A 117,316-nucleotide genomic window follows, 5' to 3' on the forward strand; every position below is an offset into this window, starting at 1 on the left:
CTCATATGAATCTGTCATTAACAAAGCAATTTTTATAGACTTTAACTACCTTATTTTAGTAATAGATGTTTGTGTTATGATGCGAGCTTGAATTATTGACCACTGTCCCTGTTGTTTTCTTAATTCCTTTACATCTAAGACATGTCCAGCAACAATTTTCCTTATGAAACGGTTTGTGGTTGAAATTTTATATTGAGTGATACTCACAAAACCGGTCTTCAAAATGATAAGTACTCATTTTGATCTGAAAACGATATTTTAATTTATTACAAGCGATATAAGAACAATGATATAATTTTACTTTTATTCAAAGAAACCAATAAGATAGCTTTATCTTTTCGTTTTACAGTAAAAGTACAACCATACATGAAGTAAACAAACCCTGATATAACGAAAATAAAACACACTTTTTGAATAATTTTTACTTACCTCATTTAATTTAATGACCAAAAATGTATTCACAACCTTTTGTCCACCCAAATCACGGTATCACAGTAATTTTGTATTATAAACGTTATAGGTTTGATTTTTGTCGCAACGACGCGATGAAATTTCAAAACGTCAGAGCCATAAAAGTTGCGGACGCTAGGTGGCGCTGATGTCGTGCACAGAGCCAATACCTTAACCTATCTTTTGTCGCCTCTTACGAAATGAGCGGAAGAAATGGAGAGGCCAAAACTAAAACCGAATATTCGGTCAGATACTTGGTAAACCTATTCGGTGATCGCCTTAACTAGAACAGGGTGGTTAACATTTGCAGGTGCAGCTGCGCCGGCGCCGCGGCTCCGACGACTCGGGGCGGCGCCGCGAGGAGCTCCCCGAGCTGTCGGCGTCTCGCCCCAGCAGGTATGTGTCTGGTGTCTCGTCCCTGACCCCTGTGCTGTCTGGTGGTGGGTGCAGTGGGTGGCGGCCGGCCGAGCCCTGATGTCGCTCCACTACACTCTACGCGTACACTTGCGGTGCCAAGAGGTGCGGGGGGGAGGTCTGCTGTCCCCCTAGAGAATCTAAAGAAAAAAGCCTTTATTTTTTGACAATATTGAGATTGAAGTGCCGCCATGCTGTTTATCTATACTTCTATATATATATATATATACTTATACTATTTATACTTTTATACTTATACTAATATTATAAGGAGGAAAACTTTGGATATTTGGATGTTTGTTACGAATTAACTCAAAACTGCTGGACCGATTTTAAACATTCTTTCACTATTAGAATGCTAAATTATTCCAAAGTGCCATAGGCTATTTTTTTTACTGGCTCGCGCGGTTTGCACTTCCGCCACAGATGCGTAAAGGTATTAAGGAAACAAAATCAATAGAAAATACGGGATTTTGGAATACGGAATAGGGAATTCAACAGGAGAAGATTACATGGGATTAAAGCGAAAGAAACAAAGATATTTTACATAGGTACACATGATAAATTAAATTTAGTGAGATGAGGAATACATATTTAAATTTAAATATCATTATTATTTATAAATATGTTCAATAAGTTATATACCTATATAGTTACGTCTTTGAGATGGACGTAGGTAATGGGACTTTGTAGGATATAAGCTGTTCATAAAGGAAGGAGTTGTCATAGAGAGGACATGAGAGAAATATATGATGGCCAAGCCACACTCGCAAACATCAGACTCGACCAGTTTAAATTTAGCAAGGTTGGCGGCCATAGGCTATATTTACTAACAGAAAAAATGAGGGTTCCGTACTAAAACTACAATAATGTAACTCAGTGTAAAAAAGTTGCCATAAAGCATCTTTCATGCGCTGTAGAAACTTTTGATTATAGAATAAAAAAATGTTTTACGATGTTAAAGAATACATCAAGATCTACAAAACACTTCGCGATACTCGTACCATATGTCCAACTATTGTAGTTACGTCACTATAACTACTTTTTTACATTTTAAAAGTTGACAGAAATGACGACTAAACTCAGACCATGTTATCCATACCTTTGTATTAATCCTTACCCAAATAAATAATTTAATATTCAAGACGGCTTCAATGCCTGTAGATTACTTTTTGAATTATTCAAATCGGACATTCCATTCAAAAGATATTACGAAATTAAAAATATCAATCTAACCAAAAAATGCATTTACTCTACGTTGACGCGCCCGGGCTTCGTGCGTGTCGGGTGTAGTTTTTGGGAAATTGAGCTGAAAAATGTGTGTGAAGTGCCGTTGATTAGAGACCTTTTTAGAGTTCTGTGCCCAAGGGTAATAAAAACGGGACCCTATTACTAAGACACCACTGTCCGTTTGTCACTAGGCAGTATCTCATGAATCGTGATAGCTAGACAGTTGAAACTTTCACAGATGATGTATTTCTATTGCCGTTATAACAACAAATACTAAAAACAGAACAAAATAAATGTTTAAGGGGGCTCCCATACAACAAACGTGATTTTTTTTTGCTCGATATTAATAACGGCAACAGGTACCTACTTATTTGTATGAATGTACTTTAAAAATAAATAATTAAATTGAAATAAAATAAATATTTAAGGTGGGCTCCCACACAGCAAACGTGTTTTTTTTGCCGTTTTTATGCTAATGTCTAATGTTGTATAGGTACGGAATCCTTCGTACGAGAGTCCGACTCGCACTTGGCCGTTTTTTTTTTTTACTTTGCCTGTGCGAAGCTGGGGCGGCTCGCTAGTTTTTTATATAGTGAAGAGCACGCTGAAGTTTTCACTTTTATTTTTATTCGACTGGATGGCAAACGAGCAAGTGGGTCTCCTGATGGTAAGAGACCACCACCGCCCATAAACAACTGCAACACCAGGGGTATGGCAGACGCGTTGCCAACCTAGAGGCCTAAGATGGGATACCTCACGTGCCAGCTGGAACGTGCTTCATAAGCTCTCGACTGTCCATACTTTTCATATCCTCTATACTTTTACTAGCTAGGAAATAACGAAACCCTATTTCATTTCGTTGTCCGATTGTCAAGACTATTTTAGCAGGAACGAGATATCAGATTAAGGGGCTGTTTCACCACCCATTCATTAATTTTAACTGACGGATAAATGTGGTGCCGTCTCTATTTGTTTTGTTCGAATAGAGGGAGAACGCATCACACTTATCCGTCAGTTAAAATTACTCAATGGGTGGTGAAACAGCCCCTAAAAATTTAAACATGGCTATAGTCTCCGGCAACTATTAAAAAATAAGTTATGAGTTCTATTTAATAGTTGTCATCGAATATATTAGTAAGGGGGGGGGGATAGTGGTATAGGTCAAAGCAGAATAACACTTATTGTACAGCGAAAAATATTTTTGATTAGGACCTTTATTTTAATTCCCCAAGTAAACATTTACTAACGATATATTGTATTTGGAGCGATATTTGGGCAAAATATAGTGTACGTAAAATACAGAGAAATATATGTAATGGGAACAATGGTTATGTGAATATTGTGCAGTTCGTGTTTCTCATAGTTTGTCTCGCTTTATTGTCCGAAAATTCAAGCACTTTTCCGTACGTCGCTTTTTGTTCTGTCCGTTTTTATTGTTTTTATTACTCTCAATTAGAGATTTGCGATATCATAAATCTGATTGTTTACCCCCATTTATAAAATGTTACGTGTCTGTTATACTAAACTAATTTTTTTGTTTGAGCATAGACAAAATTAAACGTCAAAGTGACAGATGAAGACAGACGAATAAATAAACAAGTTATTTATAAATAAGATCACATTTTAGTTTTAATTAAAATTATTCATTTTTGTTTCGGTCGCAACGATATATTTAAAGCAGCTTAATCCTAGTCGTTCTGATCTTTTTTTGCAGATACTTTGTTGCATTTTTAATTTCTTTCTAAGATCGGACTATTATTACTTCAAATAAATTTAACATTGACATGCAAAGTAACGCCATAACTTAACCTATGAATCAAATAAACCGAGCAAACTCTTCCCATTACGAACGTCTCTAAAGCTGCGAATAAAACGTCCTGCGCCCGCGCACAAACCTGAGGCGTCAAACCTGAGGCGTGAGTGGCTAAACATTGAACGTCTTTGTCTAGGTACAAACTTTGTGTCCGTACAGTTAGTATTAAAGGCACTTGATAAATACACATACATTTCCACGATGTGTTTTTTGGGAATTTAATAAATCGTGCAATTACAATTCAATTGATGGGTTTTAATGGTTCACAAGGGAATATTTTATTGCGGTCAAATATTCCGGTTACTCCGATCCGGCCGGAGACTCAGTCCCTTCACACAATATCTTCAACGCATCCATCTCAAATTAAATCTTACCGCGCAGTAGCCGCTCTATTGGCGCCCTGTCACTAAACCTAACCTAAAGCTCCACACTGCTGGCGAAATTGAACTAGGTTAGAAGAATACAATAGTGTGGAGAGGCACGTCGTCTTACTTCGTCCAACTCGGTTGGTACATCGATCAACTTTTCCGAATACTTCGTCGAGAACTTCGCGAGCAGTGTGAAGCAAGGGTTAACAGCGTCCTCTCGCGCATGCCTCTCGTTACCCCCTGAGCCACCAGACAGCAGCCCCCCCTTCGCCCCCCCCCCTTGCCCCGTACTTGTGAGCGCTGAGCGCTGAGGTTTGCAGCTCGTCGTCGTCGCCCAGCGCCAACATCCCGCTGATGCGCATCGTGCAGTCCGTCAAGCACGCCAAGAAGCGCACCGGGCAGGCCATCAAGGAGGGCTGGCTCGTGCACTTCACCAACAAGGACAAACAGGTCAGTGCGCAACACCACCACCTATTCAATACAGCAAATGTGTTCATGTATTACCTCCACCTCCACACTGTAAGACCACATAAATCACTCAAACTCAACCTATCACCGCCACCACACAACACTGATGAACTCAACCAGAATTCGTCGTCAAAGCAACACAACCGTTTACCATGCTACTTGTTTTATTTTTCTTTTCTTCTACATATATTATTTTTTAAAGTCTTAAGTGTACCTGTGTGACTATGCCAGCCTCATTGGAAGACTCGATGGCCACATTCATCAAACTCTTCTCCTGCGATGCCCAGATTATCTGGCTGCAAAGGAGTGCTTGATGAACCTGTAAATTCGTACTACATCTCCCGATACTTGGTTTTGGACTCACATATGTATATCAGATAGCATGGTAAACAGTGGTGTTGCGTTGCTCTGACGATGTACTCTGGTTGAGTTTGAAACGCGTCAGTGTTATGTCGTGGTGGTGACAGATGGGTTACAGTGAAATGGTGGAGGAACTGCATGTACACACATTTCTTGTAAAAACGTAGCTATCAAAGGTCGCGGTGGAGCAAAGTAATTGTTATAACATCCTCAAAATATCTCCTGATTAAATTAATTATTTCATATCGATTACACAATAAATGAGCTTTGGGTCGATGAACTGTTTCTTGTATCTCGTTGTCATGGTTACGTCCCCTGGACAACTCTTCAAAACTATAAATTTCTATACGTTTTCAATGGTTAACCTTCAGCGAGCGTATATTTTTGCCCATTATTTTATGGACCATCTCCTAAGCACATTAATTGCATTATATTCTCTCTGTAGAACACTCTGTCAACGGGACACGGGAATAAAATAATTGACCCAGAATATTTAATATCGATTAGTGTAACATAAAAAATAAAATTTTATTTAATTTTAGCAACCACCAGAAAATTGGTAATAAAAATGTAGATAATAAGTAGTAGGTATATACTTCGTTTTTTTAGCATTAGAAAAAGGGTAAACAATCTTGAGGAGTGTATTTAGTGAAAAAAGTTAAAAAAAAAAGTTACTATTACTTATGATATCAAAAGCATGTAAATGATCATATGTCCTTGCTGATTGTTACATATTTGCTGTGACTTATTTTTCACAAGTGTTTTTTATTAAAAAGATACGTCAAGATCGCTTACTTTCATTCTAATGCAAAAAAAACGAAATCTCGTAGCTATAGTTTGTAAAAATGTAGGTAATAAGATTGCAGTTATGTTATTTACTTATTAGCCACTTGACAGTCCGACGGTACCATGGTATCCAAAACCAAAATGCTTCAACCCGTCCGTATCCGTGGATACTTTAGTGTCATAAAGTTTAACCTTGATTTGGTCCCTTCGGCCGCCTACAGAACCGGAGTTGCAGAACTGATTCCATACGAGACTTTTAAATTACTTGTACGGAACTGGTTCGCACAATAACATATAATTATATAAATAGTACTTGAATGAGTTAACATTAATTTACGTCACAGTATTTTTTCTTTATTCAAAACCTTGTAGTTGGAAAATTGTGGACGCGCGGCGCGTTGCGTCCGTCGATAGAAAACCCGGACGGTTTGAGGCATATTGGTCGCGCACTCCGGACAGTCAAGTGGTTAGACGTGTGTTGCGTATGCGCAGATCAAGCGGCACTACTGGCGGCTGGACAGCAAGTCGATCACGCTGTTCCAGTCGGACCAGGGCTCCAAGTACTACAAGGAGATCCCGCTCAACGAAATACTCGCCATAGACACGGCGCGCACGCCGCACGCCGGCGCAGGTCACAACCACTACTTTATCATTTTTTTTTTTGTTTATTTACACCCTGTTTCACCATCCATTGATTAAATTTATCCGTCTCTTAAAATATTAATCAATGGGTTGTGAAACAGCCCCTTAATCTAATAATTAATACTTACAGACAAGCCACACATGCTAATTATTGAATAAGAGAAGTGAACAATAGAACATGTAAACTTAATATCTACGTTAAGCATTTATTGAGCTCGGTGTCACTATTGATTCCAAATGCCGGTTGGCCGATGCAAGAAATCTCGACTCGGAGGTAAAAAAACAAATCCAGACCATTCTGTATCATTCTATCTGTCAGTGGAGGATCCAGGCCTTAACTACGAAGTGCAAAATTTTAAATCCGCCGTCCCGCTGACGTTAATATTATTTAATACGAGAGTGAGGGGGACAACATGATACGAACTTCGATTTTCAAATTTCACAGTAGCCCAAGGGGACGTGGTTTGGGGGATAGGAAAATACCTCCCAATCTTCTCCCACTGGTGGATCTACCACTGCTATCTGACCCGGATATTTTATTCTAGTGTAGTGTGAGCTGTACCAAACGCACACTCTCCCATTATGTAACCTATATAATAAGGATTAATTTACGCTAATAGACAGTATTTACGCATCATACGTGAGGTTCACTCGTCTCCTCGATCGCCTCCTTACACTAGTAGTTATTAAAAAATAGTGTGAAAATAAATTGTTAAGATTGAGAAACCTGAAGGGGAAACTGAATGGAGTACTAGGTTGCAACTTTTTTACAAATTAAATTCAACAGGCACCAATTAGTCATGAAGTGCCAACCGGGCTTCATTGACAAATGTTTTATTGCAAGTCATATAAGTATCATAATTCATTAGTCAATGGACTCTTTACAAGAAACAAACTTACCTCCCTTTCCCTGTCAAGGGTATTTTTTGTAACACGTTTTGTACGAGCACGTTCATTATTGCTAACTCGTCAAATCGACATTGACTGCAAACATTGGTCCTTCGAACCGGTTCAAATCCGGTTCGAAGGACCAATGTTCGGAGTCGATGTCAATTGTATGGGAAATTTGATAAAAGTCACTGATAATTACAATAATGGATTTATTAATTTAAACTTGATAGAATTAAGGTAAACTGATACTGTTGGCTTGCTTCCCAAACGCGGACTGATCGCTTAGTGTAATTAATAAGCCGATGAAGTGAATTTGATGAGTTATTTATTACTATTTATTTATTAATAAAATTAACATTTACAGGCTTACAGTATGAACCAAAGCGTTAAAAAACAAACTGTTAGCTATAATGAACGTGTATAGCTCGTACACATTTTATAACGAGACTGGGTTATGCCTTGATCACACGTACCGAGCAAACGGGCGAGACAGTAAAATGTTTCTCAGTCGAGACAGTGATGTAAAAGCGAGTTTTGTTAAGCGCTCGCTCGCTCGCTATGTTTATACGCACCGAGTACTCGGCCGAGAGCACTGTCTCGCCCGTTCACTCGGTACGTGTATCAAGGCATTAGTGAGCTTGGAAGTGACGTTAGTTTATTGTGCGCAGACGTGATGCACTGCTTCGAGATCCGCACAGCGAACGTGGATTATATGGTGGGGCTGGACGGGCTGCCGGGCGCGGGCGCGGGCGCGCTGCCGCCGCCCGAGTCCGGCGTGGGCGCCTACCTCGCGCGCTCCTGGGAGACCGCCGTGCGACACGCGCTGCTGCCCGTCACCGTCGCGCACCCCGAAGGTGACACACACACACACACACACACACACACACACACACACACACACACGCAAGAACGCACCCGGGCGCGTGCATACAAACCACAGCCCACGCGGTTTCGAGACCATATTGTCCAACGCATTCGAAAACATTACAGCATTCACCATTTCTCTATATAGGCAGAGACTAAAAGTTGCGATCACAAGAGGTCGCACATTAGCAGTGACCAATTGACGAACCGTGTGCTGTGCTTCCAGCGGAGACGATGTGCGCTGAATCAGAGAGCGGCTGCCGCGGCGCGGAGATGGCGCAGGTCTACCAGATCCACCCCGACGAGGTGCTGGGCTCGGGCCAGTTCGGCATCGTGTACGGCGGCCTGCACCGCCGCACGCACCAGCCCGTCGCCATCAAGGTTACATAACAGTGACACCACTTACACCACTCACTTGGAGTCTACATTTTCGTTAGGCAACCCGGAGAGTAAGAACAATGCAGACTTAGTTGCAGGCGACAACTAGACTTTTATTACAGTGAACCTACAATTGAGATTAATTTTAGAGCACTCTTATCTAGGCCACAATAGAGCTCTCACCAGGCTCAGGTTGAGGTTAAGGTTAAACGAGGCGACGTTATTGAGACATACAATTTTACGAGCACTACAATGCTCCAAGCAATATTGAACACAAATAAAAAAACACAGGTGCAGTAATATACACGCATCAGCTCTAAGAGCTGTTGAATAATAAATAATTTGGCCGTATCTCAATTTAGGTACACCACATATCCACATAGTACCGTTAAAACGAAGACTATTTGAATAGACAGCGTCTTAATAACAATAATAAGGGCCTGTTTCACAACTTGTCGACTTACTTTAAGTGACGGATATCAGTGATGCCGTCTCTGTTTGTTTTGTCCGAATAAACAAAGACGGCATTACTTTTATCTGACACTTAAAGTTAGTCGACAAGTGGTGAAACAGGCCCTTAATATCACTACGCCACTATCCAAAGCCTCGCTACCAACAGGTGATAGACAAACTCCGCTTCCCGACGAAACAAGAAGCCCAGCTGAAGAACGAAGTGGCGATACTCCAGAACCTGTCCCACCCCGGCGTGGTCAACCTGGAGCGGATGTTCGAGACGCCCGAGCGGATATTCGTCGTCATGGAGAAGCTGCGGGGAGACATGCTCGAGATGATACTCAGCCATGAAAAGGGCCGGCTCACGGAAAGGACCACCAAGTATTTGGTTGCGCAGGTAATTATTGATTTATGTAGAAGTGGATGAGGGTGGGATGCTGCATGAAAACACTGATATGTCCTTCTAATGTTCTGCACGTGAGTAGTGCAAAGGTTGGTAGGTTGTGGTTCATTGATATTGGACGTCCGCAAAGTAGTGCTTGAATCAATCAATTAACAATACCATAACGTAAAATCTTTGTTACTTATATTTCTTTCGTTTATATTGGCAATATTTTATTTTTAATAATATTTAAACTTGAAAAACACTATAGTGCTTTACCATATACACTACGCTGAGTTTCCGCTGCATGGTGTACAGGCTTACAGTCACCTGCATAACATCTGCCGCAGCGGAGCGTGCAAAAAGATTTTTGACACGTGCTACTGGCCTTAGAAATACCAGTCGTATCAGATATTTATGCACGCTTTGTTATGTCAGATATTGGTCATGATGACTGTACATAATTTGTCGTCAGATTCTAGTGGCACTGAAGCACCTGCACGCAAAGAATATCGTGCACTGCGACCTAAAGCCAGAGAACGTTCTGCTGTCGTCGGACGGCGCGCTGCCGCAGGTCAAGCTGTGCGACTTTGGCTTCGCGCGCATCATCGGCGAGAAGTCGTTCCGTCGCTCCGTCGTCGGCACGCCCGCCTACCTCGGTCAGTACCTAGTCGACTCGAGACTCCGACAAGTGAATAATAAATCTGACTCCACTATCGGATACGACTCCACTATCGGATACGAATTCACTATCGGATACGACTCCGCTATGATCGAGTTTTCGACTCCCTTAAAAAGGTTCGATTACATTGTGTATTTTTTTTGCTAAATATGAGTAGTTCAACTGTTTTTAGGGTTCCAAAGCCAAAATGGCAAAAACGGAACCCTTATAGTTTCGCCATGTCTGTCTGTCTGTCTGTCCGTCCGCGGCTTTGCTCAGGGACTATCAATGCTAGAAAGCTGTAAATTTGCACGGATATATATATAGTAGATCGTTTTAAAAGGTATCACATTCATTTAGCCAATCATAACTTGACGCATAGATCACGTCACAACATTTATGATGCGTCATCGTATATTAAACAGTTTGGTCGATCCTTAAATTAGTGACAAACTAATTACCCGCTTAATTCTAGTCAGATTTCTCCCGATTTTAGAAAACCTTAGTATCTATAATATTAAGGTTATATTGAGGTATATTAAGGTTAATAATTATTGATCGTTTCAGCTCCGGAGGTGCTCCGTAACAAGGGTTACAACCGTTCGCTGGACATGTGGTCGGTGGGGGTGATTGTTTACGTGTCTCTTTCTGGCACGTTCCCCTTCAACGAGGACGAAGACATTGGCGAGCAGATACAGAACGCAGCGTTCATGTACCCGCCGCAACCTTGGCGGGAGATCTCTGCGGAAGGTACTCATTACCTGACTGCCTAGCCCCTCTAGGTTATGTTTTTTGAGCGTATGTACTCGTAGGTCTATTTCTTATCGTTTCGTATCTTTGGTTCACTCTGCAGGCTAAACGTCCAGACGGAATCTAACATATGAGGTAGCATTAGATTCGTCATACTCGTAACTGTCGGAATAACATAGGGTATGAACTATTTAAAAATGGCGTCCGCGAAATAAAAAATAGCGGGGGAATTAAAAAAATATGATTAAAGCAATGCATGAAAAATAAAAGGTACATAGTAATTGACCATTGTTGCTACCGTTGGTTGCCAAGTATTTAATTTCCTTGCAATCAAAGTAAAAATACTCGAGCATTGAACCCATTTTCCCCTCGACGTGTCTTATCCACCCTCGCCGTGTCGGCTAGGGTGGCTGTATGAACGTCTCGGGTAAAATGGCTCGTTTTATGCATTTGTTGTACAATGTACTATTTTTATGAAAATTTATTTGAAGTCGTTTAAATTGTAATCTTAAATGAGACGATGTTTTTTTGTGTTTAGCGATCGACCTGATCAACAACCTGCTGCAAGTTAAACAGCGCAAGCGTCTGAGCGTGGACAAGTCGCTGGCGCACGTGTGGCTGCAGACGCGGCAGGCCTGGGAGGACCTGCGCGCGCTCGAGTGCCGCGTCGGACGACGCTACCTCACGCACCCCAGCGATGACGCGCGCTGGGCCGAGCCCGAACCCGCGCCCGCCGAGCCCGCGCCAAGAGACCCGTGACCGGGGTGAGTGCCGCATGCCTCCCGCCCTCACCTCACGCACCCCAGCGACGACGCGCGCTGGGCCGAGCCCGAACCCGCGCCCGCCATGGTTATTAAATTGACACATTTTGTTCTTGTGCAGGGACTGCTCGGAGCGTGTAGGCGAAGTGCGCGCGCGCGGCTATTTCCTGCGCCTCAAGTGGAAGAAGCTGCTGGTGCGTGTGCGATGAAGCCCCCTTCCCTTGCCCCTGGGGCGACATGTCGTCCACATAGCGCACATCCAATCCTGCACTTGGACTTACGTACAATTTCTACAAGTGTTATTTATGACTAAAGGTCCCATCACAGCTCATTACAGCCACCCGGCATCCGACCAGCACCGCCTCGCCTCGAGCGGTTAGTATTCATCATATGGATTTGTATGGGCATGCGCTTACTACATCAACTCAAAGCGAAGACTCTGAAGCGTCACCGGATCACCTCACTCGCGAGGTTGCCACGCGCGGACGGCAAGTTAACCACTCGCTGCCCGCACGCTTCGACAACGAGTGGACGCCGAAAGTCGAGGCGGTGCTGGTCGGGTGCCGGGTGGTTCTAATGAGCTGTAACCTATGAGCTGGCTAAACTCACTGTTTAAAGTCAATCAGTTTCTTATTTCCCTTACTTCTCGTACGAAGTTTAAACTGATAATTCATTTCTAATCCTGCTGTCATCTAAAAACTGGATATTTCTTTACAATTATATTATACATTCGATGTTTTAAAAGTCGGTACTAACAGTTGAGGGTTCAGGGATGAAGCTCTAGATTAAAATTGACGTTCCTACTGAACCATTACTTCTGGTTTTAGTTGCTTCTTTCTGTGAAACACATTTAGCAGAGTAGAATAATTTTGACATCTGTAGCTGTAAATTTTACAGCGTAAAATATTAGTGAATTATTATTTTTCAATTTGTTCAAGAAATTAATTTATCTCTTAATGAAACTAGCAAGCTAACATTGTTATTTAAAACAAATCATTATTAATCGCAAACAGTGTAAAGCTGTAAGTGTTAAGCTTACTGAACAAGAGTATAATCGTTTTAAAATTTTGGTTGTCTTACTGCATTCCTACATGGGTAGCTGTTTTACACTAGGATTAATTGTTTCGTTTTAATTTCTAATTTATTTATATGAGAATTTTAATAATAATTATTAACTTTATGTGTAAGAATCAGTGTTGCTCGTGTGATGCGAAAGGTTAAATGTTTGTTGTGAACAAATTAGCTTAGGATGTTTACACGGGCTGTAAGATATGGTGCACTGGTTGTAACAAAGATAGCTATAACACTGACTGAACACTCTTAAGATATTAAAAGGTACCTATTTCTCTAGCCCGATTTATCACAATTTAGGGAAGCGGCGCTCGGTTGGCCTGACATTTTAGAACAAAAACCGCTCGCTGACGGCGACGTTTTCAAAGCTGGCGCACACTGTAAACATAGGGCAAGTACAGCCGAGCGCGTCGCTAACATAGCCCCCCCCAGTGCTTTAGCACTCTTCTACCAAAGGCAGGGGAGCGACGCGAGACACTGACCGGCGCAGCGTGCCGCTTTGAGTAGAGATCTCGACGACTCTCGTTCGCCCGTCTCTTCCTGGAAAAACCTTCGAAATTTTACCTCGTTGCCAGACATTGCGTGGGGAGTCGGGGTCCACGACCAGCACAAGATCACCAGGACGGAGAGACCTCTGCTCCTGCTGCCACCTCTTTCTCGGCAGCAGTTGTGGCAGAAACTCCTTCAGCCATCTCTTCCAGTACATGTCGGCTAACCTCTGGGCCGTTCTCCACCTCTTTCTCAAACTCAAATCAGAGTCGTTAAACATACCAGCTGGCGGCAAATTCGATGAGGATCCTATTAAAAAATGATTAGGCGTAAGTGCCTCAGAACTACCGGGCTCTACAGAGACGTGAGTAAGAGGTCGGCCATTAACGATACCTTCTACCTCGGTGAGCAGTGTAGCCAAGACCTCGTCTCTGGGTGCACGTTCCTTTAGTATCACGCGTAGGGCGGTCTTGACACTTCTAATAAGGCGCTCCCACGCCCCCCCCCAATGGGGGCTGCAGGGCGGGATAAAGGTCCATTGTGCGCCATTATTGACAGCTTCAGTCTTCACTGCCTCATTATCTATCTCCTCCATGGACTTTTTAAGTTCTTTGTCTGCAGCTCGCAGGTTAGTGCCGTTGTCTGAATAGACAAATCGAGGCCAGCCGCGTCTAGACGCCATTCTACGAAGAGCCATTATAAGTGCGTCTGAAGTAAGTGAGTGCACTATTTCGACGTGAATAGCGCGAACCGTAAGACAAGTGAAGAGAACTCCATACCTTTTCTCGCGACGCCTACCCACAACGACCTCCATGGGGCCGAACAGATCCACTCCGCAAAAGGTGAACGGCCTCTGGTGATGAGCCATGCGCGCTTCTGGTAAGTCACCCATTCTTGGAATCTGCGGCTTAGCCTTTCTCAATCTACAAAGCATGCAACGGGATGCAACATACTTAACAGTCGGTCTTAATCTAATTACCCAATATTTCTGTTTCAGGTCGTTGACGATGGACTCGGGCTGACCGTGCGCTGCCTTCACGTGGTAGTGCCGCACCAGCAGCCTCGTCGTCGGATGTGACCCGTCGAGAATGAACGGTCTTTTCGTTTCCAGGGCGACTTCCGGAGCAGCATCAATGCGGCCGCCGACACGCAGGAGACCATCTTGATCTAGATAGGGCGACAAGGTGAGTAGCCTACTATCCCGCGATATCATTTTATTCCTTTTTATTTCAGCGATCTCCTTACCGAAGCTCTCCGCCTGTGCGTGCCGCAGCAGTAGCCGCTCGGCGCGATCCATGCTTGCGCAGTCGTCGTCAACGCAGGTAAGTTTCCTACACTTACCTATAAATTTTAGGACAGCAGCAGTGGACCTCAGCAGCCGCAACCAGGATGAAAATCGATCAGGGTTAGGTACAGGTAATTCTGACCCCTTTAATTCGATTGTATTTACATACCCAGAAAATACCTCTTTACTTTCAGGCTCTATAAAATTTACTGGCCAATAGCGTTCATCCGAATATAAAAATTGAGGACCCTTAAACCAGTCATTTAAAAATAAATTGTAGTCAAATACCTCCCTGGTAGCTATATCGGCCACATTCAATTTAGTGGGGACATATCTCCATTCCGATACACTAGTAAGGTCATCGATCTCGCCTAGTCGATTTGCTTCGAATGCCTTGTAGTTGCGGGAGCTGTTGTTCAACCAATGCAACACGGTGGTCGAGTCGCACCAAAAGTAACGCCGCGCGACGTCCAGCTTATGTGCCTTCTGAATAGCGTCAGCCAACCGTGCCGCTAATAACGCCGCTTGCAACTCTAAGCGAGGCACTGTCAGGGACTTAACAGGCGCAACCCTACACTTACTAGCTACAAATGCTATTTTAATTTCACCTTCGTCGTACCAGCGCCAATAAGCGACCGCGCTCATTGCTTTAACTGCGGCATCACTAAACACGTGTAATTCTAAGTTCATATAACTTGCATTTTTACTTTTAGCATTCGCAGCAGGCAGCGGTGTCGGTGAGCGCGCGGCGGGCTTCGTAGCACTAGTTTCGCCGGCGGCGTAGGCGTCTACGCGCGGCTGCGTCGTAGCGCTCGTAGCAGAGGGCTGCGGGAAGGCGCTCGCGCCGTCAGCGACCAGTTTATTCTCCATCTCGCTCGCACTATAATAATACCTAGGCACACGTATTTTATTTATAATTTTAAGGAGTTCGATCCACTCACACCATTTCTTGTAAATATCATTTGGGATTTCGTTATCCCATCCGATATCTAAACGCCACGTATCCTGGAGCATAATCCGACCTTGGATTATAAAGGGCGACAAAAACCCAAAAACGTCAAATATTGACATTATAACACGAAGCATTATTCTTTTTGTCGGCCTTTGCTTGTGTTGAATTATGCAATCAGGAATACGTTTTAACGAGACATCGAACCCCAACTCGTCCGTACCTGGGTACCACAACAAACCAAGCGTGCGCTCACCTTCATACTGCTGGTCAATTTTGAATCGTACGGCTGCAGTACCTAAAGTTTCTTCCGGTATACTGTTTAGGACAGCAAGGCTGTTGCTGGTCCAGTTGCGGATCTCGAACCCGCCCTCCTTGTGTATGTTGGTGACGTCCCGTACCATCTGGACGGCCGTGGCCTCGTCGGGCAGGCTCTGGATGTAGTCATCCATGTAATGAGAATTGACTACAGCATCTACGGCGGCCGGCGACGACGACTCGTAGCGCAATGCATTTTTGTTTTTAATAAATTGCGCAACGAACGGAGAACATTTTGCGCCGAATATTAGGGATGTCATTACATAAGTTTTCACTGGGCCAGTAGGGTTGTCTCGCCACAGAAATCGAAGTGCGTTTTGGTCTTGTGGTTGGATCTTTACCCTGAGGAACATGTCTTTAATGTCTCCCGTTACAGCTACTTTATTTTCTCTAAAACGCAGCATAATTCCAAATAGCGAGCAGAGTAGATCCGGACCCTTATGCAGATAATCGTTAAGACACAAACCTTCAGTCGTATCTGCGGCGTCGAAGACCAAGCGCAGCTTTTTTTTATTGACATTATCTACGCCAAAATGTGGCAAATACCACGTCCTGTCGGTGCGTCGAGTGTCCTGTAGCTCCCTGGCAAAGGAATTTACAAATAAATGATCCACGCGTTCGGCGTACCTCTGAGCGTATCCGGTGTCCTTTTGCATTTTCCTTTCGATTCCGTTCAGCCTCTTGAGCGCGTTCGGATACGAGTCCGGCATCGAGCAATCGGGGTCCCGCCAGGGCAGGCCGACGTGCCAGCGCCCGTCAACAAGCGTCGCCGTCTGCTCGAGCTGTTCAACGGCGCTCACATCGTCCCTGTTTTGCCGCGGCTTACCTGCCACTCCGATGGAGTCCACTGCGAACGAACGGCGCACCTCGTCGTGCAGGTCGCGGAGCGCGCGCGCTTCCGCGGGCCCGGCCCCACCAGCAGCGCCGTCTGCGTGACCGCGCCCGCGCTCGCCCCCGCGCGAGGGACACTCACGTTCCCGTGAATGCACCAACCTAATGGGGTGAGAGTAGCGGACGGCTCGCCTGTACTGCCCAACACTATTTGCAATGGTAACAATAAACTATAGTTGTCTTGACCTATTAAGACTTCGGGTTTGACATCGGCGTTACACATTTGATTTTTAATGTTTCCTAAATAGGGATATTTACTACAGTCGACAATACTTAAGTTTTGAATCGGTAAAGATAGCTCGGTAACACTACGTGCTTTAATATTATAAGTCTTATTGTCCATACCCGAGAGTTCAATATTCAATACTGTACTTTCACACCGTATGGCGTTGTCGCTCCAAGGCCCGCAAACGCGCATTGTCTCTCGGTGGCCGCGTAGCCCGGCGCGCGCCGCCAAGTCGGCACTGATCATGGTCACCGTCGAGCCGTCGTCGAGTAGAGCACTAGTGTTTATTGTTTGTCCGTCAGATGTATAAATACGAATAGGAACAACTTTTAGCAACACTTTATATTCGCTCGCGTTCACATTTGCGACGACTTCCGCAGGGGCGGCGGCCGCGACGGCGCGCGGGGCCGCGGGCGGGCCGCAGGCGCGGCCAGCAGCACCGGCACGTCTCGGGGCTCGGCGCGCGGCTCGGCGCGCGGCTCGGCGCGCTGCTCGGTGGAAGGCTCGGTGTGCATATTCGCTCGGCGCACGTCGCTGCTTATGAAGTGTAGCAATTTATGATGCGCTTGGCCACAGTTATCTTTATCACATACAGGTGCAGGGCAAGTTTCTCTATTGTGCCGCGAGTCTAGGCACTTGTAGCAAATGCCATGGCGTTTGACATACTGCCATCGTGTTTTACGAAGCGCCTTTTTGAATTGCTTACACTCTGACAACTTATGTTTCGCTCCACGGCAAAACTGGCACTTCTCGTTCGGTTGATCGTGTTGTTGTAGTAGAACGGTTTGCGATCGGGTGTTGTTGTCGTGTTGTCTATATTTGTTCTGGTCGACGCGGTAGCTCATGGTATGAATATTAGCAGTAGTAGATATGCGTACAGCTTCGGTGTGTAAGAAGTCGGCTAATATCTCCAAACGTGACTTCAACCCAGCCTTTATCAAGGGGAAACTGTAATCTGACCACTTTGAAATTAAAACAGTGGAAGTTTCGACAAAATTAACGACACAACGCTCATGCCCTGTAAGTATTCGTCGCGTCCCACTGCTCTCACAGCTTCCACAAAGTTCTGCACCTTAACAGAAAATGGGACGATATCCTTCTGATATTCTAGGGACACAGGTTGCAGTTTCTTAATGTCTTGCATGAGCCTGGATATTATGCAGTCTGGATCACAAATCGTAGCTCTAATGTTTCCATCAATCGTTCAGGCGAAGTCGCGCTGATTAGCAAGCTGAGACTGCCTCTTTTGCAGGTCCACGAAGACACTTCCTTAGTCTCCAGAGGTTTTTCTTTGTGGCTAAAATGGCACACATCCGTCGATTCTTCATACGCCTTTTTAAAGGCTAGCCATTCCAGTGGGTCACCGGAGAACTCAGGTAAATCACGCGGCGTGCATATGCGGCTCAATAAATTAGAATTAGGTTTGTTCTGGACGGAGAATGCGGTCAGATTTTTCACTGACTCAGAGAGCATTCGAACTACTATGTCATAAGACGTGCCAGCGCCTGTGTCCGTGAGCGCGGGCTGAGGGCCCGGCTCGGGTCCATGATTGTTGGGCACCTGCGCCTCCAGTTCCTTTTGACTTTCGCTCGACCCATTTCTCTACGTCGCGGCGTACACTAATCTCGCTGCCGTGTGAACTGCAAGCCTCTATTTCGGCTAAGTCTGCTTCTAGCTCTTTATCTATAAGCTGCATCTGTATTTCGGCCTTTTTCTTTTCCGCTTCCAGCTGTAACCTTTTCTTGCGTGCTTCTACAGAAAAACTGAAGACCGGCGAGATTTCGCAGGTGAAAGCGTTTGCGTTCCTAAGCCTATTTTCACTTGCGGGCACACTTCAATTTGGAGGTCAACTTTCCGGCTCGTCCTCCATTGTGACCTTGTGTGTATCTGGTGGTTCCGGGGCCTTTCGCACTAGTTCCCGCTTCATTTAATTGTTCCGTACGTGAAGCTTGGCGTGTTTTTACCATCTTTGGTGTGTAAAACAAATCATTATTAATCGAAAACAGTGTAAAGCTGTAAGTGTTAAGCTTACTGAACAAAATAGTTCATTATCTTATACTCAAGAGTATAATCGTTTTAAAATTTGGTTGTCTTACTGCATTCCTACATGGGTAGCTGTTTTACACTAGGATTAATTTTCGTTTTGGCCTGAATTTTTAATAAAATTACTAATAATTATTAACTTTATGTGTAAGTGTGTGTGATGCGAATGGTTAAATGTTTGTTGTGAACAAATTAGTTTAGGATGTTTACACGGGGCGTTGTTCAATGTTAATATCAAAGCGGCCGTCGGCCTTCGCAACGCTATTGTTATAGCAGATACTACTTTACGAAGACTTTAAGTTTTTGCCAATCGCTCATATCGCAGTCAATTTGTTGGGTGAAATTGTTTATGTATGTTGTAGGTTGTTGTGCTGAGTGCTGGTACAATCGCTGCCAAACAGCCTATTGGAACCGGAACGGGTCGTTTTGTGAAGCGATTGTAACCGGTCGATAACAATATGTGTCGGTTTATAATATAATGTTTAAACTTTCGTGATTTTCACTCATAGTCAAAATACCACAAACGGGACTTATCACGCTAAAACACACGAGTAATATTTACCTCGACGTTTTAACTAGATTACAGTGGCCGTGGTCACGAGTAGATTGAAGTTTAGGGTGTCAAGTCTGCCTAGCAGCGCGAGTCCTTCGAACTACCCGCACTTGATCACAAAAAAAATATAACAATAAATTTAACCGACTACAAAAAACTATGAAAATAATTTTCTACCAGCCTGAAGTCGGTTGGTGCCTCAGCACGAGCCAGCAGGAGTGGACCTATATGGTCATCTACCTCACCTACGCACTTTATATTGAGCTTCAATCACTCCTGCTGGCTCGTGCTGAGGCACCGACCGACTTCAGACTGGTAGAAAAATATTTTCATGGTTTTTGTAGTCGGTTCAATTTTTAGTTATAATTTTTTTTCACGCTTTTTAGTGTAATCTGAGATACAATAGTTTAATATCAACTGCTCGTCACCTTTTACGAAAGATTGCTTTTTCCGATGCAGAGACGTTCATTATTGAGCAGTCCTGGTGCTTCACCACCCGTTTCACTATATGCATTACGAGGAGCATAAATTGCTTAGCAACTGTGTCAAAGTAATTAAAATTCAACCCGTGAAATACTTGTTATTGAGTAGTAACTCCGATGGTCAACTGTGGTCTTCATCATCAGTTTCACTTCACCAAATGATGATTTTCAAGAGCAAATGCACGAGTTACTACTAAATATATCCAATTTACTATCTATAGGTGTCCCTACAACATTTGAAGAGTTCCCTCGATTTCCTTAAGATCCAATCATCAGATCCTGGTTTGGTGCTTATGGGATCTAATTGAAGACATTCCTAGACGAACTAAAAAAATAATCCCAAATCATTTCATAAGTGACGGAGTTCTAAGGTAACAAACATAAAAAAATGATAACCTCGTCCTTTTTTGAAGTCGGTTAAAAATACCGGCACTCCGGTAAGTTGGAGCCGTTCTAGGCAAGTATTCCATCAAGGTGGTACACCCTTTGTCCAAATTCGCGAGTCATATTAGGACACCCAAGGATGTCGTTCCCTTCCAAACACCAGGTGTTTATAAGGTTGATTGGTTGTGGTAGTTCCTTTATCGGACAGACGAAAAGAACAATAGCTAAGAGGGTCAAGGAACATATTGCATCTGTTAAAAATCGCCAAGTGAATAAGTCAGCCATAGCCGAACATTTATTGGAGTCAGGACCAGACCACTGGATTGAGCTTCACGATCCCAAAATCTTCTCACGGAACGTCATTTCTACTCAAGAATGGTACGTGAAGCGGTTGAAAGAAAAAAGCACAAAAATTTCAACCGGGACGATGGATATAAGCTTTCGTCTTCGTGGAATCCGGTTATAAATAAGTGTCGGCGTCGGGATGAATGTTCGGAGGGACGATCGGACGTTGTTAGTGTTGTGTGTCGGTGTGACGGCGTGACAAATAAAAATGGCCAAGTGCGGGTAGTTCGAGATACGAGTGCCGGTACTTTTTGTGATCAAGAGCGGGTAGTTCGAAGGACTCGCGCTGCTAGGCAGACTTGACACCCTACACTTCAGTCTACTCGTGACCACGCCACTGTAATGTGGTTGAAACGTCGAGGTAAATATCCCGAGGTAAAGTCCCGTTTGTGGTATGTGACTATGAATATGTGTCGGTGTATGTGTGTGCTCCGGTTTCCTCTAACGTACCTTGATGTTTCTCCTCGCTCTTTTAAATAAGTCTACGCCTAGTCTTTAAGAACTATCCTATTTTCTAAGCTACACTATCAATGCGACCATGCTACTTGATGGTTTTAATAATTATTTAGAAACTGCACTTAGTCTAAATTTATATGAAACTAAAGTGTGGACCTTTGAGGGAGGTGGACCTCGTAATGTAACGGCCTAAATCGACTTAAAGTTAGGTAAGATTTAGTAAATAACGGGGCTCAGGCAGCTGCCAGCAACTGTATACACTTTGCATCGATGACTACATCCACTACGGCGAGAATGGTCGAATAGCGTAGAATAGTAGATTGTTTCACCAAGCAGAAAGTTATTTATTAACACCGAGTGCTGATTTCGAGGCCGAGCGAGGCACGAGGGCAATATAAATTACTTAATGCGAGGTGCATAATCTGCTTTTCTTTCAACTATTACAGGAATAGTAGACGAAAAAAAAACTCATGCTAAACAATGAATAGGAAAGAAATGTCATATTTTTGTAAGTTTACTTTCGCATTCTCCAAAAATGTCCAAAAAAAGTCTCAAAAATTTGCAAGGTTTCCGCCAATTTGTTTTTTTTTTAATTTACTTTTTTTGGCAGAGTTAGCATATATAGCAGATATTTTTACCCGCGATCTGTCAAATTTCGGATGGGCGCCAGGTTGGCCAACCACACACAAAGTTTTTTTTAAATATACGGCTACTTTTACTATTTTTGGTAGGATTGGTAGCAACAAGTTTTTGGACGCAATCTGACAAATTTCATAAGACCGTCAGGTTGACCAACCTAACACTAGATTTTTTTACACTATGCAGGCTAATTTTATAGCAAAACTACTTGTGTTACCTCTTTGGTCGTGCAATTTAAAAAAAAAACTAAAACAATGCAGTAATGGATTTTCATACATTTTTTCTGCCGTAGAGCAGAAAAGTCCCGCTTTGTGCTGGGTATTTAGTGCGGTTATGATGAAATTAAAGCATAGTTGGAAGAAAAATGTTATTTCATTCTCGTCGACGCGTTCGATGTCTATTCGTTAGTCAAAGTCTGCTAGCCTAATTATAAAACATCACAAGAATTCAATGAAAGACCCCAATAACACGTAGTTATAATTGATAGCATAAGGTGCATTATTCGAAAAGTTTCTTAACACAATTTCAGAACATCGTATTCTTTTCGAACATCGATTACGAACTGTGCCAACGGTTTTTGATTGTTTTATCTTGAACTTTACAAATTATGTCATCTATATATTTCAGTAAATTTACATTATATTATAAATATATTTTGGGAATATTTCCCGAGGTGAAGAGAGAATATTTAATGGGGTTTTACGGGTGTTATCGGTGCGATGGAGGGACCTTAATGTAAGAAGTATACGCGTCCGGCCTGGTGGATTGTTATATTATAGTATAGACTATAGACCATGTCTGTTATGTTGCTGCCCGCCATCGCTTTACTATGTCACAAATATATTTACTCATAATATTTCTAACTACGAGTACGTTATTACGATTTTATGCGTAGTCATTCCAATGTTTTTTTATACTGTGATTTTTTTTACATTTTTTTTACTATATCATTTATATAAACTTTGCAATGCAAGCTTCCATTTTCTGTGATCTCGTAAGAACATGTTTTGATAAAAAAATATTTATATATTTTAGCAGTTTATTATCTGTAGGAGTATTTTAAACTTGACTTTATATCTCTCTTTTTTTGTTACATACTCTACTACAATGTAAGTGTTGACATTACTATAGTGTTTACTATGTTAGCAATGATTTTATACTTGAACTATCCGATCTATTTCGCTAAGAGCTTTACACAAACCGTATTATTGTTTTAAACTTCTATTATATTGTACAATTTCAGCCGGTCTATCTTCCAGTTGTACATTTTAGTGCAAGTAAATTTGGACCAACCCTGAAGCGTAATTTAGGAGTAAATACATGTTTAATGTTGCGAATTATTTAAGTAAGTAGAGCAGTGTCAAATTGTAATAAAATATTATGATATCATTACGAAAAAACGCGGAGATTCAATGCTTTCGCGCGTATCTTACTATATTTAAGCAATTTTCAAACAGTGTCCAAAACAGGCCAAAACAAAGTGTCAATTTTGTCATTATCATTTGGGCAGCTTTAGAAACCGATAATCGACAATATACTAGATTGATACTACAATACTGGAACCATAAATGTGAAAGTAAACCTGGCGAAAACACAGTAATTAGACATTAACATAATAAACAATATGCATAATATTTGATATTTTAATAATGCATGGTAAATTATATTGCAAATTGGTGATTGTTGATATATAAAAGGAGCTCTGTGTCGCGTTGTCATATAATATGAAATAGGTATGGCAGCTCAACTCAACACTGTCACTCAATTAACTTTTACAGGTGAATCTCTGAAGCATCATTTTCCAACTTTGGCAGTTGCAGGAAAGTACAATGTTAAGTCATTTTCATGGTCTGGTTCATGAACTAATTTTTAAACAAGAGTTATCGCTTTTCTAACACCTCCTTACCTATTTCTACGTTGAAAAAGTAGCGATAGGGAAACTGTTCGGGAATAATGCTAGAGAGTATTTTGCATGGACCCAAAACTTAATATGGCAACACCAGACAGGGCGGCCTCTCGATGTTGTAGGGTAAGCGGTTATTTGTGACAAGAGCGATTTACAAATGTGTTACTATTACATATTTAAATAATAAATGCCGTTTTGGATAACCAAGTGTTTCATTCCTAGCTAACACTTCCAACAATACTGACATTACGTACATGGGAAATTGTATTCTATTGTGCATGCAATATCGCACACTGCTGTTTACTTTACATTTTACAGTTAGAAACATTTTTCACTCTGCTGGCGAGATAATTTTCAAGAGCATGGAGCAAGTAATCGCTCTGCTACATCTCAATACGACAAACCATGCCACCTCTAATAGTTGATGGGTATCAGGTAAATACTTGTTTTGACAATCGTCGTAGGGTTTTGAATTGAATACGAAGATAGTTTTCTTAATTCGTTCAATCACAGACTTAGTGCTATTATACTAAGTAATTTGCTAGAAACATAAACGTTCCCGTGTTTAACGGTTATTCAGCAACTAGCCGTGACATGTCACACGACAGTTCACATCCGAAACAAGTCGTCAGTCGTCATGCTTCTAGCGCTGGTGTTGGTCGCGCACGCGCGGGCAGAGTGGGTCGAGATCACCCAGCTACACAAACCTTCCAGAATTATCCATAAGCCGTCACTTCCCGTACCAACAACTGAACGGTACAGTGAAAAGATAACACACACGCAGTTCTGGACAGAACCGGCTGAAATTTTACATGAAAACAAAAACAGAATCTACTTTAACAACTCCTTAGAACAGCGAAAGCTTTGGAGCAAAGGTGTAGTTCACAGAGTGCCCATCCTAAAAAGAACATTCTCGACTACAGAAGAGCCTGCCAGATCGAAGTACGAAGAAACTGATCTAAGTATTGAATTTCCTAACGGGTACACCAAGAGGAATCCCTTTAAAGCGTTTACAGAACAGATACCTGAATTCGTGACCAAGGAGGAGACCTTTGAAGATGATGAAATAGAAGAACTGCACTACGTGAGAAAACCACCTGAAGAGACTTGGGCTCCGAAAAAAGAGACTCCAATTAAAAGCAGTGCAAACAAATCTGTTAAACCTGATCGAAGAGTTGACACTGAGGAGATCGAGCCTGTAGTAATTAAAAAACACGAAATCCTGAATAGTAAGGGACAACATGATAAATTACCCACCGAAAATTATGCTAAAGACAACACAATGGAGAATGTGTTGAAGTTTGTAAAAGTCGTCGCAGACACAATAACGAGGAACACGCGCAAGAGTTTCAACAGCAAACTGCGGTACTTAGAAGACCTAAAGGATACAATCATGGTGAACATAGGTGAGATGTAACGATTAATAAATAGATCATTTATGAACAAAGTACCGACCGACATATTACAAAGGTGATCAATTTAAAATAAATAAATTTGTTATTCACCATGACGGCATTAAAAAACAATTATAACTTAACAATGCAAGTACTTAGCTTTGCTTGGGCTAAAGATTGAAAACACGTGTTTTTCTAGAGATAGGTAAGACCAAAACCCACACATAGCAAAATTTTATTGAAATCGGTAGAGCCCATAGAGAATACATTATACGAGTAGAGTAGATCAGTCGTTTCTGAGATGCCCGAAAGAAATGAATATAGGTAGGTAAAAGAATTGCTCGTTATAAGATAAATGTAGACTACCTATCTGCAAAGTTGATAACTATTGCCAGCTCTTTTTAGGGTTCCGTAGCCAAAATGGCAAAAACGGAACCCTTATAGTTTCACCATGTCTGTCTGTCTGTCCGTCCGCGGCTTTGCTCAGGGACTATCAATGCCAGAAAGCTGTAATTTTGCACGAATATATAGTATATGTAAACTATGCCGATAAATTGGTACAGTAAAAAATTTGAAAAAAAAATTTTAGACTAACTACCCACCTCCCACAGACGTAAAGTGGGGGTGATTTTTTTTCTCGTTCTACCTTGTAGTGTGGGGTGGGGTATCGTTGGATAGGTCTTTTAAAACCATTAGGGGGTTGCTAAAACGATTTTTATTCAGTGATTTGTTTGCAAAATATTCAACTTTAAAGTGCAAAGCAGCGGTGCTTGCACTGTTGTGTTCCGGTGAGGAGAGTAAGACAGCCGGTGAAATTACTGGCACAAGAGGCGTTTTATCTTAGCCCTCTATAGGTTGGTAACGCACCTGCAATCCCTCTGGTGTTGCGGGTGTCCTTGGGCAGTGGTGATCACTTACGATCAGGTGAGCCATTTGCTCGTTTACCTTCCTTTGACATTAAAAAAAACATTCAAATCTAAACGGAAAACGGTGGAAACATTTGAAAAAATTCAGGATGGTAGTAAGTACTTATATCAAACTTACAAGGAAAACTATAACGGCTAAGTTTTCTTGCGAATTATTAGTAGGTTTCACCACCTGTCGACTAACTTTAAGTGTCAGATAAAAGTAATGCCGTCTTTGTTTATTCGGACAAAACAAACAGAGACGGCATCACTAATATCCGTCACTTAAAGTTAGTGAACAAGTGGTGAAACAGGCCCTAAGAGTAAATAGCAGCCTAAGGTATAAAATATACGTAAACTTGGAATATTCCGTACAAAATACGAAAACCTTAGAAAAATATAACTTATTTTTTTCGTAATGGCTTCGGAACCCTATTTCGGGCGTGTCCGCCGGTTTTTTGTGTGAAGTTTTGCAACACAGCCGCTTTAAGCAGTTCAATTTTTTACAAAGGTCATTAAGACCTTTGATTAAAATACCTTGACCTTCAGAAAAAAAATACAATAATAATAATTGAATAAAAACTTAACTTCTTACCAGAGGACCGCATAGAGTCGCTTTACCCCGACGACTCCGGCCCTGGAGGCAGCGCGGCGCGCCGACGACGCTGGGCACGGTCGGCCGAGGCACGCGGCCACGTCGAATTTCCGTCCTCCGAGAGCGCCCTCATGACGATATCCTTCCTCACTTTTGCTGTATATCTCATTAAACTGGTTTTGGTAAGACTACTTAGAATTAAATGCATGTCTAATCGAAGCAAAATCATTAACTAGGTACTTACATTTTTCAGCAAGTGATTCACACATATAAAAACAAGACGATGATGGTTGCGCCTGCAGTAGTTGCCATGGGAAGAGCTGCTAGTGGCATTCTACAAACGTCGAACGCTAAAAATAGTGTTAATTAAAACAGTTATAATTATTTTGTGTCCTTTATGTCAAATAAAAAATGTTTTATGCAATTCAAGTGTTCAAGATTTGCCGCCTTTGGCCACCATGTTTAATATTCGTTTAATTTCTTTATAATTTCACCAAGCCAATGACGTGTGCTAATATTATTTTACCGTTCATTGTGTTAAAAGTAAACAAAAAAATTTAAAAGTGTATTTTTTACTAATAACAATAAAGTATGATACCGTAGTCAATAGTATTCAATAGCATAATCAATGAATGTGTTATAAAATCTGTAACAAAACGCAAAATCTGCTGTCATTGTCATTTGTTATTGTTAAATTGAATGAAATTGATGTTGAGTTGAGTTGAGGGTTGAAGGAAGGAAGCCGAGTCGCTGTCACACGCCAAACGCCTATCGCCATTATTTACCATTTCTTCATTTTAATGTTGTGAATGGTACGCAGAAAACAAGAATCACACAGACCTTAGCTTCTATAGTAATATTTTAACAATGAATAACGCTACCGAGCAAATATTTTTACCAAGTCCCTCGGGCACCGAGGGTCAGCCCGGCTTGCCAAAACCCGGGAATGGATCACAGCCAGTTAATCTTGACAGTAAGTTCCAAAACATTCCTTTGTTTCCATTAATTCACTAGTTTTACATACACAATTAGGAGTTAACTTTGATTTTGGGAACTCAAACAAGCATTGTTTATACCTATTGATTTTTGTACCAGTATGTTTATTGTTCAGAATTTACTACTAAAAAAACTGTACTAGACAGTAGTAGGAATAAACTTGAGAGAACAAATCTTTCATCCAGGTACTCTATTTACATTTGTTTTATTGTATGCAGGCGTGGAGGAGTTCTCAAAGGTGTGCCGTGTGTGTGCAGCTATTTCTGAGCTGGTAATGCCTATCTTCAGCGGTGAGGGCTTGCAGAACAACCTTGCAGACAAGATTCACAGGCATCTTCCCATTAAGGTACTGGGAAATTGTCTCCTCTCTACCATATAGGTTTACCATACATCTAATACTTGCCCTTTCGTCTGGCTGGAGTTTGTTTAGATCCTTAACATCAGTCAAAAAAAAAAAATTTTGCTGAAATATTTTCTACGCCAGCAACATTACCTTACATTGTTGCCCATGTAATGTAAAATGTCCAAACTTTCTTGGAGTTCCTGTATGGGCCCAGTACAGGCCAGCAGGTATTAGGCACTTCACACTTCACAGGTTGTGCAGGTGTCCTCATGATTTTTTCCTTCACCATAAAGCTTGTGTTAAATTTCAAATGTAGTTCTGCACATGAACTTCAAAAACTCACGAGGTGCAAGCCGGGGTTTGAACCCACAATCCTCTGCTTTCTTCAGAGGCCATAGGCCAAACCACTCAGCCACCACGGCTTCTCTTCCTAGGAATTTTATGTTCAGGCAAATTTTGCAATGGGCACAATACATATAGCCATGCCATAATATACCAGGCTAGTACAGGCATCAGCACCAATATCTGACATAGCAAAGCACATAAATATCTGATAAAACTATTTCTATGACTAGGAGGATGTGTCCGATATTTTTGCATGCCCAACTGTGGCAAATATTAATGTAGGCGACTGTACAATCAAAATCTTAAGAAAACAAGCATTTGTTTAGAGTTCTTAACAACATTAGCTCTTAAATCAGTTTCAAGCGTACAAGGTGTTAATTAAATAATCGAAAACCTGGAAGTTGGCTCAGAATTGATTATGTACATTGTATTTGAAGCAGGTTGTGTGTGTTTTGTTAAATCCCTTTTTTACCGTGCTCAGTCTAAAAGTTACGAATGCAACACATGGCAGTTCAAGTAGATTCTCGCAAACCTATAATATTTTGAAAGATCTACCCAACGACTCTGCTAATAATTAGTACTTTATGTGTAGGGGATGATGAAACCTACTATAATTACGATTTGTAGTGATGCAACAGTGTGTGACAGGTGTCTGTGAGCGACAGCCCGGCGCTGCCGGTGGTGGTGTGCTACCAGTGCGCCGGCACGCTGCTGGCCGCGCACGAGCTGGCGCAGTGCGCCGCGCAGGCTGACGTCGCCCTGCGCACGCGCAGCGCCGCGCTCGCACGAGCCGCCGACCATACCAATGAGGTGAGTCGCCAGTGTACCACAGCGCGAGGATATCTTTTGGAGCATTGGAGCCCTTTGAGCGGGGCAGCCATATTTTGAATTAATTACAGCCTTTATCGCACTGGCGATCTGTGGGAGTTAAGGGCAACACACACAGAAAGCGTGCGCGGGTCGGGTCGTGTCCGCCGCGTGGGCTGCGCGGTTCGTTGTATTCACACAGAGAGTGGGTCGGACCCGCGACGGGCCCGCAGCGGCTATCAATGTTGCCAGTTTAGTGACTTATCATATGTTTGCCAGTGATTAAGTTGTTACTTGTCAAGTCCGCTAGAAATTGTTGACTGCTGACTTTGCTTACAAATCTTAGATGACAGCAGTGACAGTAAATTACCAGGAAAAAAAATTTTTGCCATTTCAACAAAAACGGTTGCTAATCTGGAGCCCTACATAATTACCTAAACAGCTGTTCAAACTTAGACTTAGCCTAAACTAGCATGATCGATAGCGCTAACATTTGAATCATGTCAACCTTCGACGAATTGTTAGTCCCTAGAAGTGACGACTTTTGCTTAAATCTTAGCGACGACAAAACGGTTTATCTGGAGTACAAATTAAAACAGTATTAGAACCAATAATGGATACGACATTTTTGTCAACTCGACACAGAATTTACTATACAGTGCCGCGAGATATATGTGGAAAACGACAAACGCGCTTGCACACCAAGGTCAAATTTTATATACTTACTTAATTAAATCCAATTTATGTACCTAATGATGGGCGATGGATAAAATTTTTAAGTGGCTGATATTTTTTTTATCGACAGAAATAAGCTTATTAGGTACCTACTAGTCAATGGAAAAAAATAATCTGATTTTTCTGTAGTAGGTACCAATTAATAAAAAAAATAAAATAGATTTTATTCTCGCCAAAATGAACTAGCTAGGTACTGCGCATGCATACGGTTGCTTGAGAATTATTAGTACTTAGTTTAAGAGTACATAGCAGCCTTAGGTATAAAAATACCTAAACTTGGAATATTCCGTACAAAATACGACATCCTTAGAAAAATTATACTTAATTTTTTCCATACGGCCACGGAACCCTATTTCGGGCGTGTCCGACACGCTCTTGGCCGGTTTTTTAATATCGGTAGTGCCACGAGAGTTGAAGTGAATGATTACATACACAGCTACAAAAATAAATAACGATTGCACAAAAGAAGACTAAATTAAATGAATAAGTACCTAAATGTCAAAATCCTGATGTCATTACACGACATGTAGCTGTGTGTGTCATCATCATCCCAGCCTATATACGTCCCACTGCTGGGCACAGGCCTCCTCTCAGACCAAGAGGGCATGGGCCATAGTTCCCACGCGGGCCCAGTGCGGATTGGGAACTTCGCACGCACCATTGAATCGCTTCGCAGGTTTGTGCAGGTTTCCTCACGATGTATTCCTTCACCGCAAAGCTCGTGGTAAACTTCAAATGTAATTCCGCACATGAATTTCGAAAAACTTAGAGGTGCGAGCCGGGGTTCTAACCCACGACCCTCTGCTTGAGAGGCGATAGGTCAAACCACTAGGGCACCACGGCTGTGTGTGTAATTCACTTCAACTCTCGTAACAACCTAACTAACATGTTTTAGGGGGATTTCCAATTATAGCAATTTTTGGGGTTTTCAACTGAAGCTTTGCAAATACGCCCGTCGCGGACCCGCGCACGACCCGCGCCCGTCCTCTGTGTGCCCTTTAGAAGCGAAGCTAACTCGCAGCGCAGCCGCAGTCGCGACGAAATCGTTCAGTGCTCGCAGCAAAAACGTTGCGCATTCGCAGCGAACGCGTTGCATGCCTCGCTTTGGACTCGCCGCAAATCGCCAGTGATAAGGGCTACGAGCACTTGATATGGGTCAAATGAGTCTGAGATATATCCTGACTTTTGGTCTTTCATCTGGACAATTCAATAAAAATAATCTAACACTTCTGCGCTGTGCATTGCTCAGGTTTATAATATCTATACTCTATAGGAATATGATAACCTTGCTGCCTCTGATCGACGATTTGCACCTCCACTTTCCCTTTTCCCTAAATTTATATACCTACCTATCAAATTTTGCATGTACTGTGTACCTCTAAAGCTCTAGGTACTTGCTTTTTAACCTAGGGTCGGTCTGTCCACAATAATGAGTTAGCGACCTCTTGCGCATTTTCATGAAAAATTAAAGAGGCAAGAAACTTTAATCGCGCTGTTCTTGGTAGTGGTTATGATTATTTACGTATTTTTAAATTTTTCTGGTACTAACTCGTTTTTGTGGACGGGGTATGGTGAGTTTTGTAAATTTCAATAAATTGAATATTTATCTTTTTGTGCAGGATAATTTGGAAGCAACAAAAGAACACGAGACGGCCGAAGAGATCGCACAGTAAGTACCTATATTGTCATCAATCGAATAACTCTCGTTATCTCGGACATGTAATTTCAAAATGTACATTCCAGGTTTGAACCATTAGTGTTTACCGCGATTGTTAAAAAAGTGCTCGCGAATTATTTTGACGCGTTGAATGTGGACGAGAGCGAGGACTTCGTGTTCGTGTGTCAGTCGTGCCAGCGCTCGGCCGCCAGCCCGGACTTATTAGCCGCGCATCTGACCAAGCACGCGCTCTGTGACGCCGCCGCCGTCGAGCGCTTCGTGCGCGACCACGTCACCTTCGAGCAGCCGCTGGAGCCCGAGCAGCCGCCCCCGCCCCCGCGCCCTCGCCCGCGCCCGCGCCCGCCCGCGCCGCCGCCCGCCCGCTGCTGCCCCTTCTGCGACAGCGCGTTCTCGTCGACCGCGCGCCTCGCGTGCCACCTCGCCGCGCACGTGACTGTGGGCCCGCGCAGCCCCGTGGAGTGCTGCGGGCGGCTGTATCGCGACGCGGGCGCCCTCGCGCGGCACGCGCACGCGACGCACGGGCGCGCGCCGGCCGTCGCCGCATGCCGCGCCTGCGGGCACCGCGCCGCCTCGCCCGCCGCCCTCGCCGCGCACGTCCGCCGCGCGCACCCCGAGCCGCCCGCGCGCCCGCGCCCGCCCCCGCCCCGCCGCGCCGCCGCCCGCCCGCGCGACCAGAAGTACATCCCGGCGGCCTGCCCGCAGTGCGGCAAGACCTTCTCCAACAAGTACAATATGGCGGTCCACGCGCGCTCGCACTCGCGCACCTCGCTGCCGCAGCTGCCGTGCGGCCGCTGCCCGCGCGTGTACGGCAGCCGCGGCGCGCTGGCGCAGCACGTGCGGCTGGTACACGGCGGCGCGCTGCGCTACGCGTGCGGCGCCTGCGGGGAGCGCTTCGGGTCGCGCGCCGCCCGGGACGCGCATGCCGCGCTGCACTCGGGCCGGCGGCCGCACGCGTGCCCCCGCGCCGGCTGCGGCGCCGCCTTCCGCGCGCGCAACTCGCTGCTGCGGCACCTGGACGCGCACCGCGGCCTGCGCGCGCACGCGTGTCCTCTGTGCGCGCGCGCCTTCCGCCGCGCCTCGCACCTCGCCTACCACCTGAGCGCGCACCGGCGTCGTAACGCCGCCCCTCTGTTGCAGGTGGCGGCCGGCCCCGCCCCCCTCTAGCGCCGGCTCGCCCGCGCGCGACCACAGCGACGACGACCGCCCGCTGGCCGCCCTGGCCGCCGCGGGGCCGCGACACCGATACGACGCCTTTTACGCGGCACTCTTAAACTTTCGGAACCACTACCTGGGCGAGCACGGCGCGCGAGCCGCCTATCCAGAATTTACGGAATCCAGCGGCTCGTCGACGGAGGAGTGCGGGCCAATGGACCCGGAGCGGCTGGACGACCTGTCGGGCGGCAACCGGCGCGCGTCGCGGCTGGAGGCGGGCGCGCGGGCGGCGCTGGCGCGGGCGCGCGCGCTGGCGGGCGGGCGCGGCTACGCGTGCGGCGCGTGCGGCAAGCGGCTCAGCAGCGCGCACACGTTCGTGTTCCACTGCCGCATCCACACGGGCGAGCGGCCGTGCGTGTGCCACGTGTGCGGCAAGCAGTTCCGCGCGCCCAACGGGCTGCAGCGGCACGTGGCGGAGACGCACGAGCGGCGGCGGCGGCGCGCGTGCCGGCTGTGCGCGCGCACGTTCGCCAACGCGCAAAACCTGCGGCAGCACGCGCGCACGCACACGGGCGAGCGGCCGCACGCGTGCGCGCAGTGCCCGGCCCGCTTCGCGCATGCCGGCTCGCTGCACGCGCACCGCCGCACGCACGACGCCGCGCGCCCGCACCGCTGCGCGCGCTGCCCCGCCGCCTTCCGCCTGCGCGCCGGCCTCGCCCGGCACGCGCGTGCGCACGCGCATCACCCCGCACCCGCACCCGCGACCGCGACCGCGCCCGCGACCGTAGACGACGACGCCTCCAAAACGAGATCCTATTTCGTTCTTGCTCCGCTCTAATGCCGGATAGGTTATTTGCTGCCATTAACATTGAATCGCGAGACGTACTTTAAAAAAAAACCGGTTCATTCAAATGCGAAAAATTAAAAACATGTTAAATATTTGTTTTTATTAGCAAAATGTTCGCTAGACGAAATTTAAAATTTTGATGTTTTGGCGTTTTAGAGTGCGGGGATAGATTTAATGGAGTTGGATACTGGGAATCGCGTTTAGACAAGTTAATCAATGAGTCGGTGGTGCCAAATAGCCTATTTGTAATAAATAAAATCCTTTGTAAATACCACTGTCATAATTAACTATAAATATATTTTTTATTCAAACGCACCTGTATTTCAATTCGATCTACTGAACGCCGATTCCCCGATCCTTTCCAGAGAAACTTGCATAGCGAAAACGCAAAACGAAATCGAAGAGCGGCGGCCGCAGGCGCAGGCGCAGGCGCGGCGTCGGCGGCCCTGCCCCTTGTGCGGGCTGTGGTTCTCCGACGCGGGCAACCTGTCGCGCCACGCCCGCGCCCAGCACGCGCAGCTCCGCCCGCACGCGTGCGCGCGCTGCGGCGCCGCCTTCTCCCGCAGAGACCACCTGCGCGACCACGAGAGAACGCACTTAAGTGGGTGATACACGTACGCAAATACGCGTACTTACGGCTCGACCTTTTTCGCCTGTGCGTCACCGTAAGTACGCGTACTTTAGAACCGCCGCGATCCAATTGTTTGAAATCTTGTTCGTAGCTTTCAAAACTTAATAAGTTTTTGGTAATAATTTCATTTTTAATACAAGCTTTTTTGCTGACTGTACTTTTTGTCGACTCAACTCGCATTGTCACCCAAACTACATTCGCATATCAAATTTCAAGTCGATGCCATTAATCGTCGAAGAGTTCCGCCCTACTGAGACGATCCCGGCCGGACTACCAAGATGTCACTACTAGATTATTGTATTGTCACGCAATTTAGATAAGTATGCCAAATTTCAAGTCGATCTGACTACTCGAAGTCGGTCGAATTTAACTTGCAAGATTTGATAACAGACAGACAACAGGACAGGTAAATAAAAGCTTGTAAAAAGCGCGTACGCGCGTGTTTAAATTCGTACGTGTATGACCCACTTCAGAGGCGCGGGAGTTCGTCTGCGCCGTGTGCGGGTGCGCGGCGCGGTCGGCGGCGGGGCTGCGGTCGCACTCGGCGCGCCACGCCCCCCCGCGGTGGGCGTGTCCCGCGCCGCCGTGCCGCGCCTCCTTCCGGCGCCGGTCCGAGCTGCGCGCGCACGTCAGCGTGCACACGGGCGAGCGCGCGCACGCCTGCGCCTGCGGGAAGACCTTCCGTCTGCGCGCGCAACTCACCAGACACGCGCGCACGCACCGATGATGCGGTGCGGACAACTTTTGGAGGGTTAGTATCATTTCGTTTAAAAAGCAGCTGGTTTACGTAGCAAATTAGCAATTGGTCTAAGTAGCAAGCGGTCTGAGAACTCTGAGAAGCAACTGGTCTAAGTATCAAGTGGTTTAAAATTCTTTGACTCAAAGTCAACGGAGATCCGCTTGGCGGAGCTCCTATTCCGCGTGGTTGATGACGCAACTCTAACCTAACCTAACCTATGTTTTTTCAAGTTTTCGACGAAAACAGGTTAAAAGGACCAATTGCTTTTTACTCAACTACGGCAAAGCCAAGGAAGAGTAATGATTTCAGCAGTCTATGTATTTAGACCACTTCCTACTTAGACCAGTTGCTTCTTAGACCACTTGCTACTTAGACCAGCTGCTTTTTAGACCAGCTGCTTATTTAGACGAAATGATACTAACCCATTTTGGACTAGGTATTTGAGGCAGTGTAAAACTTGTACAATCTTTCTTTTGCTTCTTCTTCTAAGTCACTAAAGTCTTTTAGATATTAGGTCGTATTCAATTGGGGTATTTTGGGTTTAGTGTTAGATGGACCGGAATACTCTTGACGGAGTGGGAGTGTTACGAAAATTGATATCTACATGATTCTAACATCTAAATCTTCGTGACAATTTTTCTGGGAAAAAAGTGTGGTGGTTTCTCTTTGTCTTCCGTACCGCAGTGAAATAAAGAAAAAGAGAGATTCATTTTGGTTCCGTAAGCACCACCACCTTACGATTATAAGACTAAAACTAAGTTACTTAGTGACACGACAGGACACCAAAAAGGGCCTGCACTCAGCACGACCAGTTCAGTGTTGGACTGGAGGTCGTAATGAGCAAAAAAGAGCGGTGCTATCCACTCACATGTTTAGTCTTCTTACGGCACGGCACATACACTTCTTTATAATAAATACAAGTCAACGCACGTAAAAAGAGCTCTGGGTGGCTAGTGGAGGGGATACGTTTGCGCATCTGTCAACTAACAAGCCAATAGCGTGACGGCTCCTACGCCTCCTCCCGCGTCCCCCACTGCTCCGCCGCCATTTTGGTCCGTATTTAGCTCACTGCGCAGGTATGTCGCCAGGAGCTGTTTTTATGTGCGTTGATTTGTATATAATCGAATCTAAATTCGGACTAGTTCAATAGTCTGATACGCATTTTTATGCCAAAAATGTTTTTCATGATTTGAATTTTTATTGTTTATACAAGTCAACACTTAGAGAAATTAGGTAAGTTAGCCGTGTGTTTACATAACATTTCCTCATTTCAGAGGTGGTCGAAAACGTTACGTATTAAATGAAAAATCAATCAAATCCCACTTTCCTTTTGTCAACTGAGATGTCACAGAGGAAGCATCATACAAGTTTTACGCTATCTCAGATACGTATTCCGAGACGAGAGGTAGCGAGAGCTGGTGTGGCAACGGTGCGGTGGGTGTTGCAGGCGGCGGCGCTGCGCGTTCTGCCCGGAGCGTGTGCCGCGCGGCCGCTACCGGGCGCACTTGGAGCGCCGACACGCCGCGCTCGTGTTCCACTGCGCCGAGTGCGACCGCTACCTGTCGCGGCGCGTGCTGCTGCTGCACATGACGGCGCACGCCGCGCATTACGACGCCGCCGCGCGAGACCCCGCCCTGCCCACCCGCCCGCCCTCCGCCACCGCCACCGCCACGCTGCAGCTCGCCGCCGCGCTCCAGACGCTGCTCTCCAGAACTGACACCGCACCTCCCGTCGAACCTGAACCCGAGATCACACATACCACCCAAAATAACATTAAGGACGAGAACGCGCAGAATAACGATGTACCCCCGGCACCCTCGCTTCCTGCGACGCCACGGACGCGAACGGCCACGACACGCTCTCCGAAAACGGAGCCCGCTCCCGACTTCACTCCGACGTCCTCCTCCGACCCGGTGATAGTCCTCTCGGCGGCGACCGTCCCGACTCCGGCGACCGCCTCCTCGCCGGCTACCGTTACCGCTTCGCTGCCGGAAACATCGATCGCGCCGACCGGCGTCCGCGACGAGTTCTCGGACCGCAGCGACGCGGAGAGCGACTTCGGCCCGCTGCCCGACTCCGTGTTCTCGGCGATCGAGGACCCGCCGGACGTGATCCCCCCGCCCGCGCCCGCGCGAGACGGAAGAGCCGCGGCGGGCAAGGCGGGGCGCGAGCGCGAGCGCGCCTGCCCGCACTGCGGCAAGAAGTACTCGGCCGCGTCGAGCTACTTCTACCACCTGAAGCACGTCCACCGGCGCAGCCGCGAGCACGCGTGCGCGGTGTGCGGCGCGACGTTCGGCACGCGCGGCACGCTGCGGGAGCACGCGCGGCTGCACTCGACCGAGCGGCCCCTGGCGTGCGCGCGCTGCGGGAAGCGCTTCCGCAGCAAGGCCGGCCTGTACATCCACTCGCAGACGCACGGCGGCGCCGGCGCCGGCAAGCCGTGGCAGTGCGGCGAGTGCGGGCGCGCGTTCCGCTGGCGCGCGGCGCTGCGGCGGCATGCGGCGCGGCACGGCGGCGCGCGCGCGCACGTGTGCCCGCAGCGGGGCTGCGCGCGCGCCTTCACCGTGCGCGGCGACCTGCTGCGGCACGCGCGCACGCACGCGCCGCCCCACGCAAGGCTCGCCTGCCCCGCGCCCGCCTGCAGCGCCACCTTCGCGCAGCCCCGCTATCTGCGCGCGCACCTCGCCAGGAAACATCCCACCGCCACGCCGACAGAGATCGCTGACGATAAACTAAACTGAGAAAAATGTATAAAATACGGATCTATATTGACTCCCATATAACGTTAAACTTTCGATTTGGTTTAGCCATAACGTTGTTTGTCATAATCGTTGCTCGTCATATTATCTTTGGTCATAATTTCAATAGTCATAATTTTCTTTCACCCCCTTTCATTAGTCATAACTATTGAATTTCATACCGTTATAAGACATAACGTTTAATGTGGTGATTGTATTGAAAAATTGAAATTCAAAAGGAATATTATTATTTGACATAACTCATTTCTGTCAGCTGGTACTTTTTGTAAGGGGTCACAGTTCTAACTTAACCTAACCTACTTTTCTGGCAGCTATGTTTTTGTAAAGAGCCACAGTTCTAACCTAACCTAACCTTACCTACTTTTCTGTCAGTTGGTACTTTTTGTAAGGAGTCACAGTTCTAACTTCCTAATGTTTTAATGTATGACATGTACATGTATTATTTCTGAATTTTAAAATGATTCCTTTAAAAAATTAGAGAAATGGAATCAATAATAATAATAGTAAATATAAAAATATGACTTACAATATTTATGAAAAATAAACGGTATGCCTTTTGATATTATGCTGATCAATTTTATGGCTTTTGTCTAGTATGGCATGTAACATTATTCTACTTAATCATTATATTTATTTCGCGTTATACCTAACGATTATGACTATTGATTATTATGACCAAAAATAATATGGGTACCAAGTTCTGACTATCGAAAAGCGAAACAATACAATTATGTGTGCCCAAGGGACCCCATAAAATACACCTACGGTACCTAGACGTCCAAGATTATTCGCAGTACAAAAATAAAAACTTGTAAAAAGGTAAATAAAGAGTAATTGTATTGTATTGTAAATTATAATCTTGAAAAAAGAGAAACTAAAGGAACACCTGCGAGTAATCCGACGTCCGCGTGCCGGTCACTCTCCCAGCAGTTGCCATCTTTAATTTTATGATTTTATGTCTCATTGGCGATACCGATAGACTAACTAAATTTACCAATTTTTAGAAGGAGTAAAACTTTTGTTTAAATCATTTCGATCATTTTTACGTTAATTATTTATTTGATTTATAGTAGCTACTTAATTATAGTATGGTAGGTAGCTAAGAGCCAAAGAGATGATGGGGAAGTCCGCTTTGGCTTTTCGTTCCATTCAAATCGACTTTTTATGAAAATATTAAATGTTAATTGTTGATTAAGAGCTAGTCCCACTGTTCGGAGCTGATATTGTCAATATGTGACAAAGCCCTTTTAATTAAATAAATAAAAAAGAGCTAGTCTGTATTTGTAGAGATCGGAAACACGTTGTTCAAACGTTGTTTATATGTATATACGTTATAAAATATCATTGGTACATTTTATTTACATATTTAACTGAAAAACATATAGAAACAAAAAATAAAATAAAAAAACATTGTATTCGGTTCAGAGTTGCACCCAGACACCATATATCAACTCGCTCGAAAGCACATTCCATATTTCATTCTGTCAAACGGTATTATAGTGAATGTAGAAGAGTTGGTGAATGCGATTGCGAGCGCTCGTGCGTAAAAATTAAATTAAAGCCTCACAGTAAATATCTGATTAAATTTTCAAATATTTAGGTACAGTCAAGGGCAAAGATATCGACACGGAAATATGTATACACGGCTTTATTGTTAAGTGCATAAAGTCGTGTACGTAGGTACATATTTTTGTAACTTTGGCCGTGTCGATATCTATTACTTGACTCCGCTGTCTGTCTGTCTGTCTGTCCGTCCGTCTATCAAGGACTCATTTCAAGCCGTCAAAGTTAGCTCAGAAAGTTTTCACAAATGAATATTCATACAGCTATAATGGAAATACTAAAATAAAAAAAGTTACAGTTACGGGGTCGTCATAAAGTAACGTGTTTTTTTTTTTTTTTTTGGTTTCTAGGGTGCCGTTGCTAAGGACCGAGTCGCCTGTCAACGTCTGTCTTCTGTCGTCCGTCTATCACAGGGCTCTACCTCTCAAGCCGTAAAAGTTAGACACTTGAAATTTTCACAGATTATGTATTACTGTGGCCGCTATAACAACAAATACTAAAAATAAAATAAAGGGGGTCGTCATACTAGAAACGTGTTTTTTGTCTGCATTTTTTGGTTGCTAGGCGCTAATAGCCGTTGCTAAGGCCGAGTCGCCTAGCAACGGCTAGCTATGTCGTTTGAATTATTTACCTTTAAGTTTGCGATTTTAATGATGTTTTATAAAAGCTTCGATAATATAATATGGTGACTGTCTGACTGTGTGGTTTTTTCGTTTTTTTGCAAAATTAATAAAACAATTTATGAACCACAAACCTCAGTAAAGCTTATTTTTATTTCTATTTCTAATGAAGCCAACTTTGATAAAGCGCTCAACTTTGATAAACATGGAGTTGATCTGATTATAAAGCTAGCGGGTGACCATAGGAACTCTGTGATAAACGACATTACCGCATCGAGTTTGGACTCGTTTGTCGTCTTGACGAGTACTTTGGTAACCAGGGGCATAAAGTACAGTCAACAAAAAACTTATATTAGAAGAATATTAAGAAAAACTTTTACTGAATGTTTACGGAACCCTTTATATACGAGTTGGACTCACACTTGACCAATTTTTTATATACATAGAATTTTTAGGACTCCAAAATTTCGACGAGGCTTGAAGCACGAACTTTTTTTATTGTTGTCATATTAAGGGTTAAATTATAAATATTGAATCTCTCTACGTCAGCTGGTAGTTTTGGATATCTAATGTGATTTAGAGTGGTTTTAAGACTAAATGAAAGAGTCTTAAAAATAAATAAAACATTAAAAAATATAAAAAAGACTGAATTATGATGTATAAAAAATGGTTTAATGATTAATCAAAAATTAAAGACTTAAGTTAACGCATTGTTTTTATTAAATAACTTGAAAATAAATTTTCTCACCAGGTTTAGATACACATGGTAACATGTGTTATTCAACATCCACTTTTGCTTTATTAGGGCCTGCTTCAACACTTTCTGATAAATTCCTGTTATTTTATATGGGGCCATTTATTTAATTTTTATTTATTGTTATTTTATTTGGCTGTTATGGGTATAAGGCGCCATCTCTGTTTATTGTGTTCGATTAAGCAGGGACAGGATTACCGATATCTAGAGCTGTCGCATAAAACAACAGCAACTTAGCAGTTAGTGATGAAACATGCCCTCAAAATTGTTATTTTGTTAGTGGATATATTTTCATTATAATAAGTTTTCGACAAAGCAATATGCCATATAAAAATAAATAATTGGCACTGGGATAACAATCCAACATTGTTGTATACCTACTAAGTGAGATGAATGTTGAAAACAAACATATAAATGATATACGTGACGAGCCAGCAAAGCTCCTACCGCCAAATGCTATCGTTAGACTGATGCTGATTATAAACGAAAGAACAACATGAGATCTTAGTATATTTTTATGAATTATGATATGCCAAAATAATAATTGAATTAAATAATATGATCTTATTTACTACGCATATAGAAACTACTCTAATAGCCCGAGAATTTTCGCAAAATTCTCCATCTCACCCGTGCAATCTCAAAGGGAGATGAAACAAAAACAATCGGGGTACACCTTAAGAAACTCAACATTTTCTCGCTTCTCAGGAGTTCTCCGGTCTTCTCACTGTGAGTCTGAGGGGCTATACCAACTAACTAAACATAATACAATGCATATTTTGTACACGACGTTATTTACATTATCACATTCTTATAAAAATAACGAGTAATGGAATAAAACAGTAATTTCCTTTTTGAGTAAGCATAAATAAATCTTTGCAAATACTAATAAAAGTGTAAATATAAAACTCTGGGGTGTTCCTCGCAAATAAATAATAAACTGATCGACATCTATCGCATGTTTTAAATAGAAGCGGCGTGTGTGACGCTGACGCTGTACCACTAAGCACTCATGTTAATCCGTCATCTCCCAGGATAACAGACATCTTTTGTTTATTTTCATTTTATTTTTGTTCTACCATTTCTTGGGGGGATTTTGTAAAACCTTTCGACGACGATCCAATAGAAAACATGTTCAACTAATATTGTTTCCAATAAATAAATCACTAACTTACTTAACAACGTACTAAAATTAGCTATTACATTGTGTAGCTACGCTATTTTGATTGTGCGCTATATTCTACACATAAAACCAAAAATGGCATTTTCAATACATCATCAATATATTATTGCTCTAATTTTAATACTTTATAATAAACAATTGCCGCTGCATTATTTGTTAGCAACATATTTATATTTTATCCGTGCCTAATTTTAGAATGTTTTTGTAACAAAATAATTACAAAATTCATTTTTCTTAAAAAATTTGGTGCAAATAATCTCGCTTGACGATCAACACAATAAAAAGTATCGATTTAACTGTTAAAGAAAATTCATTTTATTATATTTCATTTGTTATTTAAACAGGCCAGAAAAAAAAACAAAAGTCAATTCACTGTAGGTTACATTTTTGTTAGCTTTCAAATAAATTAACTGTGAATAGAATTTGAAACAAATCATGTCACAGCTTGCTATTGTCATACAATATCTGTAGAATAAAGGATTATGTTGTATCACAAACACCCGCAAAGCCCGGGTTTCCTAGGATTAGAGGTGCCGTCACACAGCGGCCGCAACAAAGCGGTGATTGACCGCACCTGTACGTTGTCCATGTAAACAAAATGGCGCGGTTTCCTAGAGAGCGGTAATTGACAAAGCACTTCGCAAGTCATCGTTTGTCATAATGATTTTCCCACTGAAACCTTAATTTTTTCTGAAATTTTTAAAAGAACTATAGGTTAGGTTTGTTTTATAACAATTATTGGATTCAGAGAATTATTCATTCGGACTTTCATTCAATAAGTATGCGAGGTGTTCTGGTGACGTTTTTCACCGCTTTCATGCGGCCGATGTTACGGCACCGCTAATCCTAGGAAACCAAAGCTTAAGTTTTTGGTACTTTGGATCCCGTGGGAATGTCTGGATAAAAAATCCTAGGATGTGTTATTCCAGCCCGACTGGACCAAATTCCATCGAATTACATCAGTACATCACGCACACGCTCACAAATTTTCGCATTTATAAATTAAGTGAGAAATAAGACCATTCCGACGCCTATTGTTGTATTAAATAACTGTTCCATCTTTAATTCTTTATACCCTCGTCCGATGGTCCAAGATCTGGTAGACATTTTAGAAACTTCTCCACATCAATTTTTTTTATGATTTAAATTCGGGTATTGTTCCGCGTATGTACCTTGATTTTGGAGAAGCTCTATATTTCGGGTCGACTCGTGATCATGGCGCATGCAACTCTGCTAAAATATCGAGCTTCTCTAAAATCAAGGTACGCGGAACAGAACCCGAATTTAAATCAAAAAATTAGTAATGACCGCTATTATACAGGGTGGAAAGTTGAGATGGGGCAGCAATACTGGGTTAAGACACTAACTTTAGTTAAAATGTTCAGTTTTTAGTTGTCTACATACTGTTTAATTTTCTTTAAGCATAAAGGATTCATATTCGTAAAAAAACAACATGCGAAAGTTTCACTTTGCAAATTAGTACCCTACGAACTGTATGGAAAAAGTTTTCTTTAGTTGGTCTCAAAGTGTTTTATCCTTGATAGAAATGGGACCGATTGGCATTAAAAAAAAGTCGAATCTGATTTTCTCGCTGACTGTACATTTTATCAAAAATCTGTGAATGTCGATTGTCATCACTCAAAAAGTTAGTAAAGGTCTCCTAAGAGCATTTTTGCATAGCAGCAAGGGATCTAGCAGCTGCCCTTGCTTCCCCATCTCAACTTTCCACCCTGTATAGTCTAAAACATTGTGTTCTCACATCTATCGCCGCAGAATCGTCTTGAACCCATCAGTATACATCCCACTTTAGGGCACAGGCCTCATGCATGTTAAAATATATGCCGCACAGACGTAGCTGTGGAGCGGTTGGTAGCAGTGAAGCTAGGTAACAAAATTGTAGTTATTTATATGGACTTCAATTACTTATTGTCTATCAAAGTTGGCATTTGCTTTGACGTATGTATAAATTGAGTATGCTGGGCATTACGAGGTTAATGTCTTGTTTCACCACTCATCTATATAAATAAAAATGAATAGTCGATATGTATGTACGGGCATAACTTCCAAACGACGGCGGCGAAGTCGCGGGCAACAGCTAGTTGATAATATTTATGTTATACTAGTGTTTATCCGGGGCTTTGCACACGTAAATCATTAGATCCAGCGGTGAATTGAAATTTTGGGATTTTTTAAATTTTCCCGTGGGATTTCCCGAAAATTAAATCGTGGTTTTCATTGGCGTTACATTAAAAACAATCGTGTCAAATTTCATGACTCTAAGCCCAGCGGTTGTTGTTTCGAGATTTTATCCCTATCCCGTGGGAATATTGGGATAAAAAGTTGGCTATGTTTTATTCCAGATGTCCAGCTATCTACCATCCAAATCCGTCCAGCCGTTTCAGCGTGAAGGAGTAACATACTCACTCACTCACAAACTTATTTATAACATTAGTAGGATTGTGGTACTGTCTCTGTTTGTTTTCCCGAATAAATTAAGGTTAAATGCAGCAGGCAGCACGTTAGGCAGTGCTATGCTGTGCTGGTGGCGCGCTGCTGTACAGCAAACTAACAACTGCCTACCCTGAAATCAACCCAATGCACGCCAATGAATATACCTTTAATAATTACGAGACTCGCAATTTAAAACATAACTTTCGTTTGGCCTCACCCAAAAGAGAACTTGTCTCACCGCCAGCGAGGAAACGATTGGCTATCGACTATTTTCTCGCTCAAGAAACGAACAAAAGATATAAGATCCTGTGTGAGTAAAAGAGACACATATATTAATAGTTGATCGCTGGCTGTTCACACTGTCGGCGAGAACTCGCTCTTACATCTTTTGTCGCAGCGACAAGAGCTATAAAACTCGCTGAGCTATAGATACTCGCTCAGCGATGTCAGCTCGGCGGCCGCCCCGCACGAGCCAGTCGAGTGGAGCGAGTAATCGCCCGTCGCACGCGAACACTCGCTTGCAGCCGAGCGACAAAACTACACTCGCTTCTCGCTGCTCGCCCACTCGTTTCTAGTTACTCGCTCTACTCGCTTCTCGCTCATCGTCGGCGGTGGGACAAGTGCCTTAATATATGCGAAAAAATAACTAGAATTTGACATGACCCTTCGGCATGAGATATTTGTATCAATGAGTGGTGAAAGAGACCGCAAATAAAACAAACAGCTTGCCACACACTGGTCGTAGTCGTATGGGGTGTTAGCGCTCGTCGTCAGCCGTGTCGTCGGTCAGGTGTCGGCGCGCGGCGAGCGGCGGCGTGGAGTCGGGCGCCTCGTGCACGAGCCGCTGCCGCTCGCGGTACATGGACACGCGGATGTTCTCGAGCTGGTGGTAGCGGCACAGCTTGAGCGTCGCGAACACCGCCAGGCCCACCCACGTCGCGAACGCGCCCCACGCGCCGAACTGCACACGATTAAATGCACTCATTTAAAAAAAAAACTTTCACTTCTGCTCGTAAAGTTGGTGTTTATGCTGGATATAGGCGACATAAAATGACTTTTTCACACCTCTCCTTCAGAAAAGTAACTTTTCCTCCCGACGATAGGAGCAAAGTGCAACTTTTCTTTCAAGGCTTTTCTAAGTAAAAAAAAGTAATTGCAAATGTCTTTTAAGTTGATAATTGTAAAGCAGCAAGTTTCATTTCTGAATGCTTGGTGTGAAAGTGTAATGAGCCACTCGAGAGCAAAATTATTTTCATCTTGGGCGTTATCAATTGAAATCCCTCATTACGCCCAAGGTTATTTGAGTTTCTTTGTATATTTATTTAATACATTTTTTATTTATATAAAACTAAAAATCAATCAAAATAAATCACTAAAACTAAAAACAAATATAATTATATAGTAATGCATGAAAAATAAAATTTACGTAGTGAGTGAACAATTGTTTTCACTGTTGCTATTTCATTTCCTCGCCATCGAAGTGAAAAGCAGAGTGTAAAACTCGAGCATTAAATCTATTTTTCCCCTCGACGTGTCTTGGTAAAATGGCTCGTTTTATGCTCTCGTTGTACAATCTACTATTTTTTTCATCTAATAATATTTTAACGAGGCCTTAGTACACCAAATGTGACTATGCCAGCCTCATCAGATTTAACACTCCCCCTTGCACTGAAACCATGTCTCTGGATGCAAAGGCCTGTCTATTGAATCTGTAAATCAGCATCGCTTCTTCTGAAAGTGGTCGACTTAAGAATTACATTTACACCCCCATTGAACAAGCCCATACCATACAAATACCAGTCTCTGGTGTCCTTATTCTGATCACATTCCAAAAGAACAAACAAAACGAAAAATTAAACAAGTGACTGCAGGATTAAGCTGCATTTCCACCAATGTGTTGCGAGGAATGTGTTTTTCACTAACCAATAGAAACGCTTCATTTACCTCGCCTCGCACAGCACGTCTCTACTGGAAACAGCTGAGAGCGGAGCGAAGCGAGGTAAATGAAGCGTTTAGAAACGCTTAACCAACCAATGGATTGGTTAGTGAAAAACACATATCGGCACATGCACTCTATTATTAAGGTATTAAAGTTCATGTGTCAATATTTTTGAAAATACAAACAGAGACATGGATGCACAGAAAAACCAGAAAAAGGGACCAGCGCTGGGAATCGAACCCAGGTCCTCAGCAAACCGTGCTGCGTGCTATAACCCCTACACTACCGCTGGACAGGAATCTAGACACGATTTTTTCCTATGCATACATATCTCAGGTTGCTTATTTTCGATATTTTTGATCACCTTGGCCGCTCTGAAATGTCTGATAGCGACTGTACCAAATGCTAGGGGTCCGAGCATCAGTGTACTCATTTTGAAAGGCCTACGCCCAGCAGCAGTGCCAACTCTAGCCCTTGATCAAGGTAGAGCGAGATCTACACCGCTTCCACGCCTCTCAAAAGGCGCCATCAGAATTTTATTTTGCACTGAAAAATGGCGGCTCTTGCCATCTGGCGCCTAAAGCGACTTCTCTTGCTCTACCCCAGGACCAGCGCTGCCCAGCGGGACATAGCCTAGAAAAGACAAGTAAATGTTACCTGCGCAGTGCCCATCTCCATGTAAAAGCCGTTTGTTGATATTTTATCCTCCTTGTCGATGTCCTGGCCGGCGGCGACGTCACAACTGAAAACGGAAACCGATAACATTTAGGATTTGTTACAAACATCTGTACCTATACTTCGTTTTTTTTAGCATTAGAAAAAGGGTAAGCAATCTTGAGGAGTCTTTTAATGAAAAACGTTTAAAAAAACCAGTAACTATTACTTATCATACCAAAAGAATGTAAATGGTCATATTTCCTTGCTAATGTTACATATGACTTACTTTTTAAACTGTTTTTCAATAAAAAAAAGACAGGTCAAGGTCGTTTACCTTCTTTTTAATGCTAAAAAATGAACTACCTATAATCACGCATACATACATATACCTTCTACGTTCCGCCACAGTATAAATATATGCTAAAGCAGTATGGAAGCTACGAACAAATCGATTGAAACGAACACACTCACACAGACGCGCGCTCTACACGGCGTCTAACGTGCTGTTTCAATTACAAACAAAATTAAACTATGCTAGGAAATATTGAGTGTATAACTGCTTGAACACGGATCTTCAGGGGCTTTTTTTTTTAAAACGTGATTGTTGAAAAATGATTTACTATTACTTATAGAAATAAAAATTTGTAAATGATTAGGTAGGTACTTTGATACATTGAGTCAAATTTAACTTGCAAGATTAACCGAATAATACAAATATACATACAATTGCAAGTTAAATAAAAGCTTGTAATAAAAGGCCTAATAAGCTTAGACAGCGCGAACTAAACATTTTTTTTTTCAATTTTACAAAAAATGAACCCTTACACTCCAAGGAGCGTAGGTATTTATCTCAAAAAATATGCCTAGCTTCCATACTGCTTTAGCTTATATAATAATATATACTGTGGTTCCGCCATGGGTAAGTATTATAACTAAAAAAAAATGTTTTACGATATTCTGCTCTCCTAAGCCGAAAGGCGCTATCTCAAAAAAAAAACTCTTTTCTGTCATTTACGCCATGTGATGCAGAATATTTTAAGCTACACAATAGTATTAATAACTTGTGTTTTTTTTGAGATACCGCCTATTTCAAAAAGTTGTAGTTTTTTTTTCATAAGTGCAATTTGAGACATAAAACATCTTTCAATGAAAGTACACTTGTTGAATAACCTAACCAACAAAAAATTGGAAAACCCCCGACTTTGTCACTTCAAAGTTCAATATCTTAAAAACGGCTAAGCTCGCTAGAAAACCTGATTTCAAATTAAAAAAAACCGCATTCAAATCGGTACACCCGTTTAAGAGCTACGGTGCCACAGACAGACAGACACACATAGCGGTCAAACTTATAACACCTCTGTTTGTCTCAGGGGTTAAAAACTATATTACGGGAAAAGTAAGTTTTATGCCCCTGCGTCTATAGATGTGGGCAGACCCTATGTGTGGCTGGTTTAATGATGGTGTTACCTGGGGAAGCGCGCGACGATGTTCTGGCACCAGGTCATGAAGCCCAGCGTGACCATGGCGGCGGCGGACACGGCCAGCGCGCACAGCGCCGCGCACCCCGCCGCCTCCACGAACGCTGACAGGAACGAGCTGTCGCGCTCGCGGTACAGCAGCATCGACAGTCTGGCAAACATCACTCAACAAATTAATACATGGAAGACCCAAGATCTTCGGTGGCTCGCAACAACTGGATGAGTGTAATTTTTTCTTCTTATTTTTGTTGAGGCTGTGAACACCCCAGGTGCAGCATAAATCTTAAAAATAATGTTAGTACTTAAAAACTAAGTTTGATTTAACCACTTTACAGTTTGGTTTGATTACACCTTTTTGCATCTGGGGTTTAATATCAAATAAGCCAGTACCAACCTGTAAATCTGCACCAAGCACACAACGAACATGAGTATGCCGACCCCGATGACATAGTTGCAGTAAGCCATCGATGCCCAGGTGACACTCAGCTGGCCGTCCGTCTCCTGCCACTGCCCCTCCGAGAACAGGAGACAGTGTCCACTGGAACATTGAAAAATGTTGTTGATGGTTTTTTTTTGTCTTATATTTAAACAAAGCTTTAGTACACCAAATGTGGCTATGTCAGCCTCACAGAGAACCACATTAGTGATGGTTTGTTTGTGTTAGTGTTTCTATTAACCATCATCAGAGCTGTAAGGCTTGCATTAGGAACAGTAATGTATGTTACCAAGTGTAAGGACATAGTTAAGATACTTGGAAATTATTGTAATATCACTATCAACTTCTTTGCACAGGAAATAGATCTTTTCTCTTGTTCTCTGAGTAAATTCACAAGGATAACACTGTCTATATTGTGTTTATATTACATACAAAAAGTACCAAGTAGCAGTTATTTTTTGTAAAAATTAAGTATCTAGGTTCATTGTTTTTTTTTGTTGCAGTAGGTTAAGGGCAGTCTGAGATGGTAGGATAACTATGAAGAAAATAAATATAAATATGTCTCTATCATTAATGTTCTACAATATCATCAGAGCACCATGGCCTATGTTTTCTATTTGATGCTGATTAAAAATAACATAAATGTTGAAAAGTTCTACAAGGTATGATTGGTGCATTTTATAACAGCTGCAGGAATAAAATTAGTTTAAAAATAAACTAGTAAGGAAAAAACATGTTAAAACTTACAATTTCCCTTAAAAGTTATGATAACTTGGTAGTTTTTTTACCTACATTATTTTTTCCTGTCTGACATTTTGTTCTTTCTCACCATACTGATAAGCTGTGGATAACCAATCTTCAGAAAAATAATTAAGTATTAAATTGTACCTTCTACTTACTACCTATTTCGCAGGACACTGTATCAAATACAGGCAAAGCAAAATACTTTTCCAAAATAAACAATATTCAAGCGGCTGCCTCAGCTAAAGCAACAAGTCTATCGCACTTGTGAAGAATGTGATTTGTATCATTAACTTAGGCTTTATGCTACTTAAACTTACTTGAATTCGTGGACGTGCATGGACATTGGCACCATGATACAAAGCGACAATATCAGTCCCACAAAGTAGCCCGCGACTTGGCTCACCAACAACACGTTAGTTAAAGCCATGATGGCTAAAACACAGATTAATTACACAATTATTTAATCTAAGCTTTTCTTGCACAAAGAACAAAAGATCGCAATTTATTTGTAAATTTATTTGGTTCATTGATATGATACATACGTATCTCTTCGATTCGATATGCAACCCCGATGTGACGTTACAAACTCAAACGTCAAATTTTGACATATTTTTCACAAAAACAAGTTTTCGGTACACTGTTTAATTCGCTAAATTGTTAAAACAATTGCGTCGTTTTTTACTGCAGCTTGAACAAAACTTTCATTCCTTTCTACGAACAAAAACTACCAACGTAATTAAAACTTATAAATTCGTTATTTTATTACTGGGTACAAATTAAAATCTACAGCGAATCTTATTCCAAGATTTAAATATTCCTTCATAAAATTTTATACTCTTACTATCTCTATAAATCACCACTCTTCACAGTGAAAAGAAACAGACTTGTCTCGCTGTCACAAAAACGTCAAACCAAAATCAAGACAAATCGCTGATGATGTGTTTCAATCAGCGAAATAACTAAAAAAACTTAGCTAATAAACGACTTACTATGTTTCTATACTACTGCTAGCTCATAGATTGGTTTAGAAATGAATTTCAACGCTTCCAGGAACGGTGAGTGTGTGATTGTGCAATTCTGTTTATCATATGGGAAGTGTAGCTTGACTAAAGTTTGTGACATTTTACTGAGCAGTGGGTCAGCCGGGAGGGTTGCGAAAGGCGAAGCGGGTGAGCGATGTGGCGGCGATGGGAGCACCGACGCCGCCGCCGGCCTACAGCCCCGCGCCGGGCTTCGGGCCGCCGCCCGCGTACAGCCCCGCTCCAGGCTTCGGACCGCCACAAGAGGGCATTCAACTCGACGCCGGACAGGACTTTAACTCACCACAGCCTCAGACAAGTGAGATATTCCACTATTACTAGTTTACTAGTGTTCTAAATTAGTCTGCCAAATGCTAGTAAGTACTTATAAATCTATAAGTACTTTTTAGGACTTGAATGTTCACTGTAGGTAATGACGGGTGTCAGTCCATTTATGGTATTTTTAATCTCATTCAAATTAACTGCTATAGAATGATCAGGAGAAGAGACTGAACTTTATGACAACTTAATTACTCTGCCAAGACATATAGTAAAGACATAAATTTGTTGAATGTTTCAGATTTTGGTTACATGCCTGGTTATCCACAAGCCCCCTTACCACCTATGGCATCCCCAGGGCAACTGGGATCCATGCTCCAGCAGCCCATAGTCCAGGTAATAAGAAAAAATATTTTTTTCTGGTATCTTCTTCTCTATAAATAAAAATGAATCGTAAAATGTGTTGCTAAGTGAAAAATTCGGGAACGGCTGGACGGATTTCGCTAATTCTTTTTTTGTTGTGTTTGTTATTGTCAGGAGAAATTTATGGAAGGAAATATAGAAAAAATCAACGGGGGGCGAAGCCGCGGGCAACAGCTAGTTTGTAATAAAAATGAAGTGCTGGTACAGTCGAATAAATGCAGTCATGACCCAGGGTGGAATGTTTTAATAATCAATTTCATTACAATTTCCTTGACAAAAGTATGAGATGTTAACATGACATTAATAGTACAAAGGTTCCACCCTGGCTCATGATTCAATCTGTTTGACTGTACTATAAAATATGGTAAATAATAGGTTCTCAAAATTATTATTGAAATAAACAGTTGACAATATGAAATAGAATAAAAAACAAGGAAAAATTCAAATAAATGCACTGATTGAGACAAAATAAAACAGGAAATTGTGCCAAAATAATAAACTAAATAAATATTTTGAAACAAATTGACACCAATTAACCTAGCTAGCCCCAAAGAAAGTAAAGCTTGTGTTATAGGTAATAGGCAATGGATAAACATACTTAAATAGATAGATAAGCTAGTGTCAGTTTAAATAACCTGATAAAAGAAATGGACATTGATATATTTAACTGTAATGTCTCATCTTTGAGGCGAAGTTTAGTGATGAGATGTTTTGATTAGCATGTGAGCATGTCATTCGATCACTTTATCTTATATTTCGTTTTGTTCTATTTTATAAGTAGTGCAATGCCTACCTGATTCCAAAATGAGGGCTATCGTTTTTTGTCTCACTAGATGGCGCACTGTTGCGTGAGGTTTTTAAGTATGGCTTTCAAAGTCTGTTATTACGGGCGTGAAAACAAAGTTTAGATTAAAATCTAATTTAATACACCTTAAAACCGTACCATAAAAATAACGAGCATGCCACAGTGTTGTTTAGTCCCCGTTTTGTTCGGAAAAAAGGGAGGACAAAGGTTTCCGAAAGACAAAACTGTCCCAAAACACAGACATTCATTGTCCCGGAACGCATATTTGCCAAAATTAGTTTCAGATATTGCAAAATATTCACAAATCTATTCTAATTATAAATAAACCCGCGTAGCTCACCCAAAAACTATGAGATTTGACATTTCGGAGACCTCACGCTACACTAGCGCCTCTAGTGGCGAATTCATACGCGATAGCCCTCATTGGAGTGAGAATGTCATTTGAAGAGTTATGTTTTTTGAGTAGGGTGTGATACAGCATGCGTCATCTCGTTTAAGTTAAGCTTAAACTTGTATTTTGAGACTATCTGTGAGATCCTGTAATTGGCTATGTGTCACTATTTTCATAATCATATTGTTTTATAAGCTGTTGGTTCTCCTTTAAATAGATAAATAAATAAATAATTACATCAACTTTGAAGACTGGGGGGCCATTCAGCTTTGCCGACCTGACGTGTAGACGCCCATACAAGCTCATGTCAAACTGACACGAGTTTCAATGGGCGTATACACGAATTTTTACTATCCGGGCCGGTAAGTAGTGTCACCCGCCTGATTTGAATGTCACCGTGGCAACGTGTGCAGGACATGGCGCTCCAGTACGGCAACCAGCTGGCGTCGGCGGGGCGCGAGGCCGTGCAGCGCGAGCTGGGCCGCTACGTGCCGGTGGCGCGTCTGCGGTACTACTTCGCGGTCGACACGCGCTACGTCATACGGAAGCTGCTGCTCATACTGTTCCCCTACACTCACAAGGTTTGTTTGCATCATTGACATCTTCTGCCTGTTTTAAAAATAAACTGGAAAATTTTAACAGATAGTTTGATTAGCTTGACTGAATAGCCATATTTTTTCCTAAAAAACGAAAATGTTATTCTGGTTGTCTGGATGAAATATATATTATAGCCTCCTGGGGTTCAAAGTGATAATACTACTACAGATTGTTAGCAATAGAACTTATATCTTTTGAAAAATGTATAGTGTCATTCAAATTTAGTTCTCTGTATCATTCAAATTTACAAAAAAAAAAACTTTATCTATGAGACATTAAGTTTTAAATTTCGGTGTCATATTTTGATGTATAGGTCTCAGGAGGATAGCGACCGGATTACATGCAACATAAAAAGCTTGAAATATGCATGATAATGGCTAGAATTATGGATGAAAATTGTAACAAATATACCATGATAAATTAAAATAAAAACCTCACCTTTTAGTTATTTTTTGTAAAATTAAGATATTGTCAGTAAATAAATAATTAGATATTATTATTTTTGTTTTAACCTCGTAAGTTCGAGCCAAGAGTTCCCAGTTTTGTGATTTTGGAAATTATTTCAATACATATATTAAAGTTCCCATTTTATTGAAAAAATTGTACTCCACTAAACATTTGACAGATATTCTTTCAATTAATTTTGTACTTTATGAAATTGACATTAACAATGAGATACTGTCCCAAGTGTTCAATATTAAAACTTCAACCATGTTTTGTACAAGCCCGCTTAAGAAAATAAATTATTATTAATTTTGTAGTATTAATTTCATCCAATTTGTCAGGACTGGATGGTCAAATACGACCAAGAGTCGCCCGTGCAGCCGCGGTACGATCTGAACGCTCCCGACCTGTACCTGCCAGCCATGGGCTACGTCACCTATGTGCTGCTGGCGGGATTCATGCTCGGTAAGTAAAGATGGCACTGTTGGTACTTCATTTCTCTCAAATATCACATTCTGAAATGAACTCTATGTGAAAGGATTTAGATTCAACACAGGTACAGAAGTAACCACAACGGGAAATTGATGTAAATGCTCAGTTATCTTTATGACCAGCCCGAGCCAGCGTGTCTCGTTGACATGCTATTTGTTCTCGTTTTTTTCTATTCTGTGCATTCAAATTAAAATTCAAATCATTTATTTAGTAAATAGGCCGCAATGGGCACTTTTACACGTCATTCTTTAAACTACCAGCGCTTTCGGAAAGACCATCATTGCCAAGAAGAGTGCGCCGCAAGAAACTTGGCAGAAAGTAATTTTTTCAAAATAAAATAATTACAAATAAAATACTTAAAAACTACAGTATACAATTAAATAAAAAATTACGAAATAATATTAATAATAGTACAGGGATGTATGTATGGGGGGTCCCTTAGTTACAAAAGGTAAACACTAACTATATCTACGTTCAGTGGAAGTGTAGAATGCTTCCACCGTCATAAATTAAATAAAAATAATAATAATAATATAATTCTGAAATAAACATTTCAGGTCAAGTAACCATTAAGCTTTTTAAGTAGGTACATCGTCACTACTTTGAAAAACCTCGTATCTAAAATCAATATGTCAACAAATTTGAACCTTGAATCAATGTTCTTAAAGTTCACTCGGAAAAATTATCTATTTTGAGGTACGAGTTTTTTTTAAAGTAGTGACAACACATAGGTAGGTACATGCTATCTACAACTTAGGGATATTTAAAACACGAGTCTATGAGTTTCTCAAAGGGACGGCGGTGATTACCTCCCATCCCCCCCTTGTCTGCCCCTTGTTTGTCCCCTCTTAAATAAAAAAAATTTTTGAAGCAACTTAATGGGAATCCAACCTAGTGGTCCGGAATGTAAAAATACCATCCCCACAAAAAGTGAGGTTCTATAAGGTCGATTTTGTTGATAAATTTATATTTGTTTATTTCCCCAGGTCTCCAGCACCGCTTCTCCCCCGAACAAATCGGCATGCAAGCTTCCAGCGCTTTAGCCTACATAATATTCGAGATGATACTGTACCTGGTTACCTTATACATCACCAACACCAGCACCAACCTCAAGACTCTGGACCTGGTGGCGTTCTCGGGCTACAAGTACATCCCCATGATCGTGAGCCTGCTGGGGACTATCCGGCTCGGGGGGGCTAACGCTAGCCTGCTGGGTACTCCGTACGGCTACTTTGGCGCGGGCTATTGCGGGCTACGCGGCGCCCAGTCCGTACGAGGAGCCCTGGGGCAAGCCGGGCGGCACCAAGCGCCGCGTCTACTTCCTCCTGTTCGTGGCGCTCACGCAGCCGCTGCTGTCCTGGTGGCTGACCTACCATCTCGTGCCGAGCGTCGCCGTCGTAGCCACGCAACCGCTATAATACATGTACTAGCTAGGGATGTACCGGCTAGTCGGGAAATTCGGCCACGTTTGTAGTCGGCGTCGGCGACTAATCGGCTGATGATAATATTGGGCACTATGACTTTAATAGGAATCATACTAATGAAAAGTACAAAGTGGAGTTGTTTGTCTGATACAACAATTAGATAACTTGGTAGTAGTTTGCCTGCGTGTCCACCAGAGATGTGCGAGGATGTCTTGCGAGGAATGTGTGTCATGAACCAGTAGAAACGCTTCATTACCTAACCTCGCTCATAGCATCTCTAGTGGAAACAGCTTGGCCGAGCGGGAATTATACTTGAAACCATAATTCGTGAGACTCATTTTGCACAAGTGTTGCCACAGTCCGTATCGATATTAAAAATACATTACGGCATTGGCTTCTAGTAGTATTTATCCATTACCACAGAATAACTAATAGTAACTTGCGGTGACAATATCGAATTAGTTTAATAATTTACTTTGCAATGTAAGATATAATTTAAAGAAGTGCAAATACGAACCAACAGACAGTTATTTCATTTATTTTTTTTTTTGATTGGCCTCACCTTAGATCCGCTTTATCTATTTTATATGCCCATTATATCATTGCCGTCACCAAGTGCGCTAACCGAGGTAATAGTTTCATCATGCTCTTGAATCGATCTCACAAAAATCATATCAAAAATCGATTCAAAATTTGTATTTATTTTGACAATTTTAGTATTAGATCTGACCACACATTAGATTTAATCGTTGGAGCCACTTAGCAAACCATTTAGTCGAATCGACACTGAATATCGATATAGGCTACATCACTATTTAATTTCATCGAACCCTGGTAACCCTTTAACTGTCATTGAATTGTCAATCTAGTCAATGAGGCGTTTCTATTTGTTCATGACAAACATATTTCTCGCATATTCGCACATCTCTGGTACAAACGCAAACTTTGTCAGGCTTATTCAAAACACAAACAAGTGGCGCGACTAGCGGATCGAAACGAACGTTCTCATTTCTCAAGTTCCCGATTGCACTTAGCCGAAATGTGGCCGAAATCAATGATCGGCGATCGGTGTCGGCCCATCTCTAGTTGGAACTAGCTAGCTGTCGTCGGCTCTGCTATCGAATATTTAGATATTTGCACGGATCCACAGGACTAATATAAAAGCGGCAGAAGTGATGCAAGATATGAACATCTAACTAAACCCACGTGAAATTAATTGATCTAAAGAACTATTGTAAAGTCTTCCTAAATATCTCTAACCACCCTGTAGGTCGAACGTCAGTTGTATAACTCAAAATAGCGAAGGCTATTTCCACTTACAATTTGGCGTGACAATTCAGCCTTGTTTTTTTTTCTGATGTAGGAACTGCCATAAAAAATGGTGAAGTGCTTACTTGGTCGGTCATTCCTCTAAGTAAATATAATGCGATAATTAACATCAGAACTAGGCAGCGAAACATACTTGTATTTATAGATTACTACATATTAAACATTCGTATATTTCATACATGTATCTGTCCCTACCAGCAAATGAGCCCGAAGATTCCCGGTCTAGAATAATATAGAATACACTTGACACTTGATTTGGTTAAATCTAAAAATACAAAAAAGTATGCACATTATATCCGCAGTAGAACTAAGGTTACCGACATAGTTCGAAAATTGCGAAACTGAAGTGGCAGTGGGCGGGGCACATTGCTCGCAGGACTGATGGCCGATGGGGTCAAAAGGTTCTCGAATGGCGTCCGCGGACCGGGAGACGAGCTGACGGTAGGCCTCCAACAAGATGGAGCCACGACCTGGTTAAGATCGCGGAGTCGCGGTGGATGCGGAAAGCACAAGACCGGTCTGAGTGGAGAGCCTTGGGGAGGCCTATGTCCAGCAGTGGACGTCTTTCGGCTGACATGATGATGCACATTATGACACGGAAAGTGGTCAAAGTGGCGCCATCTCTGACACGAAATATAAACGCTAACATTTCCGCTCGTTTATATTAGTTCGGTGGACATGCTTCTGGATTTGAACTTTAACGGTCGTGCCAGTGGCGCCGGCGACGAGCGTATACTCTACATTACGCGATCCTCTTCCCGCACGATACTTGGGGGCTGTTTCACCATCCATTGATTTGTGTTAACTGACGGTAAAATGTGATGCCGTCTCCGTCTATTCGATCAAAACAAATAGAGACGGCATCACATTTAACCGTCAGTTAACACTAACCAATGGGTGGTGAAACAGCTTCTTAGTGAGGGTTTTTCTAGCAGGCTAGTTCGCGCTAGTGTCGTGAGATCCGTTTGACTACTGTGACATTACGGTTTTTGACAACTCCTGAATTTGCCATAAATCCTGTAAATTATTATAAAAACATAGACATACAGACAACGTTGAAAATTGGATTTACAGTGATTTTTTGAAAAATCTATACATCTGTCTCTTTCTAAAACGCTTTTCTCTATGCAGCAAGTATGACCCTACTTGTGTGTGACCCTTTCAAACGTGTGACGTTCAAACCTTTATATCTGCTATTCGAAAAGGTAACTTAAAAATGGTTTTTCTGATTGATAGCATGCATTATCATTATCAATATTATCATATCAAGCTTTCATGTATGAAATAAATAAATAAATAGTCAAATGCCGTTTTTTGTCACGATTGTAATGGGATATAAATATTATAATATAAAAAGGCCACTGTATCCATCATCCACTATTACTCGAACCTCTCATATTTCGTTTGCTACGTTTTTTTACCGAATATCGACAAAATACACTTAACTAAAACTTTGGCCAAATTGTCCACTAAGGAAGTATTTTTTTTTACTTAACTGACTGACTGACTGTACTGACTGAAACGTCAAACGGACGTCACGATACTAAAAACGATCGAACTTATTATTAGACCGCGATGCGAGTAGGACTGAACGATCTGTAATTTTGTGCACATTTTTATGTCAGTATATGTAACTTAACTGTTAATTCCATTTCTAGTCTCATCGTGGTTACTATCCAAAAACAAGGGCTAAAGAATTTCATTGGTAATACGAAAACAGTTATTAATATAATTTTTTTTTAACATTCCTTGATTAAAATGGCTTTATTAATACAACAAAACATAGTAGAATTCTACTAATACTTTTCATTCAGTTAAATATATTGAGATAAAACCGCTAACGTATTTTTGATTTAATTTTACCAATGAAATTTTACCAATTTCATTTTAACTAGTATATTGACCGGTCAGTAAGGGCTTATTTACACAGTGCAAGTACCATTAAATGCCGGCGCTTGGCCGAGAGCTTGTAACTGGCAGTCCTAGGCCGGAAACATAATTTACCATCAAGAAGTCGGTTTTAACATGCCAATATATTAGTTAAGCTTGTTCTTATTGCGATGAAAGATAGACTGCCTCAGCCTTTCATTAACTGTCGTTTTCACTCTTGTTGTCAAGAAAACAAGGAACAACAATTATGAGATATGTCGGTGGCTGAATGCCAGACCAACGGTAGCGTCACGATAGGGTAGTTGATACCATAAAAAAAATCCCAGACGAGACATTAATGATAAATAAATAAAAAACACTATTATAGCCCTGGACACCAGTGAAATTTTTAATTAATTACATAATTGTATTTTTAATCACTTTGTAACAAATAGGTACTTAAATAGTTAATCCATAACGAATAATACGGTACAACTAGAGTGCTAATATTGCCTGGGGCACGTCGGTTTTCTTCGTATTTCAGAAAATTCAAATGAGAAAAAAAAACGATCTTTTGTTTCGAGTTTCAAACGACATTAGCAAACTAGTTTAGTGTTACGTCAAAGACATGTTTTGACAGCTCATAAAAGTACCCCAATCAATGAGGGTGTTCACAGAGGCGAAGTATCGCTAGATGGCGTTTGTATCGTGAGGGCCATTTGACGTTTGACGTTTGCTTGCGATTGGCTCATTTAGTTATTTAACGGATTCGATTTGTAGCATTCGAACATGGCGGATGTAGACAATGTCTAATTTTGCTATTTCTGTTTCTTTGGCTAGTTGAAGTATAATTTTGATAGTGTTTTATGCGACGATTAACCTTAACAGTGAACAGTGATCACAAAATTCTATATTGCTCTCGTGTCTGACATTTTTTAATGCGCAAGTGGTCTCCGCGTGGTTTCTGGAATTTTGCTATCAAGTTGCAAAAACTACAATCACCGTACAACATGCATAAGAAGAATATATTTATCTTTAATTTAACTGACATTGGCCCAAGCCTTATGGCCGCCATTAAGAGGAATAAATAAAATAACCAATCACGAGCAAACGTCAAACGGACCTCACGATATTAGCGCCATCTAGCGATATTTCGCCTCTGTGAACACCCTCATTAGTGGTGTCATCTACCCTATCATAATATTTATAATACATAATTATAAAATATTGCTAATGTAAAATGTGCTACCAAACACACAGTGACAGTGTGCCCTAATTAAAAAAATAATAATTAGCAGCCTCGTTTAATAATCTTGATTAGATTCTCAGAAGCGATCGCCATTACAATTTAACGATGAATATTTGTATTGTCCATTTATAAATAGATGCCATTATTCTGACTGTTTTGGTAATATAATATCTTGTTTTGACTTTCCTTTTCTAACCTAAGCATGAATGCAAAAAAACACTAAACAAAGAAATTTAACTTGCATAGCGAAACCTATTTTTAGTGATGAAAAATCTATTGTATCCTCGTAAAAATGTACCTATTGTTAGAAGTTATAAATTGTGTGAATTGTTGTCTGCACATTTATTTTGTACCTACCTACTTATAATAATTTTAGCAATTCAGCGAGCGTCTGTAGATTATTTCATTTCCCGTCACCTATCCCCTTCTGTTCTGTTATGCCATGTATCCAGAAATACTTATAAAATTACTGATTGACTTTTTGACTCTGATACTATAGCAGAAAATCTGAACTTGAAAAAATTTGCACCGGTCTGATAATAGAATGAAATGTATTTTATAAAAATTTTGTATATCAGAAAATATATTAGAAAAGGTTTTGCTAAAAAAATCCTGGACAGGCTATTTTTTTTTTTTTTTAATTAACATGAAGTGTATGGGACTAGAGCCTGAAATAAACGTTAAATTATTTATTATTAATTAAATGCAGACAACCCTATATCAGCGTGTTCACAATATAACCATGATAACGTTGATATACAATTTGTTCTATTATCTAATCAAGTGAAAGTAACTGGCATCGACATAACTGTAAAGTATAAACCTGGCCACCCAGTAAACGTCCAGTCCAGTAAACAATATCAAACCCAATGTCTACATATTGTATAGGTTTTATACTTTAAGTCAATATAAAATTTTCTTATTATCTCGATGATGCAACAATTATTTATTTTATTAACAATCATTTTAGAAAAATATATTTAAAATAGCCAGTTTAGGATTTTTTTAGCAAACACATTTCTAATATATTATCTAATATACTATTTATTATAAAATACATTTCATTCTATTATCAGTGCAGATTTTTTCAAGTACGGATCTTAGACCACTGGAAATGTTGACTTATGTTATGCAACAAATAAATATGTTGTTACTTAAATTAAAACAGCATTGCATAACTTTAGATACAATATAAATTTTCACCAAAAAAAGGCATGGAATTTTGTACTGCAATTGGGCATTTTTTTAAAGAAGTTACATAAATTGTAAAGAAATTAGGCCCAATTTAGCGTTATTACTTATTATTACCCTCAATGTAAATATTAAGTTAGATTTTTCACCTATTAAAATGTAACAGCCCGGCTGTTCCAATTCTCTTAAGAAAGTTATAAATGTGTATACTTATTTTACTAATCCTTGCAATTTATTAAAAGTAAGTTTTTTACAGTTTTCGTAGAACTTATTTTAAATCTTTCCCATAATTCCCAACAGAGTGGTAATTGTTCCAAACAAGCCGGTAACGATCGTTCCTAGAACAAAGGATCCCCTATATTTCGCCGACTGCCTTGGAAAGGTATTAAGATATTTCACGTATTAGTTAAAGAAGAGCATTAATGGAGCGTCGGCGTGTAAACAGAAACATTAAAGCTAACTGCTACATAAATAACAATAAAACTATAATCGAGTTAAGACGCACGCGTCTATGACCTAATCTAGTAACACAGTCAACTGGCCCGGCCTAAGAGTAGGACAGCCAATGGTAACCCCCCGTAGCGAGAGAGAGATGGAACAACGCTACACCTTGACCTAGTTTCTAGCTCTTGAATCGACGCCTCCCTGTATTACCGCGCCGCTTTTAAATACTAGAAAACATCACGACTTAAAACCATCATAAGTGCTGCCTACGCAAAAATTTATTCAACATTTCTACTTGAAGTTTCTTTATAACAATTTAACAGTTACAGTCAGAAATTGAGGAAGACACGTCGATAAATTCAGTCTTGCATTATTAGTCTTGAGTAGTAAACAGAATAACTGGTAAACATGAAAAAAGTTTTTATTATTTATCCATTGAATACTTGTTTTTCATACATGGCGCAAAAATATTACGTCGATGTCCATGAAGATAGTCGCAAGCTGTGATTGGCTGTCGTACGACCTTGGCGCATTATGTCAAAATAGTGAAGTGATTCAATGTTTATTCATAGTCTAGCAAATTTCACAGTCGATCGATTTATGAAAATGTAAAAAGCAACAAAAATTATACTAAATAGCATTATACTTCTACTCTGGTAAGGTGAGATATGATTTAGAAGCTAACAAGCTATCGCCCGCGACTTTTTCTGCGAAGTATTCGCTTAGGAACTCAAATGTTCGGTATAAAACATAAGTTTTCAATATTAGTTTATAATGGTCTTCATGTCTGAATAAAAATATTAAAATAAAAAGTTTGGTATTATTTCTTTTTCACCTCATAAATAATATGCAATTGCAAAACTGTTAGTGTTGTAGATATTAAGGGAATTCAAATTATTTAGGTGCATTTCGTGGTAAAATGATAATTATCCTAACAACATTATGTCAAACTACGGTTCGTAAAAAAACGTTTAAACCTGTTAGTCTGTAAAAATACTATCAACATTTAAGAGTTCTACTCTTGTTGGTAGAACAATTTCCACTTTTTCCTTTCTTCTGCCAGTCTTTTGACCCGCATGATTTAGTTGAAAGAGTTTAATCTCAGTGGTCATCTTCTTGCTTCCTTCCCTTACCCTTTAAAAGGTAGATGCGATTTAGCGACCACATACATTGACTTGGAAACTCAACCTTATTGTATTAGTTATAAGTTACAATAAACATTGTAATTATTGAAAATACTAGCTTTAAAAACATCCTTTGTCAGGTATGTATTCTACCATTTATCTACCATTTTCTTGGCGTACAATAAAAAAAAAAAAAAAAAAGCAATGAAATTTAATTAAATAGAATACATTAAATGAAGTTAAAAATAACAATAAACAAAACATAATCAATTAAAATACATTAGCTAGTCAAAAAAATACAATAAAGTTAAATCACAATCACTCAACAAAAAATAAATCATATACGCTACAATGTCAAAATTTCAAAACCATACATTAATAACCATAAATGATAGTACTCAACTGATTAGTTAATTTGTATTCCAGATATTCTTTAACTGTATAAAAACATATTGTACTGTATTCGATAGCCGCCTTTGATTCTTTGGTAGTTTGCTCCATTAAATGGGGCCTTAAGGGTTAAATTTTTCTTCGTAAATATATTAACATACTGTAAAAAAATACTAGTTAGTAATTTGATTACAAAACTATGTATACATATTAATTATTTCAAATATTAAAATTTTACAGTGTCTATTGTCATTAACCCCCGACGCAAAAAGAGGGGTGTTATAAGTTAGACTGCTATGTGTGTCTGTGTGTCTGTCTGTGGCACAGTAGCTCTTAAACGGGTGGACCGATTTGAATGCGTTTTTTTTTATTTGAAAGTAGGTTTTCTTGCAATGGTTCTTAGACATGTTTTACCAAAATCGGTTCAGCCGTTTCCAGGTATTTGATTCTACATACAATGGAATGGTGGCAACACGACGAGCTGATACTGCAGCAAGGATATCCAGCACATCAGTATACTGTTAAAAAAATTAAAGCAGATATGTCGTGTTTGATTCTTTTTGATCAGTATTTGATTCTACACACAATGCATTGGTGGCAACACGATGAGCTGATGCTGCAGCCAGGATATCTAACACACTAGTACACTTTATAAAAATAATATAACAATAATAAAAAATTAAAAGACATGAAATAAAGCACTTAAATTAAAATTTTAAAAAACCCCAGCAAAAAACGCCAGCAAATATATAAAAAAACGCCCTAAAGAAAACCGCTGACAAAAAAACGCCGCCAAAAAAGACAATTAAAAAGTTGGCAGCGACTTCATCTGCTAAGAATTCGTTTATCACTATCCCGCGAGCACTAGCCTGAGTTAATTTAGCATAAGTACCTAGTATTTTTTTTTTATCTAAGCGTTGTCGTTGTCGGGGGACCGCTAAGGTTAGATAATACTTTAAAAATACAACATATGTACTTTAGTTTCCTGTTAACATTAGCGGTCCCCGACACCGACTACGCTTAGATAAAAAAAAATTACTAGATACTTATACTAAATTAACTTAGGCAAATTTTATAGTCCCCGCGGGATAATGATAAATGAATTCTTCGCAGATGAAGTCGCTGCCAACAGCTAGGTAGTTCATAATTATTTTTTACTTTTTAGTTGTCTTTTTGGCGGTTTTTTTGTCAGCGGTTTTCATTAGGGCGTTTTTTTTTTCCAAAAAATACGTTAACTTCCAATTTACGAACACAAATAAAATTACTTAAAAAGGTTTTCGTTTTCAATTTCTTGTAAGACTCCGATTACAATAAAATGTTTTCAATTTAATGTGTCCAGTCCAACTCTAGTCTTATCAGCTGGTCGCTGTCAAAAAGCAGTTCCGCCAACACGTTATTGTGACATTTGTAACTAGCTTCAGGTTGGCCCAGAAGCCCAGCCAGCGCCACACAACAGCGGCAGTATCGACAAACGTTCACACAACGTTTAGACGTAACAACTCTAGTGTCACTTCATTTCTTATTTTAGTAACTAGATCATTTCAAACTTCAATTTTCCCCGTTTTATAGTTGTTTAAGTGTTAAGTGTATTTTATGATGTTTCAATAACACGCAGTGCCGCGTCCGTATATGCAATATTAAGCAATTACGTAATGGGAATTATTATGCTAGAGAAGTTTAAAGTTTTACCCTGAAATTCAACATGGCCGCTGATACGGGAATGGATACTTGCTCCAGTCCGGAGATCACGGACTCCAGGAAGCGTCCGTTGGACGGGGACTCCGAGAATGGCGACGTCAAGAGGTCGCACTTCAGCTCCGGTGAGTGGCGCCTTCCTCTACACACTATACCTGCGTACCTACTGCTAGGACATAGGTATGTTGTTTTATTTTTACGTAAACTCTTTGACTCTTTAGGTTAGGGCTTAACATTGACTCAGCCGACTCCGGCCATAGAGCGCCAGCCCATTCTTACTAGATTCTTATCAGAATTAATTGTTGTTATCAGTGCGACCTCTTTTTAATTTATGCCGTGTCGACTAAGTTCTGAAAATGTTTTCAACTGTTATGATTGATAAGAATCGAGGTTGATACCTTGTACCTAAGATAATTCTGGGATTATAGCATATAACTTGGAATAGGTAATGTTGCGAGGCTGCGCCTGTGCTGGAAGTGGAAGTTTCACTGTAGTAACATAAAATATTAATCCCGATGTTGATAAGGCTGGCGCAAAGCGGTTTACTTAATTTATCAAAAGCAATTCGACATTTGTCGATAAGAGCTAACCCGCGTATTGTGCAATCTTGTGATACTGTAGTAGTAATTTTTAATGTATGCAATGTTAAAAGAGAGTCGTTGTTTTTTAGTGCAAGACCTGGTGACGGCCTTGCCTCTGGCCAACGGCCATGGCAATATTACGTCTCATTTTGGTGAGTCGTCAGTCTACATCTCTCGCTCCTCATCGGCTTTGTGGTTGTTGTGGCGCATGCTGCGGCCCTCGCTCTCGCCCCCCGCTCGCCTCCGCTCCACCCCGCAGCTCACACCATCTGCTGCCAAACACACACCCGGGACCCAATATCAATAAAGTCTTTTATGAATAGATGACTAATGTGTCATGTAACATGCAATCACAATGTCAACAAGCCCAAACAAGTGCTTAATAATTGAAGCAGGTGGGGCTACGCAACTGGGTCAACCTGTTGTAGTTTATTGGGAGGGACTAATGAGGTATTGGGAATGTGGCAGCGGAGGCAGCGGGAAGTGCGGAGGGCATCACACCTCGCTCGGTGTTGTGCCATATCGTGTAGCTCACCGAGACCATCATGGCTTAGTCGCCGCATCGTCGGTGTGATCACCCAGTGTACAGTTTTCAACCATTATTATTTGGTTACTCGCTCTACTCTTCTTGAAATTTTATTATTTCCCATCTAAGCTTTTAATTCGCTTTATTTATTTGAGAGTCATACATATTCTGAACTAACATATGATTGGTAACTTAACATTTATTTGCATCACCATCAAAATTCAGTAACGTTACATCAGTATTGTAAGTGCTCAAGTAAACTACATCAGTTTGTGTAGTCATTCAAATTGTCAGTAAACACAGCATCTAAGAATAGATTGGCACATCCATTATTTTATACTTATTTAATCAATTCAAAATGATATTGTGTTTAAATTGAACCTGTTCCACATTACCTACCTAATCAAAATAAGCAAAAACTAGCTAACTAAGCTATAATGAGCGAGTGAAGGTCTCGCGCCGACTGTACTGATGACTGGCAAGGTCATTGCCGGCTCTCGTGCATTGCTGCACACGCGTCAACCGATAACAACACTATTATTCACAGCGTAAGGTTGGGTTTCGTTTGTCTTTTGCTCCATTATCTTCAAGGTTTCTGGAAGCTTTGTTGCAAGGTGTAGGTATCAGAGGTTTGGATTGCGTAATGACGTATTAGGTGTGGGACTCCGGTGAGACGCGCCCGTGCTGCCGGAGCAATGCGGCATTCCATATCGTGTCATTACCTACGTGACTGGACTTAAGCCTCGTTTAGATGGTGCGAATAATACCGCGCTAGTGTCGGTCAGGGTTGCCGAGTTCAAAAACAAAAGCCGGACTCGTTTCATTTGGCCGGACATTTTACCCTAGAAGCCGGACATAGGTTCCTTTCTTAATACCTAGCCTATTTAGACCCTTGTTATGCAAGTAAATATAGTTATTGATTGATGAAAAAAAAATGGTTATTTATAGTTCGCAACACGACCAGATAATTATGAAAATTGTTTTCGTTGATAATTATCCTGTTAATTCAACAATGTAATATTTAAATAAAAATATTATTTAATTGTTACATTTCTCGTGTTCGGAAACACAATCGATGTGACGACAAAAAAGCGACGCACTGTACCCGTCTAGGATATTTGGATACACACTAGACTTTTCGCATCATATTATTACGCAATTATATAAGTTAAATATTGCCGTCAATGATCGGTAATTATAAATTGATTGGTGCGCGGCTCAGCCATGTAACGAAACGCACGATATCCCCCCGATTCTAGGATAGAGTCTAAATGAAGCTTTTAAGGTGGGGCCACATGCAGTATGCAGTCGCTCGACGCTCGTTCGTTTCCAACGTCAAACCTGGTAACGTGACATTTAGCAATAAATGCTGAAAATGTTCAGCTACTTATCGCTGACAAAAAAACCTCTTCAATTTCGGCAAAAACAGTGTTATTAATTTTTTCATTCACTCCAATTTCTTTTATTTGTACCACTGCTACGACTGCTACTAAATGAGATTAATATATCAGCTTCCAATACCAAGATCATTCCTGCAAGAAGCCATCTTGTCGGTGCTGCTCGACGCGGCGACTTGAGGCTACTTTTTTGAGTCGCGGGAATTCAAAATCACCTTCGAAATGGGGGTGGGGTGACGAGGTTTATCGCTGCAAACGAGTGACTAGCGACTGCATGTGGGGCGGGGGCACCCTTACGTTACTTTGCAGTGCAGCAGCTTTTTATTGAACCATCTTATGTTCCTAAGATAATAGGTATATATTTTATACTAAACGGTCTTAAGCGTTCCCTCGTTGGGCTTTGTTGATCCCGTGGGTAACGGTGCTGGAGGCATTATCTAAATCGCCAGAATCCACCCTCTTACCGGTGACGTCACGCGGGGCGATCACGGCATAAATCACGAACACGTTAGATTTGTCTTAAATGTCAAGGAAACTCATCCGTGTCGTAACATAAATTATAGGAAAGTAAATTCGGTTTCTAGCTAGTTTTTTGGCACACTTGGACATTAGATTATGTTTGTCGCCGAGTCAGGCCGACGTTCCGTGATCATTTTTATGCACATTAACGAATTATAGCTATCAGCCGTCATCAATTTATGCAGCTTCGTTAGACATGCATTTAGGTAAACATAATATTCCAGTTTGACATTGAATTATGCAAAACAGCTGTCATGTAACGTGTCTCATTCAGTGGGGTCTTGTGGGTCACGCCAAAATCCAGTTCATTTTGCAAATAAGCAGTTCTTTTCCGCAGTCTTCGTATTCTTTTGGGTCTTACCAATGTTTTCGGAAATACCCATCCAAAAAATGCGCCGCTAAAAACTATTATTTCTAACTACATATTTCTTGAGGATCATACAGTTGCAAGGCCCAAGCCCTCTCATTCTGAGAGGAGGCCTGTGCCCAGCAGTAGGTCGTATAAATATAGGCTGGGGTGATACAGTTGCACTAGAAGGATTTTTTCGATTATTACGTGATACTGAGACACTCATGTCACGATATTATATTACAAAATAATTGATATAGCAGCATCGTATAAAAATACTGAAGTAATTGCGAATGTTTTGAAATCCGCTATAATATGAATAAATAGTCTAAATAATCCGCACTATGTATATGATTATAATTAACGTAGCCACAGTAATTTGTAGATGGCTCTGTAGCTTAGGCCTGAAATATCCGTTTTCCGAAAATGTATTTTTAGCAAAACGTCTGCTTTTAAGAATGTCAACACGTCTTTTGCATAATGTTAGCTTCTCAAAATGTCAGCTATTTAAAATGGCCTGTCTCCTGTCTCTAAGAATGACAGTTTTTGTATAATGTTCGCTTTTCAGAAAGTGCTTATTCTCAAAATGTCTGCAACTTCAAAATATCCGCCTTCTTATAACGTTGGCATGTCTCCAATCATGGTCTTCAAATTTCATCTAAATCGGTTCAGCGATTTAGCCGTGAAAGAGTAACAGACAGACAGACTGAGTTACTTTCGCATTTATTAGCATTGATTTTAGTAAAAAGCTAAACTACGAAAATCCCTTCGTTCGGGTACGAAACCGGTTGAGAACGAAAAATATTTTGATGTAAAGCAGTAATTTTATATTAGGTATACCTAGATATTTATGTTATCAAAGAGTAAGTATGCAATCAATTAAGCCTTTTACATTTAGAACATTGATTTGAAAATAAAGCAGACATTATAGGAAAACAAACATACCAATATATAAAAATACAACACTATATGAATAGACGACTTCCTGAGATTGTACACATTTTAAATAGCAGACATTTTGAGAAAGCTGACAAAATAGAAGTGCTAACATTGTGAAAACGCAGACGTTTTGAGAATTGTACATTTTAGGAAAACAGACATTTCAGGCCTGAGCCAGTAGTAGTAGATACAGTAGTTGTACGAGTGGTATACAACCGCATTGCAGCATGCGGCACAATCGAGTTTCTTAAACACCTTCCTCTTGAAAGTACTCCAGTGGAAACTAGAGCTGAAATAATTCGTCTAGCACCGGACGCGATACAAATCGTAGGAAAAGGACCGCTCGCACCGGAAAGGGCTGAAAGCGCCAGGGAGCTCTGAAAAGCGCCACGCGGCGCTGAAAAGGCCCGAGCGTTTAGGTAACTCTGGAAATGGGGCAAGCAATCATCTCTAGGGGGCGCACTCTCGTTTTCGCTTAAGATTTCACGAGAAATAGTTTATACTTTATTCGTCTGAGGCAAGAGTAAAAGGGCGGTAATACACCAGGGATGCTCAGAGAGTCTGTAACGGAAGATAAAAATTTATTAACAGTAGCGTCAAAATAGGGCAGGTTCTGAAAGAGCACTTTTTTGTTCAAGTCATGGCGAAGTGCCAGCGTGTTTAACCCAAATGCGATAGGCTGTGCATCCGAGTGACACAGTCAGAGGACGTTGATTCTAAGAAAGGGAATTAATAGGTTCTGCTGAATGTTAGGGATATACATCGTTATGCGTTTATTTCTGATAAAGCTTTTGACTAAACAGAGCTCCTATCAACAAAGTCTAGCTATGTATAGCCGAAGAGTGACTTGCCCTATACTAGTCGAGGTGTTTATCCGAATCGCAAGTTTAATTTGTCAGGTCAATCGTCTGATAAGTAAGCAGGGTTTTCCTGTTAATGTCTGTGTAATTCGTTCACAACGGTTTTCTGTTCATTTATTATGATAGCAGCTAACGAGTGGAACTTTTTACCCGCGTCTGTGTTGATTGAATTCTGCAATCTAGCTGTCTTTAAATCAAGGAAAAATTTCTTGCTTCTTCTTAAACCACATTTACATTTAACATCGGGTGTATAATGTGATCATGATCAACCGCAAGTCTAAGTTCTGTAATAACAACATAATTTTCGTTTCGCTCTAGATCAGTGAGTTCGGAACCATTTTTTTTTTATTTCTTCGTGAAATTTGTAGGCAATAGTCATTCACCCTTCGATCAATGATTATTACTAATCGTTGATAGAAGCATTCACCCATTAAAACACTCACTCTCTTTCTCTGTCTAATCTTGAATTTCAAACCTTTATAACCTTGTTATTTGTAAAGATAGCTTAAAAATTGTTTTTCTATTCGATAATTGTGTAGTTTTAATTTATAAAGCATATACAAAATAGTCAAATACCGTATTACACAATACCTCTCCTTGCAGTCGGGTAAACACACAGTTTTACCTACGATACCTACCCTACTAGGGGATAATTATCTCTAAGTTACCAATGCTCTAGCTAAATGCTTAAACGAGGACTTAAATACTCTCTTCACAGATCAATTGCCGAAACGTAGCCCTCAATTGCCAGCTATCAATACAATACTTTTATCAATGAAGGATCAGCAATTAGGTCCCGTGATAAATATATAGTGCAAATTGCCTTACAATTCATTGATAGTTCGCTCCTTGCTGATAAACCGTATCACGCTACTTATCGCATGGAGCCCCTGTCGAACAGCACTAGAATACCTATTACACCCGTATTATGAACGTGTTATTCAATCTGATTAAATCCGCCTTATTATTGTTAGCAATGCCCTAATTACGTGGGTCATTTATTGTTTCAATGGTATGGGTAGGAATTAAAATAATATTATCAAATCCCTTCATCAGTTCACAGACGATCTCGGGAGGTTAACTATCCCCGGGTTCGGTACCAATGATATATTAAATACCAAACAACGGCTAAATATAAACTGATAGTGGCATCTTCAACCTCAATATGACGGTATCGTGGAAGGTATCAATGGAGTGATATTTGAAAAATTAATTAGTTAAATTGGGGAAGACGATCTAAAAAGACTGTAGTAAACCTAGTGATGATGATGATAATGACATCTGAGCAGTCATTGTGGTCAAAGCAATCAGATTATCACTCGGTTATGACTACTTGAGGTATGTCTGGTTGTGGCAAAAGCCCTTATGTGGTAACTGGCAAGAGACCTTTCATTATCAATGTATTGTTGTAAAAACAGGATTTTAGAAAATGTTTATTGATCAATCTGAAGTTATGAGCAGGTGCTCCTGAATGATACGGACACGGGGAAGCGAAGCTATATAACTTTTAAATAATAATTATAAAGGTAAAAAAACGCTAATCAAACATCGACTCCAACAACACATTGCGCCGCCTATCATAATTACGTGGAAAACACGTAATGGTTACGCCATAGATTTACCTAATCTTGCCATTGAAAGTTAGACCGAGTACTAGTTGTTGTAGAGCTCCGAAAACGTGGCGTGGATGATATCGTGTTTATGAACAATCAATGCATTTGCAATGGAGTTGTCGCAACACGTGACACGTGCTCGTTTAGCTGCCAATGAATTACAATAAGTGTCCATTTTTCTCTACTATTTATATATTGTTTGAAACTTTCACCGTTTCATCATATTTAAGTATTCGCCATTACCCATTTCGCTCGCGGAAACCGTAACTTATTGTTAGATCTAGCAGTTGAATTGAAATTCCGGGATTTTGATTTTTGCATGACGTTATAGGAGTTCACACCCGTCCATAAATTCATGACCATTCATGTCAAGCTGAGTCTGGGTTAGCGGTTAAGATTTCGAGATTTTACATACGCACGTGGGAAAATTGGAAAAATTTAACCTATTAAGTACTTTCACTCGTGTGATTTCAAAAACCAGCCCCCCTCCCCCAGTACGCACTGAGAATTTGAGACCTGCGCTTGAATCTCAGTTGACGCATTGCAATACGCTCTAGTATCTACTCATTTATTTAACAATATCTGTCATAAAACAAGAAATATTTTCATTATATTGCGGGAAGAGCTTTCCCCTGAGGCTTTACCATTTTAGCTTTCCTCTCGTTCCTTTTGGACCAGCTTCCGTATCCGGATATTACGGAGGCGTCGAAATCGCCATGTACGTTTTAGTCTACTTTTACAGAGCAATAATTTGACCGGAGCGGCCTAACACCTATCAATAAATCTCGTTTCACAATTTCTAAAATCAAGTTAAATCAACATACGATGTAGATATTGGTTTTATAATCTTTTTGAACAAGGTCTTTCAACTTGGGTAAGCTTGCGTCCAGGAGACGCCGCTTTTTTGTTTTCATTCGCTGCCTGAGAGCCAATAAGGAATCACGTCGTAACGATAACATTAGCATAAACAAATGACGATCCTTGCTCCCCGTAATCCCAGATTTTGCTATATTTTGTTGCCATAAAAGTTAATCGCCGCTAAAAATCACATACGTGTACTCTAAAACACGGTTAGTAAGGCCTCTTTGAATGCCAGCTGCGTAGTGTGGGATGTTAGGTCAGTACTTTCGTTTTTTTACTGCTTAGTCATGATGTCAGCAGTTGTTATTTACTTTGTGTTACGTAAGCCGATTACTCCTCTATGTTAGAATTAATGTGTCTACGTTTCGGTTAAAGTTAAAGATTTTTCTTGAGCATTCCTAGTGGCGAAGCACTACGTTGAAGATTCATATTTGTCGTGAAGACGCTTAACCTAGATAAGTAGCTGAGTGAACAGGTTAATCGCTCGTGACGTGAAGACTTGTGGCAGGCAGAAGGGGACTTTAACACCACAGGGAGCGCTTTGGGGATGTTCCCAAGAGGCTCTACAATGTGACAGTAATCCACTTGCCCCCCAATGACAACAAATCTAGCGATTCACTCTAGCAGAGCACGCGTACAAATGTTGACCTATATTGCCCGGGCTTTATCGAACACATGGTACAATTAATGTTACTGCGACACTGCCTGGATTTATCGTTCGTATTACCAAAACAAAACAGCCTAACGTCATCGCCAAGATATGGAAAGATTTTGAAGAGCAGTCTAGATATAACCTTCATTACCAACCTATTTGGTTACGTAACCGTATCGTATCTCTTATCTTTGCGAAATTAAGTCACCGAGATTGGATGCGGGCTGGAAATCGATAAGATGTTACAGCCTACTCGGCCGCAACTGTGTGTAGGAAACTCACGAAGGCTGTAAGTAAACAGTAGGATACAAATGAGCGGGCGTGCTAGGCGTTCAACATCCTTGACTTAAGAACTTTGATTGCCCAACACAATTTCTGATTAAACAAATGTGAAAAATTCACACCCTACTGCCATTTTTATATACGTTTGGTTATGTTCTCGATTATGTTGGCAATTTGGCATTGACGAGCGAAGCGCAGAAGCGACGAGTTTCATTAGCGATCGGGTGCCAACTGACGGCACTTGACGCGCTGCAAGCCACTCTGCGTCTTGTTTATAGCGCACCAAAGCATTTATTTTAGTGGCAGGCGATTTAATAGGCAAACACACGTGCACATTAAATTTGTATTGGTTTTATGACACAGTGACAAAAGATAACAGCGGTTGTTTAGTGCTTTTGTTAGATTTATAAGACAGCCGGGTAATGAATGGCAATTTGTTGTAATGTATGTTCTATCGGAAATTCAAAATGAAAGACCCATATCTATTGCTTGTTTGGCGCCCTATCGGGTCCTAATGGATCATCTAATAGTTCTCAAACTACTTCGACGGACACGGCACGAAGTAACATGGAAATAAGAGTATTTTATTTTTTATTGCCCCTATAACTTCTAATTTGCATTATGAGGGTTCGGCCTCCCGAGTTTCTTACTGTTGTTTACTTTTTGCTTATTTACGACGACGCGATTGTAAATACGATTTAATTGTCCGATTTTATGACCGGATTCTGACCCGACCTCTTTCCAGTCTTACTTACCCCATTTTACTGATTCCTAAAGTCGAATTCCCTTGATTTATTACCTATTAAAGTAAATTGCTTCACATTTAAGAAACAAACTTATTCAAGAGAATTCGGTGAGGATTATATATAATACAATTATCCCACTGTAAAAGTTAGCGTTGTATTTGTGCTCTTGTTTCACTACTCCAGTTTATGTTCGCTGTCGATAGTTCTCGAATGAATTACAATTTCGATGAGCCAACTCATTACCAATTCTAAAGTTGGACGTAACGCTCACGTCTGTGTCGGCTCCTCACGATTCGTTAATGGCGTTTATAGATAGCTGTCGATAACCCCGCACGATACACGCCGTGACGGTGATTGTGCTTGCTACTCGAGAAGTCCGATTCGTTATTGCGCGACCTCTCAACCTAAGGTCACGAAAATATAAAAAAGTATCAACATTCTCAAGGCAAAAGCGAGAATTGCCTAAATAAAATAATTCGCAAACACTCGTCACGCATTTGCCTAGATGATAAAAGTTTACCTCCTTTCTCCCTAAATTTGTGTTGACACGATCTTTCGTCATATAAAAGTGGATATTTCTATACCGTGTAGCCCGAGCGGAATCATCCCTCAAGTCATTTTATATGTCCCCTTTGAGTACTTGCTGCGACAGCGAACAAATGCCCAGATCAAAGTTTTTTCGCAGTGCGGACACTGCGGCGGCGGAGGGAACGCCGTAAAATAAAGATATTGCCAAGTTTCCGCGGAACTCCGATAGCGAGTTGTGCTGCTTAATGCGCGCTCGCTGACTCTCAATTGACCTGCTTCTGCGGCTACATGTGTTGAGACCTAATAGCTCTCCACGCCAACTTATCTTCACGTCTTGCTGCACAAAAGGGTCTTCAAAATTGTTCATAAAGAATTTATCTCAACGAACCTTAAATTTACAACAAAGCTTTGCTACAAAACCACTTGGAGCTGAGGTTCGGACAGTAAATTGCGACCTTCTTGGAAAACAGAAATGTTTATTCCATGAATAAATTAAACGGACTTATCGATGATTCCCTTGTTCCATTGCAACTTCGCGGGGCTCTACAAACAAAGGAAAAGTCCAGAGACATTGGTTAAGTTCCCGCGGCCCTTTTGTGCCGTACCTCTCGTTAATTGATTTCCCGAGACTTCAAACTGCCTTGAGGTAAAGTTTAGACAGATAAATTCTTTATTATTGTAGTAGGTATCAAAGAACAAAAACGTGAGGTTGAAAATTAGAGCGGAAAATTTTGACATAAAACGAGATAAAACTGATAAGATTTCCTGAAAGCAAAAAGCTTTTATTTTTTAAGAGAGAGCATAAGCGGTTGGACTAGGAATATAGCGAGAAGTTTATTAGAGGAAATGGACGTTGGAAAGGCATTGTTAGCGAGAGGAACTTTCAAAGTCAGCGGATGGTATGGCACGCCGCGTCAGTTGAGACGTTACTGCAGACAGGTGCTCGCGCGCGGCTGAAAGGCTGAATGGGAATGCCTTGCATAACTCTCTAGCTACAGCACGTGTTAATAATGCTCGGCGCAACTGATTACTTTCTCCGCTCTCAGGAGGCTGCGGCAAGTTCTAGGTTTCTAGTTTACTGGAGCATTACTTATCAATGCGCATTGCGTAAGTTACATGACTGTGCCCTGTTCAACGTAACATGACTCCATCTAATTGTGTTAAGGTCTCTCTCTATCAACTATAGTTTTTCTTGTATTGTAGTACACAAAGTTGAGTTGACGACAAACTTGTTAATAGTCTTTATCACTAGCGAGGTGAAATGGTCCACTTTTGAGCCCATAGACTGTCTGCTGCTGGTTACTGCCCAGCATTATTATTGCTGATGATTGTCAAACGTTATGGAGAGAAAGTCATTATATAACGCTTTCAAAATTGCCGTCTAGTACATTAGGCTGAAATATGAATGGAAACCGTTAAATAGAAAGAGTTTGAATTCACTAAGGAAAAACGCGGTTTCCAGCTAACCTCCCGAGAATTGCTCTGTAATGTAGAGGCAATTCATTTAAATGTAGGTACATTTTATGGACGTGAAACAGTGCAGCGCCCATCTCTTTGAGTGAGCTCTGTTAATGTTCAGCCTGATTGTGCCGGCGCCTTTGATGAACACGTGTTTTAAAAAAGAAAGACATGTTTTAATGATTCCTTCTGTTTTGTTAACAACAGATTTAGACGCCTTGCGAAAGTGATTTAATCACCGGAGGTGCTGAAGTGTCTCAGGACGTTATGCAAAGTTTCCTTTTGTGCAATTATGTTTGAGCTTATGTGGCACGGACAAAGATTTGTATTTGGTTGTGGAGTTTTTGATCTCCTACTTAGCAGACATTTTATTTGCTCTCCTGTTTTCCCAAGTTGTATGACAATTATTAAAACAAAAAAACTCTATATGTCATGCCACCTTGCATCGCATCTCTATCTGCCATTTTGACATTTACTCTAGCTAGAAACAGGCACTCTATTTTATTTAGCTAAATTAATTTAACACACTGTTACTGCTGCCATCCTCAAAACGTCCTGGCAGTACGAAAGTGAGTATCTTACGCTGAAACCAAATATTTCTCACAAGATTGAAAACCCCCAATTCCATTACCATTGTCAAAGCCGCATCACCCGGCCGCGCTGTAACGGGGTCAGCCGGGCTGCGGCATAGCATCTCGATTCATTCTACGTAGGCGGTGCACTAGTTTCCTTGTATAATTTGTCAAACATTATACATCGATTGCAAACGCGGCCCGGAAGGATTTATGACGGGATATCACGAGTTTGTAAGCTTTGTATGCTGTCTGTCTATGGAACTCAATGTCTTCTTCAGGGTAGCGTTTTCTATAGTCTGATTTCAGTTTCAGCCTCCATCCATTCTGTATTCATCGATGTAGCGCACTAAATTGGCATGACAATAGAATGCCAGTGTTCGTGGTTTGTAGAGTTGTCTAAGAAATCAATTTACCTTATTCTTAATGACTTGGACATCATAAATCGTCTTAGTCTATTTCTATTTTTGGCTTGATAATAATCAATAAGCTTTGTGAGTTTCAAAAGGATTCAAAGCAGTATTGTTCCAACGCTGATTAAGATAGATCACTTTCTTGGCTGATTGTACACATTAAACTGGCGTGACTTTCTTATAGCGTGGTTGTAACCATATGTTCTCCACGCAGCCCTTCGTCCACGCACTTGACCATGACCATGACACATGCAGCAAGGCTACTACGAAACTCGAAGTTCGTATCGTACTGTCCCTCTCGCTCTCGTATTAAATAGTATAAGTGTCAGAGGGACCGCACGACACGAACTTCGAGATTCGAGTTTCGTAGTAGCCTTGCAGAGTCCACAACAACAATATTAGTTTTTAAATCATATTAAATTACCAACATACTCATCACGTCGGTTGCCTCGCTACCGAGGATCGTGAATCTTGATCATCTTGACAATATACGCAATAAAAAGTCTTTTAATTACAGTGGCCCTCTTATCTTGATCTAAATGTCGCCAATGCCGTATCGGTTGCCATTGAGGCGATGCGAATATTGGCTGTTGGTTGCGCGTGCGATTATTTTGAGCTAACATCGGTATCAGTTCTTGGTGTCTAAATACACCTCGTACTCAGTCGAGAGAAGGAAAGCGAAACAATTATCGATTTTTCCATTTTAATTTTTAGTTAGCGAACGTCGTTACTTGGTTAACTTTAAAATGGAGAAAACTTGGCATCTCCAGTTATATCGGAACTCAGGCGAGGAATGTTTGAGTTTCGCCGTCGATGGATATGTCATATGTCATATCATCACTTCGATTATGTTTGAAATGAACCTTGTGAACCAAATAAAAAGTAAGAATCAGCCCAGAGACCAGCTCTTTATCTTAGAGGAACCGTTTTTCAAAATCAAGATGTACTATCAAATACCATTTAAAGAGTAATTCTTGTGTGTTAATTTCGGGTAAAATACGCAGTAGGTTTTTGGGGGCGAATAATTCTGGGAAAACGCGTGTTTTCTACAGGAACAAAAAATAACCTCTAGCAAAGTTCAGTCGCCCAGGTACTCTACACTAATGTAATGAAGGGGTAAACTACTTTTTTTATGTGCTTTTATGTAGTGGGTAACCTGAGAAGCTACTGAACGTATTTTAAAACATCTTTTACTGATAATTAAGTTAGATTATTCTGATTAATAAAAGCTCCATTTATCCCTCGCCAATCCGAAGTTCTCATGAGACTCAGATAAAGTAGTAGGCAACAAAAAGTTCACACTAATTTTTAGTTTTCGTAGACAGACAAATATTTTTTTAAGAAAGCTGTAATCCTTGTTTTTTAGGGGATGGCTTAACATAAAACTTCACGCGATTAGTACTCCTTCTACAATTAACATCAGTATTTAGTCTCATGTTCTCAATCAGTCACAGCAACGTAGATCATTAGATTGATTATACTTACATTATCGTCTAATATCCAAAGAACAAAGTTTATAATTAACAAGTCAAAGCATGCTTAATTGATCGTAATTAGAACTTGTTATGTGCTTCCAAAGTCTATACACATTAGTTGATAATTTATTATCATTACCAGTTTCATGTACTGTTATTTATTTATTTGAACCAACGAATGAATAACATTATCATGTTCATGTGGCTATTTTAATTCCAAGATTATTTCTATTTTGGGATGACACAAATTGAAACTTCCTTCTTTTGTGTTGAATGACGTCGTAGCTAAACTAGGACTGGAGGCGAAATCAAGTACGTGTACTATACCCACTGCATTTGGCAACATTTCATATTTTTATCACTATAGTTTCTACAAAAAAGTGAATTACAATTTGCAAATTCTGAATCCTGAGATTGATCCTGTGTATGTCAAATGTAAAGCCAACATGTTGACATAATTTTTCAACTAATTTATACGAATAAGTATGCAGTTTTTACTTTTTATCTTGAGTTTTTTTTTAGATTATTATAAAAAACATTTGAAAGATTGTTAACTCATTACTGTCGTTACCTGCGCTAAACACCGCCATACATCAGCACGGGCTCAAGGCAGCCCATAAAAGAGCTTCGGAGGCTCTGGAGGCCTGTCGAGCGAGACTCATCCGACCTGCCATACCGCTCAATGCACCTCACTTTACTGTGGTTATCTTGGTTCTTGACATCAACCAAAACAAGGCGCTGTACTATCGCTTTATCACTGACCAGGACAATTCTGCACAATCATGTTTATTCTAAGCTGTCTATACACATAAACTGGATACTGTGCTGTAATCTTAATTGAAATCAGAAAGTAATGAAAAATGTGGTCTTTTCAACAGTCCGCAACCCCTTTCCGTAACATTGTTTAAAGTAATTAAAAAAATGACCTTTGGGACTTTACGATCTTTAAACACGATCCAGCGAACCTTTTTACCCGAGACGCAGAACATTAGATGCGTATGTACTTTTCAGTTTAGCTGATTAACGTAACCATTTCGGATGGTCGTGCTCGAAGATCTTCAGTACTTACAGCTAAACTCTTAGTAAAGTGACGCCTGACTGAATCAATCAATCAATAAAATTGTGTGTATGCTGGATCGGAATACAAGCATTCTCACAGCACAGTATCCCAAACACATTGTACCCTGTCTGACATATCATCTCGTTCGCAGCGGTGGAGCCAACGTACCACTTCAAAATGCTGGTGCCGTCGATGGTGGCCGGAGCCATCATTGGCAAGGGCGGCGAGACCATCGCGCAACTCCAGAAGGACACCGGCGCGCGAGTCAAGATGTCAAAATCACACGACTTCTACCCAGGTGAGTCTAGACATTTAGTTGTTCAAAGGTGTTTTTCAATTTTTCATTATCACATTATAACAAGATCTGAGGCGAGATGTTGATTAAAACTAATTTAATTGGTCGATTCTATGCGCCTGCTCATTGGAAGAGCAGCCTAAGTCATTAGTCGACTAATCGACGAATCGATTCTTGCTTTATCTATCTTACCACTCAGGTTTAATGTCATTTCCAAATCACAAGGTTTTCTAACTAAGAAGCGAATGCTGACAAACTGCAAACAAAAGATGACTTCGTCGCTGTTTCTGGTGAATAAAGTATTCTTGTAATTTTGTGAAATGTTAACTGCGAAGCCTACGTCAAGTAGAACATAAGAAAGGTTGACTTTTACTGGCGACTAAGTATATAAAACATTTAACTAAAAACCTAGAGTCCGCGGGGAATGATGCAATGAGAAAATTAAGCCTAAAATGCTAATTATTCTAACATACCAAAGACGTCTGAGGAATAAAAGGGTGTCGATTGATCTTCCAATTGATCTAGCTTAATTCCGCTAAATAGTACAAATAGAGAAAAGAAACCCGGAACGAATTAAGTTCAAAATAAATAAATAAAGAATGTGGTTTTAGTTTTAGTAAGTATAGCTGCGTGCGTCATTACATTTGCCTCCCGTGAAGGTCAAATTTACGTTGGTGTATCTACTGTCTACAAGTATTTTACTTATAGAATACAAGAAAAAAATACTTTGTATCGAGTGGTATTTTTTTTAACGATTTTTTCTATTACCTATAATTGTATGAGAAACATAAGACCAATGGATTATTTTCTGAAATAAATTGATAGTATACGAATGATCGTATGTTAGTAAGCAAAATAATCTGGTTGTAATTCAGTTGCTGGTACAGATTGGTATTGAATTGATTTAGAAGCGGTCATCCCGAGAAATCTATATTGTAACTATCGCCATCTCCCACACGCCGCCGGGACCCGGCCAATCGAGCGTTTTGCTCCGATAACTTTTAATAAACTCGGCGACGTCCCTTCCCGCACAAAAGAACAGTACCTACACATAAATTGCGAGCATTTCGTAAAGTATCTGATATCTAAAGGAGCAACATCTAAATTTGAAGTCTCTCAAATTGTGCTCCGTTTTTTCCACATTTTTATACCGAGTTCATTCGCCTCTCGTAAAAAGGTCCCGAACTGACGCAGACAGGGACGTCACTTAACAAAGACTATCAAGTTGCTTTGGGCTTTTAATTGAAATATAATTTGTCCGCTGGGTGTTTTAAATAACGGGGCTTAATAATGGTTGCGTCAGGTTGGCTCTGCGCGCTGAGGTGCGTCAAGGCTTCATCGTGAGCTTCGTAATTGGCTCCATCGTTAGGAGATCATAACATTTATAAATTGAAAACAATCCGCTCTATGCTCAAGTTCGTTTCATTGTCTATTTTTTATTCACATTAAGTAAATATAAAAATAAAATTGCTAGATAAGTAGATACTTATTTTGATTGAAGAATTTGCTTTCATGTTTTGTGAGTCAGATCCAATCCAATATCAAAAGAGATTCCTAATACGTAGACACGCGCTACATAAATGGATGAAAAGTTTCACATGAATATTTCAACGCTGTCGTCTATAGAAAATATTAAAGCAGATAAAATATGAAAGAGCAGAGTCCCCACAATGGAGGTTAAAGCTGTGGGCTTCGGAACTCAGGATTAGTATGAATATTCTTATTACGGTCTTGATATTGTTGAGCGGCTTGAGGTCAATTTTCCGGAGCGATAAAAAGGGACAGGACAGGACAGGTATTGTTGTCACATCACGCACGAGGGATATTATTTTAAATATCAGCCAGAGGTTTTGCTGTTCCCTAGGAAGCTAGAAAAAGTGCACAGAAATATTTAGATATTATAACTATTTCTTATAAAAGTCTAGAATTCGGAACGTGGGAATATCTGCTTGCGCATGGCAGGCAATATGTTTCAGATCATCTAAATGCAATACGGTATTTGTCAGTCTTTTATTTTATAAAATAACACCTTGTTAACGCATGCTATCGAAAGAAAAAAAAAATAAGCCGCCTTTACGTATTACAGAGATACCAAGGCTTCCAGATTCAAGATTAGACAAAGAAAGAGATACTGGCATGTGCATGTGACGTCAAGCGCAAGTGGCGCCATCCTTATATAGATTTTTCAAAAAATACAATTAAATTTTTGAACCGATTATTTTTCTTAATTAGACATTGGCCAATTGGCCATATAATATTTATTTGGGATATGGCAAATCCAAGAGTTGACAAATACCGTAAATAAGACTACTTACATTTAAATTGATCTAAAGACCAAGTAATAAATAACAAATAATAATAAATAAGATATATATTATCACATTCAATAAAGCGTAGCTATTATCCTATCACCAAAAAAAGGATGCTTGGAGTTCATTCCTTTCAAACGTAAATATTACTTTAAAATCCAAGTTTAGTATTGTCGTTATACGAGAGCAATCAAATCAGGCAGGAGCCAATCATTTAGCCGCGCGCGCAGCAAGCCGCTAAGGGATTTGTTTACATGCGAGATTGATGGTCCTGGCTTCTGGGGCGAGGGCGGAGCCCGGTCTCAAACCGCAACCTTAAAACTCCTGTTTACCCTTTCAGCGATTCCTATTATACAAGGGCTACTCGTGTAAAGATATATAGGTAAAAGTATTGTTTTTGTTTTGTTTACTTGTTTTTTTGTGCAAAACGTTAGGGAATTATATAATAAAATAATCGCATTTGAGTAATAGAATTATTTAGCTTCTCTGGAAATTATTGGGTAACCTCTGACCTACTGATGGAAAACATTGTTTTCACAAAATGAAGTACCGTGTGGGTGGTAGAAAATATTTGGCATGTTTTTCTTGTTTTCAGAATGAGTTATTGCCAATGAAAGAATTTGGAATACAGCTGAATTTACATGAAAATTTGCCGAATATTAATTATGCAAAGAAACGGCCAACATTGACTCAATGTCTGATTTTATAGCGCTTACAAAAAGCATATCAACTCAAGACACGTCGTTAGAATTAGTTAGAAACTCAAGGGCCCTTCGCCGTTTTGACAGCGTTTCCACCAGAGATTTGCAGGGATGTGTTGCAAGGAATTTGTTTATCATGAATCAGTAGGTCCAAACGCTTCACTTAATTATCCTCACTCAACGCATCTCTAGTGGAAACACCTCGGCGGAGCGAGGAATGATAAATGAAGCGTTTCTAATGGTTAATGACAAACGCATTCTTCGCCACGCATCCTCGCACATCTTTGGTGGAAATGCATCCTTAGCAGGTTATTTATCCGTATCACGTAGGTACATTTGGACTGCAACCGATTTCTATTTCGTCTGGTATGATTAGTCACACAGCAAAGGTAAAATATTGAGCTTCGCGGCTATGTTGCTCCACAAATGAAACCCATACCACCGCCGCACGTGGGCTCATCAATACCGGCTGTGCCAATACGCTCATCGTCGCCAAAAGGAATTTTCTATTAAGTACCCCAAGGATAGTTCACTAAAGAATTCTGTTCGTTCAAATAAGCGACACAGTCTAATTTGAAATGTTTTACCAGTGACCATTCGACCACAAAATTATCTCCCAAGTAACAAAAGTCAAAATATATTTATTAGATGGGCATTTATTAAATAGGCAATGTCAAAAAGACAAAAAACATTACCGCCGGCTCGGAAAAACCTCTTTTGAGAAGAACCCGGCAAGAAACTACTAGTATAGGTATATTTTTGTTAAAACGGATCTGCAATCTTTTTTGTTGTGTTTTAATGGCTTACATCACAAGTATTTAACACGTCTACATATTTAACATAGTAGATTCGCTATTTAAAGTAAGGAATCGCCAATGCGGATCCGAATTATTATATTACGAAACATCCTGTCCGTGATCTAATCATTAACTTTTTCAATATCTAGCAAACAAGGGGACATCCATAAATATTTTTATCCTCTAACTGATGATACTTCTCACTACATACATTAAGAAAAACAGGTTTTAGATAATTAACCTACCCTAACTTATACTATACCTATTAAATTTGTCGCCGAATGTAAGTGAACTGTAACTTTGACTAAGTGCATTACAAAAGTTGAGTCACGAAACGTGGAAAGGGGGTGGGTGCGGAAAGCCATAGCTCGAGCAGCACTGATTACACTAACGCTGCTCCGACCTAGCAAACAACAGTCAGCAGTATTACGTAAAGGACAAGAGAGCACGGTTCGCTTAGCGGTTATACCGAACACTAGCCAAATGCAAGACAGCGCTAAAATATAATAGCGACAGCCACACTCCACGGCTCATCACGTCATATTAATTACAATGTCCGGCCGCGACATCCTTTGCCAAAATGAGGATGCCACCATTATGCAATGCAGGCTCATTAGCGTATTTAGAACACGGTTACGTTGACCACTTGTAATCTTACACGCATTGAATAGGTTATAGCCAGATAACTCAGTAGCTGAAAGCAACATACATAAGAAGTTAGTTCATCCGCCGACGCTAACGAAATGTAAATTGTAGACAACTTGAAGTATAATTCAGTATAGGTATGTACATGTTCCATTGCTTACTTCCGCGTTGTATGCCAAAGAAGTTTGCCGTGTGAGCTCATCTAATCTCCCCTAATTTTATTTAACACACGGCATGACCCAATTCATTTGCATCTGCCGGGTGTGTGTAACGAGAACCTGAAATTAGATTAAAAGCGTTGAAACCTGATTTCGTCCTGTTAGCTGACGGCAGCAAAGAGTTCCTCTGGGCCACCGCTCGCTACCCGAACCCCGAGTGTTTGCGATGGGTGGATTACACATTACACGGCGGAAAGATGCGAAGCTACCTCGGATGGACGTGGACAGGACAATTTACATAAATTGTGAAATGTCTATCGTAGAAAAATACCCGTGGGTGTTTGCGCAGGTGCTCCGCTGTCACGTATTTGCTATCCCAATAGCTGCAACCATGTCTTGTTTTAACGTTGTTTATACAAATTGTGCTGTCAGTTTCTTACTCCGCTGTATACCTTTTCTAGGAAATGTACATATTTACATTTAAATTATTACGTCATAGTTTTTGTGTTCACATTAAGTTATAAATAATGCGCAGTCGCGACCTGAGATAAAGACTTGTTTCGTATACAACGACTATCACCTTTAAATTTAGCAGTTCCGCAAGCTGTCAAAACTTGCTGAAATAAATATGAGTTGGCATTTTTATAGACTTAGCTGAAGTAAATGTCAATAAGAGTAATGACAGAGATTAGATATTAATTTATTGCCCAATATTACCACGAAAACGGTAAAGTTTGAAATTCCTAGCAACCGCAAAAAGTCATCTAAGAAAATGTCAAGACGTGAAAACTTGTTTTAGGGGCGATAAGTACCTCTAGTAGGTATTCGGTAGGCGAATGACGATTACATCAGCACGGCTCGGTCGCGACCAGTCCAGTGGTCCTTGAATACTTGCCTCCATTATGTTATTGTTATTCTATTTGTCCAATGTCTCCTATTGCCTCCGATAGCCGTTTAGTTGAACCGGGGATATTGCTATCCAATCTAGACTATTTTGCATCGGTATTGTATAGGTACCTACGTTTTCTATTCGAGATACCTTTTTCCGTGCAATCTACTGAAAGCACTAACAGGCACGTATTGAAAACATTACATTAGATACGTCTACGTCTACGTCTTGAAGCAGGTCCACTTGAACTGTTTACAACGTGACAAACATCTCTTTAAAGTGAGGACATCCACTAGTTGGATTTTCTGTTGCTTCGACACGTAGTTTCCTTGACATAATTTTACTTTTTGTCGCTTTTACTAGACAAAATTACCGAATTATAAGACGAAGACGTTCGTGTAAGTAAATTATGTTTGAGGGTGTCCAATAATAATAAACTTCCTGTGAAAGCAATAATCGCTTCGTGCCGCATTTTCGCAGGTCCCATTCGATCTGAGATATTGGTCGTTAGGACCGACCATAAACTAAATCATAGAGTAGATTATATAGACGAGAAATAATATTGTGGACGAAAACACAAATTCGTCTAGACTCGAAACTAATAAAGTGAGACCTCGACCTTATTTTATTTTTACTCTTGAGTTTGGTGATTTGTCCAAGTTGTCAAGTCTTATCCGCCCCAAGCCCCTGGTAGTTTTATGAGCGAGGTAGGCTGACCGTCGCTCTCCGGAGTCATAAAACTTAACCCTTTTCATCTCCCAGGCCAGGAACTATCATAATAAAGTTTTCCCATTCGTAATATACAAAATTGATACGTTTCGAATAGTTTCGATACATCGCTCAGCGGTGAATAGTTCAAGGCTCCGTGGCTTATTAACTTAATGCGGGACCTTATTCTAGTCTGGAAATAGCCTAGAGTGGCCTCTCGAATACATAAATCGTATTTAATAGGCAGCGACACGATGTTTCTGCCTGGCTCCTAAATTCCACGTGACGAGACATTTTTGGGCAGCGCGCGGCTCGGCGGGACGGGCTACGTTTTTGCGGGTTTTCATCGCTTATTCGTACCGTATAAACTTTTTTTACTAGGCTTTTTCCCCTTTGTCGGCACAGGAAATTAAAACGATTTTTCTTCATAAACCGCGCTATAAATCATTTCACTAGGCGTGCTAAATAAGTGCAATCTTTCAATCTCGCCACCCAAGGCTTTTGTATCGCGATGCCGTACCGCGATTAATGGGGCGATTTGTTTTGTCAATAAATTGACGCTACCATATAAGCGAGCTCGAGTAGGCTCTGTTGTATCATCAATACGTATTCATGAGCGGCGCTGAAGAGAACAAATGAATTAGGAGAGACAAGTACCGAGATGCCTACGCAGAAACGTGTTTTGACACCAATGAGCGGAGCGGCGGACACTTGTCCCATGTGGCCTAATGTGATCCTAAAATGACAAGCGAACCGTCACAGTTGATTGCGACGAAAAACGCGCGTCGTGCGCCGTGTTGTAACCGACGTCTAGTAAGTAACGCGGCCGCAGCAAAACGCCCGGCCATATTAGAATGTATGTAGTAACAGGGTGATGTCACCGCAACGAAAATAAAAGTGAATCCGCCACAATTGTAACCAAAGGCTGCTGCGCTCGTGACAGCTCGTGGGAAAATAGAAGCTCTACTTACTGCAGGTTCTACGTTCTACGTCACTTATTGTGTTTATGTAGGCACTAAAACAAACCTGACTAATAGCAGGGTTGGCGAAATAAATTTGAGGCTCCTTGTTTTTTATCACTGCGGGCTATTATTCGCCGAGCCCGCACCTCGGCGGCGCTGCTCGCAAACATCTAATTACGCTAAAAGCATTCGCGGAGATCTATCCAGTGGACTGCTGAAATATAAGTTAGCCAACTGTCATTCAGCAACACTTCGTATCGGAAAACTTTAAAATATCCCACAACGCCGCACCGGCCTAGCACGCGTGGCCTTGACCTAAAAATAACAAAGCATTCGTCTTGACACCGTGACATAGACGAGTAGAATGCTTTTTCTTGCAGGGGTAATTATGCCGGTGCAATGCTTGGAAACGGATCCTATGGCTGGAGCCGTAGAGGTGGTTTTGTGTTAGCTCAGCGGGAAAATCTAGAAGTGCGGCATCGATAGTCGTCAAACGTGACGCGGCCGCGGGGCGCGGGCTGACACATGGCGTTACAAATTAATGTGTTTTTCAGCTGAAACGGACCGACTCGACGCTTTTAAAAACGTTCACGACTTTTCAAACGATTTCGCTTTCACGCTAAAAAAACTGTTACGCAATGGAAACGGCTTTTCACGGCAGCCTCTTCGATTGCCTTCGATCTCGGAATATTTGAATTGCAAATCAAAAATTACGATGGCTGTTTGGTTAAGATGCATTCGCCTTTTAATTCTTTAGAAAAAAAAGCGTTTTCCCGAGATTAGCCTATTTAATTATGACTACAACGAGTTTGTAATCTCATAAAGCGCTTTGTTTATGTCTATCGTACAATCTTAAAGATTTATAGATACAAACTTTATTTATCTGATAGGAACAATAACGCTCAAGTGGGTGCTTCACGCGAAGTTCTACAATAACTCAGCGGCGTTTATAATTGGATAATAGTTGATAATCTCTGTGTGACGGCCTTGGACTGACCTGCAAGCAACCTGCCGCGGCGCCGTAACACGAAGGCACCTGCCCGCAAAACCCTACACCATAACCACTCTCTTTGGACGGATAATACTTCATTGTATGAACAAATATTAGCATTTGCAAGTTGTTAGTTCGACTCCTGTGTAAAATATACCAAAATCTGGTGTTTTATTTTATTGATATAAAAAATTGTTATTGTTCGTGCTTTGTTACGATTTTTAGTGCATGCAATACAAGCTAAACTTTTAAATGGCTAAGCTGCAGGCAATTTGCTTTACATGTATTATCAGCCAAATGTGTGGTGTACCACCCTAAAGTTGATAATCGTTTGCATGTCTTTAAACAATAAAGCCAATAGACGTGTCTGTCAACTTGAAAGTTCGACTTCAGCAACATATTCATTTGATAGGAACTTGTCTACACATTGGTAGACCACTTATTTGCCTGATGGTAATACAGTGTGATTGGGGAGCTCGTTTAGAATTTTTTTAAGAAAACTTACCTTAATCCAAAAATAAACCATTTCTTCACATTTCAAACCACATAACTAACACCCGGGCAGCTAACACGCGTATGTAAATTTATGCTATTTAGGATGTTCCTAATGCAATAGATGAAGGAAATAAAATGTTTGTACAGCATGCTCTGGGACAAATAAGAGCCCGGCGGAATTGCTGATGAACAGGAAGCTACGAACACTTTTGGATAAAGTTCTCAGGATCGGTAAACTTTTGGACTCTGTAAAGTAACTGCATCGACCTGAATGTAAATTTGGAGTATTCTGGAGCTGAAGGTCCACCTGCATTTCTCCAGAAGAAACGAAAACCCTGAACCTTTAACTGTATCTAACGTAGCCAGTAGCTAAAGGATTGTACTCGCCCAGAACGCAGTATAATATTTATACTAAATATTGGATTATGACCAATTTTGTTATAGATTATAATCTGGACAGATACCTATAAGTAGTTTCTTGGCCCACTGTTCTTGATTGCTATTGGACTAACACCAAGTGGTAATGACCGAGTTCCAAGCAAAAGTGTGCCCTGATATTATTGGTGACAGGTTTTAAGATCGTTTAGCGACGACCAAGGTCAAGGAGTTGCTCAACAGACCGGTTGTGGTGTGTCGTCGGTTGCATAATTACAACGCTGAAGATAACTTGTTATTTTCCGGTCTTTCCTCAAGTTTTATCCCATTTTTTATTTGCCTGGTTGCTGCGCTACCCAGCTCAGGGTTCAATCTAAACGCGGTTTGACATGATGATTAATGAATACGATGTGCCCCATCCATCCTCCATCATGCTTCATAAATGTTTCGAGTCTTCCCCTTTTCCGCCCCCTCGTCACCCTTTGTCTTTGTTGCTACAAAAAATCTGGATCGAGGTAGATAATTGGTAAATTGTTCAATGTTTCCATGCATATATATTGGAGAGAAGTGGAGATGTCTGTCGATGCGGATTGAAACATGTATTGATTGACCAATGCGCTCAATTAAACTTGCAAATTAGTTTCTTTGTCTGATTCTAACAATTTCCAGTAATGGTAACTAAGCCTCGGGGCCGCATCCAATTTAATTGCTATTCAATTCCTCAGCGACTGCTTTGAATGATATGACAAACTGCGTGTAATGTGCACTAATTCATCATTCGCTTTAGGCTCTTGTGGGAATAAAAAGCCAAGCCAATCATTGTGAGAAAAGGCCTGCGCCCGTGCCGTAAGATAACTGCAGAATCGATCAATTAAATTAATTGAATTTCTACTAAGTTGATTTGTCGGAATATGTAATACACGTCTCTAGTCCGCTTCGCCTCTCTTCCCTTCCTAACATGAGGTCGAATTAACTTAATTTGTTTCGGTCTAAGCAACATAATAGCTCCTATAGGTACAAATGCTTGACAAGTACTTTTTCCAAGGCGAAAGGAAAACCCCTCTCGAAATCTGATAATAAACGTGAAAACTTGCTTACAAAACTTGACTGAATACGACTACTGATATCGAAATAACAATTCCACGCACACATAGAATCCAATAATATACAATATGATGCGTGACAGGAACCTATTCCGTCTTCCGCCGCCGATCATTCGATTCGGTGCCTCGCGCCGTCTTCCTCACCCGAGTTGGTGCGAGAAAGACGAAATTTTAGTAATCAACCGGAACACGCCGCACGGTACCGCACTGGCCGAAGAATAGGAGCCGTTGCCGGCCGGCGTCGAACCGATCAATAAAGCCATTTATGAAAATATGAATGACGAATGTGCCGCAATCTGCCGAAGAATCGAGGAACGGTGCCGTCTAAATATTTATATCGTCCATTTCGCGAAATAACAGGGTAATGTGGGTAAAACGATTCACGTTAATACAATACGGTCCTGCATGGTCCTTTGTTCATGCAGTATCAGATAGGCTCTACGTTAATCTTGATGAATTCCCTGTACGGAATATGGACTAACCTTATTTATCCGAACGGATTGTATTTGCGAATAGCGACGTGATTTGTATAAGGAATTATCGCGGCTCTGTGAGCTGAAATTGTTGTGTCAGAGTTTAGTTTGGGGTTTCTAAATTATGGCCTCGTTGGTATTGCTTTAGTTTGTTGCTGAGTTTGAGCGAGGTCCATTTCGTCGGCCGAAGTGAATAAACACAAGTAATTTAAACATTACCATACGTCTTTGATCAATGCTTGAAGTGGGATCTAACCGGTCCGAGAGCGCGTTCACTTTCGATTAAAATACCTATTTATATGGGATAGAACTGCACAACTGATGCCCTTACTGCGGTGTCGCGCCTGTGATAATTTCCAGTGCTCTTCAGACGCAAGTTGACGCAACATTTATAAGAGGGAAATTAAAAATAAGGCCTCTAACTCCATGATTTATATTTGTTTTGAATTCCTTAATTTTGACGCAGTTGTAAACCTACGCCATCTCTGTATTCGCGAAGATGGCGTATACAATTACGGCGAGACGGAACTGTAAAACAAAGGCTAAGCGCCGAGATATTTATTCCTTACAAGTTCGTCTAATCTAATAAATAAGGTTCCTCGTGCTTTGTATACCAGGTTGTTCAACAAGCTTATACCAATACAAGCATCAAGCACCCACGAGTAGCTTTGTCGTTCAGTGTGTCCCTACTGTGCGACAAAGAATGTAGCTGCAGTTTAAAGGGCTATTTAGTAAATCTAGATAATTTTCCTAACTGAGTGATTGTTCGGCAGGGACGACGGAGCGAGCGTGCCTGATCACGGGTTCCGTGGAAGGCATCATGGTCGTCTTGGACTTCATCATGGACAAGATCAAGGAGAAGCCCGAGCTCGTCAAACCCTTCCCAGAGGGCGTCGACACCAAAATGCCCCAAGACAGAGATAAACAGGTAAATATCAACTCACTACTCGCACGGTAAAGTAAGCTTTCAAGTGGGATCCGGCGATCCGTAAAAATCCCGCGAGAAACAAGGAGCTTGAGAAAACGACGGATATTATATCCGAGGCGGAGTGCAGATGCCGATTATGATTACGTGAAGTGTATTGAGTTATCGGGACGTTGTAATAATGTTATCAAGTCAAAATTCATTCTTGGCGCGGAATTGATTTTGCGACTTGATTCGGTGCGGTTGCGTACCTACCGGTAATTATGTAAATAAGTACTCGAGATAGGGGAACATGTGTGGAATAGATGAGTGAATAACTAGTCGCGGTCGACCTACTTGTACATAATATTATACGAGCCGGCACGGCCAAGGTGACTCTTCTATTTCGGTAACGATTTTTAGCAAACCAAATGTTTAGTGGCGCCCGCGCTATATGCCGTAAAAGATAATATTTGCGGTTCTGTTTTCTGTGGGTTCTGTGATTTATTAATATTACTATGAGATAAGTTAGACAATTCGCGGTACGCGTGCTTCCCTTTCGATGCAACTGTCACTTGAACAAGATAATGTCGCAGCGGAAATATTTACCCAGATATATTGTGGAATTATACAAGGCATTCCGAAAGAAATGGCTCTCGTTTTTAGAGGCCCGGTTGCCTCATTTCGTACCATTGAGTTTTGCCGGTAAGTGGGTCGGCCGGGCCGTCCATCCCCGGCTCCGGCTAACGACTGGCAGCTCTGCCCGCCCCGGGGGGGGATTAGTCGTGAATTTATGTTCCTCACCGACGCATTAACAGGACGAAGAACAGGAGACAAAGACGATGCTCCGACAAAAGTGCGTAGATAAATGTAAGCGGAGATTTTGTCGAGAACTCTGGTATTGGGAGAATAAAAGCGAAAATAAAATTATTCTGTCGTAGCCCATGATCCCGCTGCACGGATTCTTTTTCTCACGGCTTCGGTATAAAATGAACGAGTGAAACTCCTAGCTGTTTTTACGGCATAGGATAATAATAATATGGTCTATGTTATTTACTTGACTTTACATTACAAGATCCACCTGTATTGTCAGGTTCTTTTCTTACGTATTTTCTCGATAGCAGGATTATGTCTGTTGGTAATGAAGGACTTGTAAACGCCGGCACTGTCGTTTCAGGATAAATAGGAAGGGCGAAAAGCCTCCTCATTATACTTCCTTCTATATTCTTCTATATGGCGATTTAGATAAACTATTATTGTACAGGTATAAGAATGACTGATCGCAAACTACGATTAAGATCGTGTTATTTGATGCAAAGCTTAACCACATACCGTCAAGAGATATTTCAAATTTAGAACTCAATCATTCTTATCTTAGCATCCTCTACTTACCATCCAAAAAGGGTTTATTCGTTTATCTCACGCCGTAAGACTCTTCACAACCGGACCCCGATCTATAAAGTAAAAGGTGCGACGGCGGCAGAAGAAAGGGCCCATAAGCATAGGGATAAGTGGCCCTTTCTCGGCGAATCGCGGCTCACACAAGTATGACAGACCTTGTTCAATAGTTATTCCCAAGTTTCTCTACAGGTTCAGTCGCCAAGGGTAGAATTAAATCGCTTAGTAAATGCCGGCTTGATGGAATACAAATAAAACGTATCGGGCGGCCGCCGGCCGAATCCTGCGTCTTTACACATAAGCCGATGTTGGGCAAATTGGTTTTTTAGGGTTTCATTGTAAATCGGAATGCAGAATCCTATTAGCTGAATTAACGCGGTCGCCCGCTCGGCGGATTACTTAACCGGAGTTGATTTAGGAAATTACACATTAACAATATAATAATAAATAATAATCCCGCCGATATTCCCGCTGGACGCGGGCCTATCATAATATTATCGTTGCCAGTGCGCAGTATGTGTGGATTAGACTATTCGTAAACGGGGTGGAGTTCAAAAACTTGGACCATGTTAATCGGCAGTTAAAAAGGTTATATGTCCATACCTACCAGCCTTTACAGAGCTTGTCTTGGAGCATAGGTCTCCTCTCTGCTTTTCCAATTCTGTCTGTATCTTGCTACCAGCATCCAGTTTAAGCCGGCCTGCTGCTGCCGGAACTTGTCTGTCTATCTTCTAAGACTACGGTCTCCACTCCAAGATTCTCCGAGCCCAACGATTGTGGTCCAGTCTCATCTATCACTTATTTTCAGTCCTCTGTCGGCTCTGTCTGATCCACACGTTTTGCGGTCCAGGAGATTTATTTCGAGCATTATTCGATCCATTTATTATAATAATAGTGGTTTGCAGTAGGTATAATTATGTTGGAGCAAGTGTTATTTGCTCGAAAACATCCCCAAAACGCTCTCGCGAGGAGCATTCTAATTAATCTAAAACACCGAGATCGCGGGTATGCCAACGTGCCGACAAACAAACGATTCACAATAACAATTGTACCAATTACAATCGCAAACATCTAGCGATCGTTGAAAATGTAACGATAATTGTCAGCGAGTGACGACGCGCTATCAACAGACGCGGCTGCGCGATAACACCAGCCCAGCACAGCACCCATTGATTTTTACAATACTCTCCCCAATGCAGATAACTTTAAAGCTGAAATTAAACGTGCAAACATCATTTGCAGTTTGAAATTAATAGCCTCCCAGCGTATCACTATGACAACACGAGTGTTTGAATGAGGGATAAAAATGAGATAGCTTTGTCAAATAGTTATAATTATAAAAGCAACACAACACAAGTGACAACTGACATCGTTGTTTGCGCTCTATCTAATTAAGGGTGAATTGACGCAAAACGGATGATAAAATTTAATATAGTAAAAATGATAATATTCTACTGCGAAAGGTCTGTTCTGTATAATACAAAGTAACCAACACACACAGATGAGACTAGAGCGTAAAAAAACCGTGTTACAATCTCTGCGTTCAGAATCCATATGCGTCCAGTCCAGAATAGGTGTCCTGCCCTGACTCCAAATCGTCCTGGTCAATGAAAGTATGTGTACTTAGCAGCACGGTTGAAATGTTGAGAATATGGAGGGAGAAGTAATGTCGTATTTTGTTAGAACTGGAGTAGTAATTTCTTCGCATTGACGCTGGGAGGCAGGCCCAGGCATAATAGAAAATACACAGAACAAGACTAAAGATACTGGATAAGACCTATAAATCCAAAGTATAATTATAAGAACCTGCACCCCCTGCATGTAGGGCATGTAGCAGTAGCATGCAGTGCAGCAATGAACCTCGCATTTCCCTGTCTTCGTTGAAGGATTGTTCAAAATAGGAATTATATTTTTGTCTTGGAGAATAAATAATATTGTTTCGATAAAAGATGCGACATCTTTTGTGGTTTTTAAGTGTACTAAGGATCAGTGATACATTTTGAGGTCAGTTCCGAATGTTAAGGCCTTCTAAATCTGGCCATTATGTAGAATGTCCACTGGTACTCTCCCAGATTGCCTTAGTACCAGGATTAATAAAAGGAAGAACATTTTGTACTCTGCTGCAGACACGCACCCAAGACAAATGGTCTTGTTTAGTGTTTAGAGGCTGTACAGGTGTAACTCCGCAGTTATAACTTATTACAGCACAAAGCGTTCGATTGGTATGCCCGCCGCGGCCGGTGGAAAGCGCTTTGAACGTAATTGATATTCCGCTTATGTAGCTTGGATTATGATGCTACTCGACAGCCCGCGCTCTATCGAATATTGATTAAAAATACAATTGCTTTTTGCCATTTTCGTCGCCATGTTTTAAGCAAATTTTCCCTTTCGGTTGCTTTTTTAGGCGTCGAGCACCTGACAAATATTTAAAGCAACTGCTTTCAATCTTATTTTGCATCTCGAGAGTCCGTGGAAATTTCGAATGCCTTTTTTTTCCGGTAAGAAGTGAAGTGGAAAAGGTTTTCACGGATTGAGTAAGATCATCGATAACGAAATATTGCACAATTTAACGACTACGACAACGGCTTGCCGAAACTTAGTATCGGACTCGATGTGTTGCCTATTTTCAACCTACTTCAAAAGAGGTGGATGTTCTCAATTAAAGAAATAAAGAAGACATTTATACACATTCACAAAGACAGACACAAATACAACAAAAAAAAAGTGAAACGGCCGCCTCAGCAATCAGCAATTCATAGAGCAATTGATTATGCGTGTAACTAACTGGTCCTTCTATTCTTAGTCGCTACACTCCTGATTTCACCTTGCCTACCACACCACAGTGCTGGAGTCCGTAGTTCGTAATACGTGGTAATAGTTAGTTACTTAGTCGCCTTTTAGGACACCGGACACGGATATCCAAAACCGGGCACGACACGGAGCTTTGGATAAAGCTTCATCATCATCATGTCAGCCGCGCGACGTCCACTGCTGGACATAGGCCTCCCCCAAGGCTCTCCACTTAGAGTCTTGTGCTTTCCGCATCCACCGCGATCCCGCGATCTTAACCAGGTCGTCGCTCCATCTTGTTGGAGGCCTACCGTCAGCTCGTCATCCGGTCCGCGGACGCCATTCGAGAACCTTCTGTTCCCATCGGCCATCAGTCCGGATTCTATTCCGCAGATATTAAAAGCTTTGCTTGGACTAAATAATGATTATTCCCATTCTATCTGCAAAAATAAATGTGTAGAGTTAAAACGGAACTGGGTCGCATTATTTAACGTTTTAGTTTTACCGCAAAGTTCAAGAGCAGACATTAAAATGAGCAGATAATGAAAATCGCGAAAGTTTAAAACAATAGGGTTATTTTATTTTAGTTACCCCTCTGTAATTAGGGTCGGCGTCTCCCGCAGGCCCAGGGTCGGGATGGGGTTGTATACAAATACGCGGTATTTGCCCGCAAGAAGGCCGCAGATGGGTCACACAATCTGCATGGAATTTCGAGAGACTGTCGGTTCACTAATGATACGGCTTTAGCAGTCTTGGAAGACGACAGTTTGCCAAATCATCATCCTCCTCATCATCATCATCCCAGCTTAAACGTCTCACTGCTGGGCACAGGCGTCCTCACAGAATGAGAGGGCTGAGGGCCGTAGTTCCCATGTGGGCTCAGTGCAGAATGCAGATTAGCAACTTCACACACACCATTAAATAGCTTCGCAGGTTTGTACAGCTTCACTGTAAAGCTCGTGTTAAATTTCAAACGTAATTTCGCACTCAAAAACTCGAGTCGAGAGGTGCTAGCCCGGATTTGAAATCACCTTCCTCTGTTTGAGAGATTGGTCAAACCAGTAGGCCACCGGGGCTATTCAAGGTTCTATATATATTATAGTACGATAATAAAATATAAAGTTTAACATCCTTTATCTCTGGTGCTATTTAGCACTTCACGGCCTAATTTTCGGCCGTACGCCAAACGTCCCGCGCGCTAGTTGCATCGAAATGCAAGGCTCGTCACGTTGCTACTATAGTATTTACTAATATAATACGCGTCAAGGCACGTGCCTGTATCAATTGAGCGTCTTGATTGCGCGCAAGGTCGCCGCGGACGAATCACGCTCGCGCAATGAGGGCTATCGTTTTTTGTCTCACTAGATGGCGCACTGTTGCGTGAGGTTTTTAAGTGTGGCTTTCAAAGTCTGTTATTACGGGCGTGAAAACAAAGTTTAGATTAAAATCATGTTTAATACACCTTAAAACCGTACCATATAAATATCGAGCATGCCACAGTGTTGCATAGTCCCTGTTTTGTTCGGAAAAAAGGGAGGACAAAGGTTTCCGAAAGACAAAACTGCCTCAAAACACAGACATTCATTACCCCGGAACGCATATTTGCCATAATTAATTTCAGATATTGCAAAATATTCACAAAATTATTTTAATTATAAATAAACCCGCGTAGCTCACCCAAAAACTATGAGATTTGACATTTCGGAGACCTCACGCTACACTAGCGCCTCTAGCGGCGAATTCATTCGCGATAGCCCTCATTATCTCGTCATTAGAGCGCGAAAGCGGCTGCGCCGCACTGTTTTGTGGCATTCAATGAATGGGCCCCCGTCCGTTTGAACTGCGGCAATCAATCAATTTGACGATCGTTGGGGCCTTAAGAGCTGTTGTAGCGAAAATTACAAATTTTCTTGTGAAGTTTGCAGCTAAGTGGGCAATTGTTTTTTTTTTTTCAAAAACAAAATCGGGTTGTTCGCAGAAGCTTTTGTATTTTGGTGTACAGTCGCCATCAGCTATTTGGAATTGGCGGTCAAAAATATCGGCAAATGCACTATATATAGGTATTAGTTCATGGTTCGATATTTTTGACCATCTTGGCCGCTGTGAAATATCTGTTGGCGACTGTACAAGGTGTTAATTATACTGAAAATCTCAGCCAGCCCAAAGTGGTTTTATGTGGTTCTGCGGCTGATAGGATGATGATGATGATGATGATGAAACTGTAGTACCTTCCCGATCCTGTTACTATGTTAATGTTGTATATATCTGCGGTTTAGATGCCAATCCAGTAGGTAAGGCACGTTCTGTAGATTTAATTTTGTACATTCCCATTTCCCATATCATATCCGTCTCTGGCATCCCGTACAAAAGCGAATGTGTAAGAATTTTATTTTTCTGCTTCCTGCATTCCCATTACACGGGCGGGAGAGATTCCTTAGATCCTGAACCTTGCGAGTGTGCTTCAGTCGAGCATAAGGCAATTGCTCATATTTCATGCTTCAAACTGCAATGTCTGCTTCACGAAAATGTATTTTATAAACGAATCTTCAAAACGCGTTTTCCGCAAGCCCGACCTTTTGACAATTAGTACCTATCAACCACAGAATTAGTACACGGACCCTTGAACGTGTTTTGTTTGAAAATACGGCTAAGAATTCAAAACCCTCTTTTAGGACTTAGATAAGCAGAATGTAGGACACTGATAGGATCCGGATACGCATTGGAATCTCCCCTCAGGACCCCGCAAGCTCGCCGGGCGCCGGCCTAAACGGCCTATCTCTTTACTGACGACATTAAGAAGCTTAGTTAGTGAAACAGACTCGTAAGATCTTTGAGTGGCCTAAAGCACTTGTCCGACCGCCGACGATGAACGAGAAGCGAGTAAAACTACACACTAGATACAAATTGAGAGCAGGGAGAAGCGTTGTAATGCCGATAGTTTCGTCGCAAAGCAGTGCTATATGTAAGTGTGTACACGAGTAGGTGATTATTCGCACTGTAGAGCAGCAATGACCACTGTTTATTCTTTCGTCGTGAATTTCGACTGTCAAACGAACATCGCTGGGCGTGTTTTAACTTTGAATGCTAGTCGTTGCGACAAACTGGGAACTGCCAGCGATCAACTTCTATAATTTGTAACTCGTTTGCCTACTGACACGGGGGCTCAGGCCTGAAATGTCTGTTTTCCTAAAATGTACAATTCTCAAAACGTCTGCGTTTCACAATGTTCGCACTTCTATTTTGTCAGCTTTCTCGAAATGTCTGCTATTAAAAATGTGTACAATCTCAGGAAGTCGTCTATTCATAATGTTGACATTCCTATAATATTAGCATTACCATAATTTCTGCTTTCCCGTTATGTTCACTTTTTTAAATAGGCTATAGTCTTGTTATGTTTGTTTTCCCATAATGTCTGCTTTATTTTCAAATCAATATTCTTAATTTAAAAGGATTAATTGCTTGCATACTTACTCTTTAATAACATAAATATCTATACCTAATATAAAATACCGCTGAACCGATTTAGATGAAATTTGAAGACCATGATTGGAGACATTTTGGGAATAACACTTTTCTGGTATGCCTACGTTATAAGAAGGCGGATGTTTTGAGGTTGCAGACATTTTGAGAATAAGCACTTTCTGAAAAGCGAACATTATACAAAAACTGTCATTCTTGGAGACAGGCAATTTTAAACAGCTGATATTTTGAGAAGCTGACATTATGCAAAAGACGTGTTGACATTCTGAACAGCAGACATTTTGCGAAAAATACAATTTAGGAAAACGGATATTTCAGGCCTGAGCCGACACGGGGGCTGTTCTGTATCTATTGTTCATTTCTTGAGTGAGAAAATTGTAGTCGATAGCTAATCGCTTCCTCAACGGCGGTGGGGCAAGTGCCTTAAGGCACCCAAATGTCTTCTTGTCTATCTAAACCTATGTGCCGTTTAACTCACGAAAGCCATTTACCGATTGTCTTGTTGTTATTAATTCCAACGCCAAAACACGTGTGTTTTATTGAAACATCTTAACTACATCGAATACGGCCTTGAAGTAAGCGCCTCGTAGCAATTTATTTTCCGCAAGCACCTAAACTAATAAACGAGTCTTTTTTATTCGTTGATTACGACGTAATGTTCAGATAAATTACAGCGAGTTGATTATTTTGTCGTTACACAAATATCATCAAAGTAAGCAGCAAAATGAATTCCGAATGTAATTTGTTGAATTTTTACCCGCGTACGCTCGACCGCGAATATGTCGGGGCTATTACAAAACGAGAAAAACTTTGGGCTTACGTGGGAGATAAACGTAAATCACAAAATCGTCTGTGGGTTCCGTGAGACCGAAACTTAGCGCGGCACCCTACAGCTATATTGTTTTTCTCCTTCATTTCGTTCGATATTTGCGACAAGCTCCGTGTTTGTGCACAACAAAAACCGGTGGATAAGAGAAAACGGAGAGCTATTATTTGTTTAGAAGGAAACACTGAAATATTAATTTACTGCAGCTTGCCATCTGATAATAAAACTGGTAAAGCACATATGCCAAACGCTAATAAAGCTGCACCAATATTAAAGCAGTGCCAAATGAGGCCAGGTAGATGAAATAATTGAATTCGTAGAATTTTCTCGCACATTGCCTCATTGTGTTGGTGTGCAATAAAGAGTTATTGTATTGTATTGCCTCCCTCGAGGGAAAAAGCTCTCTGACCCACGAGACAAGTATAATGTTAACTTACTACGTCTAACACACGCTCTTACAAATATCAATTGTCATCAGGTGAAGATACTAGTCCCCAACTCGACGGCGGGCATGATCATCGGCAAAGGCGGCAACTACATCAAGCAGATCAAGGAACAGAGCGGCAGCTACGTGCAGATATCGCAGAAGGCCAAGGAACTGTCGCTGCAGGAGCGATGCATCACTGTTGTGGGTAAGTCCATCCCCCAAGAACGCCCAGTCCCGCGCGAAACGCATAGAATCTACTCAGGCGACTTCCGTTACAATGCATCTTCCGGTACATCTCGGGTCTCGAAAGTGTCATATTCATCAGCATCTCTGACCTATACATGGTGCTTTAAAAGATTTCGGTTGCAGCTGGAAATCTTCTTTCTGTCGTTTTGAATTGGTCAATCGAACGCCACAATAATGAAATGTGCACGATTTTTCTTGCTAGTCTGAACTAGGTTTTAACCCCCGCACAACTGTAAACAAGGACGGATCATTTTTCATCGTTGGCGCCGTTTTAATTAAAGCTAGTTGGTGCGTCCGCTAATTAGAAGCGGTAGCTTTACACCTCTTAATAGGCTGGTTTCATGCGCAACCCTACATAATGACGGTTACACCTCGTTGCAACATCTAGGTGTAAATAAGTATGATTTAGGTATCTAGTGGAGCGCAGCACGTGGAACCGTAACCATAATCACCCAAATGCGCGACTATGGTACCTACAAATAGGCATCGAAACCTAAACCGAAGCTGAACCTTCGGTCGGCCACTACTTTTTCCCTGTGCTACAATATAAATCGATGTGTAAGGAGAAGAACAATCTAAAAAGGTTGTATAATTAGTTTTTTTTTTATTCTGATGAGAATACACAGAAAAACCATGACACAACACCACGAATCAATTGACGTACTTTTCATGAGCTTTCGCTGAATTTATACGGCAATAGTGAACTGTAGCGTCATTTATTTGCCCATTCGATTTACTGATCTCTTTATTTGTTTATAAAGCAACTAAAAAACATTTTTTTCTGTTGATTGAGAATGAATCTGTTTGTACTGTTTTGTGTTTTGATTCTGTTGTTGTTGTTGTGTTGGAGTACTCTAAACCGACGTGCATGCATGAAGAGATTGATGATTGTAGAGGAAGCGAGAGTTGTATGCCAGGATCGTAGCAAGTGGAAGGATGTAGTCTCTGCCTACTGTTGGGAAGGAGGCGTGATTTTATGTATGTATGAATCTGTTTTTGTGACCGAGTTCGATTTGATGTCAATTTATGCATGTGGTGCTACAAAGTACAGCACTAATAACATTTTGGACTGGTTGTGAAAATCAACTCATTTTAACAAACTTCAAAAAGAACGAGGTTATCAGTTAAATTGAATTCCGACTAACCAGCCGGAAAGAAAACATAATCGCATACGCAAATAGCAATCCGAATATTTTTTTTAATGTGAAAAAAATGTAAGTTTTTATCGTATATTTTTTAGGAGAGAAAGACAACAACAAGAAGGCCTGCCTGATGATCCTGCAGAAGGTCGTGGACGACCCGCAGTCGGGCTCGTGCCCCAACGTGTCGTACGCCGACGTGGCGGGCCCGGTCGCCAACTACAACCCGACCGGCTCGCCCTACGCGGTGCCCGCCACTGAGGTGACAGAGGTGACCACTGAACACGCTACTTGTATCCTTCTGTGGTTCTGGCTCTGGTTTCTTGCTTAGGCGGCGGCGAGACGGAGTAGACGTGCGATCATGGGTTATGTGCTATGTATACTTGGACAGTCACCAGCACCAGTATCTGACACAGCAAAGCGTGCATAAATATCTGATACGACTGTATTTCTAGGACCGATAGGACGTGTCAAATATCCACTCCGACAGATATTAATGCAGGTGTCTGTACATATAGCCGACCAAGTGCTTTACCATTTTTGACAGTTCCAACAGCGGAAAGAAAAAAGGCTTGTTGTCACGTTGACAATGTTAATTTAGTTTCCAGTATGATCTTTGGGTCAACTTGTTGTATATCCCCGTAGTTGTAGCCTGTGTAATGTAAATATAGGAGTATTATAATTTCTAACAAAAATCCCCATCTCCCCTCTTCTAGTAACACTCTCTAGCTTAATTGTCGAAGACAAATTTACAGTGCAAAGAGGCTTCGTAATCGTTTCCGCAAAATATATGACTTCAAACTAAACGATTAACCGACTGACCTATTTCCCTGATTCCAACTAAGATAAGTTGACCTAACGCTCAAAAAACTGCACATCAAAGGCTATCTTATTAAAAGCCAATAGAGCCAAGACCGTCCACAAACAAAGGAACTATACAGCTTTTAAAAATGACCAAGACTCCATGCAATTTTAACATCGACGCCATTTCACAGCTTAAAGAGACGCGATAAAGTTCTCTATCCTCTATTTTCGACTTGGAACTCTACATGATTGTGCGCTCTATCGGGGAGGGAGGGTTGTCTCGCCGCCGCCGTGTCAATGGTGGGGGCACTCGAGGCGTGTTGAAGTGGTTGCGGCCCTAACCCGTTCTCTTGATGCTGGACACTGCACTATCCGCTATGCATTTCTGGCATCTCGACTGCTGAGACGCGCTTGGGATGTCGATCGGTGTCTGCGATGTTTGAACACTGGTGGTACTATTTGGAGATTTTTGATTTATCTTTTCTACAGGGTCCCTCTGACCATAGGTTTTTAAATTCAAAGTTCGATTCCTCTCGCATAATTGAGCTACTTTTCTTTAACTTTTTAAAATTTTGAACTGTGTTAATTTGTTTTTTTTTTCAAACATTAAGGGGATGCCGTCTCTATTTGTTTTGTTCGAATAGACAGAGACGGCGTCACCTTTAACCGTCAGTTAACACTAATCAATGGGTGGTGAAACAGCCACTAAATGTAGTTTGATAGTTTCCAATGTATGCAATACAGTACCAAATTGACAAAACATTGATAAATGATAAGTGTACCAAGTAAATTCTGCTCTCATAACATGAGACAGCGAAAACACCGCCATGTTACATTGATGTAACGATTAAACTTTGAGGATCAATAAATTATCTAAATTTATTCGAAATTTCAAAGTTCAAGTTATAAAACAAGAGTAGCTCAGATAAGCGAGTAGAATCGAACGTTGGATTTAAAGCCTTATGCCGAGGCAGCCTGTATCAGTTTGAAGAATTACTCAATCAATAAATCGTCTGTGATAGAAATTCTCAGACCTGAATCCTTGACACTGACAACATCTAGCCATTTTTCAATAGTAAGAGTTAATATAGTATAGTTAATGAGTACTTAATGAATTAAAATCAGCTGATGAAATCAAAGCGATTTTTTTTTTTAAAGACTGCAAGTGTTCAAATATTTTCTGTGTTAACTAACTGTACTTCTATATGAAATGTGCTTTTCCAGTATGATCAGAAAACCTAAAAAGCTTTATAAGTATAAGTAATTTATGTATATTGAATGCATGGCGAGAACAAAATGCGCTGGGTACTTCACCTATGATTGGCAGGTCATCAAAACTGCATTACATAGGTCAAGATGCAATACTTAACCCTGCGCGAAGAATAAAGAAATACAATATATTTACATGTATTTACCTATGTATTTGTATTTTTATTTTGTTTCTATTTAATACGTTAATATGGGTCAAGGGATCAGGACTCATTTGTCTTCCAAATACAACGAATGCGAATGTGGTCCTTTCTGGACTTCCTACCAAGGGATTCCATCATTTCCACACGATCTTATAGCAAACCATTGCTATCAGTTTATCGTAGTATAGTTTGAATATTATATGTATTGTTTGTTGCACTAACATTCCTCCCTAGGGGTGGGTTCAATTCAAGTTCATTATTTTATTAGGTATCATCATGGACCGCGGGGCTTCTATATTCTTCATTGCCTCGGGATAATTCGAACTAATTTGGTGCTGGACTGTACGATACCTCTATACTTCGCTTTACGTCCATTTGTTATAAAATCAATGGAAATAAATGGTCAAAATCTATATCGGTTCATTTAATTTGTCATCGAACTAACAACTTTGTTTGCTCACCGGCGACCTTATGTGTGTGCAATAAAAATGTGTTCTGACCAATAATTTCCATTGAACTTTGTATTGAGGTAGCGTGTCCGTGATCTGTAGGGTGGTGTGCCTGGTTTGCAGACGCACGCGCTGGGCGGCGTGGGCGTGGGCGTGGGCGGCGGCGTGGGCGGCGTGGGCTCGGTGCTGGTCAACGGCGGCGCGGCGCTCGGCGCGCTGCAGCTCACGCTCTCGCTGGCGCCGCCCGGCGCGCAGCCGCCCGCGCCGCTCACGCAGCACACGCTTGACCACATCAAGGTAACGACACTTATAATTCAATCATGATCATATTTACTTTTTTTATGGTTCCGTACCCAAAGGGTGCCAACGGAGCCCTATTAGTGAGACTCCGCTGCAGCGCGGTCTGTCTGTCTGTTGAGTCGTTATAGTTAGACACTTGAAATTTTCACAGATTATGTATTACTGTGGCCGCTATAACAACAAATACTTAAAACAGAATAAAATAAATATTAAAGGGGGGCTCCCATCCCATACAACAAATGTGATTATTTTGCCGTTTTTTTTGCTTGATATTAATAACGGAAACAGATAGACGCTTGAAATATTCACAGAATATTTAGTTGTATAATCACTTTAAAAATAAATAATGAAATTAAAATAAAATAAATATTAAAGGGGGCTCCCATACAGCAAACTTGATCTTTGCCGTTTTTTGCTAATCCTATCCTACTTATGTTATGAATGCGAAAGTTTGTGTGCGTGTATGTAACTCCTTCACGCTTAAACGGCTGGACGGATTTGGATAAAATTGGTACGGAGATAGCTGGACGCCTAGAATAACGCATAAGCTACTTTTTATTCCGATATTACTACGGATAGGGATATGAAATTTCAACCGCTGGGCGTAGAGTCATGAAATTTTGAACAGTTGTTCTTAACACAACCTCAGTGAAGATCACGATATAAATTTTGGGATTTCCAGGGGAATTTTGTAAAATCCCGTAACTTCAACAGTATCTAATATTGTATACATAATGGTACTGAACCCTTCGTGCGCGAGTCCGACTCCGGCCAAGTGGTTTTTAAAATGATACATAGTTAAGATTGGTTTTTTGGAATCTTTTTGTATTCTTTATTTCAATTCCAAATTTTTTACTTTTACGGTCATCCCGTAAAACCTAAATTGAAAATTCAAACTGAATTATAGATGCACAGAAAAACCAGAAAAATAAGACCAGCACTGCTGCCCACTGCTGGTCTTATTTTTCTGGTTTTTCTGTACATCTATAATTCAGTTTGTATTTTCAATTTTGATACATAGTTGCCCAATAATTTATAACTGTAAAAGGCCCTCTGAGTGAACATTTTAGGGTCCTGTGTATATTTAATGTGTCTATCTAACTAACAATCGGTACTTCCAGCTGGCCCTCCGGCAGTCAGGCTACTCGGAAGCCGGCATCACGGAGATCAACGCGGCCCTGGCGCTGCTGGTGAAGCACGGAGTCCTGGGGCTGTCTCTGCCGACCGCGCTCCCCGCGGCCCCCCTCCAGGCCGCCTACTTCCCGCTGCAGCAGGACCAGCCCGTCTTCGGCCCTATCTCGCAAGTCGGCCTAGGTGAGTGCCTAGGTATGTGGCTCCAGTATCAGTAGTTAAGGTTTTGGTTTGCTCACATAGTTAGGTGGTAACTGTTACCGCACCCGGGACTTTCGCTAACAACGAGTAAATCTCGACGTTCCAGCCACATTGCCTTGGACGTGGTCGCGAGTATACTCACGAACAGAGTAGTGATATGATAAGTCCCGGGTGAGGTAATAGTTGTGAGTCAAAATCACGAAAGTAAAGAACATGATATTGTTTTGTTAGGTGCTGGCTATAAACGCAGGTTGTAGAAACGAGGTGTACTCGTCGAAAGTCTATTTATGAGTTGGTGACTGCGGTTGATACGGAGTTTTTGTTGATAGTTAATTAATTGACAGAGATCGAAATTTTTCTTCTAATATTGCATCGGTGCAGTACGAAACGCAAATTTAAATAGAAAATCAAATGTAGCGGTAAACAACGGGCGGTCTTGTCGCTAAAGAGCGATCTCTATAGATGTCATTCTACAAAATCTCTCGTTTCTATCATCTGCGTTTATACTTATTGAGGCTGCCCAACACATGAAAAGAAAATAAAGGATCTAAACGCATAACAGCGCTAAGCCTCTTGTGCTGTCAACAAAACAACTCACTTTTAAATGTACCTAAAAGGACACTTTGAGTAATCACCAATGGCAAGTCAGTTGTAATAAATGATCTAAACTTGGTTGGGCAGCCTTTGCGCGTTATTACGTGGAATTGGGTTGAGATTGGCAAACATTGGCTGTAAATTGAATTTATTACGAGCAGTAGTCGTATCTTGCCATAAAAAATATAAAGGTAGTTGAAGCGTGTCAAAAATATTAGTTGGAATTAACTTTTTTTGCATAAACCAAAGAAGACACGCCTCAGGCATAATAGTTATGTGAATTATAAGCAAGATAATATGTTAAAGACTGTGATTCGTCTTCTGCCAAATGTAAAAAGATTCGAACGAACAAGTCCACGAAAAGGATATTATATTGTTAAATTTAATAATTAATTAGTAATTTAATAATAATTAATATAAAAATTGTTTAGCGTTATTTGTTATCTAATGTGATATACGGTGCCATTACAATAACTGAAGATGTCGGAAACGCAATCGTTTTGACCTTCAGCCGTTAATATATGTAAATACAGTCGCGTTCTCGAAGAAAATAGCTTTGTAACGTGTGGCGGTTACGCCTCTTGCATCATTGTTAGTACACTAATAAAACACAAAGTGACGTAAGTGCCAACTGCCGAAGGCTCCTTTTGTCGTGAAACGCTGTATTATAACATTTAAACGGTTATCTGCTAATGTGGTATCGCTGTTTACGTTTAATTTTGAATGACTTGATAGTGGAGATAGGACGATTCGAGATAAAAGTATCCTGACTTTGGCAGGCCGTTGTATTCATGGGTTTTAAATTATCTTCGTGTTCTCTAGTACGACTGGCACGATGTGTATGTATTTAGTTGCGAACCGAACGGACCCAGGACTACAAAAAGGATCCATATCGTGCTAGGCTTACTATTTGTATAAAAACGGTGCTACTTCTCAGATGTTTGTGGTAGTTTCTTCGCGTAGCAAAGTAAAGTAGCGTTGGATTTAGGCTGGCTCGACAGCGATGCGTCGTCCGTCCAAATTGCAAATTGGTGTTTTTTGTGTCATAACTTCATCCATTCATACTTCCATTATATTATCATGAACTGGTCAAAAGGTACGAATCGCCGTGGCGGCCGGTTTCCGTCCATCATTGTTTGCAGTCAGCTACTGATATTGCAGCTGTGCATTCAAAAAGCAAGCCTTTTGAGCACGTCTTCACTAGTATATTGTTATACAGCACCATTTCCGCACTGGCATCTCTATCTATTTAAGACGTGAAAAAAAGAACTGTCTTAGCGGTATTCTGACTAATGTTCTAGGCCTCAATGATTATCTGTTCTCGGATTATAAATAGATGGCGGGTTTTGTCCGGGTTTGTTTCTTACTGGTGTTTTATGAAGTTTCGTAGAGTCGCCGCATTGAGGGTGTGGAGTTAGAGAGATGCTTTTTTTTTCGAGAACCATGGCTTACTACGCCTCCTGTGAAATATTAGGTTTAACGCGATCACTTTTCACTATTCAAGACGTAGTAGTCGCTATTAAATGTATCAAGGCAAATCAAATGTACCATTTCATCACAGAAGGATTTTTAAAACAATCTGTCATAAAAATGAATCTATCATATTTTAACAGATGGTTGGGGCAGTTTGACTGAACTGCCATGCAAATGTTTTTCACGGTTTTTAAATGCTTGACAAATATTTTAATGCATTAGTCGATATTTAAAGTGTACTAAACTGTCCAAAGACAAAAGGCCTGATTACATCATGAATTTAAAATCCCGGTGAAAAATCTTTGCAAGGGAGTTCGGTCAAGCTAGCCGAGTCATCGGTAAAAATATTCCAGCATAATGTTAAAACATCCTGTACATTGATCTCATTTTTGAAAAAGTCTCAAAGGCTGTTGACGCCAAAGATTAGAAAATTTGTATTTGAAATGCAACGGTTGGTGTAAAGAGCCATGCAATTCTCCCATTAACGCTTCACCACATCAAAATTCTAAATTTCTTCGCGCTTCTCACCTGTACTGGAGCTGATTGGCTAATATGTGATATTAACTAAGGTAAACGTCCGAGTGCTCGACACGCTAACGCCTAATAGACGACACCCTGCTGTCACCTTTATTGCTAATGGCATAAAATTAAAGATGCCAACTATTGGGACAGTGACGAGCACTCGTACGTTTACCTTACGACTAAACATCTGTTTACATTTTGCACCATAATTGATTCTGTGTGGTGACCCTTTTACCCACTCGCGGCGAAAAAAAACGTACTGCCAACGATTTTAAAGTTTACGGGCAAAATTAAATTACCCGTTAAGTGCAATAAAGTTGACGTAAAGGTTTATATATTTTTGGTTTCGATCATTACGTAATCAAATTCTTTAAAACTTGACTAAATCGCGTCTAATATTTGTTTAATTATTAGGGTTTCAATAAAAATGCGATACGCATCTACTAAACGTATGACGTCATTGCGGTCATATGCCATTACGATATTTAAACAAAGTAGTTATCTGAATCCAAGAGTCATCAATTATTTCTCTAAACTGTATTAAAGCTAGAAGAAAATGTCCAACACCTAGATAATTATAAATACTAGTAGTTATAATCTGTATTATTTATAATTGCATGATTAGTTTGTATAATGTGTTGTATTGCTGTTTTCTATAACACAATTGGCTTTTAGATTTTCGATTAATAGTTTTTTCTTCTTGAGGTGGTTTTTCCAAATTTCCGAACATCGCTTTTTCACTTTCGGCAATACATAACAACTTCACTTGTGCTGGGGTGCGCAAAATATTGTTACTATGAATATTGTATGTCAGTGTGTGCTCCTCTGCGTAATTATGGGAGGAAGAACAACTTGTATCGTTGATTATAATGTTGTATTTAAAAGTAAAGTAGGTACTCATATATTATCCAATCAAAAACATATGTATCAATAATTTACTGAAAATGCACAGAGAGGTCAAAGAACTTTGTTATCAATTAAATTGAATCAATGTTTATTTTTTTACAATTTACTTATAAATGAATTCACTAACTTTTCTAAATACAACCCTATCAGTGAAATCATTCTATACAAATAAAAAAGGACTAAATGAAAATGAGACATGTTTCTAGTCAACTTCATATACTAAATTCGTCATTTTTTTATTAATATGTTAGCTCAACGGATTTTTTTTTAATTCGCGTTGCAAAGTTGTTCTTCCCAGCATTATTCTATTCGCCAGCTGTCGAGACTAACCCCCTTATTCATAAAAAGTTAGTGATCTGTTGCAAAACGTAGGTTTTGTCTGTGTCTGGCAAAGACAAATCTCAATACGCCATACAAAGACAAACGAGCGGTACATAACAGATTTATAAGCATTTTTGAATAAGAAGGTAAGCCGTCAACCGACGGCCGTGATTACACGGACAAAGCATTCCTATAGTATTGTGCTCACTACAAACACGTACGCTATGTCGCTAGCATGGAACTACCATACTATGTTTTGTAAATGCCACGTAGACTCATTTTAGTGTGTAATAAATGTATTTAGTGCGTACATTTCTATCCAAAAGTTTCATGTGACATTTGGTTAAATTTAATTTTGTGTAGCTTTGTTTGACGAAGTGGTGTGTAGCGGACGGTCGAGGGCTCGTTTCACGGGGACTACAGATCTAATACTTCTCATGCACACGAAAACCAATGCTACAATCACGTGACTTCATAAAAGTTACAAAAGACATGGATGATTTTCAAAAAGTTGGATATTTAATGCCTGTAGATAGCCCCTCCTTCGGGCGGTCGGGCAAAAATAGTGTGTAAGTTCCGTTGTGCGACAGACAATTTTAACCATGCAATTAATGCAATTGACACCATTATTATTATATATTGTGTATGTGTATTGAATACATACCTATGTAGAATCATTCACGATGACGCGTGCCCTGGTGTCATTAATGGCTAATTTTGACAAAATCATGCATCTTCGTGGATGGCACTAGGTATATTGACATATATTGTTGACCTGTTTAAACGCGATTATCCCATAGATTTTATGACCCAATACGACACTGGGTAAAAAAAAATCTATTCGTTTTAAAGCGGTGTCTTGAAATAATTGGGTAAGTAATGGTAAATCCAATACCCTATTGAAACTTCTGCATCACAACGGAACTTTCCCAGTCAGCCGTAAGGTTAACTACTCTTAAACTTGGTCCAACTCTTTGAATAGTACCTCCCGTAGGAGTGCCAAAATCGCCCACTGAAAGGACTTCGCCCATTTGAGTTAGCTTAAGAACTATATTCTGTTGCGGTACAGATGAGCGGGCTCCTCAAAGCATAGCACTCTTGTACGCCAACCACATCACCCAACAGTCTCTACACTTACACTAGAATTACAGTAGGATGATTATTCTTAGTCGTATCGTGCCCCACATCCGACCCTAACACGGATCCCGCAACGGCGCGAAACGTTCTAATGCACTGACTGACAAGTCCCGAGGTGCGGACACGATTGCCCAAACGTTAAAAACTAAGTACCCTCGGCCTCCGCTCACGGCTCCCCCGCCCGCAGGCGGCCGCGCGTCGTTAGAGCGTTTCGCGGAGGTTGCATTCGAGGCGCTTCGGCCCGCAGCGGTGGCGCCGATCTCGCTGGGCGCGGGCGGCGTGGCGGGCTTCGCCGCCGGCTCGCTGCTGCCGCTCAGCAAGTCGCCCACGCCGGCCGACGCGGGCGCCAAGGACTCCAAGAACGTCGAGATCGCCGAGGTCATCGTCGGCGCTATACTCGGTGAGTCCACCCCTCATCGATCCTCTCTTAGTTCCGAAAGCACAGGTTCTCAACCTTATTCTGCCCACCCCTTTTTTACCTTCTAACTGACGCCTCTTTATTTTGTCTGAGCATTCTAATGCCCATGCCCTAGACTTCCAAGCCCACAAGAAGCGTTATCTTATCACTCACGTTGAGGATTTATGCCCTACACTTATTATCTCCATTTAGAGCAGTTATACTCAACCCGGGGCCCGTCAAGAATGTGTGAAAAATCATATTGATTTTCACCATTTTACTTTTAGTACTGTTGACTGTACCTGTACCATTGCTACAACACATTAGTGGCCCATACGAAACAGATTGAGCATGACTGCTTTGGGGCAGTAAGCACAGGTTACTCCTATTCAGCTACTTTGCCCCAATCGAATCTATTGGTAAATCGACTAACCGTTGTTGCTCAGGGGACACCAACTCAAACACTACTGTTCCCCCATAAGGCCCTCTATTAGGGCCTACGCTAGCTGACGCGGTTCCCACGGAGCGGGTGGACATCTATTGAAAAATAGTATGAGCAGCGCCAACTGCACCCGCAGGCGTGCGCCCGCTCCGTGCACCCGCGCCAGCAAGCGTAGGCCCTCAGAGGGGAATCCGCTGGAACAATCAAAGAAATTAGATCAGAGTCGCACCCTCTATCGTTGCCGGTTTAAACGGTTGCATACAATATCTATGTTTCCCTCAGGCCCCGGCGGTCGCAGCCTGGTGGAAATCCAGCAGATGTCCGGCGCCAACATCCAGATCTCCAAGAAGGGCACGTTCGCGCCGGGCACGCGCAACCGCATCGTCACCATCAGCGGCTCCGCCAACGCCATCGGCTCCGCGCAGTACCTCATCGACCAGAAGATTCAGGAGGAGGAGCTCAAGCGGACCCGCCATAACGCCATCTCCGGCCTCATGCAGTAAACAGACCCAGCCCCAGCCCCAACAGGACACCGGGCCCGTACGGTGCTCTCACATCGGCTATCAAGCGATTACTGACTTGTGGAAACCATCGCTGCGAGAAAAGCTGAGGTTGCAGATATAGCTTATTAGCTTCAGAGAGCCATATTGCGTAATCAACTGTTGGAAATTTGTATTAGCCATGTAAGAGCACCTTTTGGGTTGACGCCGCGTTGCCACCGTTCCGATTAGCCGGGGTGAAAAAAAACTCGGATGCTACAGCGATCTACATCAGAATGTGATGTGTTGGATTGCGATGGCCATGGATTTAGTATCCGAGTGCATTCGGTCCGTGGCGCGCGGCCTGGGGGGTGCCGGCCGACCCATTATATAGTTAAGGAAACGTCCCTGTCGGTACGCCTCGCCACGCCCGCTGAACACTCATTTACACCGATCCAAATTTAATCTTGAGGGAAACGAGCGAAATCTCATCAAAGACTCAGTTGTTCTCGCATCACTTCCTAACTGCATCAGTGTGATGCCACTTGAAACATAGCGTCGCAGTCGCTTACATCTTCATTACAATCTATTTTCAGTTTCACAGTTCTGCTATCAAAAATCTTGAGATGACTAAGTGACAACTGAAATTACGGTATACCGTAAAAACCAATGAGATTTCCATCGTGTTGAAACCATCTTCCCGAGTCAAAAACTGGATCGATTTAAAGAAATTCCGTGCACGGATGGTGCATGTTCAGTTTAATTTAGTCCCTGCGGACACTAGAGTTGTTATCCCTTGGCGCGTGAGGCGAGGCCGCGCCTCCGGCCAACGAGCAGATGTGCACGCCGCGCGACCCAAACGGTCGCCATCGCCAGTTGTTGGTGTTGTAATGACCGCGTTCGCGTTTGGTCGCGCCGGTGCCGTGCCGGTGTGCCGTGCCGGTGTACCGTGCCGGTGTGCCGTGCCGGTGTGCCGGTGTGCCGGTGCCGGCCGCATCTAGTCACCCCGTCGGCGGCCGCGTGTTTGTTGCTGTTGTGCGGGACGGCAGCTCGACACATAGTTACCTATTTACAAATAGATTTAATCTATATTGATTTTATGCATGTATAACGAGTGTTGGACATACTGGTTATTTGTACGGCCGCGACGCCGCCGTCTGCCTGGCAGACACGTTGTTTAAGGTTTAATGAAGTTACGATTGTGATATCTATCACGGAAATTCCTATTCCATGCACATTTTATTTTTGTATATTGTTCACCACGCATACATTTTATTTACAGAGTTGTTTTCATTGTAAATGTTACCATTGATAAGTTATGTTTAGTTTGACATGTTAGGGCTAGCGTGAAGCTTGGATTCGGATACGAGCGTGCAATATTCTCTATCGTTATCTTATCGTAGTGCGTTGTGTGCGTCGACATAATATTTTTGTTTGTTTTATATTCGACATGAACTCGGGATCCGGCTAGCGGAGTCGTCGTTGTCATTCCTCATTTCTCTCGGTGAAGATCTTTATTTTTTATACGTTTATAATATTTTGTTTTTATTTTTGTTAGGAACGTTTCAAGGCCGACGCGTCGGTCTATTACCCGCAATCTAAGTACAATTTTAATGTTTAAATATGCATGTCCAGAAGAGTAGAGAATTATATTTTGAAGTTATCGATGCAGATATCTTGATATTGACAATATAACAGATTGTTATTTACAGCTGAAGCGAGTCGCCGTAGGTTGTCGTTCCGAGTGCCATCCGCGCGCGTGGGCCCGCGCCGCGCGCCTCGAGGAAACAAGTACAAATGACAAATGTAATAAACATAATAATAACTATTCGAATCGGCTTAAAAAGTTAATGTATGTACGATAGTGTTTAAGAAAAGGAATTGAGAGGCGAAATTTCTCGACAAGAATTCATAAATCGCTATAATTTTAACTATAGTTATTCGTGAGGACACATTCGTTGCGCCATAACTCGTACTTCCGTGAAAATGTGAAATAATAATAGTTAAAGTCGCGAGGGGCAGCCGCGCGCGCCGCGCAACGTGCCGCGCAACGTGCCGCATAACGCGCAACGTGCCGCGTGCAACGTGCCGCATAACGCGCAACGTGCCGTGTACCGCGCAACACGCGCCGCGCCGGCTGCCGAGGTTGCTGCGCACGCAGCGTAGCGTAACTATATATTATGTACCCTAGCTAGACTTATTATATATTCAATCTTTAAAATGTAGGTATCGCTGTTCGAAGTTTCCCGTGTTTTCGACTTTCTCACTCATCTAACTTATTACGTATATTCGGGGGTAGTGCAGATATCGTCTAGTGTCAATTAAGCGGTCGGAGCCATTCGCGCGCGCCCGCGCCCGCCGTCGCGAGCGCTCCGCGAATGTCGATTAAACGAGCTCAATTTTATTGGAACTAATTCTTCGTTAGTCTGTACGTGTAAGTGAATACGTCAATTATTCTGTACTTTTTGTTGGGAACGTCGCTCGGCACCGCTCGGCCCGGTTCGGGCGCACCCCGGGGTAGACCCTTCCTTGTTCTGCGTCCTCTCCCTCTGTCTCAGCCTCAGCCGCCGGGCGCCGAACGCGCCCCGCAATCAAATAGTCGTCGGTCAAATTATAGTTAGTTATAATTGTCTTATTAAAACACTATAATGGTATGTATAGATAATTTTAAAATAACTGGAAAATGTTAATGTTGTTATACTGAAGTTGTTACAATATTTGAGAGTATATTATCGTGAATACAGAATAATAATTTTAGTGCGGTAACACTATCTGATTGAAGTTTATCGCGTGGGAAGATAATAAATAGTGCAACGTCGTCCGGGATATTTTATGTGTCGTACTTCAGGACGGCAGCGCATCGCGCAGCCGCAGAGCGAGAAGGTTGATATACTGTTTCTGTGATACTGACAAATACGCCGCGCGCCGCTCCCCGCCGCCCGTCTCGCACCCGCACCTCACCCCTCACCCCTCACCCCGCACTCTTCGATGCATAAGTTAGCGCTGTTACATTAGGTAAGGACTTTGAATGTTGTAGGCTATAAGGTAGCTAGTGTCACCTCACGTCACGACGAAGCCAGGGCGGCGCCGCTGGAGGCGCGCGCCCGGTCCGCGCATCTCATCATCCCTTTAATTTTAATAGCTAAATGTTGTTGAATTTGTTGATAGAGTGGTTTATTGTAATTACTATAGTTTAGTGGTAGCCGCCGGGCGCGCTGCTAGGGTCGGCTGTAATGGCTGTGCGTTCACGTGGAACTCGACGTTAAGGCATCGCCCGGCGCTCCGCGGCGGATCGCACGCGCTCGCACTCTGTATATAATTGCATAGCATTGTTTCATTTACGTTTTTCTCCTTGCTCATTGTCATCAATTTATTAAAGACTGAGGAATCAACTTGCGCATATTGACATCGTCACGAACGCGTCCCGGAAGGTAGGGAATATTGTAATATAATTGTTTGTCGTCATTAAAATTTCACTCGGTTTCATGTGGAGTGTTCCGCTCGGGGCCCGGACGCCGGGCGTGCGATCCGCGCGGGCGCCGCGCATTAGGTTAGGGAGCACTGGAGGGGGCGCCGCACTCCTGCGCCGGTCAGTCGTTGTCTCATCAGCCTTTACACATGTTGAGATTCATATGTTGTACTAATTCTATTGAATTATAACTTGTTGCGTATTATAAGTCCGTAGACTGGCGCCGGTTCGTGCGTTATGTATATGTCGATATGTTGAAAACATTTGTTGCTGTACAGTTTCAGTGATGGAAAATTTTATTTTTTATTATTAATTTTTTTGTTAACTTGGTTTACGACAAACGGGTCTGCAATCTTTATGTGACGAGAAATGATTTCTAATTAAGTTTGAATTGAAATGTTACATAATATCTATTGAATTTAAATTTGGGTATATTATAGTCAATGTTAATATTTAGTTGTACTGTCGATATTGATTTTCTAATCAAATGTTATTTTGCAATGTTGTAAACGATATGAGGTAAATGGAAGGTTACAATGTCTTAGTGTTAAAAGCTCGAAAACCAATTAAAAGGTACCTTGAACATTGTCTATATTATATTAACATTAAATAAATTGCAAAACGATCTGTTGTTTCAATTATCAATACTCAATTAGAGAATCCGGTTTTAAAACTTCAAAATCTTGAATTAATGGAGTCAATGACTGCTTAGTCTAAGACTAAGTTATATGTAGGTATATTGTCTAACAATCAATAGGCTTGATTCCTAAAATAGGTAAGTATACAATACGGTATTTGACAATTCCTGAATTTGCCATATCTTAATAATATTATAAAAATATAGATATACAGATAGTGTTTAGCGAAGAGAAAATTTAAATCGGTTAAAAATTGGATTTATAGTGATTTTTTGAAAAATCTATATACCTGTCTCTTTCTCAAACGCTTTTCTCTATGCAGCAAGTATGGCGGTCATCTTGAATTTCAAACCTTTATAACTTTGTAACTTGTAAAGGTAGCTTAAAAATTATTTTTCTATTCGATAACAGGCATTGTGTAGTTTTAATATATAAAACATATACAAAATAGTCAAATACCGTATTAACCCGTCAATTGGATTTTCTAAAAATACCGGACATGTATACCTAGTGCCAGCATCCACGAAGACGCGTGATTTTGTCAAAATTAGATATTAATGACATTGTAATAAGAACCACGGCACGCGTCATCGTGAATGACTACCTATAGCCGGTTAAAGACTGAGTGACGTCACACCTGCGTACACTTTAACCTCTTCACCGCCACAAACGAAGTGACCACAAACTATACAGAGAACTAACGTTTGGAAGTGACGTGCTCTATACGCCACAGAGAAACCAGCGACAAATCAGCGTAGCGATATTGAATTGAGGTAAACATCATATTTGGTTCCGAATTCCTACAATATTCACGGCCAAAGTAAGTATTGCGCAGAGAAAATCTAAAGAAGTCAAGAACTTATTGAACGCCAACTTTAGGTATGATAATATTCCTCATGTTCAGGTAGGTACTGTTACAGAGGTCAAGATTTTATAGGCATACATAACAATCCCGTGGGAACATCGGGACAAAAAGTAAGCTATTCCCAAGCAAGATCCAGCTGTCGACGTAAAAAATTGAGTGAGAACCCGTGAGAGTTGCGGCCAACCGGTGGATGCGTGGCAAGTTGTCGTT

The 117,316-nt window shown here is 41.3% G+C and overlaps 7 protein-coding genes across 15 annotated transcripts in view; 5 read left to right on the forward strand and 2 right to left on the reverse strand.

The window, feature by feature from the left end:
* Window positions 1-12,603, forward strand: part of PKD (serine/threonine-protein kinase D3) — a 24,970-nt gene extending 12,367 nt beyond the window's left edge. The window contains 10 exon segments of the mRNA XM_074093996.1: window positions 761-846; window positions 4,596-4,725; window positions 6,382-6,520; window positions 8,091-8,276; window positions 8,513-8,667; window positions 9,284-9,514; window positions 9,975-10,158; window positions 10,728-10,910; window positions 11,449-11,674; window positions 11,793-12,603. Coding sequence (XP_073950097.1) covers window positions 761-846; window positions 4,596-4,725; window positions 6,382-6,520; window positions 8,091-8,276; window positions 8,513-8,667; window positions 9,284-9,514; window positions 9,975-10,158; window positions 10,728-10,910; window positions 11,449-11,669 — 1,515 coding nt within the window. The 3' untranslated portion in view covers window positions 11,670-11,674; window positions 11,793-12,603.
* Window positions 12,604-12,751: 148 nt separating this feature from the next.
* LOC141432418 (uncharacterized) lies at window positions 12,752-16,666 on the reverse strand. Its single transcript, XM_074093970.1, has one exon. The coding sequence runs from the start codon at window positions 16,491-16,493 to the stop codon at window positions 13,179-13,181; it is 3,315 nt and encodes a 1,104-aa protein (XP_073950071.1). The 5' UTR covers window positions 16,494-16,666; the 3' UTR covers window positions 12,752-13,178.
* Window positions 16,667-24,345: 7,679 nt separating this feature from the next.
* LOC141432946 (uncharacterized) lies at window positions 24,346-26,972 on the forward strand. The gene is made up of 3 exons (XM_074094780.1): window positions 24,346-25,114; window positions 26,606-26,784; window positions 26,856-26,972. Exons 1-3 carry the CDS (start codon window positions 24,346-24,348, stop codon window positions 26,970-26,972), a joined length of 1,065 nt encoding a protein of 354 aa, XP_073950881.1.
* Window positions 26,973-27,307: 335 nt separating this feature from the next.
* Window positions 27,308-38,109, forward strand: LOC141432421 (uncharacterized). Of its 2 annotated transcripts, XM_074093973.1 has the most exons (5): window positions 27,308-27,575; window positions 27,817-27,944; window positions 28,935-29,096; window positions 31,448-31,497; window positions 36,323-38,109. In XM_074093973.1, the coding sequence occupies exons 1-5, from the start codon at window positions 27,470-27,472 to the stop codon at window positions 37,614-37,616; spliced, it is 1,740 nt and encodes a 579-aa protein (XP_073950074.1). In that variant the 5' UTR covers window positions 27,308-27,469; the 3' UTR covers window positions 37,617-38,109. The 2 variants fall into 2 exon arrangements, with proteins under 2 accessions (XP_073950074.1, XP_073950076.1); XM_074093975.1 differs by lacking the exons at window positions 27,308-27,575; window positions 27,817-27,944; window positions 28,935-29,096; window positions 31,448-31,497 and adding an exon at window positions 34,115-34,867.
* Window positions 38,110-44,438: 6,329 nt separating this feature from the next.
* LOC141432410 (transmembrane protein 179) lies at window positions 44,439-50,028 on the reverse strand. The gene is made up of 6 exons (XM_074093951.1): window positions 50,002-50,028; window positions 49,777-49,891; window positions 48,674-48,817; window positions 48,269-48,430; window positions 46,802-46,886; window positions 44,439-45,166 (listed from the first exon to the last, which is right to left on the reverse strand). The coding sequence occupies exons 2-6, from the start codon at window positions 49,884-49,886 to the stop codon at window positions 44,963-44,965; spliced, it is 705 nt and encodes a 234-aa protein (XP_073950052.1). The 5' UTR covers window positions 49,887-49,891; window positions 50,002-50,028; the 3' UTR covers window positions 44,439-44,962.
* Window positions 50,029-50,353: 325 nt separating this feature from the next.
* Window positions 50,354-61,229, forward strand: Yif1 (Yip1d-interacting factor 1). Its single transcript, XM_074093952.1, is given in 7 exon segments — window positions 50,354-50,514; window positions 50,594-50,797; window positions 51,059-51,153; window positions 52,790-52,957; window positions 53,759-53,882; window positions 54,896-55,142; window positions 55,144-61,229. Coding segments are annotated over 7 exon segments (1,047 nt in total). The 5' UTR covers window positions 50,354-50,489; the 3' UTR covers window positions 55,328-61,229.
* A 3,121-nt stretch (window positions 61,230-64,350) lies between these two features.
* ps (RNA-binding protein Nova-1-like protein passilla) lies at window positions 64,351-113,940 on the forward strand. Of its 8 annotated transcripts, none has more exons than XM_074093953.1 (10): window positions 64,351-64,749; window positions 65,295-65,357; window positions 79,607-79,753; window positions 91,130-91,284; window positions 100,233-100,386; window positions 101,668-101,837; window positions 104,334-104,528; window positions 105,653-105,857; window positions 111,004-111,216; window positions 111,938-113,940. In XM_074093953.1, exons 1-10 carry the CDS (start codon window positions 64,632-64,634, stop codon window positions 112,156-112,158), a joined length of 1,641 nt encoding a protein of 546 aa, XP_073950054.1. In that variant the 5' UTR covers window positions 64,351-64,631; the 3' UTR covers window positions 112,159-113,940. The 8 variants fall into 8 exon arrangements, with proteins under 8 accessions (XP_073950054.1, XP_073950060.1, XP_073950056.1 ...); XM_074093959.1 differs by having other exon boundaries at window positions 111,064-111,216; XM_074093955.1 differs by having other exon boundaries at window positions 105,653-105,845.
* Window positions 113,941-117,316: the final 3,376 nt, after the last annotated feature.

Source organism: Choristoneura fumiferana, chromosome 11 (assembly GCF_025370935.1).
Source record: "Choristoneura fumiferana chromosome 11, NRCan_CFum_1, whole genome shotgun sequence".
Lineage (NCBI taxonomy): Eukaryota > Metazoa > Arthropoda > Insecta > Lepidoptera > Tortricidae > Choristoneura > Choristoneura fumiferana.

Bases quoted from the DNA above. Each gene is read 5' to 3' on its own strand.
- LOC141432418 (XM_074093970.1), bottom strand. From the start codon at position 16,493: ATGCCGGACTCGTATCCGAACGCGCTCAAGAGGCTGAACGGAATCGAA.
- LOC141432946 (XM_074094780.1), top strand. From the start codon at position 24,346: ATGCTTCTAGCGCTGGTGTTGGTCGCGCACGCGCGGGCAGAGTGGGTC. The intron at 25,115-26,605 runs GTGAGATGTAAC...ACTTCTTACCAG, and splicing joins TACAATCATGGTGAACATAG to AGGACCGCATAGAGTCGCTT. The intron at 26,785-26,855 runs GTAAGACTACTT...TACATTTTTCAG, and splicing joins ATCTCATTAAACTGGTTTTG to CAAGTGATTCACACATATAA.
- LOC141432421 (XM_074093973.1), top strand. From the start codon at position 27,470: ATGAATAACGCTACCGAGCAAATATTTTTACCAAGTCCCTCGGGCACC. The intron at 27,576-27,816 runs GTAAGTTCCAAA...TATTGTATGCAG, and splicing joins ACAGCCAGTTAATCTTGACA to GCGTGGAGGAGTTCTCAAAG. The intron at 27,945-28,934 runs GTACTGGGAAAT...AGTGTGTGACAG, and splicing joins ACAGGCATCTTCCCATTAAG to GTGTCTGTGAGCGACAGCCC.
- LOC141432410 (XM_074093951.1), bottom strand. From the start codon at position 49,886: ATGGCTTTAACTAACGTGTTGTTGGTGAGCCAAGTCGCGGGCTACTTT. The intron at 48,431-48,673 runs GTTGGTACTGGC...GATGTTTGCCAG, and splicing joins TGCTTGGTGCAGATTTACAG to ACTGTCGATGCTGCTGTACC. The intron at 46,887-48,268 runs GTAACACCATCA...TTCCGTTTTCAG, and splicing joins ATCGTCGCGCGCTTCCCCAG to TTGTGACGTCGCCGCCGGCC.
- ps (XM_074093953.1), top strand. From the start codon at position 64,632: ATGGCCGCTGATACGGGAATGGATACTTGCTCCAGTCCGGAGATCACG. The intron at 91,285-100,232 runs GTAAATATCAAC...AATTGTCATCAG, and splicing joins CCCAAGACAGAGATAAACAG to GTGAAGATACTAGTCCCCAA. The intron at 104,529-105,652 runs GTAACGACACTT...CGGTACTTCCAG, and splicing joins ACACGCTTGACCACATCAAG to CTGGCCCTCCGGCAGTCAGG.